The 125,766-nt window shown below is 41.6% G+C and overlaps 1 protein-coding gene across 1 annotated transcript; it reads left to right on the plus strand.

Moving 5' to 3' along the window:
- The first annotated feature begins 29,396 nt into the window (after positions 1-29,396).
- Positions 29,397-83,799, plus strand: wdr11 (WD repeat domain 11). The gene is made up of 29 exons (XM_069690024.1): positions 29,397-29,584; positions 30,901-31,012; positions 33,928-34,081; positions 34,310-34,483; positions 34,818-35,019; positions 40,147-40,312; positions 41,962-42,064; positions 42,777-42,975; positions 44,059-44,159; positions 46,735-46,911; positions 55,111-55,195; positions 59,411-59,517; positions 62,407-62,482; positions 64,360-64,468; positions 65,287-65,408; positions 67,973-68,120; positions 70,344-70,450; positions 71,068-71,182; positions 72,384-72,555; positions 72,715-72,823; positions 74,288-74,350; positions 74,680-74,745; positions 75,736-75,925; positions 77,801-77,896; positions 78,642-78,807; positions 79,148-79,245; positions 79,575-79,720; positions 80,272-80,351; positions 81,670-83,799. The coding sequence occupies exons 1-29, from the start codon at positions 29,499-29,501 to the stop codon at positions 81,870-81,872; spliced, it is 3,732 nt and encodes a 1,243-aa protein (XP_069546125.1). The 5' UTR covers positions 29,397-29,498; the 3' UTR covers positions 81,873-83,799.
- Positions 83,800-125,766: the final 41,967 nt, after the last annotated feature.

Raw genomic sequence — 125,766 nt, forward strand, 5'->3', positions numbered from 1 at the left:
TCTGTTGGCTTGCTTCTGTAGCACCCCTAGTGTCCACCAAGTGACAGTGCAGGAGATGCTAACATCAAGCCAGGTTCAATAGCAGTATGCCTGAATAAATCTGAATAACTATAACTATGAAGCTGAACAGTTGACAAATGTATTTGTTTTACAGCAACAATAAACATATAAACAGTGCTGACTTTTGTATTGAAAAATAAAATGAAATAGAGCTCTTATAAAAGTACAAATAAAATAGTGCAAAAATAGTATTGTCCTGTAAATTGAAATCCTCAACCAGTGCTCCTTTAAATTAAGGAGTAGGCAATCCAAAAGTAAACTAAAGTTTAGTCTTTGTCGTGTGTGTATCGATCCAAAAGTTGAGATTCTTCTGTGTTCAACCCAAGTAGGTTTTCTAGTGTGTGTTGGTTCTTATCTGGTGTTTAGATGAACAATCAAGCAATTCAGATGTCCTCTGCAGACAGGTCCTACGGCCGGCCACAACACGTCCCAGACCGTCCACAGTCTCGCTGGACTTGGCTCACCATCTTGAAATCTTCTAGATTCAATCTGTGTCTTAAAACCAATCTGCACAAACAGTGCAGACTATTAAATGATTCTGTTCATTTCCTGTTTCTAACACGAGACCTCATTAACTTTTTAGTCTCATCTTTAGCACCTTATAATGTATAAACAATTACTAAGGATATACTTAGCTTATAATGAGTAATGAATTACCATGTCATACAATAACTGGCATTTTAACGTTGATGAATGAATTATCTTTCATACTTTAAACTTGTAATATATATTTTCATAACTTTTATACATCCTTTTATCACATTACATTTTAACATAAACTGAAATATTACCCACTTAACATACATATTTAACAAACAAAATTGATTCAATAAGTGTAACAGTGATGCAAATCCTTACAGTGGATTAATCACACTAAAATCGACAGGTTTTAGTATCAGCAGAATGAGTTAATGCATCGTTAAGGCCTCATCGGATGTAGCATGCTCCACTGACCAGCTACGTTGCTAACGCTGCTAGCCTGCAACAGACTTCTAATAATTGAATAATTGATGAATCACATATTAATTATAGTCTGTGCTTTTTCTCTGAAGAGTATTTGAAGGTAAGAATTTTACATTATTGTCTTGCATTCAGCAGCCAAAGTTTTTCCTATTGTCATGTGTCAGTGTATTACAGTTTTTTTTTCAGATTTTTATGACATTTTGATAGCAGATATTATAATTCTCAGTTCATGGTTTTTGCCATTCGGTGAGTGTTGTTTAGAAGCAATAACAGTGCAAACCTTTAAATATTTTGTAGGATGTCTGAGTCAAACAGGAAGTGATTTTTTTTTATGGACCATCAGCAGGAGTTCACAGATTAAATTCCCCTTTCACCACAAAAAAAAAGTTAACTGCATCTCGTCCGCATTATTCACATGGAAGAATATGAACAGGTTTGTTTGTGTTGGGCCCCTTTCAAGCAAAAATGATATTCATGAAACCTCCAATCACACACACACACACACACACACACACACACACACACACACACACACACACACACACACACACACACACACACACACACACACACACACACACACACACACACACACACACACACACACACACACACACACACAGACAAGCAGTTGGCCAGCACTCTGAAGTGGAGATGATGTCTGAATCGGGGGCACTCAGTGACTGATGTTCTTCACTGATGGGCATTGGTACGGCCACGCCACCAAACCCACGAGGCAGCGGGCAGAGGAGATGGGCTACAGTTGGCCTGGATATGATTCGCCATCAAGAGAGACAGAAACCTGGCTACAGCGGGATCGGGAACACACTCGGGGACACTCGAAGGATGCTGGTGCTGCAGTTGAGGAATGACAGTAAATATACCAGCTGGGGACTGGGTAAGGGAATAGTGAGGAAAAACTCACCATCAGTTCAGAAAAAGGAGGAAACCTTTTAACATTGTAAAGACTGTTTAAGGACCGGATGTAATGTGCACTATATTTATCCAACCTAACAATGAAGTGAGAAATCCAAATCAGACATTTAGTCAACTGAATGGCCAGTGAAGATTATCTGTTTTATTGCAAGGAGGTTTACACATTCAAACTTAACATGCCCAGCACATTTGCAGCCTGCTGAATCAATCTGAAACCCTCTGAGATTGATTCAGCATCTTGCAACAGTTTATTTACAGAGAGAATGGATACAAGCCAATGAGAGAGGAGTTCACTGTGAGGTGAATCTGGCTGTTTGTCTAATCTTTTTGTTGGATTTCAGACATGTTGTGTTACCCAAAGGATTACAAGATGTGAATGCATCAGCACGATTTTCTTTGTTATGTCATAAAAAGTCATTGTGTGATGCCCACTCATTTAGTCGGAGCAGATGTATCTCTGTATGTGAGCGACTGATGGGACTGATGTTTTATTTAAACTCAGCTGGACATTTGTCATTTGTTCCAGTATTCAGGTTAGGATGTTGCATGTGGGATGGGTACTCTTGCCCTACTTACCCACTTCTTTTGTACCGCCTGTACTGACTCTGTTAAAGCAATGTGCTGGCCAGCACAAATTAGTTAATCTGTTGCAAGTCTGCTCTTTTGTCTTCTGTACAGTGGTGTCTTTCATGTCCCTTTTGTTCTTGATGTACAACTGGAAGTACTTGCAGAATTGTTTTTTTCTTCCAGATCCTCCCCAAGATAACAGTAGATTAAAACTCAGGTACAAAACAAAACTCCAAATATACAGCAGCCTAGTATCACGCCAAAGCTTGTAATACACCCATCAGTCCACTAGAGCAGGGGTCTTCAATGTTTTTCAGGCCAAGGACCCCCAAACTGATAGAGAGATGGAGCAGGGACCCCCTACTATATATATTGTATAAAATTGTCTTTTATATTAAACTGGAGGAGTGCAGGAGGCTTGGAGGGACGGGTCCAGGCTAGTCTCGCGCTGAGTGAACCCAGCTTGAGAGCTCCTGTGTGTCGCTGAATGTGTGCATTTCTGACTGAAAGATAACATCTTCTGCCTCCATTTTTCCATTCGCTACAATATGTTGGATTCATGTTAATGTGTATTTAAAGACATTTAAATGTGTGGATTTTTTTGTGTGTGAAAAAAATACAAATAAAACAAAAATATGAAAAATTGTCTAATCAACCAAAAATTTCACAGACCTCCTGCAGTACCCCCCGTTGAAGACCTCTGCACCAGAGGATATTGCATCAGAGTAACATTTTGCTCTGTCTGCGCATGAAAGTACAAACCTCTTTGACCAAGGGTCACAGAGGGAGGTGTTGTGATGGAGGTCATCTGATGCAGTCCAAAAGGGATAAAGTCGAAAGTTGTTTAGTGGGGTGGTAGGTTGGGAGTATAGTTGGATGGATTAAACCCTGGAGTTTTACCCAGGAGTCCAGGGCTCGAGTCATTGAGGAAACAATGTTGACATCTCTAAAGAAATATTTCCCAAACCCTAACCAAGTAGTTTTTGTACCTAACCTTGAAACTATGTGATTAGGGTTAGGAAAACAAAACCACATGGTTTTCCAGCCTCGGTGTGGCAAAATGAGACAGGAGCACAGTTTGCTATCGTGCTGCCCATTTGTCAAAGCCATTGGTGTCAGAGAGATACGCTCAAAGTGTTATTTAGACTTGGCACCGTGACCACCATGAGAGGAAGGATATGTGATGGGTGGATTACATGCTTTGACATGATAGTGGGTTGCTTGTAGACTGAATCACTTGCTTGGCTATTTACAAGAGCGTCTTAAATGGAAAATGCAAGCTTCTGCTGCTGGACAACAATTAAGTATAGTGGTGCGGTAAAGATAGTGTATAAGCATAATTTGTAAGGGACAGGCTGGAACAATGAGATTGAACATAAAGCACTAACCTGTAAATTAAAAAAAAGTCTTTAACTCCCATATGTTTGGGTAATGGAAACATGCTGATTAGAAAGTGTGAAGTCCTCACCTATATTCCAACTTGGGTAAAAAACGCTTACTGTGCAACAGTGAGAAAGTAACACTGTGGAAATAAAGTTGTCAGACCGTGTTTGGTTTGAAAGGTTATAAAGTTAGAAAATAATTGTGTTTGTCCAGTGAACTGACTTGACCCTCACTCTGTCTCACGGCCGATGAAACATATTGCTTGTTGATTTATAAAGTCAGGGGACTCCATCTGCTCCAATCATACAGTTGGTCAAAACAAAACAAAAAAAATTAACAAGCCATGCCTCCCACACTTTGTGGTCAATTGGCCTGGAATCTGAGAGCTTGTATGAGCTATTCTCGCTCGATAAATTTGCCTCGGGGACCAGCGATGTGCACAAAACTAGATTTAATTCCTTTCTAAAATTCCAATGAAAAGATTTTTTTCATTTTTATGCTCCAGTTAATACACATACAGTACTCATGCACAAAATGTGGAACAAGCTGTTAGTGATTAATTGCACATTAATTGAGGGGACAGCCTCTCTATTTGTTGCCTCGGTTACCACTCAGTTGTAATGAGACACATTTCCAATCTATCAGCTTCCCTCTTCTTGCTCTGCCATAATAGTATTCCCCAGCATAGTGTTGAGAAAAAAAGACCATTTCTCCTGTGCTTAACCTTTGAGAAGGCTACTGAATTAGGCGATGAGACATCAAACCTGCTCTGAATGAATCCCTCTTAATTTGCTTGCCTCGGTCCACTTCCTGATGGAGAGATTTTTGTTAGGAGTAGCTTGTCAAAAATACAGATGCTCACAGGAAAGAGATAGGTTTGTTTATACAGTCATTTCCATTTAGGCTCACATGCCTCTCATCCATCTGAGGGGCTTTGTGAAGAACAAGAGAAAAGATGGTGCCTGCAGGCTCTTCGACGGGGTGCTGGCTGCTGAGATCACCTATATGTTCATTATCATATAAAGCAGAAGAAGCACTGGATGTACAACCCCAGGTTTTTTATTGCTCATGAGGCTTCATTAACTATGCATGAATCATAACAGTGAATTACAGATGACTTCCTGTCCATGAATCTTTAATGCCGCTTACTATGTCATCTGGCAAATGATACAGCTCCTCTGCCGATCAGTATGAAAAGCCTGTTACTTTTCTCAGCTCTCAAAGATGCATCCTCCAAGATGCCTGTTTAGGAAGATATTTTTGAAGTGTATATGTCAAATTAAGGCAGTAAACAATCAGAACAAGTAAGTGAAACAAATATTTAACAGATGCATGTTTTTCAAACACAGACTAAGCGATGTCAGGGTCAGAAATTAGTTTAGAATTCATGGATTTAACTCTCCTTGAATCCTGGTTCACAGCTTAACTCAGCACAGACTCCTCAGCAACATTTCTTGCAAATTCCTACTCACCGGTGAGTATTGCTAATCTTCTTATTCCACTGCCAGTTGGATTACCTGACTGCTGATACGTTGAATAAACCTCTGTCTGTTTTCCCTCGCCTCCTTCCCTTGAGCTCTCTCATCTTGTGAGTCTGTCTGGGCAGAAGATGCAGTCAGTAATCATTTAGTTGCAGCTGGTAGCACAGCAGAATTGCACCATATCCTGGGATCCCATCTCGTACCGGCCATGAATACTATCTCGAGACATCCACAGGCATGTTCTGCTCTTTTCTCTTGTGTGCCGGAGAAGCTTTGTTTGCTCAACTATTGAGTGAAACATTCCTGCAAAAACTGATAATGCATAACAATCATACACCTTTACTGGAGCAGGGCCGGATAATCTTCTATATCTTACAGCGCTCGCTTGTTCTTTAAACTGAGCATGCATGCATAATTTGGAACAGGATATTCCTGGTGACTGCGACCCTTTAGTTTGAATTATTGGAAAGCCTTCTCACGTTCTATAAATGGTCTCTCACAGCTGCTCTGTAGGGCCTGTCTTTGTGTCTGCTTGGTGAGGAGTTGCCAGCAGCTGATTGGAGGATACCAGTATAGACTGTGTTTTATTCAGTGACAGTCGAACAAGGGAACATTTAGTCCTTCATCAGTAGCCCCAGTAAGTGACCCTGGATGTGTTTTCTCCCTGCTTTCCCCACATTTAATTTTTTTTTTCCTCTCTCTTCTTTTGAGGAAAAATGGAGGAAAGACGTCATGCCTGGTTCCAGTCCCCAAGAAGACGACTCCATCTGGCCTCAACAACTACCGACTGGTTGCCCTCACATCTCATGTGATGAAGGTGCTGGAGAGGCTGGTCTTGGCCCACCTCAGGCCGCTGGTGAGATCTTCTCTGGACCCTCTGCAATTTGCATACCAGCCTCATGTGGGAGTGGACGACGCCATCATCTACCTGCTGCAACGAGCTCAGTCTCACCTGGATGGAACCGGTGACTCTGTGAGAATCACTTTCTTTGATTTCTCCAGTGCATTCAACACCATCCGACCACTGCTACTGAGTGAGAAGCTGCGGGTGGTGGGGGTGGACGCGTCCACCATCTCCTGGATCACTGACTACCTGACATGCAGACCACAGTTTGTCCGTCTGGGCAGTGTGCTGTCTGATACGGTGGTCAGTGGTACTGGAGCTCCACAGGGAACTGTTCTGTCCCACTTCCTGTTCACCTTATACACAACTGACTTCCAGTACAACTCTGAGTCCTGCCATCTGCAGAAGTTCTCTGATGACTCTGCAGTGGTTGGATGTATAAGGGATGGACGGGAGGAGGAGTACAGGGCAGTAGTGGAGGACTTTGTGGAGTGGGCGGGAAGAAATCACCTGCTCCTGAACGTGGCCAAGACCAGAGAGATGGTGGTCGACTTCAGGACGAAGACGACGGCTCCACAACCGCTGAGAGTTCTGGGAGAGGAGGTGGACATGGTGGAGGAGTACAAGTACCTGGGTGTCTCCATGGCAACAGACTGAACTGGAAGACCAACATCAACGCTGTCTACAAGAAGGTGATGAGTCGACTCTTTTTCTTGAGGAAACTTCGATCCTTCAATGTGTGCATCAAGATGTTGGAGATGTTCTACCAGTCTGTTGTAGCCAGTGCTTTGTACTTCGCTGGGGTCTGCTGGGGGAGCAGCATTGGAGCCGGCGACACCAACAGACTTAACAAACTGGTTAAGAAGGCCGGCTCCATCATTGGCTGCAAACTGGACAGCCTGGAAAAGGTGGTGGAGAGGAGGACGCTGAACAAACTATTGTCCATATTGGATAATCCTGACCACCCTCTCCACCACCTGCTGCAGGAACAGTGGAGCACTTTCTCCAAAAGACTCCTCCAGCTCCGCTGTCACAAGGACAGATACAGGAGATCATTCCTGCCCGCTGCAATAAGACTGTACAATAACTCACCTCTGGCAAAATCCATCACACAACAATAACACCGTTGTCTGTTTTTCTTGTTTGTTTAAATATAAATTTAAAAAAAAAAAAACTTTGCACGATTGTTTAGTTAGTTTTAATTTAATTTAATTATTCTATTTTATTTTATTCTACTTTACTGTATATACTGTGCATTTTTATATTTAATATTTTTACTGTGATTTTACTGCTTTCCTGTATCTATAAATGCTGCTGTAGCTAAAGTAACTACCTACCTACCTACCAATAAAAATGGAGGGATTTGGCATTCAACCTAATGACTGCAAAAAAATGTTTGGTGCATTTACTCGGTTCCGCTCTAGTTGGTGCAATGGTTAAATTGCAGCTCATTAAAAGAGATGCGGCCACACGGTGTCTGAGGTCCATCCTGTTCCCCTCTGGAAAACAACTCTACTATTAAGCGGAAGAGCATTAAGAGTGGCCGTTAGTAAGCGTACAGCGGAGACACATAAAAAGCAAAATAGCACCACACATTCTGACAGCGAGATGGAGTTCCAGTGTTAAATTATTCTCTCTGGCGTCTAGATAATGACATTTCCATTAGTTTTCCACTGAAGGTCCCCAGCTGTGTGGCAAAAAGTTCTGGTTTTGGTACTCAAACACAAGGACTTCATCATACTGTATGCAGGAGGGATGAGAGCCATAAGAGCAACAATTCAAAAAGAAATGTCATTAAATTAAAGGTCTCTACCCAGTCGATGATCGAGTATGTTTGATTATCACACCACATGACAATGACAGATTGATTGTAATGGTGAAAAAAGATAACACAGACGTTTCCCTTCACATTGGCTGATGAACAACACTGACAGTCTACAGCCATATTAACAAAGTTTTCAGGCTGTGGTTGGAGTTCAATACCACCATCTGCATGCATGTTCACAATGACATGCTGATATTCAGTATTAATACCATATTCAATTCAGTTTCAATTCAATTTTATTTATATAGCGCCAAATCACAACATAGGTTATTTCATGGCACTTAACACATTAAAGTCCTTACAGCAAGACAGAGAAACCCAACAATTCAACAATTCCCTGTCCATGTCAATATGAATGTTAAAGTCTCCCACTATCATCACTTTATCTGAACTCAGCACTAAATCTGATTAAATAAAAAGTCAGAGAATTCAGTTAGAAACTCTGAAGAAGGACCAGGTGGGCAATAAACAACAAGAAATAGAATCGGTTTCTGTGCTTTCCAGTTTGGGTGTGAGAGACTAAGAGTCAGACTCTCAAATGATTTATAACTAAGTTTCAGCTTTGGATTAATTGATAAACTTGAGTGGAAGATTGCTGCCACTCCTCCTCCTCGGTCTGAATCTCTAGGACTATGATAATTAATATGACTGGGAGGAGTTGCTTCATTAATACTAACATATTCTTCCTGTTGCAGCCAGGTCTCTGAGACAGAGTAAATCAATCTGATGATCAGTTATCAAGTGATTTACTAACAGAGATTTAGACCAGAGAGATCTGATATTTAATAGTCTGCTTTTAATTGCCAGATTATTTTTTTTTGATCCATTAATTTGGTAGGATCAATTTTTATTGATACATCTTTTCTTGAGTTTTTTAAATATAGGTGGTTTGGGTACAGACGCAACCTCTATAGGATGTTGAAGGTTTTGGGTGAGTGACAGCTCTAAAGAAGCTGCAGAGGAGCTGTAAGACTGCAGCTCTGCATCCTGGCCTCAACCCTGGATGTCAGGTTTTAGGGCTGTTAAGAGACATGGCCATATTTCTAGAAAGAAGAGCTGCATGGTAGGATGGATGCCGTCTCTCCGGATCAGACCAGGTTTTCCCCAGAAAGTATTCCAATTGTCAAGGAAGCCCACATTGTTAGCGGGACACCACCTCGACAACCAGCGGTGAAGTGAAAACGTACGGCTGAACATATCATCACTGGTCTGGTTAGGAAGGGGTCCAGAGAAAAGTACGGATATTTACTATTGTATTTCAGCATGCTCGTATGCTAATATTTTTTAAACACACAAAATATAAATTAAGGTGAGGGTAATGTCCAAGGTCTGGACAACTTGAAATTCTAAATCATTTGACATTCAAGAATTGTTGAAATATTTCACTCAAAAACTGAAATAAAAAGCTCATGGTGGGACTACAGAGGAGGTCAGGAAATCACCACAAGTCAGCAGGATCTATCTTCTGGGAACCATAAACGGGTAGGCACAAATGTTGAACCGCTGGTGTTGCCAGAGGAATGTAAATCGCTGCAGTCATGAGCATTCATCCTTTGTATATTAATGGCATGCAGTGAAGGAAATAATTATTTGATCCCTTGTTAATTTTGTAAGTTTTCCCACTGAAATGAACGGTCTATAATTGTAATGGTAGGTTTATTTTAACAGTGAGAGAAAGAACATTAAAATAAAATCCAGAAAATCACATCATATAAAAGTTATAAATTGATTTGCATTTGATTGTGTGAAATAACTATTTGATCCCCTAGCAAAACATGACTCAGTACTTGGTGGAGAAACCGTTGTTGGCGAGCAGAGGTCAGATGTTTCTTGTAGTTGGTCACCAGGTTTGCGCACATCTCGGGAGGGATTTTGGTCCACTCCTCTTTGCAGATCTTCTCCAAATCCTTAAGGTTTCGAGGCTGTCGCTTGCCAACTCGAACCTTCAGCTCCCTCCACAGATTTTCTATGGGATTCAGGTCCAGAGACTGGCTCGGCCACTCCATGACCTTAATGTGCTTCTTCTTGAGCCACTCCTTCGTTGCCTTGGCTGTATGTTTTGGGTCATTGTCGTGCTGGAAGACCCATCCACGACCCATTTTCAGTGTCCTGGCTGAGGGAAGGAGGTTGTCGCTCAAGATTTCACGGTACGTGGCCCCGTCCATCCTCCCCTCGATGTGGTGAAGTCGTCCTGTCCCATTAGCAGAGAAACACCCCCAAATCATAATGTTTCCACCTCCATGCTTGACGGTGGGGACGGTGTTCTTGGGGTTATAGTCAGCATTTCTCTTCCTCCAAACACGGCAAGTCGAGTTGAGGCCAAAGAGCTGGATTTTGGTCTCATCTGACCACATCACCTTCTCCCAAGCCTTCTCTGAATCATTCAGGTGTCCATTGGCAAACTTCAGACGGGCCTGTACATGTGCCTTCTTGAGCAGGGGAACCTTGCAGCGCTGCAGGATTTTAATCCATTACAGCGTAGTGTGTTACCAATGGTTGTCTTGGTGACTGTGGTCCCAGCTGTCTTGAGATCATTAACAAGTTCCTCCCATGTAGTTCTTGGCTGATCCCTCACCTTTCTCATGATCATCGATACCCCACGAGGTGAGATCTTGCGTGGAGCCCTAGACCGAGGGCGATTGATGTCATTTTGTGTTTCTTCCATTTCCAAATAATTGTACCAACAGTTGTCTCCTTCTCACCGAGCTGCTTGCCGATGGTCTTGTAGCCCATTCCAGCCTTGTGAAGGTCTACAATCTTATCCATGACGTCGTTAGACGGCTCTTTGGTGGAGAGGTTGAAATCTGATTGATTGATTCTGTGGACAGGTGTCTTTTATACAGGTAATGAGTTGAGATTCGGAGTACTTCTTAAAGCGAGAGAACTAATCTAATCGGTCTGTGGGAGCCAGAATTCTTGCTGGTTGGTAAGGGATCAAATAATTATTTCACACAATCAAATGCATGCATTATATGATGTGATTTTCTGGATTTTTTTTAATTTTTTTATATTCTGTCTCTCACTTAATATAAACCTACCATTAACATTATAGACCGTTAATTTCTTTGTCAGTGGTCAAACTTACTAAATCAGCAAGGGATCAAATAATTATTTCCTTCACTGTATCTGTAAAATAATTGGTTGCAAAAGGGGTGAAATGAAGGGAAAACTAAAGTGATCTGAATACATCCTCTGCAGACCATGAATACCTAACGACCTTTCCAAAAGACCCTATCACAAGTGTGACTCAAGACATTGGCTGGTTGTAGTCTTTTTTATCAGAGCCAGTGAGAGTAGATGCATGTTTGGTCTGAACTTTAACAACTCCTCCCCACCCACTGAGCATCTTAAAGGTCAGTGCTGCTTCTCCCATCGACACCAGTAAAACGTCCGCCTCAAACCATGCTCCTGTGAAATGTTTTCCTGCTGCAATCTGCCTTTTTACCAAGTTCTAAGTTCATTTTAAGAAGCACTCTGCTGAGATCAAAGATAAACATGTATTTACGAGTATACAGTATGTGCAATAATGGGGAAATGCTTTCTTTCCTTCATGCTGTAAAGGTTATCATCAGTCCAAGTGTGCATGCACATTTAAAAAGCACTGCTTCACAGTTGTCCATCTAATTGTACATTTTTATCATTTCGCCATGACAGCTATTTAATATTGCAAACTTTCTTGAGTAACAGGACTTATAAATGCACTAAATTATTTGTTTAAAAATGCCTTTTTGCCATATTTTGGGGTTTTGTAATGGGTACTAACAGCATACAACCTTCAGAGGCAAAAATAAATCTTGTTTGTGTTAATTTCTAATGACAGCCTGAGTGCACAGCCTGTCTTAACCTGTCTTCATACTGTTGCCATTTTTAGAAAAGTTTTCTTAATTCTGAACATACCAGTCCTAACAGCAACTTGAAATCATTCCTAACAGGAATCGGTCACCGACTAAACCTTTGAAATGTTCTGATCAACTCAAAATGAACACATTTTACTGTGAAGAACACATCATTCATTTCCTTTATACTAAAGCTCTGACAGACCAGTCGGTGGTGACCTCTTGAGGTGCACACAGGACTCAATTTAAATACGTTTCAGCCCCAATATATAGCAAACTATATCAAAAGTACATTAACAGCAGCACAACTGAGCTGGGTTTCATGTTTTATTCAACACTCTTGAAAAGAAAAGACCTTGGGATGAAAACATTTTGGCTGGCGAGACAGCGAAAGGGAGGGGTTGGAGTCAGCAGAAACGTTCTTTATTTTGACAGCACAGAGTTCAAGCAGAAGCTACTCAAACTGTTCTGTTTGTTGTCCCATATTCTCCTCTTAGGGTAAACAGTGTGAGGTAAACTGACAGTCCTTCCACCTCCTTCACATCAGATATTATAAATCTGAGACAATGGAGCTACGCGGACACAGATCTATAAAAGATTCTGTGTGCAGTACAGCCCATACATTTATTACACATAGGTAACTTTCACATACATTGTACAATTAAAAGCTGTACATCTAACTGCATCAAGCCTCCAAAGTCTGGCTGCAAGGCATAAATTGCTTCCTGAATGGCATAAGCTCAAACTCATTACTATGAAAATAGAACCCAGCACCTTTTCAGAAAATAACACAAATCTGCTTGAAAATGCAACTTTTTTTTATAGTCCTTCAACAGGGTCTGCGTAGTGTTTCAATGCCTGATTTGTGCCTGCACCTGCTGCTTTTCCTATTTTCTATTGATATTTAGACAGTGTTGAGGTTTAAAGTCTAAAGTCATCGTTTAAACCAAGATCTTCTGCACTACTAAGCTCTCGCGCCCTCAGTACTGCCTGTCTATGTGAGTCAGGTCTCGATTCTGTGCCCGATATGGACATGATCAAACTTTGCCTTTTGTCTTTTCCACTCTGTTGCACTTTATCTCACTAATCTCCTCTCTCCCGCCACCCTGGTGTCTCTTCCCCCTCTCCTGCCTCCCCATCACTGCTTCAGGATCACTGCAGTGGAACCTGCTCCCATGTCAGCACTGAGAATGATTGATTACCCATCCAGACTCGTCTACTTCTACCACTGCTGCTGTGCTGCTGTTGCTCGTTTTTAAGTGCTAACATTGGTCCGAGCAGGTTGCCAGAGCCCAAAACAAGGGCATGAAAGACTTTGATTTAATTTGAAGGTTATAAAAATCCTCTAATCTTGGGTTGTTACTCCAACCAATTTCAACTCTTCACTCCCCAAGAGCTTAATGACCTTCCCACTCCTGTTTGAAAGTTCAAAGTCAGTTCTTATCTACCATAACGGGCAGGTAAATCATCTTTTAGTCTTGACTGTGTCCACGACTGGATTAACCTGTTTGAGGGTCGATCGGTAAAACCTCCCATTTTGTCTCCTATCGTAGAAGTAAAATGTCACTTTGCTAAGAAATATGTTTCATGTGAGTCCCAGCAAAAATACAGAGCCAGGGTCTGTTCCTGTTGTTGTGCCTGGTCCTTTTGGGGCCTTGGGCCCTTGATGGTGTGATGCAGCCTTGACTGTACTATATTGTCTAAAGAGATAGAAATGCAATCTCTATATATATTTTTTTATTTACTGCATCTTTAACTGAATATTCTGTTTCTGCTTCACAACAAATACCTAAACATATAATGTGTTCATGCTGTTAACAATGTGATAGGAGTGCTGCAGAAGAAGATGGATATCTGTGTAAAGGGTGATGTAAGATGACTTCAGTCAGTGGCTACAATATGTTCTTGGAGCTGGAGTCGGTTATTAGCTATAGACTGACATGGAAGGGAGACTTAGGTGCTAACATGATAGAGATGTTAGTGAAATGTGTGTGCTGTAGGGATGGATCCGTCTTTTGTGCGTGAAGCAGAGAGGGGGCTATTTTGAAGCTGAATGTAGTTGACTGAATTATTGGAGTGCCTATGGAAGATCAAGGCATTATGGTGATGGTATGCCACAATGGTGGGCAGAGGGAGGAGGTTTGACATTAATCTTAGAGCCTCTATTGTGAAGTCTTTCCATTGAATCAGTGATTTAAATGGTAGTATAAGCTGAATTAAGAGGGGATACTGTAGACAGAGTGAGTGACAATTTTGTGAATCCCGGATTACGTTCAATCACAACAGGTGTTTTTTTTAAGTCCAATGCCAACATTTATAAAATTCCCACTTTCAACACAATATGAGCAGGATACTAGCCAGTAGTACAGTTAGGGATATTGAATAATCATTTGGCAAATAAGCTATTTTAAAGGTATGGTTATGGTTAGGCAACTAAAACTAAATTAGGTGAGGGAAATATTACAACTGTCACATCTTGCTATTTTGGAGCCAGAAGTCCATATTTGGACAAGTTGGGGAGGAGTGAGGGGTGAATCTGACATCTGATTGGGAGGACACTACACAACACCTATTGTGGAAACTTGACTGCACCACAGTTAGTCAAACAGATACGCCCCCAAACATACATTTGGCCCTTGGTGGTGTTTCAGTTTATGGCACTTCCGTATTGGAATTACTTGTTTGATCCGGAAGCTACGTCCACTTTTATGTAAAGGCTATGCCTGGGACTGAGAATATGCACCTAATTTCAAAGAATAGTGGGCTAGTGAGATAATTCAGTAAATGTCAAACAATAATGACTTAGACTACAGTCCTCTAGTGGTCATTATAATTATAATGCTTGTCCTTCTGATCCAAATGAGGAAACTGAGTGACATTATCATTAAAACATAATGTCTGTAGAAGGAAAAGATAGGACTTTTTGTTTCCTGTTTCCTGACCATAACTGCATTATTTGTATTGTATCCATGATGGTGAATATCTCGGAACCGCAATGAAGTCCTTCTTTTAAATCCAAACAGTCCATTTCCTTCGACAAAATTGTTGCTCTTGAACACAATATCATTATTTCTGTTCTGATATTTTGGACATTTTCCAGATTTTATTATGGTATGAATCTGCACTGCACAAATTTAGGAAAGACTGTTACTACTATCCATAGATATATTGCACATAGGAAACTCTCATAAATGTTACCATTAAAGGCCGCTTACAGTGAATACATACCACATATTTAGCAAAAATTTGACTCAAGGACTTTTTTTGTCCAAACCACAATATTTCTGTGATCCCAACCAAGTTGTTTCCGTGTCTAAAGCTAACTAATCATGGTGCTGTAAAATAAGATTATTTTTTTTAAAATTGTGATTTGTGACTGTTTTGAAGGAGAAAGGCAAATGATGTTGTCCTGCTGGTAGAAGTGTCAGATTATATAGCCTAGTGTTTCTGTTTGTTGTTCTGAACTCTAGTTACAATCTGTATTTCTTATTTTTTATAGTTAAAGTAGTTGGGCTTGATAGATAGATGATAGATGATAATACCAATGCAGTTTTAATTGTAGAAAAGACTAATCCAACACAATATAGACATTTGTTTCTATGGAGAGTATTAATACATCCTTTTTGGTAATTTACATTATTCAGTTGCAACAAGTTATGCTGCGCATGACGTTTAAAGGTTTAATATCAATAAGATCAACAGTTGAGTGAGATGAAAGTCACTGTGTCATCAGCATATATAGATTACCAGATGGATGGTGTATTAAGGTCTCATCAAGAATTAAACGTACAATAGTCCAGAACATATTCTATGTTCTATCTGTCCATACTGTAATTCATTCAGTTTAGCCTCGAGGTCTTTTCATCTGGATTTGACCTGGTAAGGACTTTTATTCTAACAGGGAAAGGCATAAGACAGAATAGTTACATTATTAGCCTGAAGTGAAGATGTACTTTAATTGTATAGACTGTAAACAAACCAACTTACTTACTGTCTTTGTTTAACCTTTTATTTCTGCTTTATTTCTTTGCCACCTTAGTGTCTCCTCCCTCCTCTTCCTCCTCCTCCTCCCTTCTTCACTCACTGATATGGACATACGGCCACACATATGAACACATTTGTGCCAAGGCAGTGGTCGATTATTGAGCTGCCATGCATCCTTGCTTTCTGCAAGTCATTGGGCTTAATTGAAATTGAGGTAATTAATGCATAACTCATCCCTGAGCTAAAATGGAGTGTCTCTAATTCAAGCCCACAAACAGCATTGCACCAGTGAACTAGCCAGGTAATACTAGACCCAAATTCCCTGTGTAAATATGGGTCTGGCCTCAATTGATTGAGGGTTGTGGTTAGTCTGATGGACTAGACACAACTTCATGTTGCTACCACAACCACCATTGTTGGGACTACATTTAGATACAAATGCTTGACTTCAACATCATCGCACTGAGCCACCTCCCTGATTGCTGATTGGTCGATCCTCAGAGTGGTTGTGCAAACCTTCATGAGTACAGGGTGTCCAGACTATAATCGCAGTAAAGACTGAAGCTGTGAGCAATAGGCAGACAGAGTCTGGGTACCAGTGAAAGTGAATGCTCATAACATGTATACAAGGACACATGTAATTAAGAGGAACACAGGTCCATTCAGCTGTATTTCACTATGGCCTAGGCTATACATTGGGTAAATTTACATCTGAGTCGGAGGACGGGATTGTAGAGAGAGCAAAAGTTGTGATTACTAGCATCTGAGTTTACTGTGAATTTTATTTTTTTCATCCTTTTCAAGTCCTCAACCTTCAGCTTCTTTCATTCAGTGCCTGCTTCTCCTGTCATTTCTCCTTTCAATCACATTCCCTTGCATTCACAGATACATTTTTTCAAATTTCTTTATTATCATAAAGCCTTTATGATTGATACTGCCGAAACATTGGAATACATTAACAAAAAAGAAAAGCATTATTTCTGTCTCTGTCTTTATGTACTTCTCTGTCTCGTCACTATCTTTTTTCTGTCATTGTACATGGCCATGATTCAAGTGCATCCCAGGTAACTTCTTCATCATTGTCTTTACCAACAACTATATGGTTGCCAGGGATGAACTTATTCACTTTCTTTTAGTTGTGTAAGCTAAAATAATTCTATTCAATTTAATTTTGTAACCAGAGAGTCAAATAACAATAATATCATATTAGTATAGTAAGTACATTAAACAAAAATGTATGTGTGCACAATGCTGTAAATTAATGCATCCTAGTTATACTCTCCCTTAAAAATCAACAATATATATGGATGTATAGATAACAGAAAACTCTACTGTAGTAATGATTAGTAAAAATGATTTGCATGCCTTGGAGACATATAAACCTTATTATGTTGTTAGGGATTTATTTTCTTCATCATCACATTAAGCTGTTGAAATACTTTCCGAAGCTCCGTAATGGGCTTCATAACATCCCCACATTGTTCGTCTTTGGTGTAACTAATAAGCTGTGAAGCCTCGTCTGCCCAGCATGTGGAATATAATCTTACTGTTTCATTGAAACACCCCACACCCAAGCTTTAATTGTTTTTGTCTATACACCTCTTGGGAGTGGGTCATTTTCTTTAACGGCGTTTCATGTCTGACTTTCCGTCACCTTGTCATTTATTAGCCGTTAATAAAACATCAAGAGGTAGCCATGGTGATAGGCCTATAGGTTATCCTGACAGCAGCATCAGCATATGTGGCCTGTGTTGGTGAGGCATAGAGTGTGGCCAGCTAAGCAAAAGCACCACTTACTGCTCTCTCAGGGTCAGGCCTGTGTGACACTGTGTTACCATTACATTAAATGTTCTTTTCACAATCCCTGGAAATTTAAGATGACAAATATTAGTTTTTGGTCAAAATAAGTGCAGTGCATCATCATTTCTTCTCCCTCTTTTTCTTTTCCATGTTTCTTGAGTGCTGAATGGTTTATTGAGTCATTGCCTCTGCTGTTGGAGTGTTTTGAGTCTGGAGATAATGGCTCAGAAAGAGCTAAACGACTACTATTATGGACAGATTAACTAAACTCCATACCACTCATATATCCACTTAGTGAAGACAATGTCTGTGCATGCAGAAAAAACTTTAAGGCTTTTTCAATGTCTTTTAATGGCAATCCTTCACTGCTACCATGCTTCTTCACAAACACACAGACTGACAGGTGGAAAACTAAAAGATCAACCAACCAACTAGGTCTTGGGTCACCGTAAACCACAAGAAGCTTTACAGTGATGCACATGTGTCTAACACCTTTGCCAAAAATCTTTTATAATGGATTGAGCGATAAGAATTGTAATCTAATTCTCATCAAACCAGTCTGTGAACCCTTGATGCCCTGCAGGAATCTGTTATGCTTTACTACATCTTGATTCAGGTTTTACTATCTGTACAAAACATACACGTCCAAAAGTTGACAAAATAATCTCACCTCATGTTCTATTCAGTGTCTGAGCTTTTGAGCATATCATTTGGCCATCTGCAGATAGTCTGCAGAGTTGTTATGGAAATTTAGATGTTGAAATATTCATTTTCTTTCTCCTTTAGAGGCTTCTCATTTGTGTTGGCTTAAAAGTTAAAAGTCCTGAAATTTCTCAGAGAAAGTGGAGCATCTACTACATAGCACATTTCTATTACAACTGGGCAGACTTAATTTTCTGATGATGATGATGTGATATGCTCAAAAGCTCCAGTGCAGCTACAAAACCGAAGCTGAATCCTGTCCTCGTTTTCACCTCTTACTTTGCAATCAGAGATGGCTCAGACACTCTTATGGCTGTGCAGAGATATTTTACAAATACAAAGGCCCTCATTTGCACTCAGTTGATGAAAATTACCATGCTGTGTGGGTCATTTTAAAGAAATCTGAGAGTATGCATGTGGAATACAGGTGCTGCATTTTCTTTTTGGGCTTTTTTTTTTTTTTAAATGATGATGCTCAAAACTGAAGCATATTATACAGGTATATTGTCTGCCAAAAGCTATTGTCAAGCCTGTTTCTCTGTAGAAAGGGTGAAATGAATGCTGAGAATTAATATGCAACCATATAGCAATCGCCTGAGGTCATCAATTCCCACCCCTTCTATACTTACACAAGGCCAAAGAACATCAGTGGTTTATGACATTGTTCAATTTATGTCCTCCTAGTCATTCTTTATTCTGTTCTATTTATAATAAATAAAATGTATCCATTATGTATCATTTTCACCGTGTGAAGAAATTATGCAGCCAGAGCATCAAGTGACGACTCACTTTGCTGTTACAAGGCAGCAATTTAGAATCAATTTCACACCAGCAGAAGTAACAGAAACAGTGCTGTCAATTACATAGATTACAATGCTTTTACTATACAGTTCATCAGGGCTTTCATTAATATTCATATGGCAGATGTTCAATTGTCTGGATGACAGAAGTAAATCAGGGATATTTGGTGGGGATCCCTCTTCTCAAAGTATGACATCATATCTCATTCTGACATGTGGCGCTGTGACCATCAGGCGAGACCGTTTCAAACACGGAAGAGAGACGTTCACACATTCTGAGGCATGATTCAAAGGGCCGGTCTGTTCATGTGGATCTGACATGCCTCATGAGGTCTAACATGGTGATGAGGATTAACAAAAAAAAGTAGAATTTGCTCTTTTACGCTACCTCAAACATTGAGTGTTCAACTCCCTTATGGACCGCTATGGTTTTATAGAAATCTATGAGAATTTGTATGACCCTGTTGCATCTGTTTCATATTTCACCTTTCCTTGTGCCCACTGTGCTCACAGAGGGAATCCAGGAATTCTGCTGATGTGGAGATCAAGAGGCTGGTTGGCAGGATGGCAGAAATGAGATGTCTCCAAAGGGGAAGCTGCAGCTTATCAGTGAACCTCTGTTTTCTGACAAACATAAAAACACATGACGGGAGAGGATTTTGTTGCGCATCAGTTAAAAATGTGAATGAAGAATGATGATAAGGTTGGCCATCATAAGCCCCCTGGATTTTTGGCTCTGACAACAGATTGGCTGTAAATGTATGTTGCTTTCATTTTGTTTAAATATATTTGAATTTTGCTGTTACTTTTAATGTTTTGTCTTTCTTTTTCGATTTTGCATATAACTGTGCATCTTTGACACTTCTGATTCACAAGATTTTAACTGTAAAGGTTGAGTAATATTTTTTATTTTTTACTATCCAGATAAAGAAAAAAAATAATTTCTCCATGAACAGCCTTGTTTTTAACAGGGCAGCATTTGAGGGTGTCCATGGGTTCTAAAGGATTTTAAAACCGTCTCAAACCACCATGGATGTTTTACATTTTTTAACATGTTTTGCTTGACAGTACAGACTGAGAATGATGGTTAATGGTACTGTAAATGCTGGAACATAGTGGCACAACTGTCAAGCACACACTGGTTGCTGGCATGGTGCATGTGATTTACTGCCATGTAATATTGTGTTTGTGTGGGAGAGTGTGTAATGCTCCTTTGTGTTTTGTTTGTCTAGTTTGCTAGTTTGGATTTATCAGCATGGCATACCGCCAAGACCTGTCTGGCCACTGCTGATATATAAAGTTCCAATGACCATCGACGAAGGGCTTCAAGCTGAACATCAGTCAGTTCTTTTACAGGTGGCAAGGCCTAACAGCACTGCACTTTATGGGCACACCAAGACTCTGCTTCCTTTCACCGGCCTGACGGAGGAATTTAAAGTCACAGAATAAGTAAGAAATGGCCGGCCGAGGAGGCAGTCTTACAGACAGAAATGAGGCCGAGACAAAACATCCCGGTAGGCTCTGTGGTAGACAGATGAGCCGAGCTTTGTAGATACACAAGACCTCGCTACAACAAAAGCTGAGAGGGAGATCTGTGCAGAGGTGGAAGAGGAACACCACAGTATCTGAGGGGCTATACACAAGCAGGGAGCTTGGACTAATTGGGCTGATACAACTGCCTGTAAAATCACCTGGGCAGAGTTTTGGAAGTCAGAACCAGCTGGACTCAAGTTTTTGATCCCATCAGTGTATGATGTCCTCCCAAGCCTGTCCAACATTTACTGATAGGGTCCAACATCCCGGCATGCCCACTATGCATGACAAGAGGTTCTTCTGAGCACATCTTGAGCTGCTGCCTGAAAGTGAATTTGGCCAAACTTTCCACATTGCAAAGACTACTGTAAGGTTGAGTACTGTAAGGCCAGATTTGGTCTTAATATCTGACTTTTCTAAGCAAGTAGATTGATTAGAAACCACCGTTCCCTGGAAAGACAGGATAGAGAAGACCCATTTTGTATTTAAAACCAACTAAAACCTAACAAATGGTGGAAAAAAGAACAGTGACTGGCTTCTCAGAAGTGTCTGATAAAATAACTAAGGAAACAAACAAATTAATATACAAAAGAAACTTTACAATCACATTTTACAAACAAAAGCAAATACCTTCCCGGCCTGAAACAAAGCCCTTCCCCTCAGTTGGAAGCATGCAGGTGCCTGGAGACTATTTATTAAAAAAAGAGGCCAAGTTAATATGTTAAAAAGACAATTGATTAATACATCTTTTATTTTGTTTAAAAAGCTAAAAGGCACAGTGCATCTAGTAAAACCATGTTTTTCAACAAACAATTTAAAACAAAGGGAGCCTACCAAAATCACCATGAAGGCGGGCCTCAGCTTGAGCTCAGGTGTGCAGGACAGAGGCCCAGGTGAGCTTCCTGTCTCCCTTCATAGCCTCTCCTCCCTTCCTCCCTGGGTCCTAGTGCTCGACTCGTATCTGCCCGGCCACATTTGTAATGACATTAAAGTCCCCACGTCAGGCACAATGTTGTCCAACATTTTAAAATGTCCTCATGCAAATATTTGCCTACTATTCCCAGAGAGCAGAGATGGCAGTTAATAGTTTGAAATGCATGCCATACATTATTAAAACATTTCACCATGCTTATAAACATATATGGTTGATACTTTAAAACTAGCACTGGCTAGATACACATGGGTAGTGGAAATAATGGGAACATTTAACTTTGTTAATAGCCAGCAGTCAAGCACACTGATAGCACTCAGACTCTAATTGGGTTTTTACGTGACCCAAAGTGTGATTATCCCTGTTCGCCGTTCTCCTCACAGAGCCTTCATTACACACTGCTGCCTGGGCCCCTTGGCTAACACAACTGCAGAAATTTAAAGGCTGTAAAAAGAGAAATTAGAGAAGGACATAAAAGGCTGATTTATGACCTTTCACTGTCAAATAATGGCTGTCCTGGGAGAGTTACCTGAGTAAACATTGCCTTTACCTGCATAAACAAGGGAGAGCAGAGATAAACAAGTGACTGGTCAAGAGAGCTGCGCATCTAGCAAGCTAAAGCCAGATATTTTTCTCAGGGGTTGATAGAGACCAAGACAGACTTTAAATAGACAGTGAGCAGTGGACTTTTATCTGATCAATAGAAACAGTTTGGCATAAAAAACAACCTCAGCCGTTTCAGCAAATGCCCGCATTTCACTTGTCATTTTTATAGTTACATATTTTTGAACAAACCACAAAGGTTGACTGTAAGCTTTAGATGTGCTGGTATAGGCAGACTTTTCCCCCTATCTTCCAGAGTTTACACTGCTCTTGTTGTCTTAATAAAAAAAAAAATGAATTACTCGATAACGTTACAGATCATGTTTTAGTGGGTTTATTACATTACATTTCATTTAGCTGACGCTTTTATCCAAAGCGACTTACAATAAGTGCATTTCAACCATTTCAACAAACCCAGAACAACAGGAATCAAGAAAATACATTTTCTTCAAGAAAGCCAAACTTCAAAGTGCTATAAGTAAGTGTCATTTTAAGCGCTACTAAAGTGCTACTATTCAAGGTAAAGTCGGAAGAGGTGTGTTTTTAGTTTGCGGTGGAAGATGTACAGAGTTTCTGCTGTCCTGATGTCGGTGGGGAGCTCATTCCTCCATTTAGGAGCCAGGACAGCAAACAGCCGTTTGTAGTGTTTAGCTCGCAGTGAGGGAGCAACAGGCCGATTGACAGATGCAGAGCGGAGGGAGCGGGCTGGGGTGTAAGGTTTGACCATGTCCTGGATGTAGACTGGACCCGATCTGTTCACATGCAGGTACCAATGTTTTGAAATGGATGCGGGCAGCTACTAGTAACCAGTGAAGGGAGCGGAGGAGTGGAGTAGTGTGAGTGAATTTAGGAGGTTAAAGACCAGTCGAGCTGCTGCATTCTGGATGAGCTGCCGAGGTTGGATGGCACTGACAGGTAGACCTGCCAGGAGGGAGTTACAGTAGTCTAGACGTGAGATGACCAGAACCTGGACCAGAGCCTGGACCGGAACCTGGACCAGAACCTGGACCAGAACCTGCGCCGCCTTCTGAGTGAGAAGCGGACGAATTCTCCTGATGTTGTGCAGCATGTATATACAGGAACGTGTTGTTGCAGCGATGTTGGCAGTAAGGGAGAGTTGACTGTCGAGTGTCACGCCGAGGTTCCTAGTAGTCAGGGTCGGGGATAACAGAGTTGTTGAAGGTAGTAGTCAGGTCGAGGGTGGGAGAGTCTTTCCCTGGAAGGAAGAGCAGTTCAGTCTTGTCGAGGTTGATTTTCAAGTGATGTGCGGACATCCACTGAGAAATGTCAGACAGGCAGAGATTTGTGCGGCTACCTGTGTTTCAGATTGGGGAAAAGAGAGGATTAGTTGGGTGTCATCAGCATAGCTATGGCAGGAAAAGCCATGCGAGTGAATGACAGAGCCGAGAGAGTTGGTGTACAGAGAGAAGAGGAGGGGACCCAGGACGGAGCCTTGAGGGACACCAGTAGTGAGAGGACAAGGTTCAGACACGGATCCTCTCCAAGTCACCCGGTAAGTGTGGTCGTTGAGGGAGGATGAGAACAGGGAGAGAGCAGAGCCTGAGACACCAAGGTCCTGAAGGAGGAAATAAGGATCTGGTGGCTCACTGTGTCAAATGCAGCAGAAAAGTCAAGAAGGATCAGGACAGAGGAGAGAGAGGCTGCTCTGGCAGTGTGAAGCTGCTCAGAGACAGAAGGAGGACCGTCTCTGTTGAGTGGCCTGCCTTGAAACCAGACTGGTGGTCAAGAAGGTTATTATGGTGAAGATAGGAGGAGAGTTGATTGGAGATAGCTCGTTCGAGAGTTTTGGAAAGAAAGGGAAGAGAGACGGGTCGGTAGTTGTTTACTTCAGTCGGGTTGAGGGTGGGTTTCTTCAAGAGAGGGTTCAGTCTCACACTCATCTTGGGATGGGTTCGAGGGGGCAGGTGGTTGGGCGGGCGGAGGTTACCAAGGTAAGAACTTGAGTGGGAGACAGGGGGATGAAAGAGGAAAGTGAAGGGGATAAAGATGAAGTTGATGGAAATGTACAGTAGTTATAGAAGCTGGGTTTGAAAATGAGCAGCGTATGTCATCTATCTTTTTAGTAAAATAGTTGACAAAGTGGCTTGGTAGAAGGGTGGAGGGAGGAGGGAGGGTGTGGGGGGGAGGGGGTCAAAGAGGTTGGAAAAGATGAGCTTTTTGGGATTGGAAATTGAGGATTGAATTCTGGTTAGGTAGAAAAAGCTTTTGGCTGCAGAGATAGAGGCAGAGAAAGAGGAGAGGAGAGATTGATAAGTGAGCAGGTCGTCAGGGTGGTTAGATTTTCTCCATTTCCTTTCTGCCGCTCTCATAGTGGCTCTCTCGGCACGCACCGAGTCAGACAACCACGGGGCTGGGGAGGACTTGCGGGCCTGTCGTAATGTAAGAGGACAGAGAAAATCAAGAGAGGAAGACAGAGTAGAAAGGAGAGTGTCTGTGGCTGAGTTAGGATGCATGAATGAGAAAGAGTCAGTTGAAGGGAGGGCAGATAAAACAGAGAAGGCCAGAGAGGAGGGAGAGAGGGAGCGAATGTTGCGACGGACCGGTACAGTCTGTTGATGTGGTCGTGTTGTCAGTTTGAGAGAGTGGGAGAGAGTAACTGATAAAGAAGTGGTCAGAGACATAAAGTGGTGTTACCATGAGGTTAGATGTGGAGCAGTTTCTGGTGAAAATATAGTCCAGGTGGTTACCGGCTTTGTAAGTAGGAGGGAAAGGACTGAGTGAGAGAGCAAAGGAAGACAGTAAAAGTTTAATTTGTAGTCTTTACCTGCTCATTGTTAAAAGTTCCCCAAATGTGGTGGTAATTTTACCCCCCAAAAAACACACAGCTGCAGAAACATACAATTCTTAGTGTGTCTACATCTAGCTATGATTGACAGGTCAGAAAAGAGAGTTAAATAATGAAGAGTAAATCTGGGGCTGGGTCTGAATGAGGTAGTAAAAACACAGCTGTAAACCTGCTACCAAGTAACCAACAGCGTACACTTTGCAGTCATCATTGTTAAAGAGACACTTTGACATTTTGGGGAAATATACTCTGAAGTGGTCTCATGCATTCAGATGAGAACAGATCAATATCAAACTTGTTTTTGTGCTTTTGTGCTTATTTTGGCTGCTGTTTCTCCTCAGGTTACAAAGAAAGAATGGTTTTACATGTATGTTAATTTATGGGTGACGGCAGGATTATTTCACTCCATTAGCTTAGTAGGCACCATATGACAGCATTCACCTGCATGTCACTTTTTAAGATGCATAAACAACAATACCAGTGGGTCATATCACAGTCACTATAGCGTGACTGTAACCTTAGCCTACATGTACATGATAGAGATTTTTCTTTTTAAACTCGGTATGCTGTGGCAGTTGAACGTCGCACTCTACCACACACACACACACACACACACACACACACACACACACACACACACACACACACACACACACACACACACACACACACACACACACACACACACACACACACACGTATGCACACAGAGTGAAGATGGCAATACCTACTCACTAATGGATATCACATCTGTCAGAGCAGGAGAATGCATATGTTGTGGGTCATTGCAAAAGCATCCACGATGTCCTTCTAATCAAGGGCTGTATATATTTCCTATCTCAACCAACATTTTTTGAATGTTTCTTGCTGAGTGCATTATTCATTTTTGAGCCACTCTCTCTCCTTAACTTGAATTTAGACCATGCATCCATGGTGTATTTATGTGCAGCATATGTGTATGAAATGGATAGCCTTAACCCAGGCACTAAACCCATCATGGGTAAATTCAGTTTCTTCATGGAACTAGTGCCCCTTGTGAGCAAAATGTCTGCAGGCAAAGCAAAACACATGTTCCATGCTCACTGAGCCAAATATACCGTTCACATATTGATTTCATCTGAAGTCTGTACTTCTTGCCTGGGTATTTTCTGAGGATAGGGTGCCTTTATCCATCCCTGGCTGACTGGCTGATGTCAGATATGTGGCAGGGCAGTGCTAGTTCCAATGCAACTCAGGGTAGAGCCTACTAGGTTGTTGCGGGTCACAGTGCATGGGCATCTGTTCAATATTGTTCCAATCATCCCAGTAGTTATTAATATGCTCATGATCCTTGCTGTTGTTCTCTTTTGTGTTGTCCACTACATTGTTGAGGATAGTAGGGTTGTTAGTCCTCATTGAAGTTTGTGCTATCATACGATAAACCTATTTTTCTGAGATATATTCCACATGAGCACACCATATAGCTACATTAGCAAAGTTCACTGCCTTTTAAATAACAACTCCAAGGTACTGAACGGCACTAACACTGTTCATAAGACAAGCTTAGACATGATTTTTAAGTTATACTCTCATACTGCCGAATGTATCAATTCAAATAGGGGAAACTATAACTTCAGTGAAATGCTTAAATGAGATTGATTCATTCACCTTAGTTTCCAAATGACATAAAGTTTCACATTCTTCAAGATAAACTTAATTAAATATCTCAACATGCAAAGTCGATTTTTACCAAAATACGTCTAAAAGTATCAATTTTAATGGACCATCTTCTCTTTAAGTCAAAAGTCTCGGATTCAGGGGCGTAGATGTTGAGAGTCACCTTTCTTGTGAACTGTCAAGAAAAGATAACCACTGCAGGTCACTGCAGAAAGCCGCTTTGAAATGAAAATACTGTAGGCTCTTTTAAATTTTAGTCATAACCTGTCAGAATTATAGTCACGACCATGGTCATTTTGATACAGAAACCAGCTGTGTGATATGTAAAGATGTGTGCGTTGAGGAAGAGTGAGAAATGGTATAATAACTGTGTCAGCTGCGGCAGTGTTCTTATTGACAGCAGGCCTGCAATAATTACGATTAATGTGACAGATTTGTGTTGTGTACGATGAATGTGCAGAAAGCCATGACCACAAGATGATTTTGACATCCAGGACGTAAAGTGAGATATACAACTCTGAGTCGACCAAGTGACAATTAACATACAAATCAGACTAGCTGGTGGGCATTGTTAACAAAATCCAATAACAATGTGACAAAGAAGAAACATGTTCATTTAGTATGTCGGCCACAAAGGAAATATAGAATTAATGGATTTTTTTTTTCCCCACATATCTGGATCTGTGTAAGATTGAAGTGGCTGACAACATATCAACAGAATCAGAATCAGTGTGAAATGTTGCACTTTTCAGAATTATCATTTTTAAGTTCATTATTGTAACTCAGAGCGTGAATATCTTATGACAGAAAAAATAACAAGTTGGTTCTGAATATCTTATGACACTGATCCGAAAAAATAACAAGTTGGTTCTCTGATTGATGTTTTAATATCTATTAACGGTGCTTCATTTGTGTCAGTTTCTCTACAAATAAAAGAAAACTGCCACATTGTTAGTAATTTGGAGACTTGCCTTGTTCAGTGGAGGGGGGGGAGAGAATCGCTTTCATGAGAATCACTCAAGTGCTGTCAGTTCATGGGAAATATTACTTAAGACCACTTGATTACAGTGGAGAAACAGTCTGTTTTTTTCCAGTTGTATTGAAGTCTTTCTTTCAGTTCATTGTGTTGACATGTTTTGTTAGACTTTGAATATTTTCTTTATGTAGACAGACAATTTTGCTACAATTCACCTTCAGAGACAGTCTCAAATTTGAAGGCTAACTTCTGTCCGGATGTCACAGTCTGCCATTTTACTGAAAGAAAAGCTTCAAGTTGAGAGTTCTTGAGTATCCACGTTGCTTTTAAACAGAGTTATGTTACTCCCCTAGTTGCCAAGCTGAGGAAATCAGATGCAGAAATAAGTGGTATAACAGAACTTTGGCAGCCACAGACGGTTTGAATATATCTGATATACTGTAGGCTTTGAAGATAGAGCCTGAAGTTAATTGTGGTTGTCAGGATAAGTGCATGATGTTAGACAAAAATCCAGAGTTGAACAGGAGAACATGCCAGGGTGTGTGTGTGTGTGTGTGTGTGTGTGTGTGTGTGTGTGTGTGTGTGTGTGTGTGTGTGTGTGTGTGTGTGTGTGTGTGTGTGTGTGTGTGTGTGTGTGTGTGTGTGTGTGTGTCAGAGCTCATAATGAAATAAAAGCTAAAAGCTAATTGGTTGTCAGTTGAAATGGTAATTTTAATGTCTGTACTGAATATAAGAAACGAGTGTTCTGCTCTATCATCCACTGTACCAACTTGTGTCACTGCAAAGCTGAAGTGCAACCAGATAAATGGCACAAAGAGAAAACTTATATGAGGTAGTTTATATTTAAGCAGCACAGCTGTGGTGGCCAAAAGCCATTCACTGCATCCCCTTGTGGGTTGCTTCCAAGCCCATCTGAAGAAAATATGATGTCACTATCTTCCTGCAGACACATTTAATTTTTAGCAGTGTGGGGTCTCTCCTGAACCTCAGACTCCGATGCATCCCAGGATGTTCATTACTGGATTTTAATAGACTACAATGCAATTTCAAATGATGGACTAAACCACACTATGTGAGTAAATAGGTAATTTATGGTTATACTAAACATATATTTGAGGTCCTAGATTTCAGCACATCAAAGACTACTTTTAAAATGAAATGGGTTATACAATATCAGCAAAACAACAAAGACTTATTTGGTGTAAATTAAAATGCAACCTCTGAATTGACAGAAGGAGATAAAAAAAAAAAAAAATAATAATAATAATAATTCTATAAGCAAGGGTTGCTAGCTTGTCCACAGTCACACCAATGCATTCTGGGACGGTAAATTATCTCTGACATTTTTTTTTATCAAACATTGTTATAATATGGAACAATGTTAGTTCCTTAATTATTATATGAGGACAGATATGTACCACTTAACCATATATAATTTTATATTGACAAAATAACCACAAAAACTATCAAAATCAAATTGCTATTTTTCACATCTACAAACATTTAAATGTTCCTAATTATTTTTTACTTAAAATGCTTGTTTTTTCAATAAAATCATATTTGTTTTTTTAGAAAATATTGTAATGTAAAAAAAAAGAAAAAAAAAAAAGAATATAGTATTGTATTGACAAATCTGAGATATCAGTCGCGGAACCTTGTTACGCTGGAATTTGTTCCTACACGGTATTATATTTAGAGACACAACTTCATTTCCTGTTAGAATTCACAACAGAGCCGACACACAGGAGCTAATTAATTTTAGCAGCCTTTGAACAGTAAACGTTAATGTAGCATAAATACTTAGGACCAATAATGATTCCTTACACTGTCAACATCAAACTCGCGGCTCGGACGTTGACCGGCACTCTCAATTTGCAGAATAAAACCGCTGTAGATTGGTGAGTACTGCACCTTTACCGCGAGCATAACACGGCATCTGGTCAATTCAGACAAGATACGCGATTGGCAGGTGGTACTAACAAGTCGTTATTGGTTTGTCAACATGTTATTTACTTTTATTGCTTTGCAGAAAGTTACCACTGTTAACTGCTGCTAAAAAAACCCACCACGTGAGCTTTCCTGAACAGACAGATCAGCATGCAGGGTGCACAGTGTCATGTGATGTGACGTGTTGCTGGGCCTGATGAATTCCTTCAGCTCTCTCTTCCTCAGTAAATCATTTGAGACTGACTGCAGTGTGACTTCATCTCAATGATGTCTGGTCTGTGGTAAAACTCGCTTGAAGAGACCAGACATGTTATCGTGAATGACAAGAGCTGCGCAGTAACCATGTTGTATTGCACATACATGAAGCTGACAGTAAATCCTTTGTTACATTTTGTAATATGCACAACCAAGATATTTCATTTTGCTTCATTCATATTTGATTCTCATTGGAAATGTTATATGCCTCATCCAGGTAGACAGCATGTGATTCAGATGAAAAATAAGGGTTGTTTCATCATTTTGTAGCAGCTTTTTTTTATTTATTTATTTGATCCAATTCTTCTGGTTCATTGTAGAGTCACACACTTCTCCCAACTGTAAACTATATCTGCCTGTTGCATCAGGACTCAGTCATTGAGGGTGTATGATATCACAATCATTTTGATCAAATACCTCAGTATTGATATTGCAATGATCTCGTAGGGATAATAATTTATGCTTTAACAAAATATTTACAAAATACGATTTTTGATAAATAAATAATTAGTAATGACTAAGTGGGTATTGACAAATAACAGAAGAGCTGAACACAGTCTAGTAAATTCAGAGAATCCCATCACATTGCTGTAATGCAGTATTTAAAACCAGGAAACCATATTATGAAATTATGATATCCAAAATCCAGGACGATATCTAGTTTGACATCACAATATGATAAAATATTGATCTATCTTCCGGCCATTGTTGATAAGTACAAATGGCATCTTTGGCATACTAGAGTTTTCCAATTTGTTGTGGACTTGAGTTGTGAGTCTTGTGCGGTCTTAATGTGGACCAGCCACACATCCATGGATATGTACTCACGCTGACATATAAACGTACAGGAAATTGAAATACAGACACAATTTCAAGTAATCATTTATTTATTTGTATTGGAAAGGGTATACAAACCAATGTCAGACCAAATGGAGACATGAGTTTAGTGACTTTCTTCTTAATTTGTTACCCTCCTCTTACTCACATTCTGTCTGGTTTTCATTCCCTGAAGGGGTTGCCAAGGCCTGATAGCCCAGGGATGTCACTCCAGTATTCTCATAATCGATCCAAAGACATCCCAGACCATCCAGGTGCTGGAGAGACACAAAGCAAATGTGGTCAAGGTGAGTCCCAAAAGGAAACACGTTTTCATCTGTTTACTTGTTTATCTCCACAGGCTGCAAGTAATTTAAAAAAAAAATTGTTTTTCATTCAGTTACTCATAAATGATGAATCCCTTAATCTGTACAGCGTAGCGGATTCAATTCATATTTGGGGCACCATTTTCTGTTTAGCAGAAACCATCAAGATTGAATTTTAATAGGCTTTATCGGCCGAAATAAAAGTGATCAGTCAACATAGCCTGAACCGTGATTTCTACATTCAGGGATTTCCTTCAAAATCTTCTAGGAAATCCACAAAAACTAGTGCTTGGTCAATAAGGATATTTATTGAAAATATTTACACCAAGAATAAACTATATGAATATTGATTGTAGTTATGGATCATGGATGTGATGAACAGGATTTCTGAGCGATAGCGCAGTGACGGTGGGAACAAATAATACTTAGGTTATGAATACGGAGCTAGTTCCTGACGTAAATTAGAGATTATGAATTTGGAATTGGATAAATCAGCTGTCAGACATCAACCCAATGGATCAAAGTACTCAGATAGATTCTGCCTACTGGAGGGTGGTCCCATCTTTACTGGACGTGGTCCCAGTCGTCCAGACAAGCCTCTTTCTTGCGGACCTCCGTGCAGATGTCAGAGCCTGGAGTTTGGCGCTGCGCTGTCGGTGTTCACTCCCGCAGCAGGCTTCTTCTGCTGGTACCGTTGGGTCTTGTTGAGGATCGACGACCAGCGTGTAGCGATGCAGCAGCTGTCAGCTTTGGCAAAATGGATCTTCTGAGCTTTGTCCGGGTTGAGAGATGGCTGGATTTATTCTGACTAGATTATCAAAAACACTTCTTATAAGCGGAGCAGAGAGAGAGAATAAAACAACGGCGTGGTCGGTTCCAGGCAATAATTAAACTCAATTCAACTTAATTAAAAGTATGCGTTCTTCATTTGTCTTAAAGTTTACTTGGGGTTAATAAGAAATATAGAGCGTGGTAACTCTAAGAAGATCAGAAAGTGCGAGATTAATTTAAACGGAGAGGGATTAATGATCAAAATTAAGCGTAGTTAGAAGAAAAGAAAAAGCCCCCTTCAGTCTGAGGTTTACATTGTGTGTGTACAGTGTCAGGTAAATCTAATTTCCAGGCCTGCGAGCATGATTTGTGACATCACAAATAGTTTGGAAGCCTTTTGTGGTCCAATTTAGCTTCCGCAAGTATGATGTGGAAACTTGAGACCTCGAGAGCACATATACTGAAGATGGACCTCACAGGGAAGTGTGAGACATGTTGTGTCCAGCAGTAAAACTTCTGAAATGAAACATATTTACGTATTCATAGAATCTGGAATTTGTAAGTATTGAGAAGGAGCAGATGTCATTTTCAGGATTTAGGAAAAAAAATTGTGGAAAATCTGTAACTGCCACAAATTATAATTCAAAGTAGAGTATTTTATATACATTATGAAACATATCTGGAGGGGATGTTTAAGTTTTAAGTTGAAGATTTAGAGTTGTTCAGTTGGTCTGATTAATGTAAAAAGAATACAGTTTTTTGACATTTGGCTCACATCTTTTTCCCATTAAGTTTTTTTTTTTTTTTTTAATCACAAAATGTATTTATTAGATGTCTGATTGTTCAGAGAAAAACACATATTTAATTTAGCCCGTATGTAAGCTTACTGCATATATATTGTATGTCCTCTTCTTCCTATATTTGCTAAATAACACACACCTTCAAGCCTCCGTGTTAGCCCGACCTTGAGCCAAGTAGTTTTAGGCTTTGGCAGACAGATTCAGCTCTGCTTCAATGTCTAAAAGAACACCACCAATTCTGATAAAGGTTACCGCTGAACTGATGGAGAATCCTCTTGTGTCTATGTCTGTGTGTGTACGTGTGTGTACGTGTGTATGTGTGTACGTCTGGGCATCTGTGTATGTGTGGGTGTGTGTATGTCTGTATGTGTGTGTATGTGTTTGTGTGTGTTTTTGTGTTTGTGTGGGCGTGTGTGTGTGTATGTGTGTGTTTGTGTATGTGTGGGCGTGTGTGTGTGTGTGTGTGTGTGTGTGTGTGTATGTGTGTGTTTGTGTATGTGTGGGCGTGTGTGTGTATGTATGTGTGTGTGTTTGTGTATATGTGTGTGTTGTGTATGTGTGGGCGTGTGTATGTGTTTGTGTGTGTGTGTGTATGTATGTATGTGTGTGTGTGTGTGTGTGTGTGTGTGTGTGTGTGTGTGTGTGTGTGTGTGTGTGTGTGTGTGTGTGTGTGTGTGTGTGTGTGTGTGTGTGTGTGTGTGTGTGTGTGTGTGTGTGCATGTGTATTGTATGTATATGCATGTGTATGTATGTGTGTGTGTGGGCATGTGTATGTGTGTATGTGTATGTGTGTTTGTGTGTTTTGCAGAAAGCCATATAATGGGCAATAAATTCTCCAGTGATTATCAGTGGCAGGACTCCGTCCGAGGCTTTCATTCCTCACTCTAAAGCACGCTTTAATCTTGTAAAGCACCGCAGCCACAGCAGCGGGCCATTCTTCACCACCTAGCCTGACATAAGGAAGCTTGCTGAATAAAAAAAGACAAAGAAGTAGCCACAGTAAAGAGCATGGCTGTTCAGGAACAAATACCCAGGCATAATCAATTATTTAAAGAGCAGCCTGTGTTGGAGTCGTTTGTCTTTTTGGGTGTAGAAATTGCCTCGGCTACCTTTCGATGTTGTGTTTCATACAGGCCCTGTAGTATCTCGTTGCTTCAGTTTTCTTTCGTCCCTCAGCTGCCTTAAGTGAAATTCACCATCTTCTATTTAAGAAAAAAAAAAGCCTCTGTTGTTGAGTGTCTGACAAACTTTCTGCTGAGAAATGTGGAAGTCTCACAGCGTCCCCACAGACTGCCAGATGCTTAATTAGTGTCTTTGTGTCGGCAGGTGAAATGGTCCAGGGAAAATTACTACCATAACTTGAGCTCGCCCTACTGTCTGCGGCTGGCCTCGGGAGACGCCTCGGGGAAGATCATAGTGTGGGATGTGGTCAGCGGCACTGCCCACTGCGAGATCCAGGAGCACTCCAAACCTATTCAGGGTGAGAGATCTTCCAGAAAACCAATCATTTACATTTGGACTGAGTCTTTGTCAGCTCTCTACCGTAATGGGACTTTATTCTGGCAGCCCTGCCAAGAAGAAATGTTGAGCTGTTGCTCTGCTGTTGACTATTTGTTTTCATTAAGAAGCTGTTACTGCCACTCCTGCTGGCGCACACTGAGCCTCCATCCTCTTCATTGCCACCCTCCTTCTTCTCTTTCTCTGTCAGACTTGGAGTGGTTGTGGAATCAGGACGCGTCTCGTGATCTCCTGCTAGCCGTCCACCCCCCCAACTACATAGTTCTGTGGAACGGAGACACGGGGACGAAGCTGTGGAAAAAGAGCTACGCTGAGAACATCCTCTCCTTTTCCTTTGACCCCTTTGACCCTTCTAACATGGCATGTAGGTGAACAAAATACTGTCCAAAGTTCAGCCTTATTTCAGCCTCTGTTTGACTTTTTCCAGTTTCCCACCCACACATACAGGTCACGTCTCTTGTAGAGCTCTTAGTTTTACAGTTCAACAACTTCAGTATGCCTGAACATATCAGAAGTTGTGCTGAAGACTGTGCTTCCTCCTGAGAGATGCTCTGTATTCTAGTCTGCCAACTACTGAACCGTTAGTAACATTCTCTCAAGTGACAGATGCAAAGTTGCTAACAGAGTACTGACGGTTTGTCAAGCCGTGACAAGCAAACGCATCTTCATAATGTTCTTTTGTTCTTCATTCTCTGCAGTGCTGACCAGCGAGGGAATAGTCTTCATCACAGACTTTTCCCACTCCAAACCACCAGGCAGCGCTGGTAAAAAGGTCTACATCGCCAGCCCTCATGCAAGTCCAGCGCACACCAAACCTGCACCTGCTGCTGCTCCGGCTCCCACCGGCGCCAAGAAGGCCCTCAATAAGGTCAAAGTGCTCATCACCAATGAAAAACCCACGTAAGAAACACTTAATTCTATTTTCACTTGCACAACTGTAGTGTAGCATGTTTTTGATGTTTCTATAGGAGCACATTGAAATGTTCTTCACAGTTACATACCCTGCTGATTGTGAGGATTTGACCTTTTGCCCCTCACATTTCCTGGTTGTCTGTGTTTCTCTGGCGCCACTGTGGATAGTCCTGACCAATTAGGTTGATGTTGGCCTATTAACTATACCTATTCTAATCGACAATAGAAGTGTCTTATAATTGATCAAAGTGTCCAAATTTCATTTCAACATTGACAAATGTGGCCACCAATTCATGTGCCATCTATACAATACATGTATTGCATTGTTTAAAACCATTTGTAAAATATCTGCCCATCCATCAGTCTTAAAAATCTGCTACAACTTTGTCTGCTTTCCAAATACAGTCCTTTTCAGTTGCACTCCAATAACTGAGTGAATGACATTACTGAAGGTCAAATGGGTTGAGTTTAGCCTCAGAGCAATTGCATCCATGTGCCTTTGACCTCTAGGGAATGTGCACTTGTCAGCCTGCATTAATTGTATTATGTCCTCTGATGTTGGATGACACATTCAGACACTGGGTATGTCTTAATTTATTAATAAAAGAGTAATATGCCATAGATAGAAATGTAAAATTCAAAATAAAGATGAAGTATTAGAGCACATTGACACGGTAATGTTCTATTTTGTTGAATTAGTTGTCAACAGGTTGAGTCAGCGTTTTTGCATCTTGGTTTGTTGAAATGTTGCTGCTCAGCGTTGTCCACATTTAGCTTTTTCTCTTTGTTTAACTTGTGTTGTTCTTCCTCTTTTTACTGGTAAGTTAAATGACCTGTTGAAAGTCAACTGTTACTGCTTTTCTGTTTGGGAGTAGTGGCACAAAGCAAAACCGTCTGTCAAATCTGTAACAGACTATGATTAGTAATCGTGGAGTTGTTTTCATTTTGGGTTGGAAGAACTGGTTTGTTCATTCGTTTCTTAGTTGTAGCGTTTGGTGTACCGATTAATCTTTTTTCAATCAAAGTTAGTTAACTGTCATATTAGTTAAAGGGTGACTTCATCATGTTTTCAACACGCTTTCTTTTATTATAGAATATATTTTCCCTCCCTTTTCATTCAACTGAAAAACTCCTCCAACATATATCATCTGGAGGAGTTTTCCAGACACTACTTAAAACTTCAGACTGTACTTCCATGTCTTTCACTGGCCCACCTCCACATAAACCAGAGTCAAGCCTCACCAATAGCAGCGACCTGGCAAGCAGCCTTGGCAGAATTGGCTTGCAGAGCATTTGAACTGGTAGAGTTTTCTCTGTTTTATGTTCTGTTCTATTTTATGGCACTAGTGTCTTTCCAGCGGTGAAATTCATCTTAACACCGAGATTTGCTGCTAAATCAAGTCAAAGGTCAGGGGACGAAGAAACTACAGAAGAATAGGGAAGGATTTGTTCTGTTGGCAGATTTACTTAATTAATTTTTAATACTTAAACACACAAGAACTAGTGACTTATATACTAAGTCACTACTGCGGCCGTGTTAACGTGAAGCTGGAGATAAAAGCCGCCTGCAGAAGCTCTGCTGTTTTCTGTTACAGTTTTTAATAATGAGAGTGTCTGACTTGTGCTTGGATTAAGAGGGTGTCTCAGTTGTTATGCCATTTAATGACAAACTTAAAATTGTGTAAGACATTCATTTACAAAAAGTTTCAACAGATCAGAAAGCAAAGATGTGTTTGATGTGCTGGCTGCGCTTCTTGCCTTGTGACTGTCAAACAGGCTTATTTATAGCAGCAGCCTCTCAGTCCACCCACCCAACCAGCTCTAATAACAAACACCATTAATCTTACTCGTCTTCATCCTCTCTCCTGCCTCTCCCGTCCTGTCTGTTTCACTCTTTGTGTCCTCTATGGGTATGTGACATCTTCCTTCCTCACCTTTCGCGCTGTGTGTAGTTGCTCTTTAAAGAGCTGAATTCTTTCGGTGTGCTTTTGTCTGTGTGTCGGTTTCGGGTGTTTATCATGTTCAGTGTTACAGTATCTCTCCTCTCTGGCTCTGTCTGCCAGGGGTTGATAGATGGGCGATCTAAACAAGACTTTGCTCTCTGTTATCAGAAACTCACTGAATACTGTACTATATCGCCCACATTAGTGTCTCATCACGCAGCCATTAATCTGGTTGTTAGCGAATGCAGATTTGGTTCCTTTATCAAGTTGACAGAAAATGGCTTCCCGCTCAGACTCGACCACACGCACGCACGCACGCACGCACGCACGCACGCACACACACACACACACACACACACACACAAACAAACAAACCAACCCAAACACACACATACACACAATTTACTTTTAAACTGTCTGAAATATTTATGAATAAACTAAAAGAACAATAAATATTTTTTGCGCAGGCAGTTAGGTTTTAGTTGTTCAAATTTAACTCCTTGTTGATTTTGTGAGACCAGTGGTTTCTATGGTAACTACTAGAGGTCCCAGAGTCCTGGTGGTAGCAAACACTTTTTGAGCAGTTCATTTGTTCGACAAACGGCAAAAGGGCAACTGGTGGATTCATTTCCAGCAGTGGTGGAAGACGTATTCAGAGCTTTACTTTAGTAAAAGCACAAATTCAGCAACGTGAAAATACTCCAATACATGTAAAAGTCTTGCAGGAAAAATCCTAGTAAAAGTACTGACGTACAGAAGTATTAGCAGCAAAATGTTGTTTAACTACTAAAGTAAAAATACTGGTTGGTCCCGCTGATATTTTTACATAGATATCATTTGATTTTTGATACTAAAGCATCAGTGTGTGAGCAGCATGTTACTGTTGTAGCTGCTGCAGGTGGAGCTGGTTTGAACTACTTTGTATGCAGTTTTATATCCAGGGACTGCAGGTAAATGTGAGGCGTTGTCAGAGGATTACTGAAAAGAGTTTTGATTCACAAATCTGCCTTCAGTTTTTCTCTCATCTTTGATCTTTTCCTGAGATATTGGATAATTTGAAGATTTATTGAAATTAACTATTTGAGAAGTTTAAAGCGAGAAAAAAAAAATCACTATTTGATGGAGCTTTGAAAAACTTGTGGACATCTGAATTGTCACTTTGACGACGCACTGCTCTTTGTAAGACATCAAAAGCCAAAATCATTGGAAATTACACAAAGAGAGCATGAAAGAGCACCTAATCAAACCCTGAAATGTATCAAACTATTTAATAAAAGTCACTAAAGATCAACTATGTAAGGTTCTCAAATACCATAACTGAATGAAGCAGGTGAGATTCACTGAATTATATGTTGTAAAAATGTGTTTTTGTCTGTTGCTGATGTGGTGATTTGTAAGTTTGAATTTTAGATTTATGTTTTTTTTCTGTCCGTACTGACGTCTCCAGCTGCTGCTGGAGCTGCAATTATGCACATATTTTGTGTTCATGTGCACATCTAAGCCAAATTCATAATTTATGCTGCACTGTCTTCCATGATGAAGCTGTGTCAATGTATTCTGTATTGTCTTGATATCAGAAGCTCAAGCTGAACAGACTGCATAATGTATAAACTTTGTGATAGACTTTCATGTCCATTAGGTCATTTATCATTTATTTAATGTCATTGGATAATAGAAGCTGGGGACTTACTGCTATTTACTGCTATTTTATTGCTTTTCTATTGTTCTATTTTATTCTATTATTTTATTCTATTATTTCTATTATTATCTTATTGCTTCTGTATGCTGCTGTAGCGAAAAAATTTCCCCTCAGGGATTAATAAAGTAAATACCTACCTACCTACCTACCTACTTCTTAAAAACCTCACTGATCTGAGGAAGCCTCCTGTGCTACCAAACACAGTCTTCCCAACTCTCTCTGTTTGTATGTGCCCATATGTACAGCATGCATGCAGTAGTCTCTAACCGTGTGTGATCCACCAACTGCAGCTGCCTTCATATGTTATTCACAGTTTCAGAGAGAGATGTGAGAGTATGTGATGTTTTGGTAATTGGACAGCTGAATATCTGAGGGTCCCGTGACCTTTTTCTTTTTCAGTTTTTTCCCTCTTTGTGTCTAAAGATCTGTTGCTTTCTGTTTTGTGTCTAAGACACAGAACTCTCTCGCTGTTTCTTTTTGATGTTTTGCCTTTGGTGGCGCAGACATTTTAACCCCCCCCTATCTCCTCTTTCCTCGCCAGACTTCAGTAAGCTGGTAACGGTGTGATTTAGTCCACTAACTCCCAAAAGTTCCCCATTGAGTCCAGTTTATCTGTTAAACTTCCCCCTGATGATAATGATCTCCACTGTGTTATAAAGTTTGTCTCCCCTTTATTTGATCTCATTGTGACCTGCAGGAATAAAGCTGTAGGAATGAGTTATGGCCACCGCCCCGCTCATAGATTGTGTGAAAATCAGGCCTCAATTCCTTCTTGGCTGAACTGCAAAGTGTTTGTGACTGCTTTGTTGCCACATGGACAGATCAAACTGGGCTGCTGCCATGGATAATAGTATTTGTCATTAATTTAAACACAAAGTTGTTGCAAACAACGAACTAGATTCACATTTTCAAACTCCAAGAATAAAACAAAAGAAATTCTATCTGACGCCTCCAATATCTGATAAAGTCATCAGCCTTCCATCATGAAACCTGATACACTTTTAAATTTTCCCTCATTTGCCTGTGACTCACGACAGTAATAACTAATTCATTCAGCCGAGGACATGAATACATATCAAGTTGATCTTAGAAATAAGAGTGTTTTTTTATTAAACTTGTTTTAGGACTTTCAAATGAAGCATCACATTGGTGTACATAATATTAGCATATTTCATATGCATGTGTTGTCGGTGCACCAGAGTCTAATTATTTGGTATCTTTGGTGATTTGTCTGCTGAATAAGAGCGGCAGTGCATCCTTTTATCTCTAGTCGTTGCCATTTACATTTTGCCTCTTCAAACATGTTTTGTGTGCAGCATATTGAGTTTAAAACAAGTATGCAAAACCAGAGATAGATTAATTAGTTTCTGGCTTATCTTTTTCCTGTAAATAAAGACTTTATCCTGTCAGGAAAACAACCTGACGCTGTGATTAATTGTCTTTTGTTACTACTGTCTTCGCTCTGCTGTGTAGTGCCGAGGCGGTGACGTTGAACGACTGTCTGCAGCTGTCCTATCTGCCATCCAAGAGGAACCACATGCTGCTGCTTTACCCCAGAGAGATTTTGATCCTGGACCTTGAGCTCAGCCAGACGGTGGGTGTGGTGGCCATCGAGCGCTCCGGGGTGCCCTTCATCCAGGTGAGACACTGCGTACATGTACAGCAACTCCTGTTTAATAAGGAATTAAAAACCCCAAGAGTTAACCAGTTTTTGATGGAAAAAAACGTCTAATTTCAAGGTCAGAAATCTGTCACATCAGTCTTTTGTCAAGTATGTCAGAGTGTGATGGAGAGATATCCCCTGTGCATTTGAAAGTTACATAGAAAAACAATTTGCAATATGTTTGTGCTGACATCTTACTTGGTCTAGGTGAGATAAATGAAAGCATGGCTGTGCTGTCTCGCTCTAACGTGCTTCCTACATCACCATCTTTCTCTCTCCTCAAATGAACCCGGCCTCTACTTTTATTGCATTACTCGGAGGGCTTTACCAAAAAAATATGTCTATTTTTATGGATGATTCTTCTAGGAGGCCAATTTCCCCTGCCGTGACTGATAAAGTTCTCAACTTTTCTTGCTCCCTCTGAGCACTCACCTCATCAAGGTGTGACGACTGCACAGCAGGGCCAAGTAGTCCTTGGTTACAGCAAAAAAAAAAAAAAAAAAAAATCTCATCATCCTACATATCGCCTGACTTGTATTTTCTCTCAGTAGTCACCGTTAGCAGCAAGGTTGACCTTTAGGTACCAATTCCCTTCTTTTAGAGTCTGAATTTCTAATTGGAAATTGATGAATGCTGTGGGGGTATTACAAAGAGAATTTGTCACAGCTGCACAGCCAGTAATGGAAGAGAAACTCTCTTATTAATGTTGCTGTGTTCACTCTGCCTTCACTCTCAGCTCTCTGTCTGTCTTTGAAGAAATGAACATTGTGGTGGCCATAATATCCCTGAAACAATGTCCTTAAGTTTCCTGCCTGAATGTACACGAATGGACTAGTTTACTGTCCTTCAGTTTTACTCTACAGTCAGCTAACGTGATCTGCATGTTTGAAATTGTTTTCTGTTTTATATGGTATTGTACTTTCATGAATCATACTTTCTTCGGGTTGACAGTGATCTTGTATAACTAAATGTATTCATGGTTTAATGACACGAAGTGAAAAACAAGCCTTTGTAGTCGTCAAGTAAGTTCTAAAGTCTCCGAGAACAGAGGCAGAGGGGTATTACTCAGCTGCCCAGGCTCCGTCCAGCCAGCGCCTGCCTTCTCTAAGTGTTATAAAGTGCTTGTCGCGAAGCCAATTTGCATGACGGATGACACAGCTTAGCAAAGGTCCACACTGGAGTGTAGAACCTCCGCTGTCAGGTCTGGCACATGGACAAAGTGCATTTGCCAGTTTATCGACTACACGTAGCCTCCAGTCACTCTACTGTAATCCAATACAATCTAATACAAACTCTTATCACTGTGAAGTTGATATTTTACCTTAGATTTTTGACTGTTAATTTTATGCAAAGTATATCATAGTTTAATGAAATGTATTTTCACATAAAATAAACATGCATTTTTGTCCTGCGGCTCTCCATCTAGATTAATTATTGGCCCTTCAAAGGAAAACAATTTGGAAGTCTCTGCATAATAGATTTGCATTCTCTGGAACATAGCATGGCAGCTTGTTGCAGTGCTCAGAGCAAACAGATGTACCACCTGTTCAAGTCCCAGGAAAACAGTTGGCTAACTCGATCACTAGCACACGTCTTCACCTGATCCCCCGACTCCCTCTGTTCAGGTGATTCCCTGCGCCCAGCGGGACGCCCTCTACTGCCTCCATGAGAACGGCTGCATCACACTCCGAGTGTGTCGCTCCACTGCCGCCCCAGAGGAAGCAGCAGGTATGAAACCTGTGTGTGTACAGAGCCAGCTATTTGTACTCCATTCACTCACGAAGCACTCTCACTCCCATGCCGTTCCCAAGTCATCATTTATTCAGCCAAAACTGCACTGCACTCAGAGCCTGTAGCCTTTTTTTCTATGCTCCTGTGGTAATTTAGCCTCTTACTGTCTCATTTATCTTTGGTTTTAGGGTTATAGGCCAGTGGGAGTCCATTGTCTCGCTGAATCTCTCCCTCATTTACTCTACTTGCCATCTCTTCCGCACACATCTCTCTCTACTAATTTGTCTTTTTTCCTGACATTTCCTTTTGACTCACCCCACTAATTTATTTGCTTATTACCTGTCTTCTTTTCTTATCTCCATAAATCGTGACTACTACCTCTTCTTTTTTCCTCTTCTTTTCACTCACACTTACTCAAAAATGGTCTTTTTCTTTTAATCGCGCTGTCTCACACTGTTATCTTCCTTTCCTCTCCCTGTCTCTATTCCTTTTACTTCTGACTTCCACTCGATGTCATATTGTGTTTTATTTTTTATTTGACTTCCTTGTTTGTGTCTCTTTCCATTCACGTGTTCACCAATTTACTCTGATTACATCTCATTTGTTTTTTATCACCTATCATTCTTCTTTCATGTCCCTTCTCTCTTGTCATTCTGTCTCTCCACTACGATACCACTGAACCCCCCTCACCCCCCCCTCTGCTCCTCAGACCCAGAACAGAGTGTCCAGGAGCTTGTGTACGACCTGCGTTCTCAGTGCGACGCCATCCGGGTTACCAAGACAGTCCGGCCATATCGCATGGTGATCTGCCCCGTCAACGAAAACAATGCCGCCCTCATGGTCAGCGACGGCAGAGCCATGCTGTGGGAGCTCAAAGCCCACACTGGCAAGGCTGCGGCCAATCCTAGGTACACACACACACACACACACACACACACACACACACACACACACACACACACACACACACACACACACACACACACACACACACACATAGAAACCCAAGTAATTTTGCAAAGTTATATTACAGTTTTGCAGGTGGTGTCTGATATGGCAGGGAGTGTTATTAGTTAAAAGTTTTACTACTTTGTAAGGAGAGCCAAACTGACTTTAAACTACATAATCCTCTGACCTAAATTTAGTCTTCTCAGTGACTGATGAAGGTTTGTGTGTGTGTGTGTGTGTGTGCGTGTGTGTGTGTGTGTGTGTGTGTGTGTGTGTGTGTGTGTGTGTGTGTGTGTGTGTGTGTGTGTGTGTGTGTGTGTGTGCGTGCGTGCGTGTGTGAGGGGGGGGGGTGGTCGGCTATCATGGATGAGCCCTGCTTTCCTTTGATGGAGCGCTCCCTTGCTGCTTGCTGCTGTTGAGGAGACTTGAGTTTTGTACTTCTCTAAACCAACTTATCTTATTCTGGGCAAGCAAGAGAAATGTACAGCGTTAAACAAAAGACGGGCAGCATGCTTCTGCTTTTTGCCACTTTGTGATGAATTTTCTTATTATAGCCGTGTTTTAATTTGTTTGCTTGAAGTTTCAGACAGGTGAGCTTTCTATTTCAGGACTAATCAGTCGCTGGAAGTTTTCTTTCACACTATTACATGAATTATAATTCTCTGTGTTGTAGTGGTAAACTGAGCTGAGCTTTGTTAGGTTGAGACACTTCACTCTGCTGCACCTGTTCGATTACAAGTCGCGTCCCAGTGGATTCAAGCTTCATCATAGTTTGCAGCAGTCAGGAAAATCTACTTTTCTAGGGATCATCTGCTTTTTTTTTTCACTGAGTAGCATCTGATCAATACACAGAATCAGTACACATGTCGTCTTGTAAAAATGCTACACTGGGTCACAAATTTATTAAAAAGCATATCACATTCATGGTTTGCACAAGCTATATTCATTTATCACTCCCCACTCTCTTGGTTTCTGTAACGGATATGTGCCCTGCTTACAAAATGATTTTTCAGTAATGATCTTTTTCTCCTTCTGTGTGTCAGTTCTGGTCTGTCGCCGCTCTACTCCCCCGTGTCGTTCTGTGGAGCTCCGCTGGGTCCGACCCAGAAGAGGATTCAGGATCTCTCCCTCAACAGCATGATTGGTACGACTACACATCATCATCATCATCATCAATGACATTTAACAAGCACCAGAAATATTGGTGCATCTTACGAAGATAAAGTTTGATGTTTCAAAGACTCGTATCACACGTTTCACTTCTCATTGCATCAAAAGCTTCCTCACTCTTTCTGAGGAAGATGACTTTTGTTTAACAGAAATTGTGAAAACTCAAAAGAATGAAGGAGAGACACTGTCCTTTATTGCATGTGAGTGAGTGTGTGCGTACATGTTTGAGCGTGTGTGTGCATCAGGTCTTATATCTTTGTACCTCTGTGAGTTATGTGGGCCTCGGGGCTTCTCTTCAGATTCTGCTTTAATGTGTGACAGCTGGTTTCTCCTCTGCACTGCACAGCATTATTCTCCAGTCTGAGTGGCTCCACACAAAGAGTCCCATGTGTGCTTGGCCCTTCCTCGCTTTCACATTTTCCTTCTTTTCCATCTTATCCTTTTTGCTTTTCCATCTTGCTGTCTCCTCCCTGTTGATTTAGAAGAAAAGGGCCTATCAAAAGACGAATGTGGATATGAAATAGTAATGAGATGAGGTTTTTTGTTCTTTATGTGTGTTTCTTAATTTTGTTTTTATGTGTGTCAGTTGTATTCCCTGAGAGTGATGCTTGCAGTGGGCCCTGGGGAGGTGGAGCAGTAATTATCCTGGCATAAGAGGGGAGGATTTTGCTGTCTCACCACACACACACACACACACACACACACACACACACACACACACACACACACACACACACACACACACACACACACACACACACACACACACACACACACACACACACACACACACACACACACACAGAGAGAGAGAGACTGGAGTCAGCTTCTGCCCACAGCAGTAGTTCTGCTTGACAGTTGCTGACTAAAGCTCTTGTCATGAGGAAATGTCACTAGCATGCAGGAAAAAGAAAAAACTGACACAAAAAGGGCATCAGACTCGCAAAGGCAAACTGATCATTGCTGTAGGCAAGAGATGCCATGCAGAAAACCAAGTTTACCTCGCTACATATTTTTATTTGCTGCACATCTGCAAACCTGTTGAATGTATATTTATTCTTTGTGGTTTCATTGGAATTTTATCCTCATTTCATTTTATTGGAATTTCGAGCCGCAATGGTATTCATTGAGAAAAACATTACATTTCCAATATAAAGAAGGCTGTTATGAAAACCAAATGGATGTTCAACCTGTTTCATTCAGAACTTCAATGTTGTTGCATCCTGAGAGAATGTCTTATAGCTCTGCAGGTAATACACAAAATGATATGATTGCCAATTTAAAATGTACTCAATGGAGTGATTAACTGTCTGATTGTGAAGGCCTTGGTCATCCAAATCTGTGCTTCTGTAAAAAATAGGAAACGGTATGTTGTGGTTGTCTTTACATTTTACACTGGAGTAACTGGAATTGTGTGAAATTAGCAAAGTAAATATAACTGGATGAAGCCTATAGATACTCCTGTGTAAAACATGGGTATTTGATGTCATTGTCAACCCTGAGATCATTAGAACTGCAACACTTTAAAGAAACAGACAATATTGGTTATTTTCTGCTGCCTCCAGCTGGAGTCAGACTGTATGAGCTTTTCCACTTCAGCCAAAGGACAGGATTAAGGATTAAAAGGGTGAGGCCAAATTAAAAATTGTATTTATAAGAGTGCTAATAAGCTCTATCACAAATAGTAGTTATGTACAATTACAATTTCTATACAGTGCTAGTACACCATATCTGTTTGATGTACATGCAGCATCAATTAGAGTTGTACGAAGAGCTGCTTTGGGCTGCTGTTTAGTTGTTGACGTTGTTGCTGTTTGGTATTTTAGTTTAGCTTTTGTTGGTAGTTTGCTAGTTTATGGTTAGGCTTTTGTGTCATTTGCTTCTGTATGTGTCTTTATATATCTTTGTTTGTTGCAAATATCCATAGAGATTATTGCATCAAGGTAGCTGTCTAAATCGTATTCACTGTTTATCTCCCCAAACATTTACAGACTGAAACTGCACCATCAATAGATTTACAAAACAGTGTAGAACACAAGACAACAACTTATAGTGAAACATTTAAAGTCAAGTCTCGGTGAAGGTCATATTCTCTTCATACACATTTATTCAACTGCCAATTACAATCTAAAATGGATCAGCTAAGCTAGTTTTAATGTATGGTTAAATGTTACATTGGACACACTAATGTCAACATATACACCATAATAATGGACTTGGATTGGGATTTAAAAAAACATTTCTGGGAATACCTGATTAAAGCTTTAATCTCATCAATTATTTCTGTGTAATTTAGTTAACAAGCATAAGATGTAATACTAATTTATTGCATATTATATGCTTTTTTTAATTAAGATAGGAAACCGTTGTCCTCCTGCTTCCTCAAAATGACAAAAAAAAAAATAGCAAGACAGAAGACATGTTTTCATGTTCTTGTAGCACTTTGACGCTTGTTATAGTTTCTGTGTTTCATTAATAAAGTAGCAACTGCAAAGTGCGTTTCGTTAATGTCTGCCTTAAACCTTTCCGTGTTGTGGTTTTATTTCTAGGTCAGACCTTGATCGCGGGTGAGGCTCCTCCTCCATCATCCAACCAGCAGGAGGTCCAGTTGAAGTTCCTGCTGACCGGCCTGCTGTCTGGTTTGCCACTGCCACCATTTGCCCTCCGCATGTGTCCACCTCTTACCACCAAAAACATCAACCACTACCAGCCCCTTCTGGCCGTAGGTAGGAAATAATGTACCACTGACACACAAAACTCTCTGAAAAGCAAGGCACTACCACTGGCAGGGTTGAGGGTTCTATTCCCAAATGAAAGATCATCTCCACTAAGGGTGCTTTCACATTAACCCTGTTTGGTCCAGACTTGCAGACTTTTCAATATCTCGTCTAGGGATGTAGGTGTCCTGCAAAGTTTTTCAGTGCGTCTGCAAAATCGCAGTGTGAAACTAAAAGGAACTGGAACGTAACAAAAACATGAACATTGGTTCAGACCTTGGTCCCGACTTTCGGGTGAGAAAACAACTCAATTAGGATTTTGTTTCATCATCATTTTGTGATTCAGATTCAAACCAACTTTAGTTACACTGAAGTTTCATAAATTCTTTATGACTACATCAGCAGCTAATTTAGACTAATAGCGGTAAAACATCAAAAATGTTAAATGGATTTTACTTAAAAATTACATCACATACTATCAAGTTAAATCCGGGTTGTGCTTAAATATTTTGAGACTTTGAGTGTTTTCCTTTGGATGGACTTGGCAGCGGAGGTAAGGCATGCGTCCTCATGAAAAAAAAAATTGTTCAAGCTTGTGCATGTGAGAAAAACACTTAACACACGTGCTAAAATAGGTTTTGTGCACTCAAAACTATTGACATTTATGAATAAAAAAATATGTATCAACAACCAGCCATATACAGAGAATTTTATGTCATCTACCTGCTTTTTTTTTTTCTCTAGTCATATTTAATGTAAACACCAATGTAGACATCAACAAGGGTAAAATAACAAAAAGGAAGCTGGAGAGGCTGGAGAAGTACACCGGTAGGGTAGAAAACTCCGGTCATAAGAAAACTCTCAGCACTACAAAGATAGCACCGCAGGTGAACAACTTGATCGAGCGGAAGAAGAAAGACCTCCAGAAAGATTATGAAGAGCTGCAGGTGGCTTATAAAGTCGTCCAGGAAAAGTCTGAATGTGAACTCCAGGTGGTGAACGACCAAAGTTATGCTCTCAAGAACGAAATGGACAATATGAAGGTTTCATACCAGGATCTCAGCCAGAAGTATGAAATCAATGTCCCCGCATTGAAGCAGCAAAATTAAACCCTACCCACCAACCCATCTACAACCAACCCACCCACGCTCCTAACTACCTCCCAACCAATAAACCAAAAATGAATGATAGATGTTATTCAAATTGTAAATGTTATTATCATTAACAGGCAGTGGGTTTTTTTACACACCTAAACTTGAGCAGAGAGCAAACATCAAAGTTTTTGAAAAGTTATTGGCCAGAAGCTTGTGAGTATTCAGCAAACTGAGCCGACGTGTTGTCATGTTAAAGAATCTAAATGCAATGGTGCCACAGTTTCAGTTTGTGTGCACCAATTATTTTCCCTCAGACGCCTCAGAACTTCATACTAGAACTCCGTGTTGACAGTCAGACCCTGGGGGACGGATTCACGGTGCACAACCCCATGAATATTAAAGAAAACCCACCTGGTTACACGCATGACATCATGCCGCTTTGTCGGTTATGTACAGCGACGTTTCGCCTCACGAAAATGCTAATGTCACTCAAAACACCTCTCCAGGCTCATTTCTTTATTGGCATAAGCTCATAGGTCATTTCTAGTGTCTCCATTCTCCATTTCTGGAGTTTGACACAAAATGTTATGTGCACCCTCCGGTCATGTCCACGGAGAAATCGCAGATGCAGTCCAGACCACTGCTCACAAAAACATGTGTTACTCGTGCTGATTTGATGAACAAGCAACGAAAGTTGGAGTACTTGCTCACAAAGATTATAATGTCTCTGTGCTCCCTACACACTGTTTACGTGCAATATGAGCAGTGTGAACTTTCTGATCCCTCTAATATATTAATTCATATGCATATTTAAGGAACCTGATAAAGTGAATGGAGTGTTTCAGAATCTCCAGGTCAGTAATTCCCAATAATACTTTGCGAATAATAGTAATAAGTAATAAAAGTAGGTTTTGAATTATATTCATCTTTAAATGTTGTCATTTATTATTTTCCTTCCAGTCGTAAGGTTTTTAGTTTGTAGCAAAACAAAATTCAAGAGTGAGGTGTTCTTACATTTGCTGACAACTTTGTAGAACACGTTGCAAATTCTCAACTTTGAGCTAAAAAAAAACCCACTATGATTTCTCAGATCAAATGCACGTCAGTTTGTCTGACAGTATAAGCCGTCGCTGCTAAGTTGAGTGTTTGAGGCACAAAGTGACTAAGGAGCAGTCCATCGAATCTGACTGTGCGGTCTCAGCAAATGATGCAAAAGACATAGACCTAATCTAAAGTATCATTCTCTGTTACCATTCCCTAGAGGGGGAAAGAGAGAGAGAGAGAGAGAGAGAGAGAGAGAGAGATTTCTTAGTTTTAAATCGGCATAGCAATTTTCTTCAGAAGTCCCCCACCCCTCACCACAGTAGTGATGCATAAAATTATGAGAGTCGCAATTTGAATGGGAAATTAAGAGCAGAATTGCATATGTAATGATTTTCCGTTGTCTATGTCTGCACACACACATGCACAGATGCTTTTGCACCAAATTCCATTGAAGACCCAGGTGTATTGCTCTTCTCTCCCCAACGCAGGAAACCTTTAGTTTAGTTGTCAAGCTGAAAAATAGGCTGCACTCTGACGTACCCCACAGAAATTAATCATATCTCAAAGATACACTGCCTCCTTCAGACCCACAGACAAGCAGGTGAATAATAACACCTTCAGCCTACACATTTTACAACCTTCTTCACAGGCTCTCTTTGTCTCTCACATCCACAATGGTGAGAGATCTCGTAAGTTCACTGCTCATTATTACTTCATGACCGCAATACTACTAAAGGATCTAAAGGGACAACCACTGCTGATCTTCATCTGTTATTAGCAGTTTTGTCTCGGTGTGCTTTTTTTTTCTAAGTGAAAGTACTTTTCCAACAAAACACGGCAATTGCTGTTGTGTCAAATCTATTTTTCAGTCAGAGACTTGTCTTTTTTTTCCCGATCTAATATGTGACTTCTGAGCTGGAGCGGCAGAAGCCCATCCTGCTGCAGATGGTGTGGGGTTGACTCGGCACAGCTGGTTCCCAGTGGCGTTCTGAATCTAAAACTAGGACAGGGCGATTAAGTTTTCCATGCACAATATTTGGCAAGCCCCCATAGTCATCTTGCAGAGTCAAGTAGTTAAACCGTCTCTGGCTGCATAATTGAAATGTACCTTTTGTTCTTCTCCCTGTGAATAGTATGTTTGAAGGACTGGATAATGACATTGGGGATTTAGATGGAGGACACCATCTTTGTTGAAAAGTAGAGGCAATGTCCAGGTAATTCTAGATATATGGTATCTTGAGGGTAGTATATGTAATTCATAGCAAATTTATTTTATTAACACAGTTAGGAGTAATGTAAAAAGGTAATCTAATCGGGTAGCTGTTGAAATAACTTTAGAAATTATATCTGGAGCACTGAAATCTGGCACTTGGCCTGACTGTCATGCTTTATAAATCAAATACTTTTCTGGGTTACAATTGCAGTTGTCACTTCCTCAGTAATGATGCTGAGGCTGGTACTGTGACAGGTGTTCTGGCAGGTGTTGGCATATGTCACCTCTCCTGTTTACCCAGAGCCAGAGAATACACCTGATCGGTAAATCCAGAGTGATCCATGGACGAGTGCTTGGCAGATACAGCACAGTTTCTTGGCCTCTGTTCCACTCTGTATTAGGCTTTACCCTAATGTTTCATGGAGACTCATTGAGTGTCAGCGATGCGTTACCAGTCGGAGAAACAGCTGAGCGATACAGAATATTTGCACCTTCCAGTAGGTGCAAATAAAGCAAGAAATACGTCTACTGCTGATGATGTGAAAGCACTGGGGGTTGAAAATGCCACCCACAGTTTCATTGCAGTTAGACAAAAGGCTGGGATTTCCGTTTATTCTATTTCTGTCTCACCCTTTCCTCCTCTGTCAGTCTTTCTTGCTCTTCCCGGCCTCTAAAAGGAAAGTAGCCAAAACTGTGCAGCCAAGCAGCTACCTAGAACAGCTCTCTGGCCCACTGCTTTCCTTTTCAGTGGCATGTACACAAACACTGACAGAGTAACATCTGACCCTAATCATCTGATGGCGGATGATGCTTGCCCGGCAGCTATTCTTTGCTGCTTTGTTTAGGATCAGAAAATGAAACCACATTAAGAGCCAAATAAAGTATCAACACAGCAAAATATAAAACCCATCAGTTGCAAAGTGCCGAAAATAAACACTTAGATATGAAGGCAGCTATTGAGGCATGTCCCTCAAAAAGCAAAACAATTATCGGACCGATGGATTTTCATGCTCGGCTCCAGTGGTCTGTCAAAGGGGATATCAGTTAAGTTTGCAGTTCACAAAAGAGTATATTCCAAGCCGCCAGTTTACAATACACATTATCTTCAGCTTCTTCACACTTATCTGTTCAGTTGGGTTCAGACGGTCCAGATCTGTCATCAGCTGCACTGGATGTTGAACCATGTTAGTTTTTTTCCCCATTGGTATCATATTTCATTTTAATGCACCACATGATGCTGCGAAAGGATTCGTATCATCTGAAGGTTTTCATGTGCTCTGAAATAATTCATTAAGCCAGGCTTGTGTTTGGGGAAGTGAGATGTGAAATCTGTCCCAATACAGTCTTTGGACAGTTACTTTGTTCATCAGATTTTATACTTTCAATTCAAAATAAAATAATGGCTACTACTTAAAAGTGCCAAATCTCTAAGTAGAGTAGGTTTATGTCAATATTGACATAAGTGTGTGTGAGATATTTTTAACATGTACGGCAGTTTAAGGGCCCAAAAGTAATTGGACGGATGCACCTGAAGTCAAACCAAATCATTAAATGTATTATTTTGTGACTGCTTAAAGTCTTTAAACCCACAGATGTTTGGTCTATCTATTCTTCGTAACTGTAAAGTTTACTGGGACCATGTTGTATGGTGACTCTGCACTTAGAATAAAATGACTGATTGATTGATATCCCCAAACCTTTTGTATCGTCCTGATTTGTTCCCAGACCTTGCTTGTTGTGGGGTCACCCAGCCTTGAGTCTGGTCTGCAGCTGGTGGGATGCAGCTGAATCAGATTGAGATCAGGTGACAGACATTTGAAGATATTCCAATTTACAGTGAAAAACTCTCACCCATTGAGTTTATGTGTATCTGGCTGAGTCAGAGTGCTCAGAATGGTTCTGTATAACCCTGCATTTATCTTATTGATTTTATAAACAGTGGAGTCATCAATAATTGACAGTGTGCACGTTTGATTCACAACAAGGCATGTAAGGCCAAAACACAAGTGCTGACAAATTAGTTTAGTGTAGCTCATGAGGTGTTGCTTCTTTCTCTACACTTTCCTGTTTCCATGACTTTGAGTTTAATTTCGTTTCATCAGTCAATTGAAGTTTGTTTCCAGAATTTGCAAACTTCAAATTGGCCTTTCTGCTGTTGAGGCTGACCACGGGTTTGAATCTTGTGGTGAGTCCTCTGAGGTTCAGGTCGTGAAGTGTTCCTCGTTGATGGACGCCTACATGCTGGAGAGCATTCTCGTCTTGCTGTGCAGAAAGATATTTTTTTTTTCAACATGCCAGTGATTTTCTGGTCATCATTTTCCTCTGTGCATCCTTTAAGGATGGAACCGTTGAACAACTACCTTTAATGTCGCTTTCATAGATTTATTTTTTTTGCTTTAGCGTCATTATTCGCTTTACTTGCATGGTCACCTTGTTGCTCCACATCAATCGAAACTGCAACTGTCGATCACTTCTGTGTCATGTGGGAGTTGTTTTGTGCATTTACTAACATTAAAGTGACTCATTTCTCTTTAATAAGCGTATAGTGGTGACTACATGTATTATTACATTCGAACCATTGACATTTAGAGGCCATCCGCTACAAGAGCTATATCTCCGTTTTTTTCAATATTAATGTCAACCCACTCAAATTAAAGCTGAAACTTGGCATTGTATTAATCCCAAGGCAACTGAACTTTCTTTAAAGCAAATCCAGTTGCCTTTGAATAACACTTACATTGACCATGACCTGAATGAATGGTCATTTTCACAGACATAATAATTATAATGGAGCATCCATTATTTAATTTAAAAGTAAATGTGCCGAGGCAAAGACTGATGAAGAAAGGAATGTGACTGGAAAAATTATCGGCTTACATAGGTAATCTGCTGCATACTTCTAAGTCCTTTATTACTATTATTGATATGTGTGCAACACCTTTAGTAAGTTATTGAACTTGAGACTGTGGAAGGTTAGACATGTATCAGTTCCAAACATGAAATCAACTGTGTTAATAGTAGTTGCCAGTCACAAAGGAATAGTTTGACATATCAGGATCTTTATTTATTTGCTTTCTCACCACGAATTAGATGAAAACTCTCATGCCTGTACAGTAAATGAGACTGCAGCCAGTTCCTGGTTATCTCAGCTTGGCATAAAGACTGGGACGAGGGAGAACAGCTAGCCTGGCTCACGTACCAGAACATCTTCTGCACACTAATACGTTTCTTGGCCAGGAGCAGTGACTTTGCTAGGCAACCAGCTGAAACTCTTGACTCACTGTGCTGAGCCAAGAAATACTCCTGACATGAAACAAAAACTTTAGGCTTTTACACTTTGGTACTGATTAAACAAACACAAAGTGTTAATTAGTGAGCTTCAGACATAGACAGATTTTCTTACAGACCAGGCTCATCATCCTGATTAAAGTAAACAAACATTGGCTGTTAGGCAGCAGAGGACAAGTGTACTCATCTCCACCCATCCACTTCCTCTTTGCCTGACCTCTTGCTGAAACATCTCCAGTCTCACACTACATGCCATCTATCAGCAACACATGGAACAGGAATGGAAGACATAAACACATCCTCAGATGTCCTGGACACAGTCTATTACCACCTCCAGATGTTGCATCAGCACGTGGTTTTATCGCTGAAGCCCCTTGTAGACTGAACAGTATTTGTGGAGGGACATCACTGCACTTCCATCACACTGAGGATAATGAAAAAACAATGTGCTTCTGCACCTGCCCGTTTTCACCTAAGAAATACAAATAAATCCCCCAAACCCTTTTAAATCCTTTCCAAACATCATAAAAATGGACTTTTGATTTGCTTTAATATCTGCTGTGGAGTTTTGCTCCTGAATTGAGTATTTCTTTTAACTGCTGCGTCTTTCAGCTTCCTTGCTTGGGTTATAACCTCAATTGTTTTGTGCTTTTTACAACTGCTTGTTTTTCCCCACTAATATAAAACTAGCCAATGGCACCGATAAAACCATTAAAAAAAAGTGATGTAACAGGTCAATGGAAAATTCCATAGAGTAAGCAGGATATCAACTTTCTGTGGTAAGCTGAAAGTGCAAATAAGGACTTTTATTGCATATTTTTCAGAAATATAAACAAAGTAATTGAACAACACACATGATAACAATCCACATTAAATAATCAGCTAACAAAGCAAAAAGGGACTTTTACTGTTTCTTCTGGAGTTGAGGAGCTAAAATTTGTTCAGATCACAAGATGCAAACCCATAAAAATCATCATAATTATACAGTCAAGTATCTTAGTATGAACTTGTTTTGACGCTGAACTTGAACCATTTTATTGATAAAAAAAAAAAAAAAAAAAAAAAAGCACCACTTTAACTTGGATATGCTAAAACAAAGTTCTAAGATATTTTTAACTTTTTAAATTGTGGAACTTTTCCTGCATAAGTTAAACATCAAACATTTCTTTTAAGTACATTTTGGTTTGATTTTGTGAACAAATGTGACAAAAAACGAACATCACTTTGTCAAACCTCCTCAGAGTTTCTGAGCGTGTCACATGTCACCTGCGGTATTTAATCAGGTGGAGTTTGGGGATGGATGAAGCTGTTGTGCTTGTTCCCAGCAGCAAATGAAACGGTGCAATGTTCTCAGGGTGAGACCTGAATGACACAGGGTTTGATGTGCTGCCTCCATCCACACCCACTGCAGTGACAGGGAACACACAGGGGTGTCACACTGACACATCGTCTCTGATCCTGCTGCAGGCTAGATGCTGCTAAGATAAGTAACTTTGTGGGTCATGACCTCGCGTCTTTCTCCGTCAGTCTCTCTAATATGTCTTATTTCTGTCTCTCTCCTCTTCTCAGGCACCAGCAATGGGTCTGTACTGGTCTACAACCTGACCAGTGGGCTACTCCACAAAGAACTCAGTGTTCACTCCTGTGAAGTCAGGTAAGATTTCTGTAGACAACTTTTCCAGGTCAGCAGCTCAGTCCCCTCTGCTGAAGAAGTGCATGCACTCGCTGCACCCTTTAGATGGAATATCTGTAAAATGACACGTGAGATAAAAACCCCAGCGGCCAGTCAGTCAGCTCGAGGCGGATTGATTTTCTGTTGATTGTTTTCAGGCTCATTAGACTTTGCAGAGGCAATTAGCAATCACATAATCAGTGTGCCGTGTCAGCTCTGGAGTGTTAAAGAGTAATATTTCCCTGTCTTGCTTTATGGGGGAATATCTTCTCAGATCAGAGTGCTTTAGCGGAGTGTGGTAATCTTGGCTCAAAGAAATGAAAACAAGAGCAAAATTAAAAGAATCCAAGCAGACATAAAGATTCAAGTAAATATTTAAAAGGTATGTATACCATATAATACACTGTACAAACAAGTGAATGTAAAAATATCAAACTCACCACATTTTAGTTTAGCTTTTTTGAGTCCTTACTCCCAGATGGACACAATTTCTATTATGTGCAAATCAAATCATGTAGACGGTATGATGTACATTGGTCAAGATAGCAGAAAAAGAATTGTACCATATTGAATGTGGTCTAGCCAGAGCTTATTTGAAAGAACTAACCAAAACCAAGAAGCTGATTAGAATACCGCAGAGCTGCCTTTGTTATGTTCAAGTAACGAGTGAGTGTGTCTCCTGAAGTGTGTGTGAACATAGAGGGAGCTTAGCTGCACTTGAAAAATAGAACCAGCTAATAAATTGCATCACAGGGCCCACACTGAACCTGTGTATGTATTTGTGATAGATAGAAGGAGCTAATGCGTTAGATTTATAATGTTACACGTCTACCTATATCTGCTGATGGAACACTTGCAAACAAAGTGTTGCATTAACATTGACAAATAATTTATCTCTGCCAGGTCACGATTAATTTGGAAGAAATCACCTGTTATGACCTCCTAAAAAGGCAACAACAAAATTTGTAACTCGCCCAGTTTACATTTGACTCGTCAAACATGGGGGTGTTACCGATAACATCAATGTAAGGCTCTGGTATACCTTTGTGGAATAGCTAAGCAGAGCAGAGCCATCATGAATTTTTTTATTGTTTGTCAGTATTAGTTACCTCGTTGTTTTTCCAGGGAAAATCAACATGGCTGCTGGGAGAAAGGTTGATTGATTTCAGGGTGAAGTGCTGTTGTCATCTGGAATACATTACTTATTTGTCAGGGTTGAAATCGAGCCAAACGTGCAGGCTATCGTGTAATGTTCCCTTAAACTCTGAGCACTTCACCTTTCCCTCAAGTCGAAGTAGACTAATTAATTAGGCTGTCAATCACACATCAAAGGCATCGTTCAGGAAGAGCAGCAAAGTACATTGGGAAGCTTCTTCCGTCTGTTCATAATTTAGCATTTTAATCAGGAAAGAAAAAATGTATAACAGGAGCAGCAAGAGACTTTTGAACGGTTGTGAAGACATTTGTCGCAATCAATGGCAAGAACACCAAAATCATTTAGTGCTATTTGGTATCCAGAGGTGAATTTCTATCTGATACAGATTGAGGTGATTAAAAAAGATAAATTGTTGAGGTTTGTTTCAACACCTGTCGTTCTGCATTGTATGAATGACCTTGTGTGAACGCCCCATACTTGGATATGCTATTCATTTTTAAGTATTTGTTTATCCTGTTGTACATGATGTCAGCTGGCAAACAGTGATTGTGAGTATAATATCTTTGGCCCTGTACACACGTGGCATTAACATTAATCCTGAGGGATCCAGCTCCATGTACAGGCGTGAATGCAAAGACACAATGAGGACACGTCGTGATCACTCAAGACACGTGTGGTGATGCATTCTAATGGCAGGTGTGAACTTTGAGCTGTCCACTTGTGATCGGTTCACCTGAGTTGCATGTTAATGCCAGGTGTTAACAGGGTCTTGACTCACACAGATCACACAAATAATTTTGCAGAGGTCTTAGCTCAGCAATGGCTGAGAAATGCCAGTTATTTGAATTGGGCTTTTGTCTCCTACAGTTTTGGAAATATTTTGTTTTCAGATGTGATTGGCTACACATTAGTCAGAACACTTGTTGGCCTGACTCAGCATCACCCACCTTGTTGCAAATGTATACAAGAACACTATTCATTAACGTAAACTTAATATCGAGTAATTGTTTTGGCTATTCATTATATTCAGGTCAAAACGGGTCCATCCAAGTCAAACTGTGGTGATGTTCTTGACTTGTCTTGAACTCGTTTGTCCTGCTGTGCTTTTTCAGTATTGGCTAGTTATGGTCTGCGAGGTTGGCTACACCATTGACTCCATATAAAGATAAACAACATGTCACCACTTCCTCCCAATGTACATAAGTGAAGCCAAAGCATGGTGAAAAACAGCGCAGCCATCTTGTTGTTGACATCATTTTCAACCAGAGTCTACAGATGTGAGATGTAGTATCCAGGTCACGCATCCTGCTTGGCCCAAATGTGAACACACACCCTTTGAATTTCATGTTTCCTGGGCATATGTGGACTGTCTTGGACTGTTGTGGACACTCGCTGTATGCTTATAATTTTCTTATTTACAAAATGTATAGAAAATGCCTGTTGTCTAGCTAGTTTGCAAAATGTCAAATACTTTGGTTGTGCTCTTAGCTTACAAGCTTTAACATTTGCATAAACTTACCAAAATACAAAAAAACAAACAGCAAAAGGCCCCCAGAATCCTGAGATTATCAGTTGGTACACTTTATTGCAGAGTAACTCACTCTGTGGTGTGAAACAGATAATGATGAGACACACGATTAATCACGGCCAATGCGCTTCAATGTACAATTCCAATAAACTCTGCAGGTCAAATACCCTTTTTATAGCATCAAACTAATCAAAAGAAAATGTATCAGAAAAATTAACACGTGAACATAATCTTTACGTATAGTCACAATGGGCCACGGTGAAAAGGGATTAAGTCAGTCTGCTGCATAACTCTCTGAATGCCCCACAACAGCCAAACATCAACAAAGAGCAGGCTCGGCCTCATTAGTTAGTATTCTCTAATGAGCTGCAAAACTATTTCACCAGGATTAATTTAGCACAAGATTGAATCAATTAATGCTGTTAAGAGATTGATTGGGAGCAAACACCATCCGTTCAAGCAGAGCCAGGCTTTCTTTAATGAGAGAAGTTGGGGTCCACAAATGCAAAACTCCCACCAACTTTAATGAGCTATGCAACACAAGCAGAAGTGACTTGAAATGTCTCTGTGCGTGTGTGTGGATTAAAGTGGGAGATGAGGCAATGTTTTTGTCTGCTGATGTCTGTGAATTTGTCTCTACGGCTTTCTCGCTCAACAACCATAACACTGAACATCCATCTCTTCATCTGCTTGTCATCTCTCACTATACGCTTTAAACTTGTACTCCACTGCGTATGCTAGCACACCAGCAGGCACTAACACACTTTAGATGTTTGGTGTTTCACACTGCTTTGGTATATTTGAACTCCCTTGTGTTTTAAATGTCCATGTAATTACAAGTAGAGTAAAAAAAACAAAAAAACATAAATAATATAATAACACAGTCATACATGAACCCACTTTCCCAGATATTTACACCAAAGAAGTGCCTTCAGATTCAAGCTTTCTCTTGTAAAACCCTCCTTTAGATTTTCTCACTTGTAAAGCACTGCTATTTTTCTCCCAGTGCTGTGATGTACAACATTAAGTCTAAAGGTGCGTGTTTTCAAAGGTGGGGAGAGCAGTTATGGAAATGAGCCCAGCAGCCCTTGCCCCAACACAGCCACGCCAAAGGAAGCCGGACTACTTAGCATCTCATTTACATTTAGCAGGGAAATTGACTAATTTATCATGTGGCTATTTACCATCTCATTACAGTGGAGTTTGTGCTCCCTCAGTTGGGCCAGCCTCCCAAAAATGTTTATATCTCACACTTGCTGGCTTCATTCGATGTTCATTTCTTCCTGATGGATTTTGTAAATGTTTTTTAGGTGTACCATTTACCTTACTGCATGCTAGGATGTAGTGGAGGAATATTTTACATCTATGCAGCATGTATTAGATAGCAATATTATTCATGTTGCCGTGTGTGTGTGTGTGTGTGTGTGTGTGTGTGTGTGTGTGTGTGTGTGTGTGTGTGTGTGTGTGTGTGTGTGTGTGTGTGTGTGTGTGTGTGTGTGTGTGTATTCCACAGGGGGATTGAATGGGTCAGTCTTACAAGTTTCCTGTCTTTTGCCACTTCTGCTCCCAACAACATGGGCCTTGTGCGAAATGAACTGCAGCATGTCGACCTGCCTACTGGTAAGAGGCGCGCGCACACACACACACACACACACACACACACACACACACACACACACACACACACACACACACACACACACACACACACACACACACACACACTTATAATCACATGTACCTGAGGGTACCAATCTTCTATATTACTTCATAAGTCTTGAGGTTTTTCCTTTGGGTTCTTGTGGCCTAAACAACAAAGAAAATTGACATTTTAGTCTCTCTCACTCTCTGACTTTCTCTTTTAGTTGTGTTTCTTTGTCTATGTGGCTCTGGAAGACTTTTGTGTTACACCCCCCCCCCTCCCAGGGGATACTTACACTCTTTCCAAATTAAAGTAAAAACTAAACCGTTTTTAGAGTACCTCACAGAAATGCCTCGCTCTGAAAATCCTATCTTGAGTGCCTGCATAGAATCTATAGAATTACTGCATGAGCAGACACCAGTATGTTTCTTCCTCCTTCAGGGGATAACAATACTGTGTTTAGTGCTTCAGTCATTGGGCCAAAGAGAGCAGGATTTCTAAGTAAACTGAAGGTAAAGTCATGAGTGGTCAGTAAAATATGGTTAGAGGTTTTAGTGTAAAAAAAATATGTTTGTATTGCAGTATTATGAGTAAATCATATGCAGTTTTGGATACATACTATTGTTGAGCACTTTCTCATACATGTTCTCTTTTTTTTGTCACATGTATCCACTTTCTAAATGTTTTGATTTTATAAACTGGGCACAATAAAAAAAAAAAATATGGTCAGTGTAATGGTTTTGTCAAAGAGCCTTTTTCCCTCATTCATTAGAACAATGGCAAGGGTAAGAGCTTCCCTAAATAACTCTCTATTAAGCACCAGTATCATCAAAGTTAACAGTCCATGGTATTAGCTTTGGTTACAATGCCTCACACCATCCAACACAGAGACACTTCATTGTTTTTTTTTCTTACAAGTTTACATGAGTTCAAGCGACTGAGATTCTCCAAAGTGTTCTTGACTGCAGATTAAGCTGCTGGAAGTGCAGACAGGCTGTTAGACCTCGCTGTCCTGGCTCACGTCTTTGATGCCTGCACACGTGCAGTTTGAGTTGCGACATTTTGGGGAATGCGCTCTGTTGTGCTGTCTCACAAGTTAGACAGAAAAGATCAATATCAATTTAATCTGTGCGCTCAGTAGAGATACAATAGCGGTGGGACGTGTTTAGCCTACAATAACACCCGAGATGACAAGGGAGGCAGGTGGGGAAACAGCTCGCTAAATCCTGTCAAAGCTGAAAAATTCACCTTTCATCAACTCCCAAGATGTCTTATTTGCAGGGTACAACTTAGGCTACACATAGAAGTAAAATCCTGGACATTATACAATTTAACAAGCATCTAATGAGAAGGCTTTTTACCCAGGGAATCTGTTTCAAAGTATGAAAAACATTAAGCCTACCCTTTTGAGTTACAGATTTGTTCTTCAAATATATTCCATTAAATGTTTAGTGTTAGATGTTTAAAAGAAAAATTATATTATCTGTCTTTGAAATTGCTGCCACACCCGCATATTCTGGGCTAGATTCACTAAGACTGTCAGCAGATAAGCACATTTTTGTTTCTGTTTCTTGAGCGTATGTGCATTTATTATATTTATTCACAGAAATTTAGCATATTTTTGCACAAACAAGTCTTCACGTCACAGCACAAAAATATGTTTTACACTTTTAAATGTTTCTACCTCACCGTAAGACTAATCCACTAAGGAAGGCAACTTCTGCCCTTTTACAGATGTAGCATTTTCTGATAAGATCTGAGACTCTATAATGAGAACTCATCTCCCTCGCATGCTTCACTCAGTTGTGGTGATGGCTGGTTTCTGCAGCAACAATAGCAGCTCCTCTGAACAGACACTTCCTTATCTATGAAAAGATGAGTTTTAGTAAGGTGCAGTAACTCGGGGACGATGGTGCTGAGACGAAGTAGTGAACTCGTGTACTTCATAAATATTTATGATGTGTACAGATGATAATTACACATTACCTGTCACGGCAGGTGTCAGCGGCTCATCACTTTGAGGTGTCATTTCAATTAATCATCCAGAGTCAGTGAAGAGCAGGAAGTTCTGACATTATCATGTTAGTGAGAAGAATGAATTTCACCCTTTCGTGTTTATATTGCTGTACAGTATTTGCAGCACCATGTACCGAAGTCAGGACCTTAAGATGTGTGTGTTTTTGTGAATGTACTCTCGACACATGTGAATGCAGCCTGTAGGCTTATCTAAAGAGTGAGGAACCATAATTACCCATCTGTAATCAGGACATGTGACTCCTCCTACTGTGTATGATTGAGGAAATGATGGAAAGCAGTTCATCAGCCTCTGGTGCACCACAGGTCTCCAGAGTTTTTCCTGCACCATATGCTTCCCTCGCCTCTGGTTCACACCAGGTATGCACCAGTTGTTGTCATCAACACAATCGTGCCGGTCACCCTCCCCTCTCGAAACCGCCACAGGCAGCTTTGTCACTCATACATTTTAAACAGGCCACCTTACTAAAGTGTCCCTCGCCAAATCAGATCAGTACGTCTGCAGGCAAATATGATTCGATACACCTGAAGGGCATTCTTGTTTTGTTTAAAGGGGCACCTTGGTGCTCTGCATAATGTTGACTTTTGTGGGTGGAAAGTTGCAAATGAAAACCAGGTATTAGAGCAGGTGGTGAGATGACGTTGTCGGCAGTTTTCTCCCCCCGTTCCCCGGCAAAAGAGATGAAACCAGGGTGCGGCGGCACTAAAGTGAAATGAGATGAATCAGTCTTTTCACAGGTAGAAGGAAAGATGCCGTTTTCTGTCTCGCATCATCACCTCCTCTCCCTCACACTCATACTTTCTCTCCCCATGTGTGTCTGTGGTGTTTCTAGGCAGATGCTTTGCATTCAGGGGCGAGCGAGGAAACGACGAGCCTCCCATTGAGATGATTAAAGTGTCTCATCTTAAGTAAGTTGCAAGCTCTCCCCACCACCAACAAAACCAAACAGCACTGCACAGTTTCTATTGTTTCACCTGCGATACGTACACATCACCCCCCCTCCTTCTTCTTACGTGCCTGGAGCCATGTCATCTCTGGATCTTTCTGTTCCCTTTAGTTTCTAATCATGTAATTCAGGAATTTCTAAGGTTGAAGTGCTCTTGAAGTGTTCTCATAATAGATGTAATTTTAATGGCAATCTGTCAAAAGACACAGATGTGTCATTAATTAAGCTATTTATTTGTTATTGTCCCCAAAAACGTACATATATTCATGTTGTGCAGTGTTTTGGACCTTTGATTTTCTGTTGAAGTGTTTGTCAGTGCTGCATCTTTTAACATCACTGTTCTATTCAGGAAAATAAAAGAGCATGCATTTATAGTCAACAGTTTTTTGAGAAGTGAAACAATAAACAAGGATATCAGAGGGCAGATTTATTCTGTTTACTCAGTTGCTTTCAATGACAATAAATTCTGCTTCCTTCTCAAGGACACCGTATTTTGTCTAGCCATGTGGAGACATTAAGAATAACATTCGGTGTACAATACATTTTACTGGAAGGTGCCATCTCTGATTATTCAGCCTACATTAGGTGACTAAAGACACTTGCATCTTTACTTTACTGCCAATGGCAACAAGTGTTCCCTCCTCTAAAGTGGAAAGAGTAGGCTGCTCTGGAGGAGGGTTAGTACACAGGACACAGGTACCAGAGTTTGTGAAATTTCAAACTAAATACAAACTGTTGCTGCTCTACTACTTACACAATGAGGAGGAATAAACCCACATTTGACTGCATCTAAACTGATGAGATATCCTAGTGCTCCTTTTTACCAAACAGAATTTAATGTTTGGACAGTTATGAATTCATCTTGCTTATAGGGGATAAAATGCACTCTTGCCCAGTTCAATACACTCACAGGTTTTGCTGCTCTAGGATTACTTTTTCTTGTATGACCATTAGCATGTGATGGCTAATGTTTGCTAAAGTTTTTGTTGTTTAAGTAGTCAGGAAACTGTCTTTACTGTGTCAGTGTCTGTCTGAGATACTGTTAAAACATGTTTAACATGATATCATTCCATAAATGCCACTTGTCACCACAGTAACAGTTTTTCAGCCAAAGTTGCTTTGTCTGGCTTCAAAAGGTTGGTAGTTTTCTAACTTGAATAATTAATCTACGATGTGGAACTGAATTGCTACTACACTTTACACGCCATATCACGGAGGTGAAACAAATATATAATTAATGCTGTTTTTTCCCTGTTTTTATTTTTATCTGTTTACCCACTGATCATGATCTCATAATAACAAAGGCCTGACGGCTGCAGTCATGGAGAAACCTGCTTCCATATGCTGAAGCTCACAGAGCAGCTGCCCAGTGCTGCAGTGTTTTTGCACTGTTGAGGACCGTGTTGTTCCTCTACAGCAGCTGAAAGTTAAAATGCCTCTTGTGAAATTGCATGGCAGCTTGTTACGCTGCTAGAATTTTGGCCAAAATATTTTTAGCAGGTTCATCTGAGGATTCAGACTGAATAACTGCTGGTCACAAGTTTAAAAATGTCATCAGTTGGGCTGATTAACATGCTTGTTAATGCTGCTTATTTATTCCTCACAGTAAACAGTGGTGCATCAAAGGCAGAGAGATTTAAATGCAAATCTGGGATTGTTGCAAAAACCTAACTTTGTTGTGTTTAAATTGTTGTGGGGAGTTAATATCATTCATCAAACCTATTTACTTACATGTGAACACAAAATAACCTGCATGCATCACCACAAGATTCCTTACACTGGTGAACTGTACGCTGTATGTTTTGTGACTGTATGTGTGTTTGTGTTTTCCATCCTTAGACAGTACCTGGTGGTGGTGTTCAGAGACAAACCCCTGGAACTGTGGGACACCAGAACGGGGACACTTCTCCGGGAGATGGCCAAGAACTTTCCCACTGTTACCGCACTGGTACTAACAAATCTACATACTCATTAAGATTGTGTCTTTCACCAAATTCTTCATTCTGATGTGAAAGTGAAACATGAAAAAAATACCACACAATGTCTCAAAGCTGACATTTAATAGACAATACATGTATCTTAACAGGTTGGACCACATACATTTAAAGCTGCATATTTGATCATCTGCTGTTTACATATTAATGTAAACCAAACACTAAGCGCTGTAGAAACACCCATTGTAGACTTTTCCCTTTGGTAATTGTCTCACACTCTTAGACCCCTTTCCATCCTTGTATTTGTTGGGGCCATTGAAGAGATTAGTCTGGAACATTTCGCCCAGCTCAGCAAAGAACAGTGGCTTCATTAGGCCAGAGAAATGCTCATAAAAGAAGAGTTACGCCGAACAAACTTTACAGTGGGGTCGTAAAATCCTCCACAGTGTGAATAAAATCGACAGTAACCTTAATAATACATGCCGGCCTCCCACAGTCCCATATCTCTGTCTAATTTCCATATTGACTACAACCTCGAGTCACCACCACCACAAAGCTCCGGCACTTAGACAAGAAATCTGGGGAAAACCAACTCTCCTGTGTGCTTTAGTTTCATTTATGAGAGCATCTACTGTACACGTGAATCACATCCTTGTCTGCTTTTTTTTTTCACTGTAGTTGTTTGCTGTGATATCAGCAAACATGTTTGTGTTTGCGTTTGTCACTTTAACTGCAATTGTGCTTGTGTGTGTGTGTGTGTGTGTGTGTGTGTGTGTGTGTGTGTGTGTGTGTGTGTGTGTGTGTGTGTGTGCGTGTGTGCGTGCTTAAACAGGAGTGGTCCCCATCCCACAACCTGAAGAGTCTAAAGAAGAAGCAGATGGCAGCGAGGGAGGCCATAGCTCGGCAGACAGTGTCAGATGCCGAGCAGAGTAGCGTTGAATCTTCAGTCATCAGGTGGGAGTTATGAAGCTGCAGGACTTTTCCCTCCGAGGCTGTTTGTCAGGATGGAAGTTTTTCAGTGACATTTAGGATTGAAATTCAATAGTCTGCGATTACATATCTGTTTTGGTCATAAACCAAAACCAAATTCTTTGGCCCTTGTTTTTTTTCAATACATTTTCTACTTAGTTTAATTCATATGACGCCAAATCACAGCACAAATCATATCAGGGCACTTTACATAGTGAAGTCAAAACCTTACAATATTATAATATTATGTTAGATTGCTGATGTGTCTCGGTGCATACTCAGAAATCCGTGAGTCCTTCTGCACTTCTAAAATTACATACTTTATGGAAAAATAAAAAACAATCTTAACCCACAGATCAGTCACTTGTTTCCTAGTTTTCGCCATTGACTGTATAGAAAAATGGACGTAGTCTTCAGGTCTGAAAATTTAAGCCATTGCCGGATTACCTTAAAGTGCACTGTTATTGGCTCCAAAAGTCATAATTGGGTCATTTGCTAAATTCACCCCTTCTCATCAGTTTTCTGGTAGTTGATCTGAAAATAATTCCATAATTGAATTAGATATTAGGCCTCAAAGAGAGCAACAGTGAAGGAAATAATTATTTGATCCCTTGCCGATTTTGTAAGTGCCCACTGACAAAGAAATGAACAGTCTATAATTGTAATGGTAGGTTTATTTTAACAGTCAGAGACAGAATATTAAAAAAAAAGCACAGAGGTCAGATGTTTCTTGTAGTTGGTCACCAGGTTTGCGCACATCTCGGGAGGGATTTTGGTCCACTCCTCTTTGCAGATCTTCTCCAAATCCTTAAGGTATCGAGGCTGTCGCTTGCCAACTCGAACCTTCAGCTCCCTCCACAGATTTTCTATGGGATTCAGGTCCAGAGACTGGCTCGGCCACTCCATGACCTTAATGTGCTTCTTCTTGAGCCACTCCTTCGTTGCCTTGGCCGTATGTTTTGGGTCATTGTCGTGCTGGAAGACCCATCCACGACCCGTTTTCAGTGTCCTCGCTGAGGGAAGGAGGTTGTCGCTCAAGATTTCACGGTACGTGGCCCCGTCCATCCTCCCCTCGATGTGGTGAAGTCGTCTTGTCCCCTTAGCAGAGAAACACCCCCAAATCATAATGTTTCCACCTCCATGCTTGACGGTGGGGACGGTGTTCTTGGGGTTATAGTCAGCATTTCTCTTCCTCCAAACACGGCGAGTCGAGTTGAGGCCAAAGAGCTGGATTTTGGTCTCATCTGACCACCTCACCTTCTCCCAAGCCTTCTCTGAATCATTCAGGTGTTCATTGACAAACTTCAGACGGGCCTGTACATGTGCCTTCTTGAGCAGGGGAACCTTGCAGCGCTGCAGGATTTTAATCCATTACAGCGTAGTGTGTTACCAATGGTTGTCTTGGTGACTGTGATCCCAGTTGTCTTGAGATCATTAACAAGTTCCTCCCGTGTAGTTCTTGGCTGATCCCTCACCTTTCTCATGATCATCGATACCCTACGAGATGAGATCTTGCATGGAGCCCCAGACCGAGGGCGATTGATGTCATTTTGTGTTTCTTCCATTTCTGAATAATCACACCAACAGTTGTCTCCTTCTCACCGAGCTGCTTGCCGATGGTCTTGTAGCCCATTCCAGCCTTGTGAAGGTCTACAATCTTGTTCCTGATGTCCTTAGACAGCTCTTTGGTCTTGCCCCTGGTGGAGAGGTTGGAATCTGATTGATTGATTCTGTGGACAGGTGTCTTTTATACAGGTAATGAGTTGAGATTCGGAGTACTTCTTAAAGCGAGAGGACTAGTCTAACCGGTCTGTTGGAGCCAGAATTCTTGCTGGTTGGTAGGGGATCAAATAATTATTTCACACAATCAAATGCAAATCAATTTATAACTTTTATATGATGTAATTTTCTAGAATATTTTTTTTTATATTCTGTCTCTCACTGTTAAAATAAACCTACCATTACAATTATAGACCGTTTATTTCTTTATCAGTGGGCAAACTTACAAAATCGGCAAGGGATCAAATAATGATTTCCTTCACTGTATGTTTGGCGGCGTGTCTGTTTTGATTGATATGCCTGTCGTGTAGTCTGATTTCCTATACAGGTGGGCAGGCGCAGTGTCCTCTGGTTTTCAGTCAGGTCCACCACTCGTTCCTCCCTAGCTCATCCAAAGATGGTCACCTCTAGCTCTAAAAAAAACAAGATGGCCACTTGGTTTTGAGAAACTCTAAGCATACTGTTCACATGTAACAGCTGAATTATTTTTCTTTCTTTTATTTTCATGAGATCATAATTTCTACTTTTAATATCAGTTCAACTTCTCCACAATATTTCCTTGTCCTCCTTGGCAACTGCAGTCGTACCCTCTGGGGTACAACCGCCCCTGGTCAGGAATCACTGGACTGGATGACAGTTGTAATGCCTTTCCACTGTCAGCACCAGAATACCAAGATATCATGCCAGAATTTTTTACACTAGAGAGAGTGAAAAAAAAACAGTGGTGCGTGCTTACCAGACAATTGTCTATGTGATTCCCTCCCCTCCAGTCTCCTGCAGGATGCCGAGAGCAAGTCCGAGACCAGCCAGGCCATCTCAGCCAGAGAGCATTTTGTATTCACTGACACAGACGGGCAGGTCTACCACATCACCGTGGAGGGTAACACGGTCAAAGATGGTGCAAGAATTCCCCCTGATGTGAGTCCAGAGACTTGTATATCTTTTTTATGTCTCTTTTTAACTTCAGATCCTCCTGGACTACTTGAAGGTCATGCACACTGATCCGTGCACTGCACCTGCTTCCTGTCGCTCTCCTTCCATTCAGTTTATATTGTATTAATCTCTTCTGCACACAAAGATCTAAACCTGTTCTTTCTTCTCCGTGTTTACTTTCTGTGTATGTCACCTTTCACTCCTCCAACCTCTGACTCTCCTCTCTCTGTAAATGTTTGTATCTATCTGTTATCTGTTCTAATAATCAATACTTTCTCTGCATTGTAACCTGCACTGCCTTTTATACTGTACTTCACCTTTACATACCACATTCATCACTCTCCTGATACTTTTGTATATGAAGACTGATAGGTCAAAAAATGTTGTCCTTTTCTGTCTTTGTATGTTCTTGCTCTGATATCACTTCTCTTCTGTTTAAAGGCTAAATCTTCTTGTTAAAATGTTTTATTCAGCATTTTGGAGCCAAAAAGAAACACTGCTTTTTGGTTGGTAGCCAGTGTCGGCACATTTTCCTCCTCCATAAAGTAAAGGCCATCATCACTCTCCCTCTGTATCTTGTGTCCTTCAGGGTTTGTGTGTGTGTGTGTGTGTGTGTGTGTGTGTGTGTGTGTGTGTGTGTGTGTGTGTGTGTGTGTGTGTGTGTGTGTGTGTGTGTGTGTGTGTGTGTGTGTGTGTGTGTGTGTGTGTGTGTGTGTGTGTGTGTGGGGGGTTGTTGGCTCCATAGCAAAATGTGGCCAACCTAATATGACTCTCTCAGTGATAAACTGAATGCAATCAAGGTGAAGGTTTCACAGATAAATCCTGCAGCTTTATGTTTTTTGGCAGATGTGTTTTTCTAGAGAACAAACACACATTTTGAAAGTGTCGTCTTTGTCCCAGATCGTGTTTTGCATGTGTTCACCTTACTTTGGCAAAAGGGCCAAAGTAGTAAATGGACAGTAGCTATTGCTGAAAACAGGATTGCTTTTCACCTGGATGAGTCCAAGATATTATATAATATAGTAGTAGGATGTAGGGGGGTTGATTAATTCACAAGTCAACATCTCAACACTAACAAAAAAAAACTCGATTGATTGTTTAATAAGAAACTTGTTTAGTTGCCTAAACATTCATTTCTATGCTGCTGTTTGTGGAAAAAGTTTGGAAGACTTCAGGAGCTTTCTTTGCCTCATGACTTGTAATTGTGTTGAGCTGAGTCATGCTATAGTGTAGGTAGCTCCTTCTATTATGTGTTGCTAATTTCCCACATCTTCTGTCAGTAAAAATAGCACAGTTTCATATCTTAGCACTTACATTTATCGAGGTTTTTACATTCAAGGAGGCAAAAATTAATCTCGCTCCATACTGTGCTTCTAAAGAGAAGCCTCATTCATTCTGTACATTAATTTATCTTGTGAAGCAGTGGATCTTTTGCGAGCTCAATACCTGCATCTCCTCACGCTGCACAGACAGACACTGGAGGTTTACCTGGGGATTTTAAAGCCTTATCTGTGTGACGGAGGCAGATTTATTGTCTCAAAGATTTACATATACCCAAAAGGTTTTACAGTCCTTTCAGAAATGATATAAGATCTTCATATCTCTGTCAGGAAATGCTGAAAAAGAACTGAGGGTGAGCTGACACTTAATGTCTTTACATCAGCACTGTATATTGTGGAATAGCCCAGCCGTACTTACACTCAGATGCTGTGCTTGCTGACGGTTCAGTTGCCTCTGATATTTCAATTTATTGTCCTGTTTTCATTTACTCTCGGACATGAAATGCCAGAGAAGGATGGTTTAGAGCAGAGGGAAATAGTTGACTTTTATGCTGTTGGAATGGCGTTTTTTTTAACTACCTGGTGGTCGGCTGCATTAAAGACGTGACTTGTGAACATAATGACATAACTGTTCTAGATGTCTGTCTCCAGTCCCAGAATACGGGGGACAATCGCTGAGTGCTGGTTATCTCAGTGCTCAGAATATCCAGTCAGGCTAATAGACAGTAATTCTCATAGCTGTTTGATGTTCGAAATTAAGACATGCCCTCAAAACTATTTAAATCAATTTTTAGGTTTACTTAGTCGAAGGTTTCCAATACTTGACTTAATTACAAAATATATTAGCAGGGGACACATGTACATTCTTCCTCCTTTGTCCTTGAAACTTCATCTCCCAGTTAATTTCTCTCGTCTTCTTCTGTTGCAGGGTAGTATGGGTAGTATTGCCTGTATTGCCTGGAAAGGTGACACCCTGGTGCTTGGAGACGTGGACGGCAATCTCAACTTCTGGGACCTGAAAGCTCGGTTGTCAAGGTAACAGCTAAACTCCAAGATGTCGTGCAAGTGTCAGGCTACTTTGAGTTGATTAATCAAGCCATTGTTTTAACACCTAAATGATAGTTTACAAGAAAAAATGAAAAATGTCATATTTGAAATGCTAGAATTTGTTGGCTTTTTTAAAATTCTGTAAATGTAATATTTGGGAGTTTTGGGAAGTTGATCTGACAAACAAGGGCATTTGAGAAAGTTATGTGGATTCCAAGATGCTGTGATGGGTGTTTGTTTTGTTATTTTGATTGTGAATTCAGTCAGTAGATGAATCAATACAAGGATAATAATCAGTAAGAATAACCATTAGTTGCAACTCGAGTTCTTGCACTACTGTATTGCTACATTATTACTAGTTATTCCCCAAAGTACATACTTTTACCTTAATTTTTGTATGCTAGTGTTGTTTTTTATATTCAATCAGACAGTTCAGGTTGTGTGTAGGCTCATTGTCTATGCTCAGATATTGAGACAGCACAACTTTATGTGTTACTGTGTAATAATAAGTGTGTCAGATGTCTTTTAGAAGAAAAATATGCAGGAAAAATCCAGAAGGTCAGCAGGTTAGTTCAATTATAAAAAAATAATATCGATGTTTTCAGGGGAATACCGACACATCGAGGCTGGGTGAAGAAGATCCGCTTCGCCCCGGGGAAGGGAAACCAAAAGCTGCTGGTCATGTACACAGATGGAGCAGAGGTCTGGGACACCAAAGAGGTGAGACTCCACACAACAACCCTTCCCCATGACGTTTCATTGTGACGAAAGAATTGCAGCTAGTTCATTGATTGGTCTTTTTGTAACACATTATAAATTCCCAGCATGCATCTCGTCACTGCTCTGCATAACTCCAATAAAAGGACAGAATCTGCAGGTGTCTGCAGGTTCATAGCTGTGATTTACCACTTTACTATGGCAGTCGCAATCTACTCACTGAGGCACTACAGTATCGTGCTCGGTTACATTTAACTAATGTCCTCTCTGAAACGAACACTGTAGTAATAGTGCATCCACTGTAATTGCCCTGTTGTATTAAACAATCATTACAGTGTGCTGTGTAAGTACACATACTCCAGCCTTAAAAGCTTCCTCCTGACATGTATGTATAAGCTGAACCGCAGCAGGATGAATGATCCTCGTGCCAGAAAGGCGGCACCATCCTCGCTTCCTCTTTAACTTTGTTTAACAAAGTCCTAATCTTCCAGAAAGCCCTCTACATGCACATTAACTTCACCTCAACTAAAAATCCTTGTGGAGAGTTTTTGCTACAGTTCATCATTTGATCTAATGTCATAAACTCCACTTTTATTTTGTTATGTGTCCACACCCCAGTATTTGTTATCTTACCCAGCAGTAATGCATGTTAGAAATTGAAGAGCAGATTAATGTGGACACAGATGATTTGGTGGATTAACGGGCGTGAGGTGGAGAGAGATGGTCCCAATGGGGCACTGCTGCCTGGGTAGAGGGTTGTATTTTGAGATGTTTCAGTTCCCAATCTAAAAATCGGACGACAGGCGGATCAAGCTGCAGCGGGATACGAGGAACAGCTGAAGAGCAGCAAAGAGAGGGAGGCGTAAGAGAGAATAAGGATGGGGAAGAAGCACAGGAGAGATTTCTGAAATGCTTCAGCGCTCCACAGACAGCTGGGTTACACTGACTGCAGCCACATAAAAAGCGACAGAGAGAGGTTTTAGAGAAAAGGCTGTCCATTGACTTAGTCTGTAATGAGTTTACACGTGTACACCATGTTGGCCATTCTTTGTTTTTGATGAAAAGCAATTCCATATTGTGTGTCTTTCTCTCCATTTCAATGTTGCAGAATATTTTCCCACCATCTTGCTGTGCTTGTCACTGATGCTATAAAAGAAACAGGTAACCGTTTGAGATGAATTACCGTGGCTCTCCTCTCTCGCAGGTCCAAATGGTCAGCAGCATGCGGATCGGTCGCAACGTGAACTACCGCATCTTGGACATCGACTGGTGCACATCAGACAAGGTTGTGCTGGCATCGGACGACGGCTGCATCCGAGTGTTGGAGATGGCCATGAAGTCTGCCAGCTACCGCATGGACGAACAAGACCTGACTGGTGAGCTGAGGAATAAAGAGGGTGAAGGAATGAAAGAAAGCGATTTTTGGAGAGAGAGATTAAGGCCCAGTTATCCATTTGCATATTGTGTAACGACACATGCTCTCATACTACTACTTTAATATTGTGTTCTTTCTCATGTGTTGGGAATGTGCACAGATCCAGTGTGGTGTCCTTACCTGCTGGTGCCCCGAGCTGCTCTCACTCTCAAGGCTTTCCTCCTGCTGCAGCCCTGGTCAGGAACATTTACCATGGACATCACTCAGGTGTAAGTCTCACCTTTGAACAAGTCACCGTGAATCAAAGTCATCCTGTTTTGAAATGTCTTGGTTGTGGAGCTCACACAGAGACAAGAATGTTACATTCACACACTTCACTTGTGTTGAATTTTAAGTTCCAACTTTACCCGCATTTGGACTGTGGAAACCAACTGAGAGCATCTGAAGTGAACTCACAAAACACACTAAAAACATGCATCTGCAGTCAAGAATTAAACCTTGTTGAAAATTATTATAAGCCTCCGTTATACTTCATTTTCTTGGACTGTATGAAAAGAGAGAACATTAGCTTGTCAACGACTGTTTTAAGTGCTGGGAAAGCCCTGAGCCAAAACCAAAATCATACTGCAAAATCAAATACTGGCACCTATTCCCAACGCAAGATGTTGTGAGCAAGTAAGCAGAATAGCACACAGATATTTGCCAAGAGTTTCAATTATTGATGTTCACAGCGCGCATCGGTGATTGTGCAGCGCTGCTTTAGGTTAAATTGCATTTGAACGGTGCGCACTGTCCATCGCTCAAACTGGGGATGAAAACAACGGCCTACTCTCTGCTTGAACTTGCTTCTTCAACAGTGAATGACCTCCTCTCACCACATACATAGTATACAGTCATACAAAACGTAATAAAACAGTATGAAGAGGTTTCTAGCTGTCTTATCTAAACTACTTTTCTCCTTATTAATTATAATGTGGAGCTGTATTCAGGGTGATACACTCTGAATTGGGATTTTTTTTTTTTTATTAAAACCGGGTAATGCCATCCATTTTTATAGTTTCATTTTGTACTTCAGGGGTGATTTTAGTTCAGTGGTAACTTTTTAACAAGAGCTAAATGTGAGCAGGGCTGGCCTTAGGTTCTAATGTGTTTAGTAATATATGAAGTAGAAACTTATTTCGAGTTGAATCAGATTTGCAAGACTAAATAAGGATTGATGAAATATTGAATGACTTTCAAACTATCAGTCAGAAGTTCTAGCCTTAATGCATTTTTTTTATTCCCGCACACCATCTGCCAACCACCCAAGAAGTCAGTTTATTACCTCCATAAAAAGACATGGTGAATTTGCTAGTGTAAGCAGCTCACGTCTGTAAACAAGTCAACATGGGATCCAGCCGAGCCTGTCCTTAGAGAGCGTATATTCTTTTTCCAGACAGCTACTTCTGTGTTTAACCACAAACCCATTTGACTGAACCCTGAATGTTTCACTGCTTTCTTTCATTGATCACACTTGGCTGCATTATCATAAGTCAGGCAGCTACAGTATATTAGCAGGGTGTGTGGGGAACTGCCTGACCTCAGCATTAATGTTATAATAGACTTTGCCTGACACCACAGAGCGACTTCTCTTGACAAGCATGTTTTCCGATTCCCATTTAATATCAGGTCAGGTTTTATTTTAGGAAGACATGAGAGGAGCCGTTTGACTTACTTTGATGCGTCTATTTCAGAGACTACATTGAAAAAGACGAGATAAAAGGCCTGATCCAGGAGCAGCTCAACTCATTGTCAAAGTGAGTTATTACACTTCTTCTCTCTCTTTTTACACACTCAAACTAAAATATTTAATATTAATGCCATGGTGCAAACATTAACAATCTGATATCAGTGTATGTATGTCAGTATATCTAAGCCGAGTGTCAGTTTGTGTTTATGTACTTTTGGCTTGCCGTGAGAGTGCCAGCGTCCTCTGTGTTTAGACAGCAGGCCCAAAGAGCGTGTAGTCTGCGGGGTGACAGATAAGCAGAGTCTCCAGTAACAGCCTCACAGGACCTGCTGTGTTTGAGAAGTGTAATTGGCTCTGCCGGTGATTCTGATTGTCTGTCTCTGATTGGCTCCCCAGTGATATGAAAAGCGTGCTGCAGGACCCTGAGCTCAGTCTTCTGCAGCGCTGCCTCCTGGTGTCACGGTGAGTTACAACACTGCACGGGGGTACCACTGTGTGCTGGTGCACAGATTGCACAGTGTTCATCAGGGTTTACCCCAGCATGATTATTTTGTTAACAGTCAGGCAGCTGATTTCGATAAAGTTCTGACACAAGTGGAGTTTGTACAAACTTTAGATGAAATGTGTAAAAATACTAAAAACACCTTCTCCCCCCAGCACTCCTGTTCACTGATTTTAATCAAATGTAATGTATGATATAAAAACAAAATAATAATAATATATATAAAATACTTTAATAACTTAAAGAAGACATATTGTGTTACACAGAAGTGATTTGAGGACTATCAATATGAAAAAGTATAAAGATAGTTTAATGTTATAAGGTAAGTCACTTTTTTTTAATATAATTCTGCCAAAATAACGGTTTATTTTTGCTGTAACTGTAAAGTGTGATTCTGTGGTTCCACAAAAAAGCACGACATGAGAGCTGCTGTCAGCAACTCTGATCTCGTCTTCGCTTCAGTTCTCATTTCCCCCGAGCATCTGACAAATCTAGAGCAGCAAGTATGAGCAGAAATGCATTTTCTTCCCCCCTGTTTGCATCTTCTTATTAAAGCCACGATTACCTGGAAAGTCCAAAGGACCCTTTTTGTAACCTGAATGCCGTGGCCGTACTCTCACTGGGAGCCCACTCTCATGTCTCTACATCTGGCCGTCCAAGTTTCCATGCCATTTTTAATGTTGCAAGGTAACCTAGCAACAGCTGTGTGGTGGTGCAGATATGTTAACGGGGGCTGAGGGGATGTAAACGATGGAAGAAAAATGCAGAAGGAGGAGGGGAGCTCACTGAAAGAGCGAGGCGTGGGCTGGAAGATACAGGAACTGTGGTCATTAGTGAGCACACTACTACGGAAACTGAGTCACACGTTGATCCGGTCTGCACAATCTGACTCCAGAGAGAACGATACTCACTCTGTCCCCAGCTTGATGCATTGTTTTGCTTCACGGCAGGCTGTTCGGGGACGAGTCGGACCTTCACTTCTGGACAGTGGCGTCCCACTACCTCCAGTCGTTTGCACAGGCCCGTCAGCTCAGTGTGTCCACCGCTGACGGTCAGGCCCAAAGTGAAGGAACCCAGCCGCCACCTCAGAACCACCTGGACATCTGCAACGATGTCCTGTGTGAGAGCTCTTACTTCCAGGTCAGTAAAATAAGAAAAGAGAAATACTTAACTTTTTTTTTTTCAATAAAGACATGATCCCAACCGTCAACTTCATATAGAGACAGACACAATCAGCCTGTCCCTTGTCATCCACATTGTCAGCATCACCCTGCTCACACAGTACATTCCTTTACTAATGACTTTGTGTATCACCTCTGTTGTCTCACTAAGCTCTTTGTCTTTAAAGGAGGCAACTCGCACTTTTAAGCCTTTGAGGTCAAATCCATCCATCACTTCATCCTTCCACATTTAATCCCCCCAACCTTCGTCAGGGGCACTCCAGCCCACACTTGGACACACTCATTTATAAAAAATAAAATAAAAAAAAGAAGATCCCTCTCTTGTTTGTGCCGTGTTACTGCTCAGATCAATGCGTCTTGCTGATGACATAGTGTCCAAGGCTCCCAGAATCCCCTCTTTTCAGCTTTCATTATAAGTTTGTTGTGAAAGTCTTCTTAAGAGGATGCCCATTTATTGGTCCTGTTGTGTTTATCTACATCACTCTGCTGTTCGACATGGCAGCTGCAGAACAAAGACACCCTCTTGTGTGTTGCCGTAGGTTTTTCATTTCTGGGTTTCTTGTTTTGTTTTTTTTATTTTGAGCTAGGGATGTGCCACACATTGTTTCTGTGTCCAGACGGCAGAAAATGCTTTGAGGAAAGTGTAGGAGGTAATTAAAAAGTTGGCCAACTGTGCAAGTAAAGACAGGCATTTTCTGGGGTTTTCTGTAGGTTTGGTGTTTTTGCTTGACATCCTGCATCATTGTACCCAATGGAAGCAGAGAAAAGTAAAGAACATTTACTTTTTTTTTTTTTATCAAACATGATTATTCAGTTACGAAGACGGTCAAGGAGCCTTTAGCTAGCATCAAGGTTTCAAGTTGCAAAATGCAAATGGGGTAATTTCAGCTAGTAGAGGTCCAATTAAAACATCTCAAATAGCCCTGTAATTTTTGTTTTTTTTAGTTTCTTACAGATTATACACCACTCTGCTTTTGTGAAAGTTCTGCTGCCTGTTAATGAGGGGCCAAGCAGTGATCACAAACTTTGGCTTTTCAAAGAGCTACCCAGACAGTCTGCAGTAGCATTTGGTTGCTGTTGTCATAAAGCAGCTTCAGTGGCAGCAGCCCGACTGTAATTACTAATATCCAAGACTCCAAAACAGAGCACACAGCTCTGAAGTTACTAAACTCATTTGGTATCTCTGCAAGGATTTATGCCCACGGCTGTGACTCGCAGAAGAATGTATCATCATGAAGGGCAAAGGAAAAAAAAGCTTCTGTGGTAGATATAGATACGAAAGCCCGCACACACACACACACACACACACACACACACACACACACACACACACACACACACACACACACACACACACACACACACACACACACACACAGCCTGTGTAACTTATTCTCTACTCTGCATTATCTCTCCCCTCATTGTATAATTTTCCTGCTCTCATCTTATTATAAAACTCATGATATCTAATTCTTTGAAGCATCTATTGCTGTTTTTACATTTCATGCCTATCATTTGCTCTCTGAAAAGAAAAAAAAAACAGATCATGTAATAAAATAATGATGAGAAAGCCAGCAATAATGAAAGGCAGTATAGGAGGCACTGGCACCAGAGAAGCTCCTGAATATTTTAAAGACTTTATAATTGCGCTCTCCACGCCTGGACTTTCTATTCCTATAATTGTGTTCCCAGCTCTCTTGTGGCTCATCATTACTCTCCAACTCATTTCATCTGCGTCTCTTTCTCCCACACGTGTGCAAGGTTTGACCTTTGATCTTTGGAAGCAGTGTGTAAAAAAAAAATCAACCTGTTGTTACTCTGCGCTGCTCAACAGAAGTTCCAGCTGGATCGGGTTCACCTGCAGGAGGTGAAGCGCTCCAGTTATGATCACACCAAGAAATGTGCTGACCAGCTTCTCCTGCTGGGACAGGTAGGTACTGCACCACCCCACACTGCCTAAACAGGAGGCTGCAGATACAAGTTGCATTTAAATCATGCATGAGTAACATATGATAGATTAGTTCTGCTCTTCAAATAAGTTAAGTGATGTGGTTGCCATGAATTGATCATTTTGAAGAAGCACATTTTGATCTCTTACTCACTCCTTTTTTATCTTGAGACTATATTTACCTCCCGCTCACACACAAATAAACACCCTCACGCTCCTTAGCTGTGCATTCATGCATGTTGGCACGGTCTTAAACCAGCCATATCAGTGCTGATGACAATAAGCGCTGCTTCTGTCATCTCTGGCGTTGCAGCCTGTGAGGACTGCCGTCGCCTCGCTCTCCGCTCCCCTCTCGATGTCACCACACTCCCTCTAATCACAGGCGGCAATCAGCCGGCTGTTTTCTGGGGGTGCAGCTATCCAGCAGGCAGACAGGCAGAGGGCAGCCTGTGCTGACCCCAGCATCAGCTTGAGCATCCATCTACACCAGATGAAAAGCATGATAATAAACATAATTTTCCCTTGCAATTATCTCCTGTTTGGCTCACATACACACACACACACACACACACACACACACACACACACACACACACACACACACACACACACACACACACACACACACACACACACACACACACACAAAGTGGTTACCTGCCAGAGCTGGTGATGCTTTGTTTCTGTCTCATTCAGTACGTGCTCATGGCTTTGTTGTTGCTCTCAGACGGACAGAGCGGTGCAGTTACTGTTGGAGACGAGCGCAGACAACTCCAGCTACTACTGTGATTCCCTCAAGGCCTGCCTAGTGACCACCATCACCTCCTCAGGGCCCTCGCAGTCTACAATTAAACTTGTGGCTACCAACATGATCGCTAATGGCAAGCTGGCAGGTAGTGTTACTGTATTTATTTTATTAGTCAGCAACTTTCTGTTTTAATAAGGACAAGCAGCTACATTATTGTCTAGGTGTCTACAGCCTTAAAATATCAGTGCCGTGTCATCAGTCTATAGTTTCATTAAATCTGCATTTCTTAAGTAAAATTTTTTTTTTTTTTTTTTAAATCAATCAATTTGTATTGGAATCAATCCCATATGAATATCACATCAGAGTGCCTACTGACAGCAGTATATAATAAAGAAATCATCCTGCTGGTGTCTTGGCAGAGTTGACTACCGCCATTACGCAGTCTTAGACGTGTGTATAACTTGTTCCCTGTTGCCGTCTGTCAGAGGGAGTGCAGCTGCTGTGTTTGATTGACAAGGCAGCGGACGCTTGCCGCTACTTGCAAACCTACGGGGAGTGGAACCGAGCCGCATGGCTGGCCAAGGTAATTCAGCATGACGGCATCCATAAACAACTTCAGATACTGTGTAATGTCTGGATAGATTGAGTCTGTGTATGTAGTGTAGGTGATGGTTGGGTGACTGTGGATTGGATTGTGAAAGATTATAAAAATGAAATTGAATAGACAAATGACATTTTTGAGAGTCAATGTTGATTATTTTAGTATTCCTGTTGGCTTTAGGATTAACTTTGCAAATACACCTGGGAAACACCTAGATGACCCAACACTACTGTGTTCTTACACTCAAACATGTTCTTACACTCAATTTCCCCACTATGAAAGCTGTTTCAGTGTGTTGTGTGTGCTTCCAGGTGCGTCTGAACCCAGCGGAGAGCTCCGACGTGCTCAAGCGTTGGGCAGAACACCTGTGCTCCCCTCAGGTCAACCAGAAATCCAAAGCCATCCTGGTGCTGCTTTCCCTCGGCTGCTTTTGCAAAGTAGGAGAGATGCTCCACAGGTAAGAAGCAGCTGCAAAGATGTGGTGCTGTTCTAAACTTACTGTATATAATCAGTATTATGAGACATCTTGACTTTTTCTAATATATGATCCTTGAGATATATTGAACTTTAAAATGAAAAACACAAACCCTATAATTTCTTGTATGTATCCCAATTACAACACTTACATACAAATATCCAGCCTCACAATTTGTTTTCTAAATCGAGACTCCCTCATTTTAAAAGACGTATTCACTCTGGGACTTCCTGCCTCTCCTTTTCTTCTTGAGTACACTGAAGGACACCGTACGGCAGGGCCTAACCCTGTATGTTATACCTCAGCATTGATCTGCTGCGAGTCTGCCGGTCCTCCTCCTTGACAGCTCGTTGTCCGAGATGCCTCTGGCAGCGAAAGAGCTCTCACGGGGAATTAGAGAGGCATCAGGATGACGGGGTTGATGTATGCTTTAGGATCACTGACATCAAGGCAGGGATGATGCTGGTTTCTGACAATAGCTCTTACCTCCTCCTGCCCGTGTCTTTCTCTTCCTCCCTTCCATCTCCTGGCAGTATGAGGCACTTTGATCGCGCCGCCCTTTTCATTGAAGCCTGTCTGAAGTATGGGGTGATGGAGGCCAACGACTCCTCCAATATCCTTTTTGAAATTCCACTACTGTACTCCGAGGGCCTTTTCTAACCAGAGGTAGCTCCGCTGCTATCTCGGTTACAGACGTGCCCCTGATAGCAGAAAGCTTCTTCACTAGAAAGTTCAATTTCGATCCTTTTCAGAGCACGTCGAGCTACGTTTCACATGTTCCCGATAGCCAATAGTACTCTGTCGTCGCAGAACTCAATTAGAGAACTTTCACAAAGTACGGCAAAACATTTTGGAGAGATATTGGATCAAATATCTGTTGTTCAGTCTTTGTTGACTGATCACATTTGAACATTTTAGATTGTTTATTTAGATAGAGGTATTTTTACAGCAGACTGTTTTACTGACTGCGTCAGTTTTAGCTGACACAACTGAGGATATTCAGCCTCTTCTGCATTGTGTGTCTGGTTTATGGTAGTGCAGATGCTTACTACATTTACAACGCAGTCAGTACAACACTCTGACAACAACTCCTCCCTTCAAGTTTATAATTGGACGGGAGATGATTCAGCGTTATGGTCATTTATAAGACTGTACTTTGTAATTTTTTTATATATATTTAATTATATACAGAAGAGCTTGTAGTGTTTAGCCTACACTCATTGATTTAAATGTAAATTTCCCGGGGTTTGTGTGACAAACGACCTGAAATGTGGCAATGCACGTGTTTTTGTGACCACTGGTACGCGGGTATTTGGGATTGGAAAATGGACCTGACACTTGAGCAGACAGCGTACATCAAAGTTTGTGTCAAACAGAAAGAAGTCGCAGAAAGCAAAATCTAGCGAGTAGGGTTGGTGAGGAGCGCCGTTTGTGTTGTTGTGGGCAAGAAACTACGTTTCCAAACAACTAACCCTGTGACATCGTCATGTTGGAGAACCTAATGTCCATCATGCCACAGTTCAGGTCGTTTGCGCTGAATGTTTCCCCTCAGACGCATCAGGATGTCACAGTCGAACTCTGTGTTGACAGTTTTACCCTCTGAGGTGAATTCATGGTGCACAACCTTCTGTAGCATTGTAAAGGTCTCCATGCCGATTTCACGAGTTTGACACAACAGTCGATGTGTGCTCGCTGATCACGACCAGTAGTCACATAAAGATGTGTACGGTTAGGTCAGGTCATTGCTTCTTCCTGCTCCATGCACGTCGCGGCGCTGCGATCTGTTCACACGCAACAGTTTAGGTCACTCAGCACTGACAGTTGAAGAGAGACATTAAGTGAAAGAATCATTTTGGGTGGTGATAGGTTGCCTCACTGTGTTATTATGTCCCACTGAAACATGATGAGTTCTCCTTGACCCACGTTTGCACATAAACTTATTGAGGCTGCATTTTTGGAGTACGCGCGGCTGCTGCGCACGCTGGGCCTGCGAGAGGGCGCCGCTCTGTGGGCGTCGCGGGCGGGCAGCGCCGGGGAGCAGCTGATGGAGGAGCTGTTCCAGGGCGAGGGAGGTGCCCCAGAAGCCATTGTTGGCGAGGAGGACGTGGAGCTGGGCCAGGAGAGCACCGAGTGACCTCGGAGATGGAAAGTGTTGAAAAGAATGGATTGGCCCGGTGTGAATTAAGGGTCAGCCATTCAGTCTAACTTCAATTACTTAACCATTGAGATTGAACTTTGTGTCAACGTCCAGGAGAATCATGATCATCATCTCCACATGAAGAGAAGAGAGGGGCTATGAGGAGTGTGAAGATGTCAGTTCATCACTGGAGACTGCCTGTGTCTGGGGCTACAATGAGGTCAACGTTTCTTAATGTTTGGTGAGACCAGTGTGTGTTTGTGCTCATAATTGTATGCATGTAACAGCCCCAAATGAAACACACTTTGTTTTCCTCATTCCCCTAACAAGTGAAGTAATCCACGTTGTTATCACCTCGGTATCCGTCTTTCTTTGGGTTGGTTCATGAATTTAAATCATTAAGTAGTAACTATTGAGCCTTATTTTGTGTGCCTGTATTAATTATTTCAAAGTACTGTTGTAGCTCTAATATGTTGCTGAGATGAAATGTGTCAATGAGATTATCCCTAAATAACATTCCCCTGTTTTATTTTGAAAATCGTAGAAGACTCCCATGTCTGAATTCCAAAATTAGATGTTTCTTTTCACGTTTGTTTTAAACCAAAAAAAAACAAAGGGGAATAATTTAAATGACAATTTGCAGGACCATTCGTGTAACTGAAACATAATGTTGTTCTACACAGACACATAACAGACGGGACATTTTATCCACAGCAGGTGGTGCTTTATAAGGGGTTGACCAAAGCCTGCTCCTGCACAAGCCTCTGCAGCTGTAATTGTCGGATGGCAGTAAAATGATATAGCCGGGCCACGCTGCACTTATTAGACGCTCATTAGTATATTATCTCCCTTCACAAAGAGGGGAGAGGAATCTGACTGCTGCCACCTGAGTGATGCCATTTAATTAGCTCGTATAGAGAGTTAAATTCAGTTAAATAGAAACCAGTTGGTCACGAATCCATTCCATGAATCCAAAAGGAATTTTTTTAATTTTCTATTTTTATGACAACTTGAGAGGATACTTTTCTCTCTCTAAACTTTGATGTTTGTATAAAGAATTTGTTCTCTAATGTGTGTATTGCAAGAAGAGCTGTCAAAATGTGTTGTTTTAGTTGGACCTCTGATGCATCATTTACACAGATAATAATCCGCGCTGCTCCCGCTGTCGCTCATCACAATCACAAGAGCCGACACACTGAAACAAATCAGACTCTCTTTGCTTTTGCCTCGTTTTTACACAGTAAATACCCCCTGATCATCAAAATCAATCTGTATGACAATGCAAAGACTTTAGTGATTGTGCGTTTGATTGCTTTGTGTGTAGTTGTCCTGAAAAGACACGGTGACTCCATCCACGGGACCTTTTTAGTGTGTTATTGTGTTTCATAAACACGTCAGCGCTGTTTTTCTTCTGTGTTACACTAAACCCCCCCTGGCAGTGTCACTATGGCAACCCAGGCCTATTTTAGGGGACTACATGTGTTTCCTGTATATCCATTTCACATAGCCCCACCAACATACTGTAAGATCTCATAGAGAGCCAGCATGGAGTCACACAACCGCAGCAAATGTTGTGTCTCCTCCTCAAGTCGTGTCAGTATTGTGGAAGCACTGTACTGTACTGTACTGCCTCTTTATCATAAGGCACAAGTTTAAATAACTCCTGCTGCTTTCTATTCATACTGAACTTTACAAAATAATACTGTTGAAAGTTCAGGCATGTAGACGAGAGTCGAGACATGCCTTCAGCAGTACGTTTTGTAAAAGGACAACAAATCATCGTAATGGTGTCCGGGTTTAGCTTTTTTCCATTGTTCTTTGTTCATTGTTTACACAGTGATCCTAATGCTTTAAGCTATATAAATATCACAAGAGAAAGAAGATATATGTATATATGGATGGCAATAAAAATCAATATTATTGACCACGTTTTCTGCTTTGTTTCCATTCTAGAGATGTTGACACAAGAGGGCGCTCTTAACCCTCAATATTAGGCAGAGTGTCTGTGGCTGTGTAATAGCAGGCTCTCTGTGCAAACCTGTTACATCAAGTCCTCCTTTTTTAATTGTCTTCTTTTAATTTCAACCCAGGTAGATTGAGTTTGAATGTTCATTCATTTATCAAACTGTCTTAAAAGGGAATTAGTTCCCGTGTGAGCCACTTCCGCAAATTAATTACTTCTTTTCTGCTCAGAAGGAGGGCCAACAGCTGGCTTCAGCTCGCTGCCCAGGTCTAACCGTTCTCACTCCTTTCTTCGCCTCCGATTTATTCATTGACGTGTATTCTGTTTCTTCTCTGTCTCGACACAAAGAGAAGAAAAAGCCGTCTGAAACAAGGCCACACAAATGACTTGGTTGTGTTCCTTTAATGGCTTAATGAATAACTGCCGGAGAGCCGATCCAGCCGTTACAGCCAGGTCATCAGTATGCAAGGCCTCGCTACCTACTGGCCCACAGCTTACATAGGCTACCACCCAGCTAGCCAAAATGGCTCAAGCTTCCCTCGCTTCTCTTTTCCACCTTGCATGTGCTTTAGTCCTCTTTTTCAAGTCCTTCCCTGCTTTCCTTACACCCAAAGAAAGCTGACAGACGCCGTGCCAGCTCATGTTCTCGCTGCATCCCGCTTCCACTAATTTCCTGGAAGACTTGTTTCCATCTGCTGCTTGGTTCTCACCTCTCGCTGCCCCCTCCTAAAATAAGATTCAAAGCAGTGTCAGAAACATAAGATTAAGTGTGTTTGTATCCCGAGTTGCGAGGAGCACCGATGTTCATTTAACAGATGGAAATCGCTGGCCTTCACTGTTTTCACGCACATACGGCGAGAATTAACAGCCGACTCCAAATCAATCGTACACGGTAGTCTTGCTGTTACGCATTCTCAATCATCTGTATAAGTAGCCAGCGAGCGAGGCCTCTTTGTGCTGCAGGCAGAGCCAGCCCTGCACAGCCTGTGTGGTACAGACAGCGAAGTACAGCAGGTCATCCAGTTCCCATGAGCATGTTCTCCTCTGCTGCTGACAGATAGCTTTATGCAGGATGGGCAGGTCTGAGCTTGTTCCCACAACTTACCGAAAACCCCCATCTCTTCCTCTTCGTTTGTTTGACGTGTTTTGGACTTTGTTTTTCCCCTCCTCGCTGGGGGTTACCATCGAGTTCATCTCTCATTTTCTCTGTAATTATCACAGTTCTCCAGATATTTTTGAGCATTATTTTAGGCAGCTCATACCACAGGTAGAGGAATAATTTGAGGGCGTAGTCGCTGCTGCATTTATGAGGATAATTATTTGTCTCGGAATGTTGATTTCTGTTTCACGTGTGTCCTTTTAGCCCGGGTTGTAAATGAGCTCAAATACCATTAAGCTTGCCTTTGTGTTCTTCACATCACTCTGAATGTTGCTCTCTTTTCTCACCTTATCCACAATATAACCAATTTCTTAAACCCACAGGAAACCTAAAAGTACATGTAGAGGTCACATCCGTTTCTCTCCCATAATCACTCTTACCTCCACATCACCTCTCTTCGCCCACATCTGGGGTATCGCCTGCAGTGGAAGAGACCCACAGGCCTGATCTCATCAGATATCTGCATCCAGCCGCTCCTCAGATCGTTTCGACTTGATTTCCCTTCCTCCTTTTAAGCCTCTCCTATTGGTTGAGCTCCTTCTTCCCCCTGCTGCATGTAGACTCCGGTTGGCTGCCGGGCAGTGCCGGGAGGCCCCGTGCTCAGGGCTCCAGGTGATGTTTATGTTGAAAGCATTCAGGCCCCCAGCTTTATCTGATCCCATTTATATGAATGTCACAGTGTTCAGCAGACCATAGCCTCACCTCAGCACAACAGCACACTGCTCCCATTTAAGAGCGGCATTAGTGAGAGAGAGTAAAGTGGGGACGAGGGGCAGCATAGGGGAACAACAGGATCTCTGGAACATTACCACGCGATGAAAAACCCTTATCGAGTCCCGGTAATGACCTGTGGACAGGATAATCTTTTTTTTTAAAAAGCTCCTGCTATTTCTAAAGCAGGTCTTTTGTGGCTTCCACGCGCGCATGTTGCGGTCAAGACTGTTATTCATGAAAAGAAAAGAGGAATCAATGAGTGCATTGTGTCAGGAGCGTGGAGCCGCCTCTGTCAATCACTGCAGTGCGCTCTCCAGCTAATGTGTGATTCTACACAACTAATCCTCAGAGAACGATCGAGATAATGTGAGTGAGAAAGAGACAAATTATTCTGACTCTCACAGACAGTGAGATACGAAGGTTTCATCAGAGTGACACACCAATTGCACCAGTGGGGAATTTCCAAATTTGGAGTAGGAGGTTTATCTGATGATATTAATGCGGCAGATAATAGGAAATCCTCGCTGCTATGTCAACAAGCCGAGCAGACACAATTGACAGATCTCTTCCCCAACTGTTGTCAAAGCCGAAACCACATCTAGACCCTGTGTGTGTGTGTGTGTGTGTGTGTGTGTGTGTGTGTGTGTGTGTGTGTGTGTGTGTGTGTGTGTGTGTGTGTGTGTGTGTGTGTGTGTGTGTGTGTGTGTGTGTGTGTGTGTGTGTGTGTGTGTGTGTTTGTTTGTTTGTGTGTGTCTTTGTTTGTGTGTAAATAACAAATAGACATTGCAGAAAGATCGTGTTAAGGACCGTGAAAGTAATTATGAGACACGGAACAATCAGATGACGAGACATGAAGAAAGAAGAGGACTAAAGAAACCATTAAATAAATGTTATAAATGTTCAATTATAAATAACAATTCTGCTTTTGAAGGTAATCAATAACAGAATAGTTAGCAAGGGCTATTATATGCAGTCACACAGGAGTCAGGGGGACCTAGAAATCCAAGCTACGAGTCTGGTAGACCCTAAAATGTATGTGCATGTGGTTTTTTATGTGTTTGAATGGCTGGCCATGAGGTAATAGAGATGCCACAGATGCCCCTGCTACAGTGAGGCCCTCCCCGGGCTAATTGCCACTGTCCTTTGGGAGATTAGAGCAGTGGAAGGCAGAGATGATTATGAAGGAAATGGCCTCTTATAAGCCGCTGTACACGAGGCCAGCCGGGCCCAGGGCTGCAAAGATGGGGGGTATTCCCTTTCATCGGCGGACAGTGGGAGCCAGAGGAGGATGTAAAGGATACCTGTACTGCAGCTGACCTATTTCCTGTATTGTTGCTTGTGCATATGTGCGTGTGTGTGTGTGTGTGTGTGTGTGTTTATCTGTTTTATGTGTATCCATGAATATGTGCTCAGTGTACGAATGTAAAGAGTGATCCCAGTTTAACTGGCCGGCCTCTTTCCTGTGAGTGCAGAGGGACTGCACTGCAGCGTGTGGGTCTCTCTCGCCGAGCTGCGTGTTTTTGTTTCTAGCCAAGCGGAGTATGTGTGTTTCCTCTCTGTGTAGTCTGACCAGACACACTGGGCCTGTGTGTGTGAGAGCGGAGCCGTGGGGGACGCCGGAGTGGTGGGCTGTTTTGCTGCGGCCCGTGCTTGGCCTTCACTCCTGGGGATAAGCACGTGCTGTGAAGCCAGAAGAGAACCAGGTTCAGCCTCAGTCTTTTTAAAAGGAAAACATCCGCTGTGCTGTTAAGTTGGGAAGGTAATCAATAACAGAATAGTTTTATCTGCAGTAAAATCCTTTCAGCCTCCCTCTATGTATAAGTTTTCTCAAAAGCCTTAAGCTTAGACTTGAAGATAGAGATGGGGTCTGTCTCTCAAACCCAGGCTGGAAACTGTCTTCACAGGAGAGGGGCCAACTAAGGGCCCTGGAAACTGTCAGAACCGCAAGCAGGCCTGCAGTCGGAGAGCCCTGCCTTCTGTCTGGGTCATAGGGAACCAGGAGAGCCTTAATGTAGGATGGAGCCTGATTGTAAAGTCGTTTTTGAGTCAGGAGCAGAACTTGGATTCTCAGTATAGGCACAGAGACATTAGCTTTGTTCTATTGCTGCATTTCCTGACTGTGTTCAGTTGAGACAAGCGTTGTTTCCCTTTTGTCTTTTACAAATGTCTTACTATGTACTGGGTTCAGCAAAGAAAAGAAAAAAGGAATGTGGTGTTGCCCGACTCTGATGTCCCGCAATGCACGCCACCCTTTACCTACAACTGGAATAAGTATGTATGTAAGTATACAAGTGCTCGAGGTCAAATATGTACACTGCTCGGCTACCTAAGCCGTACATCATTCAAACCACATTTATTACTAATCCTTTGAAGTCATCAAATTGGAAATTGCCTTTGCATTGTTTTAAAGATATATACTAGTATATCTTTCCTGTTGGCAGAGGAAGGTAGTTCATTCATGTTTTGTCCACTTTGTACCAAAGTAGTGCATTTTGAACGTTATCCTTCGTGTCTACTGTACTTCAGTATTAGCATAGGACTGATATATTTACTATGTTTCCACTAGGTGGCAGCAGAGGTCTGGGAAACAGCTGTTTAAAGCGTGTGGCGGTGAGGTTCCTGCAGCAGTCCAACTTTTGGGAATTATGATCCTCCAGACCCGTTTCCAAAGGTACTGCACATAGATTAGAAATTTGAATAGTTTTACTTCAGGGATAAATAATGACGTAATGAATCCATTCAAACTGTCATAAATTAAGAGGCAAAAACGTATTCCACATCCTTGTTAATTAAAATGCTGCATGCCTTTCAGTTAACTGCTCTTTAATTAATCTCAGTCGGTCACGTCAGTTCAACATGTGATATTATTTTCCCAGCATACAAACCAGGCCGCAGAATCTTTGTCTGAATCGCATTTAAAAGAGTCACATTCCTCCGTGTCCGCTGCATGTTTCTTGTTGGCTGCGGTGTGTGTTAGTGGGTCATAGACGGAGAGAGAGCCAACCAGGAGTTGCAGGTCCATTTCATAACAGCTCATTGTGTTTGTGCATGACGGCGCCATGTTCCCCCCCTATCACCGAGACAATCTGACACTAGCACTACTGCATGTTGCCCTAATCTGGGAATCAGCGTAGCACCGTATAGCTGCTGCTCACGAACCTCCACGAAAAAACTCCTCTCTGATACGCCAAGCTAAGTCCTGTGATGGATATATATGAAGGTCACCATCCACTGAAGCTCCAGCTTGATCTCATTGAGAGGTCTTTGAGTGATTTTTGATGCAAGGCAGCTGGAAGAAGTGCTGTCATTCTGGAAATGTATTACATCAGACAAGATGAAAGTCTTGGAGACAGAGAGAAGAAAGAGAGGCAGGCTGAAAGGTTGAAGTGATGAGGAGAGAAGCAGGATGACAGAAGAAGTGGAAGGCAGGCTGGATGAGGGAGGGGCAGGGTGCTGACAGTGTTTGGTAGAATTTATGTAGATGTAATCCCCTCTGATGGGCAGGTCAAGCTGCCTGCTGAACGCCAAGGCACCGGCCAGCCATGAGTGCGCACATGCAGTCACACAAATGCATGGTGCAACTTGCATGTCGTGTGTGTGTGTGTGTGTGTGTGTGTGTGTGTGTGTGTGTGTGTGTGTGTGTGTGTGTGTGTGTGTGTGTGTGTGTGTGTGTGTGTGTGTGTGTGTGTGTGTGTGTTGTGTGTACTGGTCTGCGTGGATGTGTGTCCGTTAAGCCCCTTGTTGCTGTCTGGCCAGGCTCATGAAAGGGGGGAACAAAGGGTAGATTTTCTTTTTCTTCAAGCAACCAGGGCCGGTCTGCAGAGGAAAGAGAGATGGATCTTCTCCAAATACCACCATGGGCGCACTAATGCCTGCTTTGTTCACCACGGTAATTCTATTATGGTAATGTAGGGATGAAACCCAGCTTTCTTCCCCCTGTTGCTCCATCCCAGCTCCAAGTCTCCTGTCCCTGCACCCCGACCAGAGAGCTTCCTGCACAAGAAAACAGCAGTTAAATGGCCCCGAGAGTCCCCTGAGAGATTAGATGCAGAGTCCAACCTCGTTTTTTTCTGTCTGATATTTATCTGTGTCCCAAGCAGTCGTAGTTCATGATGACAGCCTTGTGAGCTCCCATTCTGTGCTTGACCAAGAGGCCCAATCAATGCCAAATGAGATAATGATATAATGCTGATGTTCTGCCTCAGTGAAGTAAACAATAGGAGGGGGATAAACAGCATAAGAGATTTGCAAAGATTTGGAAATCTCCCATGGCACGACTTTAGCCTCTGTGCCATCCTCTGGGACGTGGCCCGTCGTGCTCCATCCCATGCAGGGAGGAGGTTGTGGGTGGCTGTCAGACAATGCAGTCTCTCTCGGTACACATCCACTAATGTTCCTCCACTGGGATTGGCCTTTCCCTCCTTTGGGCAACACTTCTCCACTCTACCCAGCGGCCCCCAGAGAGCCCCTAATCCCCACAGCCTGGGAACGACTCCAACTCACAGTCCCTTAAAATGTCTTGGTTTGTGCATTATTAGATGCTATGAATTACACTTGGGGAGCATATGGAAAGAAAACATGGCAACTGGCAAACGTGGCAGTGATAAATCTGAAATAATGAAACAGGGCTCTAAGTGGAACCAGGAGGGCTCCGCTGACCCACGATCAGGGTAACCCAATAGGCCTGCAGAGCTGCTGGAGGCCGGACTACTAGTAAAGTCCATCTGGAGCTGCGGGTACCACAACCCTTCACACAATGTGGAGCTCATTGGAGCCCTGGGAGATCTGCGATGGGTCACATTCCTGGCCTTCAGAGCAAAATCGTGTGCTGGACAAGGTGTTGCTGAAAGTGAAATTCTCCGCATGCTATCTCTTTATTTTCATCCCTGAGACATATATGAAGAGTTATTGTCCTATCATGTGTGTAAGTGATGACACGTAGGGGTAGAGCTAACAAATGACAGGCTGTTCAGCTTTGAACTCAGTAAGTTATTACTCCAGACGGGATGAATAAATGACTTAACCAAGACAAATGTCCTGCTGTCCTCATGCTCAGGATCCTCATTCTCCTGTCTGCTCATTGATTAACACACAGGAAAGCTATATAAGTAGCCTTTTTGGTTTTTTTGTATGTATGTACAGATGCTGTGTGATAACTCAGGACTATCCCGCTCTAACTTCTTGCACGTGTCACAGCTCTGAGTGCCTTCTGAGTTGGGTCTGTGTGAGTAGGCCTCACTACTGTGCAGCTATGAAGGACAGCCTGAGCACAGGAGTGATGGAGCTCCGAGCCCAGACTGAGGCGTAGTTGTTTTTTCACTCTAGAAGCGACATAAATTCTCAGCCGGTAATATAACATGTTTGTGTGTGTGCGTGTGTGTGCGTGTGTGTGCGTGTGTGTGTGCGTGTGTGTGCGTGTGTGTGTGTGTGTGTGTGTGTGTGTGTGTGTGTGTGTGTGTGTGTGTGTGTGTGTGGATGCATGCAGGGCAACGTGCATTGTGTGTGTCAGAGAGGGCAGAGAATGAATAGCTCTGTCACAGAGGGGCCAGCTAATAAAGTAGGTAGTTGAGCGGGGGGGGGGGGGGGGGTTAAAAAGAATGCGTCTCGTCTTACGCCCCTTCGCCGTGGGTTGTCATCGAGGGTGAATTAGTTTGATGCCGAGGCGAATGCAACCAATAAAGCTCTATCCACTGGTCAGGCCCTTCCCACCGCAACCCCCCGGCCTGCAAGTGGAAATTGCATTGGCCATGGTTTAGGAGACGCATGCAGCTCAAGTTTCAATCCTTTTGAAATTTTCATCGTCAATAAATTGCTAGATCAAGCAGATTAGTTAAGTGTATTTTGGCTTCTTTTCACAGCTGAGTGACCTTTGTGTGTGTGTGTGTGTGTGTGTGTGTGTGTGTGTGTGTGTGTGTGTGTGTGTGTGTGTGTGTGTGTGTGTGTGTGTGTGTGTGTGTGTGTGTGTGTGTGTGTGTGTGTGTGTGTGTGTGTGGGGGGGGGGGGCTGGGTGATGTACAAGAAGAGGTGGTTGGTCTTAGACTTCATTTTTGCTTTTCCATTGTACAGCACTCTGTTATGGGTTGAGGGATCTAGAAAGAAAAGCATGGAAACACTGAAACTATTAGTAATGTTGTATTTTACAACCGTGTTTCCAAAACAACAACAAAGGAGGCCCTGAACTGTTGGGTAGCTTTTACATCAGGCAAAAATGGGACAGCATTTAATTTTCAAAACTCCAACAACTGGTCTCCTCGGTTTCCAAACGTGTACAGAGTGTTGTTGAAACGAGAGGTGATGCAACCCAGTGGTACCCATGTCTCTGTCCCAACTTTTTTTGAAACATGTTGCTGGCATCAAATTCGAAATAAGCATATATTTATCATCAAACGATAACATTTCTCTGGTTCAACATTTGCTATATTGTCCTTGGTCTATTTTCAATATAAAACATGGGTTTATGTGATTTGCTAATTAATGCATTCAGTTTATTTACATTTCATACAGCGCCCCAACTCTTTTGGAAATGAGATTGTACATTTTTTCTGAGTTCGCAAGCTATTTGTCTTTCTTTATACTCCAGGGAGCGTCTTGCAACATAGTCTGTGTTAAAAAGTATTTTATCTTCAAATGCAATAATCCCAACATTTGTCACAGCCAGTCTGAGCGATGTAACTGTCATCAGACGTACCAACGAGCTTTAAAGCTACTGTTAAAGTCTACTAATGCCATATTGAAAAAGCATAATACATCACTATAAAAGATCTTTTTGCACGTTCTTCATTTGACTGATATCAGCGTTCGACCCTGTCTCTCTCGAACATTTTGAAAGACGCATTCACAGTTTTACTCGAACCAGAGAACAGCTCAATCCCTCTGGCCCAACTCAGTTATTTTTTTCTTCCCAGGCCTTTTCTCTGGAGGAAGGGAAGAAAAAGGAGGTGTTTGGGCAGATAACCTCTCTCCATCATCCTGACACTGGGAAACAGAGTAGTGTTAAAGCAGGGCCTCTGGATAGAGCCGCGGCCCAGCGGTCACCCTGCAGCTATAGGAGCTGGAGGAGGAGGGAGATGGAGAGCAGGGGCAGCAACAGGAGGGCAACAGGGGAATGGGGTGGGGGTGGGGGTGGGGGGTTGATAACGAGTGAATGATGGAAGGTCTGGCTGAACAGTGGAGTTATCTGTTTAGTAATATGTTTGACAGATGTTTTCTCTCTCTCACAATCATTCACCCTGTCATGTGATATCAGCTTTTCTGTGGCGCCAATGTGTTATCGGGTCCAATGAGGCCAATAGGTTTGTGTACATGCCCGTTATCATAAATGTGCATTACTACATACCTACTTTATGAGTCCACTGAGCTGCTCAGATAAGGTTCAGAGTATGCATCTTTTGGATTTATTTGACCAGCTCCTCACTCAGTGTTGCTACGGATACAGACATACGGTGCACACACAGAGAGGAATTTGGGTCACTTAGGGCCTCTCATGTATAGGAGAAGCTGCTGCATGTGTGTATCTATAACTAAAAGGGAAAGCCAGGCTCCTGCTGAGACAAATAAACATCAATTAATATCTGTAAACGCAGGGAGGAACATCATCTGTCACCGTCTTGCATCCCCCCCCCCCCAATCAGAAAAGGAAGTAGAGGATGGGAAAAGAGGAAAGATAAAGGGAAATATGAGCTTTAATGGAATGCAGGCAGTCACGTGATAGATAACAAATTTCACAATGGGGACTGAGGGAATACCGTAATGTGAAGCAGCCATGAGGGGGCCGGTGCTCGATGTGCAGCTGCACTGACCACTGCTGCATGCTCAGACTCTGCAGCTGCAGGGACGATAGCTGAGAATCATCTCATGACAACAGTGTGTTGTGGGGCTTTTACTCCATAAACTGGCATGTTGAAGCACAGCGGTGTACGCCCTACAGTACCAGCTGGCAATTCATTTTACTGTATGTCTCTGGTAGCGACTTGCTCAAAGCCATAGTAACGCAATGTATTGGTAAAATATTTACGCCAACCCCAAAGTGAGATAAAAGTGGCACGTCGTTGGACGCCGCGCGCTGTTCTCAGCACAATTCGTGCTGAGACAGGTGAGCCCAGTCATCACAGTGCAACATAATTGTGGGAATGTTGAGTTTATATAAGGGATTGAGCAAGGCTTCTGAACAGGAGAGGCCCTTGTTGAAATGGGCTGCTGTGATTTCACACTTTGGTGCACTATGCCAGTAAAATCATTTCTTACAGATGTCTTTCTGTTTGCTTGTTTTTAAGTGTTTAGTGGGCAAGAAGGGGGAAAAGATTTATTGTAAAAACAAATAAACATTATTTATGTATGTTTATTTCCATTACATTTTTCATTACAGAGATTGACTCTTCTTAACTGCTTATATTTCCAATCTACAGTGTGCTCTGAGACTTGCGGTATTTTGGTCCAGTTGGGGGGGGGGTTGTAAAAAAAAAAAAAAAAAAACAACTCCCAACTCTTGGAAATCAGCTCTCAGAAATGCATGTCTAATCTGTTTACATGTCAATTTTGATGAACGAACAGACGTGAGGGTTTTGCATCTATACGCTGCGCAGCTGGTTGTGCTTGTTTGCAGATGTAGCATGCAGGCTGCACTCGGCGGCCTCCTCTTTCTGTTCATGCTGCGGTGCATGATCAAAATGTCACAAGACGAGCGGGAACGCATTCGGCTCCTTCTCGAATTATCCTTTTTTTCCAGTCCTCAATCAATGCGTGTGTCTTATTGCAAGATGCACAGGCTATTATTCAAAGCTAACATAAATAAGTTGTGACAGGGGAGCTGTAATGGTTTCTGTGACTGCTGGCTGTGGGGATCTGAGAGCCAGATAAACAGAAGATAAAGAAAGGGGAGCCGGACAAACACGGCAGCCTCAGACGTGACCACTTCCTCTGGGTACGGACCAACCAACATCGCCTATCTGGACACTTGCTCTTTGCTTTGCTGCTGTCTTACATGGTGCCAGTTAAAATCCCCATTGTGTCAAGGCAGTGCTGACATACAAAGATGGATGTATTTTTACACACATATACGACCCCCACACCCCCCACACACCCCTCCCCCACCCAACCTCCCTTAAAAATGTTTTGTTAGCGGTAAACTAGTCAGCATGTGTGTTTTTGAAACCCACACCAGTGACAAAAGATGGACCGACGCGTTCCAAGGATTGGATAAATATTTAATATTCCTAAACCAGGCCACACCAAAAGCATGGTGAAAGATCACAATGAAGCAGAAAACACATGCTAACTCTAAATAAAGTAAAAACATATATAAATGTATTTTATTGAGGTCATTTTTTCTTCCAATTTGTTTCTTTTGTCTGTATTTGTCAGTTGTCAGCTTCAAAGCTCTGGCTTCCCGGCCAACCACTCAGAGAACAAAAGGATCTCTGCATGTTGTCATTTTGGAGCTCAGATTCCCGTCCTGCTCTTGTGTTTGTACAGATATTATTATTTCATTTGAAGTCCAGTATGGTGTATATTTTCTCTCAGGGCTCGAACTGTGCTGTTCTTCTTTGGATTTTGCGCCCGTCTTCAGCCCTCTGCCTCTGTTTGCTTTCTCCTGGCTCGCTTCACTTCCCCACGTCATGGACCAGTGATGCTCTTACACGGGACACACGCACACACCTTTCCTCGTTCTAAAGTTCTCTCTTGATTCTCAAGAGTGTGTTTATTATCATTCATCCAGACCTCCAAACAGGAGGACGTGATGCCCTCTGAAAACCTGCGTGTAATCAGTCTGTAAGGACAGCCGGAGGTCTCAGCCTCTCTGTGTGGAACTTTTTAGTCACTCATTTAGCTGCATTTCATCCCGTGTTACTCCAAATTCTCGGTTCAGTGTGAACAGTTGTAACATTATGGAGGTACAGTATCCAAATTTTAGGACCTCACCCGTGAACGTCCCCCACCATTACCTATATTATTTCCAAATGTGTTTCAACAAAATGCGTGTTTCCAAACGTGTGCATGTGTGTGTTCATGTGTGGAGGTCTGTACTTCTCCCTCATGTCGGTGTGTTTGCTGCGGTCTGTCTGTCACAGCTTGGGAATCGGAGGTCGGCACATGCTTTTAATCAGTCGATCTCTGGCTCTGCCAGACGGACCGTACACTGTTCCTCTCTCTCTCTCTCTCGCTCCCCTTCTCTGGATCACAAAACCATTTCTCTTGCTGCGGTCGGGGAACTGGCTCACTGGCTCCACACAGTGGAAGAGCTGTAGTTCATACAAGACATCGAACTTACTGTATCTTCATATACCACATATACTCAGTACTTTAGAAGTTACTAGGTACTTTTCAGATTATTCTAGCTGACAATGCACCGTAAAGATTATAGAAATGTGATCTCGTGATCTACTATCAGATTAATTTTGGGACTCTCATGACAGGAACAGGTTGAGACAACAACGAGCTATAAAGTCCTAAAGTAGTTAGCTACTCGACCAGCCACAGCAAAAATAATGCTGCTTTATGTACCATGATGCATCAGTATCAATAAATGTGTAATGTCCTTTATAATGCCGGGCACAGGGGACATCTATCAGTACTTTTCCTTTTGATACTTTGATACTTCCAGTACATGCTGCTGATCATATTAATGTGCCTTTTACTCAGTGGGAGTTCAAGTATTTTCACTTGTAATGTAGTAAAATGAGGACTACCTCTTCTACTACTGTTCATATGTAATGGATGTCTTACTGTTCTTTCTTTCTTTCTTTCTTTCTTTCTTTCTTTCTTTCTTTCTTTCTTTCTTTCTTTCTTTCTTTCTTTCTTTCTTTCTTTCTTTATGTTGACTTGTTGTTTTTCATATTGCATAAAAGTGTGACGAAGTGTAAAGTTGGACTTATTACTGAGAAAATTAATAGAAAATTCTACATTCTGTGATATTACAAATTTCTTTAACCAGTCTGTCCTTCTCTAAAGTTGAAATTTTCTGTCAACTTGATTAAATTTCCCTTTCTTTAATTTCCTATCAGCAGGTTTCCCCTCCTCCCCCTCCCCCCCCTCCCCCGTCTTACTGCATTTCTCAGGTGAGAATAAGTGACAGTTGGAGTGACAGGCTCATTAGGGCTTCATTACATGGCTGCTTGGACAGGGGGAGGAGAGAGGCCCAGGAGATGAGCTATAAAGCAGGAAAGGCTGGCTGGGCAGCAGGTCCGGAGCTTCTCCGCGCAAGGTTCACTGATAGCCCCTGGGAGGGAGAGCACATTTGAGCCACACCTGAGCTTTAGCACCAGGTGCATGGTTAAGGAGAGAGCAGGGGCAGATTCTTCACATTCAGCCCTGGAGGTAACCCTGAGGCACTGCTTCACAACACACACATGCACGCACACACGTGCACACACTGTCTGCCATGGGTATTACAACAAGTTTAGACTTTTCAACACCTCGACTAGAAGAGAACAGAGCAAACTGTGAAATGACTTTTCCAAGTCTGAATAATGACAAGACACAAGTCGTGACATGAGCTCTTCACATGTGTCAGGCTGCTCCTCCTTGAAGCGCACCACACCTCACAATCCTGTCAATCGTTGAGACTTGAAAAGCCGAAGCCGATTGTTTTGCAGTTGGATTCAACTTTAACGTCTGGCAACAAATGTCAGCAGGAGGTTTGTTTTCTTTGAGAGCGACGGACAAACGTATCTGGAGCTGCAGTGATTAAGGCATTCAGGAACCATTAAGTAGTTAAAAGAAAGTGGTCAAATGGAAACCAGGTTGCTTGTCATTTTTGAACGATTTGAGGGCAAGATCTGGTAACGGCTCTTAATTTGAGTTAGGAACTCAGTCAAATAATGTTTACACAAAATTCATAATGTTTAGAGTATCAGATTTGTGAAATTTAATTCAGTACCATAATTTGAATAGAGGTATGCAGGCTGCTTTAAGCCTCTATTAAAATATTTTTCCACTGCTAATGTTCAGGGTACAAATCCAGTTTAAAGGTCTGTAACCAAAGAAAGCAGGCTGAGGGGGAAAATGGTCATCCTGGACTACAGTGCTGCTGTGACCTTCATTATTAGCCCGTTTAAGCATCATAAATACTTCATCCACGGTGCAAAACTATGACAGTGATGGTGTATTGTGTCAAATACAGGGAGTGTTCCACGAGCAGGTTTCAGCACCTGTCCTGGGCTCCTTGAACTTCCTTAATGGTGACAAACGAGCCAGGTTGAGTCTGTTGGGGCTTTACAGAAGCAGGCTGCACCCAGAAATCTGTGCCAGTGAAATATATCTCAATGAAGGAAATGTGGCTTCACTGGGACACAGCTGCCACAAGTTTGCAAGAGTGTGCTGTTAAATGTAGTGAGTGTGAGGGGGAGTTTGGAAAGGGGAGGTTAGATTTTTGTTAATGTTGAATAACCTGTGTGTGTGTGTGTGTGTGTGTGTGTGTGTGTGTGTGTGTGTGTGTGTGTGTGTGTGTGTGTGTGTGTGTGTGTGTGTGTGTGTGTGTGTGTGTGTGTGTGTGTGTCTTTAGTCTATGTAGGCAGGTGAAATTCCTTCTCACTAACAGAACTATGGTGTCACATTAAGCTCAAGGGCAAGTAATGTAAAAAAAACATTAAATAAATGTTAATCTAAACCATGAACAGGAACATGGTTACTTCAATTTTCTGGAATAAGGTTTTGTGGTTCATTAAATACTTTCTGTTTCCAATTTTGAATCCTTTGCAATTCTAACTGGACAAAAATCCTGCAGGTTCATAGGAGTAATGATCCACTGATCTAATTGACCACATGTTTCGACTACAGCATTGGCATACTTGTTTCAGTGTCACGTTTTGCATTGCTAAATCTTGAAAGACCACGGGGTTAGAATTAAGGTTTTTCACCACCGAGGACGTGACAACATGAAAATGTGAAATGCTCAGCGGTGAATATTTCATGTCAGAACTGTTCACACTGGTGACGTTGTGAAATTGCGACAGTTGTGACAGTTTTTCCCAAAAAAGCTCAAATAGATTGGTGTCAGCTCATTCTTCAGAAGATGGATTAAAAATGGTAAAAATATCTTTTTAAAATGCATGCGAGTTTCAAGTGCTGCATCTTGATTATAATTTTCCAAAGTGAAAACTCAAAATGTCACCTGAAATACATAATGTGATTGGTTGAAGCCCACAACCCCCCCCCTCACCACACACACACACACACACACACACACACACACACACACACACACACACACACACACACACACACACACACACACACACACACACACACACACACACACACACACACACACACACACACACACACTGTTACCCTGTTCAGGATAAAGCAGGTATAGATAATGGATGGATGGATGGATCTGATAATCATACCACATGAACTAATAATCCTCGGCATACACACGAGTAAGATTCATCCATTTCCCACATTTTTTTTTCTTCTATTATACAGCTTACTATTAAGTTAAATTGTCCGTAACAAATAGCTTAAAACAACAGTTCTTCAAGTTGCAAAGTTAACATTTTACTGAGCTGGCAGCCCCTCGACAGGATGTGAAGTTGTGAAAATGTAGGCAGGCATGTTCTGTTTCTTGTAACAGAGACAGCATTAGTGACAGGTGTGACTGTGAGCCTTCATTGTTTTTGTCATTACGAAATGGATTTACCATTGACACGAGTCTGTCTGCTGCCAATCACTTGTTAGGTGGACCGTGGGCACCAAGACCACCCCCACATTTGAAAGAAAAAGACGTAAAAACAGCCAAAAGTTCCCCGAAGGAAAATCAGTTATCTTATATGATGGTTGGAGGAAAGCTAGTTACATTACTGCGGCTTTGACCAAAAGCTTATTTTTTTAAATGGTGGCTTTCAGTTCCTGTAGATTTATGTCATGATGTTTATGGTTCAGATATCAAATTTGCTGATTTTTATTTTTCATTTATGTGTTTTTTTTACATTTACATTACGTTGAATTTAATTTGGCTCAAAACTGTACAAGGTTCCTATGTTATACCTTTATCTGGACTGCTGTCACCCATTTGGACTTAATCATAGAGAAATCCCATAAAATGTGAATGTGAGGCTTTTGAAATTATATCTGAACAGGAAGGCCTCCACCTCCAAAAATGAACTGTGACTTGGCTCCGATTGCAAAAATCATGGAGGAAATATGAACATACACAAAGTCTAAACCGCCATTTAGGATTTCATCCCTTTTTCTCTCTCCAACCACCGCTTCTCGTTTCATTTTGCCAGTGAATACATAACCAGCCTGCATCGCTCTTTCCTTCAACCTCCTTCCTTAGGCTCTCGCGGTCTCCCATCTCCATGCTCAGATGTGACCTTTCACCCCCATGTGAGTCCACGGCAGACATCCTGGTGTCTAATGCTCATCGCTCCCCAACACCGGTTAAGTCACGGTCATTTCCGACAGTCGCTGCAGCTCAATGAAAAGAGGATCTGGATGGAGATGGAGGATGGACACTACCATTGTCTTGGCTGAATATTGACATAAATCTTTCCTTGCTCTTGCACTGCTCGGGAGACCAGCAGACGCCTCTCCTTTCCCTCCTCTCGTCTCTTACTCATTACTCTCCTGTTCTTTATTTTTCTCTTTGCATGGGCTGGCCTCGGTCAGCGTGTGCACTGCCAGATGTGTGGAGGGAATTCGGAGAAAAGAGGGCTCGAAAGCACCAGGTTTTTTTTCATATTGTGTTTTTGATCATATTTTTCTGTTTGGAAAGTGGTGGGTTCATGAATTTCTCATGGTGGTCACTCATCCAGTGACACTGTATTCCTTCTGTGCATGACTGTGTCACAACTTCCCACGAATGAATACACGAAAGCCACTAAATTAAAGACAGACTGCAAAATAGAAACATATCAGGCAAATCAAGCTGACATTCAAAACCAGTGGCAGCCGCATCACTGGCTATTATAGTTCTGTTTGTTGAAACGATAATTAGGATAATTGTTCTGTGAACTGCAGCGGTGTGGTGTAGCAGTTGCTCTCCCCACAACAGGAACGACTGGGATCTCTGCACCGGCTTGCCAAAACCGCAGAGCTTACACAGCCCCCAGGATGACAAGACACGGAGAACAGAGGGAAGGGGTGAATGAAACAAAGAAGGAGGCACGCTATAGGGTCCTATAAAGACTTTCATATGTACCGTGCCCTGCATGTCTTGGCTGCCTCTCAAGGCAATCCCAGAATAATTTCCATGAGGAGACGAGTAAAAGCTACGACTCACCAGATCATAGCACTCTGTTGGTCATATGTATCTCATTGATTCAGACTTTTCTTCCCTGACATTCGACTGTGAAAGGTTCGGTATGATGGTTTAAATTGACCGAGATATTCAACCCTGTCAGTTCAAATTCAAAGCGCTCAGTGATTTTTTGTTTTGTTTTGTTTGAATTTCAATGCGACCACTGAAAGTACCTTCAAATACGCAACTTGTTTTTTTTTTTAAACCACCATATATTTCAATTTATTTCACTGAAAAGGACCAACATCTAGGTAACCCTTTTTTTTATACACAATAGGCCTCCTGGTCTTAGTAAAAGTTTGATTCTGAGTTGTTAACAGCTCCACCAAATAGTGATTTTTTTTTTCCCCTCTCAACTTCTCATATAGGTTTATGCTCCAATGATCCCAAATCTCACTAAAAATCAAAGATTAAAGAAAAAGTCAGAACTTAGTTGTTTCTTCTTTCCTCTGTGAATAATCATCTTCCAACCCCCCCAGATGTATCTGCTGTTTACGAAACGAGATACAGTGTTGGGGAGTAACTAGTTAAATACATATATTTGCAATCCTAAATTACAGAAAATAATTATTATAATTAAGTTACAGTTACCATTCATTACTAACTTTTCGCTCATTATTAAACACACCTTAATTTCATTATTCTGCTTCACTGAATAATTCCAGGGCATTTACAATAAAGTTGCAATGGTTAAGTAGCAGTGCTTTCTTTCCAAAAGTTAGATGAGAAGATTAACATCACTCTCATGTCTGTGTGTCAACGACGTGAGGCTTTTTTCACAATTTCGAACAGAACCAGGGTGTCAATTTACCTGCAGTCTTTATGCTAAGCTAGGCTAATTTGCCTCCAAGCAACTATGGGAGTCTATGGAGCCAGAACCTTTTTGGCGCCAACCTCTGGTGGCCCTCATTGGTACTGCAATTTAAGGTACTTCAGCATTGGCCTCACTTTTAAGACCCGGAAGCTACAACCACTTTAATATACAGGTTATGGTTCTAACACAGGAGTGATAAAGAGTCGTCTTTCTCTCTAAATCCCCTTTTCATATCCAGTGTCCTCTGACTGGCCAACCTCTGGGTTTTCAAGAGGTCTCCGTTAGCATTGTGAACTGTCGAGGAATGATGTTGCACAGCCAGGCAGAGGTTAGCCGCAGGGCGACAGATCGACAAGTGAGATGAATCTCCTTCCTCTCCATCCACACCTTTGGGATATGTACAGAGCTGCATCTCAATCTTGTGTGAAGGCTTTCATTCCTGTATTCTGTGGCTGAGATCTTACTGCCACACCATGTCTTATGATGTTTTTTGTGAAAAATCACTTCTTCTAGCCATTTTTATTTTTCATGTTCCTGAATCTCTTTGACACTTTAGACAAACATTAATATACCTTGTAGTAGTAAGTCTTTGATTTATCTACTAGTGTATGACAGCATGCGTCAAAGATCATACACAGCTTGGTTATTTTCAGACTTTGGTTCAATTCCCACTTTCTCACCTGCCCACACAGTCACACACACACACACACACACACACTCTGAGCAGATGCTGGCATCACACACGGGCAAAGTCTCAGCACTCAGACATGAAAAGATTGATTCTATTTTCTACGTCTAATTTGGGGTTTTCAGACAGGATATGTGCATGGACAATATGCGCGTGTTGCCAGGTTTGTGTCAAGATTTCCAGTGCTCCCGCGGTGTTAATGGCTGGGCTATAAATCGTCACCACGGCAATGGTCAAACGTGGCCAGGCTGGTGATGCACACCGATGAGTCCATCCAAGAGAAACAGCGAGTGTACATGCGTGTGTATTTTGAGGTGTGTTCAAAGCCCTCTCCCTCCTCTCTGGTTCCTGAGAAGCGGGCGTGGAGGGTCACTGCCAGATTCTGTTTTCATCATCCTCACTGGAGGGCTTTGGCAGAGTAAGATTTGGCTCCCCACTGCTCTTGTAGAGCCCAGCACCCTGCCTTCTCTCAGTCTCACTTGCACAGCCTCATTTAGCAGCACTGATCCTCACCAGAGCAACTTGAGAGCTTAATGTATTAATTGTGTGTCTGGTTCTGTCTGAGAGGAACACAGATTTCACAGACGGTACAATGCAGGGTGGCCTGCTGAACAATTCTGTCACTGAAAGGTTGCAAGTTCTGTCCAAACCAAAGCCCCTTTTGCCTCGGAGCGAAGTGAACTGCAACCAGCCATCCGTGAAAAAGTGCAAACCACTCAGCAGGAACTTTATTTTTCTGAAAACAGTTTTACTTAATTGCTGTGACAAGGTTTGCACTGTTTAACAGCCGCTGCTCCACCTTCATTTTCCTCTCTACAAACACATCCATATGTGGGGATTGACGTCCCGTGATGTTTGCTTAAATCTTAATTTCCCTCAGTGCCCCCGCCTGGCTCGGCCTGGTCCAGAGACTGCAGCAGCCGTGCAGGCTGCTGGAGGGCAGGATCTCTCTGAACAGGAGGGAGAACTCCTAATTGGCCTGAAAGGCTGCAATAAGAGCCAATAAGCGATAAGAGCTGGATTGCCCTCCAGATCGGCAGCGATAGCATTGTGCTGCGTGACCCGGCTACGATTGTGCTGTTGACCAAACAGAGAACAGGTGTGCAGGCTCTCATGCTCAGGTGGCCTTCCCAGCAACCCCGAGTGAGCTCCACCACAGTGGGCCTCACACACCCTTAGCAAACACACTGAGCGCTTGGATTGCTCTGCACTATGCTTTTATACTTCCAGGAAAAAAAGATCCATCTCTGTGTCAGACTTGTTTCCGTGTTCTAGCTGGATAATCTACAGTATGTATTCATTAATTTTGGAACAAAGCCATTTTTAACCTGCTTGCTTCACGCCTTATCGAGCTGTATTGACTTTAGTGATAGGGGGCTGCTGAGACTGATGTTGATGGGTTGAATGGAGCACATGCAATCTATCACTGCTCCATTTGTTTATAGATCACAAAGTGGCAGCTAGTGAACAGTATTTCCGTCTTTCCTCCGAATACGAATTACAAATCCTAATTGCATTCTATTCTATTTCACAAACAATATATGCTGTAAATGTTTGCCTCAGAAGGACAATCTTTGTTTTGATTAGGAGCCATAAGTGTATAAATATGCCTATAACCTTCTTGGCAAGCAAAGCCAGACAGTAATGGCTCACAGACGGCAAAGGACCAATGGAGGAATGTTAACCAATTCACATTTAGTACTGTAAACAAAGGAAGAGAAATAGGAAAAGGAATAAGCTTTAATTTCAAAACAAAATATTTTTTAGTTTGGCCAAGAACTGGCCAAAAGACTGGACAAGATCAGTATTCTTACCACTTCCTAAAAAAGGTGACACTCGAGAATGCAAAAACAACAGAACTATTTCTCTTATCTCTCATGCAAGTAAGATCCTGCTATACATTATTGTTGAGAGACTAAAACAGTATATATGTCGTGAGATCCCCCCAGAGCAGGCAGGTTTTGTCGAAGGAAGGGGCACAAGAGATCAGATAGCAAAAGTAAGGAATATAATGGAGAGAACTATGGAATTACATTTTCCAGTCTACATGTGCTTTATTAAATACTCTAAAGCCTTTGATACTGTCCAACACCAAAAACTTTGGACTACCTTAGTGTCAATGGGCTTCCCAAAACACATTATAGAACTGCTGAGGACACTCAATGACCATCAGGAATCAACAGTGATAACTGCATGCGGTGACACTGATTGGTTTAACATCGAGCAAGAGGTACGACAAGGATGTATACTGTCTCCTCATCTGTTCAATGCCTACGCAGAATGCATTATGCGACTGGCCCTTAAAAACGATGATGGTGGAATATCAGTTGGAGGCAGAACAATTAACAACTTGCGATATGCTGATGACACAACTCTATTAGCAGGCAGTGCAAATGAACTGGAGAATCTGATTGGAAGAGTAAGAGTAGGTGGTGTTGGAGAAAGCTTCTGTGCATTCTTTGGACTGCCAAAAGGACCAATGAGAATGTCCTGCTTGAAATTGAAGAAAAAACAGAATCTCTTCAAAGTGGTTGCAAAACAAAAACTGAAATATTTTGGTCACCTTGCCAGGCGTGAAGGAGACAATCTGGAAAAGCTGATCATGTTTGGTAAAGTGGAAAGGAAAAGAAGCAGAGGAAGACAGAAACTCCGCTGGACAGATGGAATTACAACTCTCACAAAGAAATCAATCTATCGCTACTATATCAAAGCTCAAAACTGCTATGAATGGAGAAACTTCATCTAAAAGGTCACAAATACTGAGATATGAGTAGGACGACGACGATGACTTTTAGACTTTGTTTTTCTGTTTGTGTAAACGTATAGCATCTCCACAAGTCTTTGTGTTGTCATGTGTATATTTATGATTTAATTATATGAATATGTAATGCTCATAAAACTTGTGGTAACTGTAAAGCATTAACTTGTGTACACACAAGACCACTCAGATGCATGTAAATGTCCCTCTGTGCCGGCCTTGTTTACATCTGAATTTGAATGAGTGAGTGTAACTTTTTCAATCAGAGAGGAAGGGGGTCTTTAAAGAGGGGGATCACATCCTGTGCCAGAGCCCTGCTCTCTGTTTCCAAAGCCAGCCCAAGTGATTGGTGCGCTGGGATAATGAGGGGGGTCAGTATCAGAGGGTGAAAGCATTTGGGGATAAGCCACGGCTAATGACAAGGAAGTTCGAGGTGGCTTTGATCTGCACGGGCCCTTTTGGCACATCGAGGGAAAGCTGTATGCTATACCAAGGAGACCCCTAATCTTCTTAGGAATACGCTTAACATTCCTCTACTTCTGGGGACCGAAAAGAGTGCTCCATCTCTCTGCCTGTCCTTTTTAAGGGTGCAATTCGAAACAGTTTGCAGGCCTACATCTTATTTCTCTATTGGTTTTAAGAGAAATCTCAAGAGAAGCAAAGACAGAGCTGTGGCTTGGTGAGCTGGCTGCTCACTTAAATTAAGGCCTCTTCTGGTCACAGTGTGGGTTTCCTCCGAGCTTGAACATGTTTTTTTGGTGGGTTTTGGGAAGATTTCCGCATCAATCACAAGCATCTCATTGCTGCAGCTAATCCTGCAGAGGAAATTTTGATTTCATTTTGAATGTGGAGGTCGTTTCTTTTCAAAGTGGCATTATCATCACTTCAGAATGATTAATTTCTTCTCATGTCTGCCGGGATTATTTTCTAGAAAACCACACTTTGTTTTTCTTCCCTGCTGTGGTTGGAAGGTATTTATAGATGTAATATTTCCAATTAGCCTGAATTGGCCTTAGAGTAACATTAAGCACTATTATTTGAGGCGTTTTGAGAAAGGACAGAGCTGGAAATTACAGCGGCCATGCCAGCCTGCTGCCCGCCTGCATGCCAGTCAAGGAGAAAGGCCCAAGAAGCAGCAGTGAGGATGGAAAATGTGGAGCAGTCTTTTTCTTCCCTGGCTGGACTGGCACTGTGACTCACTAAACAACTGAAATGAGTTCAGCTCAGTTCGCAGCAGGACATGTTTTCTATCAACACTTTCTCCTTGTTGTTTTCATGCCTCTCTTACAATAACATTTTTATTCTCACAACAGAGAAAGGTTCTGTCCTGTACGTCTTTGTGAAATAAGAGAAACAGATCAGAGAGCCCCTCTGGTCAGTCTAATGTTTGGTCTGGGGGAAAGTGATGCACCTAGAGACCCGTCTGTCCTGCTCGCTGTTAGGCCAGCCAAGGCCTGCGTGTCTGCAGGGGCTTAGGCCTGCCTTCATTCTCCACTCTGCAGCCAAAGCCGACACCCCTTCAGGGCATAAGGAGAGAGGAATGCACTCCGACCCTCCACCCTCCTCTCCTCTTTCCCTCCGGAGGAGCAGGGATGGAGGCCCCTTTATGGAAAGCAACCAAGACCCCAGGCATCCGATCCCTCTGTTTTTCATCCCTCTCTTTACCTCCTCACCCTCCACTCTTTTTTCACTCCTTTGTGCAGAGGCTGTTTGCAGTGGTAGAATCCACAGCACAGTGCAGCCGCGGCCTTCCAGAGGTCCTGGCGAGGTGGGCCGGGGCCCCTGATAAGGGCTGTGCTCGGCTGCTGTGAGGGCATGAGAGCACAAACATTACGCCACTGAGTAAACGGACCCTGGGGCCCACTGCTGAGCGCCTTTGTTATTGCGGCTCACATGCAGCCGGGTCAGAGCAGACAGAGAATGCAGCTCATTTGGCTGGCTTATCACAAAATCCAATCCTGGACCTTGTGGTACAGCCTATTCTTGGAAGTGGGAGCATGTTAACTCTCTGGTTGTTTTTCCTTCCCCCTTTTTCAAAACTTTTTCAAAATCAAAACTTTTTCAGAGTTTTGATTTAAAGCTATTTATATGTGCAGGAGGGCATTTTAACATAGTCTGTGTTCCAGACGGTTATCTGGGCTATTTGTTTGACAGATTATGTTGAATATTTGCCTGTAATATTACTGTTTGATTAAAAAGGAAATGGCTCTACTTGAATCCTTGTTATTCTCACTGGAACTTTTTATCTTGTACTGTTGTGGGAAAAAACACATCTCTGCTTCTGTTCTGATCCAATAATCTGTAGATGTCCTTGACTTGTTGCAGGCTTTTCTTTTTTTAAAGCACAGGAAGTGAAAGGAAACTCTCCCTTCAGTCAGCTTAAATGATACAGATGCCATTTACTGACACTTATTTATAAATTCACTGGACATTCCAGCACCATCTAGTGACAGAATATAATCTGTGTCTGCATTTATTTTTCAAGTTTACTGCTTCTTCGGTGTCTGTCTCTGACCCATCTTAGTGTCTTCCTTCCGGGTTCCTGGAGGTGCAAGATGGAGGGAAGAGAGGTGGTGGGGTGAGTTATAGCGGGAAACAGAGACTTAAGCAGTTGTCTAAACACTGTCAGCAGTGTTCCTGAGCTTTAGAGAGAGATCTCCTCATGTTGCTGTGTGTTCTGTCTGAGGTGACACACTGGAGGCTCTGGTTCCTGTCCTGGACTCAATCTCTGGCTGTGTGCCATCCCTGCCTGATGTTTCACAGGCAGAGAGACACTTTATAATTTCAACTTCAAAAGTCTAGTGGCTCATTTGGGAAAATAAATCTGTTTCTTCATTTTATATTTCTTATTGTTTGGCAGGCACACGCTGGTTTGTACCTATGATTATTTCCTGCTGATTGGCAGAGCACCACATCTTGTAGACTACTCAGGAATTCATGGAGCAAGTTATTTTTCTTCCAAATGATGACTTTGCTGGAATTTGCCTTGAAGGACACCAGGCCAGCGACCCGAGTCACAGGGTCTGTATGCACATGCCAAACACGCAGCACCAGTTTCTTTCCTTCTCCCGTATTTTACTGGAAGTTCGGGTCACGCTGCTGCTCCAAGTTTCTCTCCGTTCTCGTCCACAACCCGCAGCTCAGCGGTTCCATCCAGACCGTGCAGACAGAACGCTTTCACCTTGGTGAAACCAGGGCCTTTAATGAAAAGTGATGACAGATCAGTCATTAGAGCTGTACACAGCAGCTATTTAGTCTTTTAATCTATAAGTGACCTTGGGATCCACGTGCATGAGTGTGCATGATTGTGGCCTTTCAGGTGTGTTTGCATAGTCGGACTACTGACAGAATAAATATAATACGTGTATCTGTACTCTTAAAAAAGTCTTCATCAACTATTATGTCACTTCAACTTTCAGGGATTTTAAAGCAGTAATCAATAGTATTATGAAAACAATCAATCAACTGACTATGTGAAATGTGATATAGACCTCATAGTGACCCACAGTTCACCATCATCTTTATGGAGTAATAAAGTTTCCTCTAGCTCATTGTGTCATTTTTTTCAGTCCACATGTTTTGGTTCATTCTCACAGCACTTTTCTTTGCCACAAAATATCTCTAAAACCCCATCTGAGATGATTGTAGGCTATGAAACTCACCAGGTGACCAGACATACAAGTTTAAATGAATGCTAATGTTGGTCCTTATCTTTAACATGTGTAAATAGCAACAAGTCCTATAACCATATGACCATATAGGACATGTGTTCCAACCCTCCAATAGTGTTTCCTAAATTAGGGCCCTGTTCAGGTTTAGGCACAAAATCCATTTGGTTAGGTTTTTAGAAAGATGGTGGTTTGTGTTAAGATTATGACTTGAACCGTTTGGTGCATTAAAGTTTCTACTACCTTAAAGTGATGCAACATTCATCGTCATGGCAACAGTAAACGTGGCCCATTGTTGTAAATGGGAAGTGAGCAGCAGTCTGCTGTTGTAACCCAACGCAACTGCTCCTAACAAGGAAAATCCCACATCATACAGACATCACTTGAACTGCGTCACTGTGCATCACATGTATCAATGCATTGTGCTGTAACGCATGACCGTCCACTCTGTTTACCTTTAGTAAATCCCATGCAAATGACACCAGTCTGCTACAAAGTTACACCAGTCAATAGTACACACATCAGACTGGTCTGTTCTGACTCTGAATTCTGTAGTTTATGTGGAAGATGTCAGATTACAGTAGATCATCAATCCTGCGTGTCAATGCTTCCATTCTGACTTTGAAATGAATATCAGTGCATTTCCTGTTGTATTACATGTTATGGTATAATTTGATCGTTTAAGGTGTGATATACTGTAGAATTAAAACTAAAATAGCTCAGATTGATGTGGTCATGTAAACAGCTTCATTGACATTTTCCCTATTATTTATTGCTATCATAATTGTACAAGCTAAATAGAGACCCACATTATCTGCCCCTGGCTGCATATCTTAAGTGTTGTATGTACAGCTCGTGCTGCTCTATAATTTCTTGGAGAAGTCTTTTTCCATTTGTTGAGCTGTTGTTGTCGCGTGTCACTGTGATGTCACAGCTTTTCCAGAGTGAGGAGTGAGCAGTGAATTTAATAACCACCACACCCTCCAGTTCATATTCAACTTCATCCAGGCTTTTTGCACATACATGATCCCAAAATAGCTGTTGCATACTCATTGTTGTACTTGATTGGGTACAAATTTTACCCATGGTTACGTTTTAGTCATCTTCTCTCACTTGGTAAAGCATTACTATCTGGTATGCTTCTGCAACCACTACTGTTCTTTATGCCTTCACTTAATAATTAAACCTGTTTAGACACACTATGATTTTGTCAATGTAGGAAATGAACCTACTGTAGATGAAACCGGGTGAAGTAACACTTTGAAAGAACATTTTTGCATTTCACAGAGCAAAAGATTGATCACTTCCAACACTTCGATAGAGTTCAAGGATGGAATTTTCCTTTTAGGTTTGTGTCTCCATGCATGTCTGTGTACATCATACATCTGAGTATATGGCAGCTTAGCCCGACATGTACCAACAAGTGAGTGACATGAAAGATAAACTTTGAATTCAGTTAAGCATCCGGGGGGATCCGAGCAGCTTCACTATGCCTTGTAAAAAATTTAAAAAAAAAAAAAAAAAAAAAAATCTTGCAACAGTTTTATTTGTCATAAATAACACTTTAACAAGGCACACTGGGGAAGAAATTCAGTGTACATTCACTTGTAGTCTGTAGAAACAATTGTCTCAGCATAGTTTGTAATGTCAACATGCTACAGATTGAGTCAACTAGACACATTTGTTATTGTTTCCTGGTTCAAGCGGAGCTGGAGACGAGCCAGATCTCTTTATCTTCTGCACCAACAGTGATCTCTTGTTTTTTGCCATTGACTTCTTCAGGATCATTAACATGATTAATGGGTATCTGAAAAGCTAATGGGAATGCAGTCAGATCCAAGCATAGCATTGGATTTCCACGGCCTTTTAATTTCTCATCACTCATCAAGAGAAAGACGTTCAAGTCTCTCGTTGAGGTATAAGCTCGGGTGTAACAGCTTTGACTGTCCTTGAGGGAGATATAGGAAGTTAAGGGTTTTCTTTCTGCACTCATGTAAGAACCACCTCTACCTCCTATGTAGGCCTTTGTCTTCACTTTGCTTTCTAAGGAATTTAAGAAATTTCTTCACCTGATCCTTGATGTATCTGTGTTGTTTTGTTTCTGTGAAAAGGGCGGCTGGCTGGGCATGCACTGCGCCCTCACTCGTCTCATACCAGAGAAAGTATTACTGACCTTATCTCCCCGCCCTTGTTGCTCTTCTTAATGGGGAATTTAATTTACTGGGGAAGTGATCCGTTTTGTCTGAGCATAAATTGCAGATAATTGTGCCATTTGGATGCTTGACAGTGGGGTCGCTAGACAAACAGTCAGGCCGGGTGAAAGTGGATGCCTGGGAGTTCACGGTTGGCTGAAGGTAAATACACAGATACACTTGGTTTTACTGTGTATGTGTGTGTGTGTGTGTGTGTGTGTGTGTGTGTGTGTGTGTGTGTGTGTGTGTGTGTGTGTGTGTGTGTGTGTGTGTGTGTGTGTGTGTGTGTGTGTGTGTGTGTGTGTGTGTGAGAGAGAGAGGGAGCGCTCCTCCCAGTGTTTATTCTTCTATTCAGAGGGGGTTTAAAACAGGCCGATGCTGGCGGAGGAGTATACTTTTAACTGTACGTAATTGTCCTCTACAATAACAGCCACCATGTTTGCTCTGGCAGCGATCGGTGTGCTGACTGTGTGAGAGGGCCTTGGGTCCAGCACTGTGAGGCCCGTGTTTTATTTTCTTATGGTATCTCACTTCACCTCAGCCTGCCAAGATCTATGAGGGAAACGGGAATACACAGAGATATCTGCGAGGCGTGGCAATATCCGAGAACTTTCCCACTCTAACATCCAACTCCTTCTCTCACAAATCATCGAGGATGACATAAAGCAAAGCATGTTCTCGCCCTCCTCCACCTCTCACTCTGTGATACTGTGGCTGGCACATATGCCAGCAGGTACACAGGGTGAGCCAGTACTGTTCTGTTTCACTTGAGGGGAGGTGACATCCCAGCACAAGCTCAGTCAGGTGCAGTTATTGGAGGGGGGGAAGGTGGGTTGGGGGTTAAATGGTGCCCCAAGCCAGCACACAGGAGCTTAAGCTTTTGACTGACAGCTCTTTAAGGCACGGGCCCTAGAGCCTGTCCAGGTGTGAGAGAGAGGCAGCACACACAGCCTGATTAGGGGCTTCTTCTTTGAGCGGCCCAGCCAGGCTCATTGGAGTGACTTACTGCTTCTGACACAGGTGTCTGTGAAAAGACAGGTTAATTTATCAGCTTTAAGATGGTCCTCAGTGCTCCGGCAATTAATTTGACAGATTTCTATAGAGGAGACAGAGTAATTAGAAAGATGTAGTCTGGTGATATGTTATTATTATTTTTTTTTTTATTGTTATCATATCCCAAGAAGAGATCCTGAACCATCATTAAATTTACAGCACAATTATCATCGAAAACAAAATTAAGGAACCATACAATTTTCTAGGTGACATGTCTCTGCATTACAATGTTTTGTAGTTTAATTTAAATCAACCACCCATACCCCATCCTGCTGCCATAAACTACAGCACTGGATTGGCAGGTAAAAACATTCCCCAAAAGCTACAATACACAGCTGTCTCTTGACAATAACAGACACTCTACAATAAATATAAATGCAACACTTGTAATTTTGCTCTAATTTTTCATTAGTTGAAGTAAATCATCTTCTATGCTCATAAAGGTTTCTTTCTCTCAAATTTTGTTCACAATTGTTTTTAAATCACCTGCAAAAATCTACCTGACTCGTAAAAAAAATATGTTAAAATATAATATATATTCTATATATATATATATATAGTGTATGTTAAATGGCCCTAACATACAATACAACCTGGTTTTTTTTGTTAATTTGCTGTGTTTTTGTATTTGCTGCCACTGTAAATATCCATCAGGCTACAGTCTGAGATCCTGGTTGAACCATGGACAGTTGTAACTATTGTAGTTGTGCACACAGTTTGTAATGCAATGAATGATTTTTAATGACATTTATGGTGTGCCTAAATTTGATGGTACTACTCAAAACAGAAAATAACATGACTAAACTACTGGCTTGTTTACAACCTATTCATTATTTGACCGGCCATTTTTTGCACTGTAAAATATCCATGACGCAATTTTTTATGTTTTCCAAATTAAACTACACAAGTAGTTCTGACCCGGCGATCTGATTGGTGAACTGTACATTTGCAACGTGCTCAAATGACCATAAAGCACACCCTGCTCAACACCAGAAATATCACTCCGCCTTCTCAATTCTCAATGAATTTCATAAAATATGTAATATAATGTTGTTTTTACTTGTTATAGGCCTACTAATTGTGACCCGGTGACACGTGCTAAAATCTTAAAAATACATGACTCCATCGATATCTTTTTTCAGCAGATATCTTACTTACAACAAGATTGCACAAGCTTAGTGTTTCTCTGTGCTGTATTTTTTACAGTTTGAGAAATGATCTCTAGAAAGCAATAAAACGGACTGGATCTTGTCTGTTGCTCGGTCATTACTAAGAGTCAGACTACTTCCTGGAGTGGTAAACATTGCATACATTACATTTGCTTCTACTGAAGCGACTGATTTTTTTTTCCAGTTTTTAGTAATACCCCATGCATTGCCATGGAAACGGATATCACACTAACAAAATGTTTTGTATTTTGAGAGGGAAGTGCCCCACAATATGAATACACCTTGATTACATATTTTATTTACATGGTTACTTGTTGTTTAATTGCAATTATGATGTGCAAGCACCTCGGTCCTGACCGCATCACTCTCGTGCCAATAATCACGTTAAAGCACAGCCTCTCGTGTGATATTGCTTAATTGGCACAACAGTATTATAACCGATAGAAAGAAAAAAAAATGACACCCAAGCTGTGATAAAGTGAAATTTTCCTTTAAGAGTTTATCTTTAGCCAAATTTGTTTGTCTCCCAAATGAAAGCCAGGACCATCCCTGATTCAGAATATGTCAGCATCAGTTACTAACCCTGCACTCCTATAGGGCAGCATCAGCAGATCACTTCCTGTCAGCAATGGCAACAGGAAATCAGTGGAGGCACAGAGGCACGCATCAGCTCAGGCAGACATCTGCTCAGCCACCACAGCTGAGTGTGTTTTGGCCTCCTCAGAAGCTCTAAGAAACATTCCCCAAGAGGCAAACTACATACCCTCTGTCTCCTCCGCTCATGTCAGCCTTTGTGCATCCGAGCCAAAGCTGCGGGGACCCCTGTGATGTAGCGCTAGTTCATAGCCAAGGTAGTTCTCCTGGACACTTTTGGCACTCCATATCAAGTCAGATATCAGAGGCGAGTTATTTCTTCTCTCACCTCTCTGTTTCATAACATGTCATCTGTTCCATCAAGCCAGGTCCTCCATGCTCCACTACATCTCACTTTGAACAACCGGAATCACCTCCGAGGGGCAAAACACGAGGTGATGTCTTGGGAGGAGGTCAAAGGTCAACCTTCAATTAAGAGTTCAATGAAGCAGTTTAGCTCTTAGCCCCGGAGAAAGAGAGGGAGAGAGAGAGAGAGAGAGAGACAGACATACCCAGCAAGACTGAGGTGTATTCATCCAGAAAAATAACTGATTAAACCAAAAGCTGCACGCATGTCTTCACTTGCGGGACTCCAGTCAGGTCAGGAATTTACACCTGCTTCTATTGTGACTCCCCAACAAACACACATCTTTAATTTTACTGAATCTAAAAGCAAAAGGGGGTTATGGATGATGTGGAAAAAAATGTGTTTTGATTGACACATGACAGTTTAAATGACAGGAGAGTTTGACTTTATATTGTCCCACTAAGTGACTGAACCATGATGGTTGTCTCAGAGTTTTGCAGATGGAAGTCTTGTCCTTACATGCACATATCTAATTACTGTAAATATTTATGTCAGCCTCTCTTGAATGGATGCCTACTGTGTCGGAAGAGAAGGGAAAAAAGAGGCAAACGGAGGAGGAGGAGGAGGAGGAGGAGGAGTCCTGTAAATGGAGGACTATTTGGATTGTTGCATTCTTTGGATAAAGCTCCATTAATCTCACCTCTCGTGTGTGTTTCCCATCACAAAGCGTTCAGTCTGGATTCTCATGCAAGAAACAAACAGTGAATCTTTACAGGTTAGCTCAGCTCCATATGGAAAATTGTCTGGTGGAGTGAACGGCCTGTCCTGACAGGAAACACTAAAAGACACTTCAACTTGACGCCTGCTTCCCGCTCTGTGGTTTATTCTGTTTGTTTGTTTAGTTGGCTAATACCGCTTGCTGGACGTTTGTCCTCTCTGGTGTATGACTGTAGCCATAATGTTTTGGATTTCACTTTAGTGTGGGTTTTGAAGGGGGCTCTTCTCTGAACAACAATAATTGAGGGGAAAACAAGCAACAGGAATTGTTTTTTTTCCCCTTTACTGCAATTTTCTCCTGAAAATGTTTGTTTAGTGCTTCAGGTTTTTATTAGCGTTTAGCAGCACTGTGGGGCATCAGATTTGGCAAGAAGCGCAGAAGTTAGGCGTGGAGAGTCGACCAGCCTGTCAGATGGTCTGTGCGCTGCAGGGGGGAAAGAGTGCAGTGTCTTGTGTAAACCATGAGTGCTTTGCAGACGCACAAATACACAAATGGAACACCAGAGTCCATAAACACGCACTTTCTCAGCCGTCTCTCTCGCACAGACATACACAGAGTCAGTGTCTCCTCTGCCTGTTGGGGGTGGATGTCATAAGTGCCCTCGGTTGCCAAAGGAAATCACTGTTGTATTTATATGTGAGCACAACTGTTATTACAGGGGATGTTTTAAACAGGAGAAAATGGGGGTAATGAATGAGACTCATACATTCCACAGTTCCAGCGGTTTCTCCCCCTCCTCTGAAAAACAATGAGATATTGTCGCTAGAGAGAAGAAATCCCTATTCAACAAGCTGCCGCTGCATTTTTCCCCTCTTTCCTCTCTCATGTCTTTCCTCCGCTCTCCCAATCTTTCTTTTTCTGCGCTCACTTTTTCCTTATTGGTGGTGCTATTTATATGAGCTCACCCTGGTCACGCTGGGCAGCCTCCGAATGGAAGGTTCCCCCGGGGGAGGCAGCGGCGGCAGGTTGAGGAAGGTGTGCGTGTGAAAGCGACCCACCGGCCACCCCTGCACAGTGGGCCCTTTGTGCACGGCCCTGGTTTATAACACCTCTACTCTTCTCCACGCCGCTCTCCTTTTACACCGTTCCTTTTCTCTGCAGCCGCTGCCAATCCGGCCCACTGACACTTTCATGTACACATACTCACACACATATAAACACACATCAAACTGCTGCCCGCTTTTTACTGTAGGCAAGGACCACTCATTCTTTCCAGGGAGGGAAGCGTGTCATGAACTCTGCGGCTCTAAGCCCAGGGCTCTGGCAGTGGCGGCTTGTGATGCAGCCACAAATTCAAACCGGGTCCCCCCGGTCTGGAACATCCTGCTGCTGTGTCTCTTGCTTAGATGGGAATAGCACCCAGATGTTCGGATATATTCTAATGCTTTGGTGTTCTTGCAAGTCATGGTATCTGTTTTCTCCCCTTTCCCTGCTTATATATTCATCTCTGATGTAACATAAATACACCTTCAGGCCTTCCTGTATTTCCTCTTACTACATTTCATACTTCTGTTTTCCTTTTTCACTTCGGCTCAATGTAAAGATGCTTCATTGGTGTGAAAAATGTAGCCAAAGGGGTTTACGTAATGGAAATATTATGTTACTGTAGTGCATAAAAATGAATGTCCAACATTACATTTTTCCCCACTGGCCCACTTGGCCACTACGTCAGAGTTTTACTGGCCCCTTGTATATTTTAACCGGCCCAGCAGCCAAAAATATTTATATTTTGGATTTATTTTAAAACAATTTGTACAACAGTGACGTTTTCTTTGGATTTGGATGTGTATGATATGAGAATAAATACGAACAGAACTTGTCATAACATTTTTCAGTGAGTATGGATGATCTTGAGAATTAACTCTAGTGTGAAGAACTGAGACATTGCTGAGAGGTGTTTCCCAGATTTTGTTTGTGGTGGTTGACGACCATTGTTCATGCAGAGAGGCATTCAGTTAGGAGTGTAGCTCAGGTTATTTTCTCAACATGCAATTTGAGCAATGCACGGAGAAGGTGTGTGGCCAAATATTAGTTAGTTTGAAAAGAATAAATAAGGTGTTCCAATGTAATGTTTATCTCAGGTGAGTGATTTTATTGATCTGGTCTTGACACATTTAATGACACTGTAACCACTCTGTACAAAACATTCCCTAATTGCGATTTTCCTCCCAGAAGTTTGTTGCTTTCATGCGGCAGACTTGTATGTTTCTTTTGAGGACATTTTTAACAGTATGAGGCTGAGCATTCATCTTTCCAGAGTATATATATGTTAGCAAATCAATTCATTGAATCACAATGCATTATGTCGGTCATCTTGAAAACAATAACATCATCACCTAGAACACACTCACATCGTAGACTATATTTTGTTATCGATTGGCCCTGCTTCAACTTTCACTGGCCCCGAGCCATTGGACCACCGGTTATGTCGAACCCTGCTAGTTTTCTTTCTCAAGCACCTGAGAACAATGCTGATCTATGAAGCTAATTTGTTGTATAGTGGCCACACTCAGTATTGCATGATCGTGTGACAAAAAATGGCCCAAAAACACTTCCTCCCTACACGATCGACAGAAAAACTTCGCTCCTGCAAATACATTTCTTTGAACTTCAGAAACACTCCAAAATGACACTTCTCATTAGATCTTGATCCTTTCAGTAAGATTTGTAAAGTCTAAATGCTGTGTCATTAAATCCTTTTCACAGCATTCAGCAGGAAGTCTAAAGGTTCAGGAGAGGATATCTGGAACATGTATGCTCTAACAGGTTTGGCTGCAGAGGGACACATTGAACGCTCTACGGAAAAACTTTTCCACTGTATGCTCCCAGTGATTAAGCTTCATAGGTATGATTGTAGCAACATATTGGAGAGCAGTATCCAGCTTTTTTAATTCATCCTTTTCTACACAAATACAGTACATAAAGAATTGAATTTATGGATCTTCCAGCTTCACACTTATATCTCCAGAGATGCGAGCAGGTTTTAAAGTTGTTTCATGTTGTTAGAGGCGACCTACAGCTCAGCAGCTTTGGACAGCTTCTGTAGCACTTATCATTTTTTGTTTTCCCCAATGTTACAAAAAAGCACACTGGTATAAATTGCTTCTTTTTTTTTTTTTTTTTTTTGTAAACCATGTTATATGTTCCCACGTATATACTGTTTCATTTCCTGCTCAGAAACCACTTGTGGTGACAATAAAATATATGTCGCACCCAACGAAGGTAGCTGGTAGTTACTAGAGTTTAAAGAGTGTTGTAGAGCCATGGGCGGGGCTGCTTTCATTTTGTGGCATGCAATACTGACTTGTGTTACTAAATGAATATATAAGTACTTCGCTTCATTAACTTAAATATGAAGCACGAATCAACAGTAGGTGCCTCCTCTCAGCAGAATATGTGGCTCACTAAGTTTATATCCTACTAAGAATTATATGTAATATTTACTTGTTTTAACCGCTTTATCTTTTAACATATCATAACAATCACATCGAACTTAAAATATATATTAATATGACCAAGACACAATGGTTTGAATGCAAGTTTATAGATGTGCCCTTTTGTACATTATCATGGTAATTGATCCTAATACTATATGTATTATAAACTAGTAATTCAACTGCAGTTAACTATCTTTACAATGACAAATATTTCCCTATCAGCTACTGTTTACAATGAATTGTATTTAACACTGTAAATGAACTAATAACTTTATTTAAACCATTTCTTTCTGTTACTATTCACTCATTATTCACTCATAATTTGTACACTAGAATAGAGAAAACCTAAAGGTTACAGAGTGGTAAAAAACGTATATCTTTATCCAAATAATATTGTAATTTCTTCTTTTTTTTTTCACCAGTTAATTATTATTAACAATAAATACAAAGTACTCCTATTTTATTCATAAATGTTTTTTCCTGTTCAAGAATTTACAAATTACTTTAGTTTTAATTATAACCTTTTCCTTCCAAATTTTTACATTTTGTTAGTAAATACTTAAGACTTTTCTTTTTTTTTTATCAAATTCCAAACCCCAGCCAAAAGCATCTACATGTGCAACAACATATGGACGTTTTGGCGTACTTTTAACACTACAGTCCCTTTCATCACTACAATAAGAACAGCTCACACATTCCTTCAAAATTGACAGTTTCATATTCTCTCCACATGCAAGTCCTCATGACATCTGCACCAGCCACTTTTAATGAACACAGATTCAGTTTCGCTGCCGAATCAATATTTATGCGTTTTCCTGCAACGTCTCTCTCAACGTGCTACATTTGTTTAGCACGCCTGTAAAGTTTAAATATTTTGTCAACAGCAGGTTGGCAAATGTTTTCATTCTGAAACAACATTGTGGGGGATATATAAGAAATGTTGATGAGAGAGGAAGTAGAGAAGCAGAAAAGATTTATGAAGCTCCCCCTAAAAGTCAATATGGGTTTCAAGTTACATCCATGCAGCAGTGAAGATTTATGTTTAATAAGCTTCAGGTGTTGGCTGGCTTGGGTTTGGGCTGGGGAGGGCAGTGGGGTTGGATTGCTTAGAGGGGGGGGTGGCGTGGATGACTGTTACGCACACACACACACACACACACACACACACACACACACACACACACACACACACACACACACACACACACACACACACACACACACACACACACGCACACGTACATGCACACATCCTGCTCTCAGCCCCATTTTTGCTGTCAGAGTCTATTCGGACACTTCAATTTGCACGACTGCCTTGCGTCTGGGAAAACAGAGCTACCTTTGTGCCCACATCTCAAACGGTTTCACGTGGCCGTCCGTAACGCCTGTATGACAACACACAGCCCGTCAGGGGTGAGCAGAGACAAATGGAAAAGCTAATATACGACTAATAAGCAAAGAAGGGGGAGGAATGTGCAGCAGGGGCCGGGTAGGGGGGTACAGCAGCTATTAACAGCACTCCCTCCTTCTGCTTCCATCTTTCACTTTCTGCTGTGTCTATATTTGGCTGTCAGGCACTTCTGCAAAGGTAGGACTGTGAGACAAAGGTCACAGTGTATGAAGAAGTGCCCCCTCCATCTCTCCCCTGTGTAGCTGTAGAGGGTGACAGGAGACAGCAGGGAGGATCTCTAGAGCATCTTATGAGGTGTGCATCGATGTTTGGCACTATCACAAAGATGTATTTTGCCGGGACTCATTCTCCACGAGATATCTGTCTGGTCTTGCCCGTAGACCCTCCTCACCCCCACACAACTTTTTTTTTACCCCTCCTCAAGCCTTCTTAGATCCTACTTGTCATTTATAAGATGATTGTAAATCATCACAGCGAGCATACCTCCTGATACCTGAAAGCGTCTTGACGGACCAAAACATGCAACCTCGGCACTTCTGTAGAGTTATGCATGATGAGTGTGAGATGGAAACATGTGGAATTCAATAGCAGAGAATGTGCTCGCCTATGGCTGTTCAGCCTTCCCGCCTTCTCACAGTTTTATTTCCCAGAGAAACAACATGAGAAGAACCACCTGTAGTCGCACAGAAATTCTCCACTTTCAGCCAAAAGTCTTCTGTTTCTCTCACTTGATCCCACATGCTCGTATTTTTGGTTAAAAGTCATTGTGTGGCCTGAAGTGGGGCCACCCACAGCAACGGGTGCTTAAGTTTGCGAAGCAGAAAGTGAGACAAATTAAAAGTAATCTCTGTTTTAAAGAGGTAAATTGAAGAAAACCACTTAATTGCATCTTTTCGTGATTCGTCAGCATCTTCTCACTAACTTCTGCATTCAAAGAAAGACACAAAAATCTATTGTGTTTGAAAAAAAACAAGCATCAGTTACTTCTTTACAAAATATACGCTGAGCTACAATATAGATTTTTAAGGTTGCGTGTCTTTGCTGAGAGGAACAATGACATGTGATGCTCATCGCTTGTCTGAGTATTGTTTAGCAGCTTGGCTAAGGTGGGTTGGGAAGTTATAATTGCAGGTATTTGTACACAAGGTCATAGCGCAAGAGGAAAAGAATAGCCTGTTGATTCAATTGGTTCACCCTGCGGTGGTGTTGTTGTATGTTGTGTAAAATGGCACAAGTGGCTCTTATTCAGCGGCCACACGCTGCAGGGCCCCCTCTTTCTCCTCAGCACAATGGCCCACAATTCCCTGGGCATTTCTCAGGTGGATCGCCTTACCCATACCGCCGATGGCACAGCTGAGGACCGGGCCACCAGCTTCAACATGCTCAGTCACAGGGAGACGGTAACAATTACATACATAGACATAGATGCACAGATACGTATCGCTAAACACAAGCAAAGACACCTGCACATGACACCTGAGAGTGACACTGCACTGCTTGGAAATCTGTGTTTAAGCTGCCGTAACAACTGAAAAAAAAACATTCTTGCAAACATGTACAGAAATGACAGCAATTACTGTATGAGACAGAGATGCATGTGGAAAGCAGTGCATTCAGCTGTGTCAGGGGAGAACTGTACACTGTCACCCAAGCTGATGCTGTAGAGCTGCTTTTCACTCTCTGATCCAATCGCAGGATTTCCCTCCCGGCTGGCTGTCCGTGTGCTCACAAAGCCGAACTCTCGGATTCCTGGAGAAGACAGAAACACAACGCTTTCCCAAGACAGCAGTGACACGTAACACCGCACACACCTCTCACACACACTCATTATTAAGTTACGCCACTGGTTTCTACAACTGGCCGCACAAACAAACACCTAAATAGGACAAACGCGCACACACACACACACACACACACACACACACACACACACACACACACACACACACACACACACACACACACACACACACACTCTCTGAAGACAGTGTTTTTCTTGACAATTATCTTGACGTGGCCTTTTCACCCAGTGGCATTCAATTACACCTGATACAAGCACTGCTTTTCATCACATCAACACAGAACATGTTTGGAGTAATTATTCCTGACTCTGACAGTCAGCATGCCCATTCAAGCACTTAGCCTGTGCCTCACCTTTCACTGCTTTAACATGAGGACTGGACAACACGCATGGAGTCGTACCCTCTACACAATGTGAACGTCTTTTTTAGGGTATTTTCTTTTATTAGTCTGGTCTGTCAAGTTTGGCCTGCATCACGTCAGTTCTTTAAAGCTCAGCGATGTCTTCCTCATGTACAGACACAGATAATTATCCACAGATCCCCACGTGAGCTGAACTGTCAGAGTCGCTGCCAGCTGGGATTTACTGCTCACTCTGACCCAGAAATGAGAGAAAGATAGAAAAGAGAGGAACAAAAGAAAAAAAATGTGTATGAGTATGTTAAGTCAATGATCAAAATGATTTTGTGCTGATACTTGTTATTATATTGTTGTAGTTTACTTCTTCTTTTTTTTTTCCCCATATGCTTTATTTTGCTCTGTTTGAAAATCAGCCTTTGGAATTTTAATAAAAAGAATTCTGAATTTTTGGTGACATAATTCAATTTCTTATATTTTCTTTTATTTGTGTTTTTTTTTTCAATTTTCTAGGATGCCAAAGTCACCAGGAGGTATAAATATAAATAAGTAATAAAAATAGCACTTTAAAAGCAATACAATAAGAATTGATAAATCTAAAGAGTTAATAATATATAGTTCAACATGTTGGAACTATGCTCAGATTGGGAACTTAAGTTGCTAAAACTTTCCTTACTGTCTGATTTAGGGCTCTTCTCCAGTTCAGACCCTTCAGGTATGAAGCTTCCTGCTTTCACAAACACATTCTGAAGAACACTTGAAGGTCATTGCACAAATATCCTGCTTATAAAATGGAGGTGAAACCTCTAAGACGACTGGAAAAGCCCATTCTTGCACACATGCTAGCAATTATGAGACATTAGCAGCACACTTTCAGTCTTTGGAAGCAGTGTACTCACCTGTGTCAAGAGGAAACTGTACACTCTCACACTGGCTGCTGCTGTTGCTGCCGCCATGGAGTTGATTTCATTCTCTCTTAAAACCAGTTGATTTGTACTGTATGGGAACGGACTTTTAATTTGATTTAACAACATAGGATTTTGGGACTCAATCAAAGTCACATAGTAAAGTAATTTTAGGTGATTTCACGACTTAACATTTTCCCATTTTTGTCAATGTGCAGAACAGACATAATAAAAGGAGGAAGATTATAAGAAATGTATATGTACACTGCTGCAAAAAATGTATATTCAATATTATAGTTACATATGCAACTGAAGAAAAAAGGTTCAGTATGTGAAAATGGATACAAGTGGTAAAACGAAAGGGATCATACAGTCCTCCCCAGCATGTGGACTAGTTTAAAGAAGATGAGGGGATTTGTTTCAAAGTCCTGCACAAAGCATCCAGCAGAGCTGATTTACTAGCAGTCGGAACTGGCACAAAAACTAAAAGACATGGTGATGAATCAAATTTCTTCAGACGCTGAATGTCTTGCTCGACCCAACTCGACAAAAGTATGTATGTGTGTGCACATTAATGACGTATTAATGAGAAACAGTTTGAGGATACTTGGCTGAGGTTTATCATTCAATTTACTGTGGAGTAAGACCATAACTTACTGCACTTTTAAAATATATTCATGTCCAAGGATATCATTAAAAAGTTGCTACTAACTCTAATAGCATAAGCCTTCACATCATTGTGTATTTTCAGCAGAAAACCCTGCTGTGGAGCACTGCATGCTTCCTCCTCCTCATCGTGTGTGGTCCCATTAATCTGCCATGTCTGTCATTGTTTGTTTTTAATTAATATTCTTTTGAATAGGGTTGATGAAGCGTCTGTTTCTGCCAACTTTGTGTCTCCACTGATGACAAGAAACTTTCAGGGAGGCTGATATTTTTCGTAACTCTCACAGATGTGTGAGGTGGTGTCAAGTTTTTTATTCCTTCCCTCTTTGTATTTTGGAGGAGCTGTGAGGCTTTAAAACAATAGGACATCTGTTATTGAATTAAAGGTATTTTTGTGTGATCTATGATGTTTTTATCATAGTTTTTGATTGTTTTTTTCTTTATTCATTATTCATTCACTATCTTATCTGCATAAAATCATTATGTGTCATCCTAAATATGTTTTAGTAAAGGTTAGTTTGCAGGTTGTGGGATAAAGCTTTAATATGATGGACTGTTCCTCACATGCTCAGACAAATGGGTGTGTGTGTTTGTGTTTGGAAGAGACAGATACAACTGGGGAGAGAGGGGAAAAGAGAGATTGCAGAACATCAGGAAAATGTATAGTTTCTAAACAATTTGGACAACTCCAAACTCTCCTGAGTTGATGGATCTGAACAAGCAGGGATTTGGACTGATACTTGATTCTGTCTGGAGTCTGTTTCAGCACTCTGATTCACCTCATCGCTCCGTCCCACAGGGCCAAGAGATCCCATTCACCTTTGAACTCCAAAGATCCCCCCCTCAGTGACTCCTGAGAGCCTTACAGTTGCCCATTTCCAACCAGGTGCAAAGCTTACTTACCTCCATCTGCACGTGTGCTGTTGTGGCTAAAGACGTAAAACTTTGGTGTGTGTTTGAATCCAGCCAGAAGGTTGACACAAATAAGAAATAGAGCTCCACGTGACAGAGATAGACTGTTGGTGGAGTTAAGAAAGATTGAATGAGAAGGAAAATAGATGAGATGAGAGGAAGTGAAGGAGGCTGGAGAAGGTGTAGGAAATAAGAGGGACCATGCATTCGTCACAGAGTAACTTGAGCTCCCTTTGTGGCTGAGCAGAGAGGAGATTTTTCATCAGCAGCTGACTAATTTGGCCGGAGCAGACTTCAGAAACACTATACATACCAGACAAGCCATTTGTCCATCTCCCTTCCTTTATGTCTGTTTTTCTATAAGCTGTCTCCACCCAAAAGAACATTTTTCTGCCTAAAGTGGACTTGAACGTGCGGTCGGGTTGTGAATGAACTAAGACTGTGGTCGTATATTTGATAAATATACTCGCCTCCCTTCTTCCAGCATTGTTCAGTATTAGTCTATTGTTGCTTTTGGATTGAATACACTCATTGTTGAAAGCTTTATTTAAAGCTTGCATGTAAACACTGTAATTGCCTTTGTATGTTTAAAGTCATCAAACACGAATGACTGCAAGAAGAAAATTAGATTCCACACCTTCTAGAAGCAGTTGATTGCATCTCAGTGGCAGAATGAAGTAATGAGAATTATTTGTCATGATAGCATATCATGGAATTATAGTGCAGTTGCCAACAAAACCTGTTTTGGGAATTCCCACCTCTCATGAATCCTCAATTCTCCCATGAATCAGTGCAATTGTTCTCTAACCAATACTAACCTTCAGTACATTTAGTGAGGCAGAAAATAAGAGTGTGGAGGACCTGGCAGTGGATGTAGTACGTCTTCAGGTCCTGCCACAGACTTGCAATTACCACATTTGCAAAATCATTTTAATAAAATTAGAATCAGATAGAAAAAAAAACCATTATCATTATTCCTGGGTTTTGCAGAATCATCCATCAACTCTCTTTCTGGCACTGCTGCAGAAACTATCCAAATTAAATTATTCTTCTAAATGCGTGCTTATTGATTTACTTTTGGGTTTTAATTTTCCCAAAAACATTTCCAGGCTAATGAGGGTTTTTTTCCACCACAGAGGAGGGTTTGAAAAACAGGCTTCCCTTGCAGCCACCCTAACATAATGTTAAGAAGACAAAGCATGTCGGCCTCAGTGGAATAAATTATAAGCAAGGCATTAGTGTAAATACATCTGTCCCTTTAAAAGG

The sequence above is a fragment of the Brachyistius frenatus genome, unplaced genomic scaffold, assembly GCF_029030835.1.
Source record: "Brachyistius frenatus isolate BFR_SWC_R1_liver_20210118 unplaced genomic scaffold, ASM2903083v1 Contig_8, whole genome shotgun sequence".
In the NCBI taxonomy this organism is placed as follows: Eukaryota; Metazoa; Chordata; class Actinopteri; family Embiotocidae; genus Brachyistius; species Brachyistius frenatus.

Bases quoted from the DNA above. Each gene is read 5' to 3' on its own strand.
- wdr11 (XM_069690024.1), top strand. From the start codon at position 29,499: ATGATTCCTTACACTGTCAACATCAAACTCGCGGCTCGGACGTTGACC. The intron at 29,585-30,900 runs GTGAGTACTGCA...CATTCCCTGAAG, and splicing joins AATAAAACCGCTGTAGATTG to GGGTTGCCAAGGCCTGATAG. The intron at 74,746-75,735 runs GTGAGTTACAAC...GCTTCACGGCAG, and splicing joins CGCTGCCTCCTGGTGTCACG to GCTGTTCGGGGACGAGTCGG.